At 53.5% G+C, this 133,486-nt stretch overlaps 14 protein-coding genes across 14 annotated transcripts; 8 read left to right on the forward strand and 6 right to left on the reverse strand.

Annotated features, from left to right (window-relative positions):
- Positions 1–233: 233 nt before the first annotated feature.
- Positions 234–4,321, forward strand: NCLIV_026450 (conserved hypothetical protein; the record flags this gene model as incomplete). Its single annotated transcript, XM_003882839.1, has 8 exons — positions 234–269; positions 719–832; positions 1,425–1,548; positions 1,888–1,953; positions 2,529–2,938; positions 3,346–3,464; positions 3,704–3,817; positions 4,210–4,321. 8 exons carry the CDS (start codon positions 234–236, stop codon positions 4,319–4,321), a joined length of 1,095 nt encoding a protein of 364 aa, XP_003882888.1.
- Positions 4,322–7,382: 3,061 nt separating this feature from the next.
- NCLIV_026460 (hypothetical protein) lies at positions 7,383–15,735 on the forward strand (the record flags this gene model as incomplete). Its single annotated transcript, XM_003882840.1, has 10 exons — positions 7,383–7,831; positions 8,428–9,017; positions 9,483–10,926; positions 11,489–11,850; positions 12,132–12,850; positions 13,302–13,538; positions 13,943–14,041; positions 14,324–14,410; positions 14,720–14,825; positions 15,215–15,735. The coding sequence occupies 10 exons, from the start codon at positions 7,383–7,385 to the stop codon at positions 15,733–15,735; spliced, it is 4,614 nt and encodes a 1,537-aa protein (XP_003882889.1).
- A 5,186-nt stretch (positions 15,736–20,921) lies between these two features.
- On the forward strand, positions 20,922–27,922 carry NCLIV_026470 (Proteophosphoglycan 5, related; the record flags this gene model as incomplete). Its single annotated transcript, XM_003882841.1, has 7 exons — positions 20,922–21,071; positions 21,543–21,684; positions 21,981–22,027; positions 22,615–22,671; positions 22,959–23,048; positions 23,233–23,291; positions 23,695–27,922. 7 exons carry the CDS (start codon positions 20,922–20,924, stop codon positions 27,920–27,922), a joined length of 4,773 nt encoding a protein of 1,590 aa, XP_003882890.1.
- Positions 27,923–29,967: 2,045 nt separating this feature from the next.
- NCLIV_026480 (Replication protein A, 70 kDa DNA-binding subunit, related) lies at positions 29,968–39,231 on the reverse strand (the record flags this gene model as incomplete). Its single annotated transcript, XM_003882842.1, has 16 exons — positions 29,968–30,054; positions 30,469–30,531; positions 31,316–31,429; positions 31,739–31,811; positions 32,939–33,045; positions 33,507–33,682; positions 34,155–34,287; positions 34,832–34,946; positions 35,216–35,311; positions 35,769–35,929; positions 36,274–36,346; positions 36,700–36,820; positions 37,362–37,464; positions 37,734–37,908; positions 38,400–38,552; positions 39,116–39,231. The coding sequence occupies 16 exons, from the start codon at positions 39,229–39,231 to the stop codon at positions 29,968–29,970; spliced, it is 1,866 nt and encodes a 621-aa protein (XP_003882891.1).
- A 2,721-nt stretch (positions 39,232–41,952) lies between these two features.
- Positions 41,953–44,142, reverse strand: NCLIV_026490 (Acetyltransferase, GNAT family protein, related; the record flags this gene model as incomplete). Its single annotated transcript, XM_003882843.1, has 1 exon — positions 41,953–44,142. One exon carries the CDS (start codon positions 44,140–44,142, stop codon positions 41,953–41,955), a length of 2,190 nt encoding a protein of 729 aa, XP_003882892.1.
- Positions 44,143–46,294: 2,152 nt separating this feature from the next.
- Positions 46,295–50,102, forward strand: NCLIV_026500 (ALVEOLIN1, related; the record flags this gene model as incomplete). The annotated part of the gene is made up of 6 exons (XM_003882844.1): positions 46,295–46,657; positions 47,542–47,937; positions 48,445–48,646; positions 48,980–49,116; positions 49,370–49,467; positions 49,910–50,102. The coding sequence occupies 6 exons, from the start codon at positions 46,295–46,297 to the stop codon at positions 50,100–50,102; spliced, it is 1,389 nt and encodes a 462-aa protein (XP_003882893.1).
- A 4,633-nt stretch (positions 50,103–54,735) lies between these two features.
- NCLIV_026510 (putative Sel1 repeat domain-containing protein) lies at positions 54,736–61,083 on the forward strand (the record flags this gene model as incomplete). The annotated part of the gene is made up of 8 exons (XM_003882845.1): positions 54,736–54,815; positions 55,508–55,665; positions 55,968–56,047; positions 57,821–57,853; positions 58,574–58,630; positions 59,145–59,177; positions 59,813–60,203; positions 60,755–61,083. 8 exons carry the CDS (start codon positions 54,736–54,738, stop codon positions 61,081–61,083), a joined length of 1,161 nt encoding a protein of 386 aa, XP_003882894.1.
- Positions 61,084–67,324: 6,241 nt separating this feature from the next.
- NCLIV_026520 (conserved hypothetical protein) lies at positions 67,325–69,785 on the reverse strand (the record flags this gene model as incomplete). Its single annotated transcript, XM_003882846.1, has 2 exons — positions 67,325–67,354; positions 67,560–69,785. 2 exons carry the CDS (start codon positions 69,783–69,785, stop codon positions 67,325–67,327), a joined length of 2,256 nt encoding a protein of 751 aa, XP_003882895.1.
- A 3,164-nt stretch (positions 69,786–72,949) lies between these two features.
- NCLIV_026530 (putative ubiquitin thiolesterase protein) lies at positions 72,950–75,343 on the reverse strand (the record flags this gene model as incomplete). The annotated part of the gene is made up of 4 exons (XM_003882847.1): positions 72,950–73,226; positions 73,998–74,106; positions 74,517–74,551; positions 74,835–75,343. 4 exons carry the CDS (start codon positions 75,341–75,343, stop codon positions 72,950–72,952), a joined length of 930 nt encoding a protein of 309 aa, XP_003882896.1.
- Positions 75,344–77,867: 2,524 nt separating this feature from the next.
- NCLIV_026540 (conserved hypothetical protein) lies at positions 77,868–80,415 on the forward strand (the record flags this gene model as incomplete). Its single annotated transcript, XM_003882848.1, has 4 exons — positions 77,868–77,904; positions 78,828–79,065; positions 79,417–79,669; positions 80,146–80,415. 4 exons carry the CDS (start codon positions 77,868–77,870, stop codon positions 80,413–80,415), a joined length of 798 nt encoding a protein of 265 aa, XP_003882897.1.
- A 4,550-nt stretch (positions 80,416–84,965) lies between these two features.
- NCLIV_026550 (conserved hypothetical protein) lies at positions 84,966–90,371 on the forward strand (the record flags this gene model as incomplete). Its single annotated transcript, XM_003882849.1, has 2 exons — positions 84,966–85,881; positions 86,290–90,371. The coding sequence occupies 2 exons, from the start codon at positions 84,966–84,968 to the stop codon at positions 90,369–90,371; spliced, it is 4,998 nt and encodes a 1,665-aa protein (XP_003882898.1).
- A 7,892-nt stretch (positions 90,372–98,263) lies between these two features.
- Positions 98,264–109,319, forward strand: NCLIV_026560 (Cell wall surface anchor family protein, related; the record flags this gene model as incomplete). Its single annotated transcript, XM_003882850.1, has 18 exons — positions 98,264–98,376; positions 98,742–98,879; positions 99,421–99,504; positions 100,706–100,892; positions 101,366–101,459; positions 102,057–102,177; positions 102,550–102,671; positions 102,774–102,933; positions 103,395–103,662; positions 104,159–104,369; positions 104,756–104,918; positions 105,278–105,734; positions 106,015–106,280; positions 106,652–106,891; positions 107,075–107,216; positions 107,670–107,759; positions 108,131–108,421; positions 108,936–109,319. 18 exons carry the CDS (start codon positions 98,264–98,266, stop codon positions 109,317–109,319), a joined length of 3,531 nt encoding a protein of 1,176 aa, XP_003882899.1.
- A 1,562-nt stretch (positions 109,320–110,881) lies between these two features.
- NCLIV_026570 (hypothetical protein) lies at positions 110,882–125,782 on the reverse strand (the record flags this gene model as incomplete). The annotated part of the gene is made up of 30 exons (XM_003882851.1): positions 110,882–110,959; positions 111,126–111,251; positions 111,803–111,979; positions 112,207–112,480; positions 112,771–112,965; positions 113,426–113,610; positions 114,006–114,208; positions 114,465–114,661; positions 114,737–114,843; positions 115,440–115,597; positions 115,855–116,008; positions 116,480–116,599; positions 116,943–117,112; positions 117,468–117,684; positions 117,919–118,047; positions 118,349–118,444; positions 118,810–118,912; positions 119,283–119,435; positions 119,794–119,900; positions 120,499–120,668; positions 120,937–121,015; positions 121,427–121,655; positions 122,050–122,176; positions 122,502–122,541; positions 122,723–122,860; positions 123,119–123,171; positions 123,520–123,606; positions 124,128–124,260; positions 124,832–124,999; positions 125,579–125,782. The coding sequence occupies 30 exons, from the start codon at positions 125,780–125,782 to the stop codon at positions 110,882–110,884; spliced, it is 4,377 nt and encodes a 1,458-aa protein (XP_003882900.1).
- Positions 125,783–128,779: 2,997 nt separating this feature from the next.
- NCLIV_026580 (hypothetical protein) lies at positions 128,780–129,790 on the reverse strand (the record flags this gene model as incomplete). The annotated part of the gene is made up of 1 exon (XM_003882852.1): positions 128,780–129,790. The coding sequence occupies one exon, from the start codon at positions 129,788–129,790 to the stop codon at positions 128,780–128,782; it is 1,011 nt and encodes a 336-aa protein (XP_003882901.1).
- Positions 129,791–133,486: the final 3,696 nt, after the last annotated feature.

Consider the following 133,486-nt stretch of genomic DNA (forward strand, 5'->3'; position numbering starts at 1 on the left):
GGATCACCCGGCAAAAAGGTACAGAAGAAAACCGTTGTTTTTGTCACCAGCGACGCAAAACAGGTCCAGGAGCCGTTTGTGAGGCCTTCTCTAAGGAAGCCCTCCCGAGACAAGGACACCTCACGGAGGAGCGAAAGCGGGGAAGGCGGTCGCATGTAACGCAAGAGAGTGCGGTCGAGGCGGACCCAAATCAGTTCACTTGAAGGAAAGGACGACGCAGAGAACGCGACACGATGAGTCGACCGGAGTACGAGGCATCAGCTGACGTTGTGAGTGGGGGCGAAAGATACCGAGACGATCTCCCTTTATTTACCCGCCGGCTTTTTCGAAGTCTTGCGTCTGTTCTAGAACCCTGCTTCGTGCTCCCAATGAACACCTGGCGAATAACTGGCGACCATTCTGTTGTGCACATTTCGCAACTGAACGCCTTGGCCAGGCTTGCCCCGTCGTGCCTCTTTCCTGCATACATCCCGTTCGTTTGAACACCACGTGACGCCTACGTCAGTTTACCTTGCGCGCCTTCGCTGTCTCTCTGTCCAAAGCGTAGAACTGTTGCCTTGTGTTTCTCGTGACACTATGCGGGTTCCAACGGAGGCCGCGCATCCCGCTCCAGTCTTTGAAATCAAGGAGAGAAGCGTGCGGCCGTTGCCGCCCGTTGCCGGAGGAAGAGTTCGAGCACCTATTTTCCTACTGGGTTTTGTGGTTTTGTGCCGTGCAGTTCTACAACGCGCTCGAGGCAAAAAAATATGCCCGAAGTTCGCGCATGCAGGCGATTCAAACGCAACTAACAGACCGCGCTCTTGAACTACTGCTCCTCCCCGCAGCGGCTGAGGTAGGCTCCTCTCTCCTTCCCTGGGGCTGTCTCCAGAACGGGCGTGCTGTACGATACGGGTCGGGTGTCCGTCGTTTCAGCTTTCTGGGGCGTTCGCCATCCCCGCACATACCCCAGTGCCCGTGCTCTGCCACATGTGCCCGCCGCGTTCGCGAGACTTCTCCATATCCAGCCGACGTACCCCATTTTATCAAATTCAAGTGTTTGCTGTCTAGGGCTCCTTCTGCTCCGCGCTTATGTATGCCCATCTGTCGGTGAAAGGCCAGATCACGATGTGTCAGTGCTTCTGCGGAGTACGTCTGTGCATGCCTTCGCACTGTCTCTGTCTACGTTAGATACGCATGTAAGTGCATTCTCATGTCTGTGCTTCAGGTTGCCTGTGAACGTAGATTCGCATAACTACCTACGTACCAGGGGATGTATGTGCCTCTTGACCACATAAATATATATATATATATGCGTTTGGTTGTCGTTTTAGCGTGTGATTGAAGACAGGTGGCGAGCCCTTTTGCCGGTGATCCGGTGTGTTCGTGGCATAGAAATGGCCTAGCTGAGTTGTCTCTGCTGTTTCCTCACTTTGCCGCATGCACAGGGAAATGGGGCGACGCAACCGTCCCTTCTTCTGGACCTCGGATTTGGTAGCGGCATCAGTGGAGCCCGTCTGGCGGAGAAAGGCCACTTTGTCGTGGGGGTGGATATCTCCAAGTGCATGCTCGGTGAGTTGGGCGAAGCTTCCGTCCGAGTGCAAAGCTCGGGCGCTTGTGTGCCTGCTCGGCGGACCGAAGAGTAGAAGACGACCAACGACAATTGCAGTAAATAGAAAGCGCTCATTGGCCTGTATCTGTTCCTGCTGGAAGCCGACTGGGACAGTCTCTCTCCCGGGCGGTCACAAAAGGGTTTGACAGTGGTGAGGATAGGCCTGAGAGGAGACCTGTCTTGCAATGCTCTCGCTCCGTGCAGGCGACTGTGCGCTCCGCCGTCGCCCCTATACCTAGCGTTCTCGTTACTCGTCGCTTTCGGCCTTTCCTCTTGCCCCTGCGTTGCCTTCTGTTCAGATGAGGCAGTCGATGCAGGCAACACTGAGGAGGGCGCCGACGCAATTTTGGCCGATCTCGGAAGCCGTAGGCGAAGCAAAACGGGGAAGAAGAACACCTGTGAAGTGAAGGGAAGCAAAGAGAAAACAAAGTCCGTGTTCCCACCAGTCTCTGTTTCTACCCTGTCTGGCGCCTTCGTGGCGAGCTTCCCTTGCTCCTTCCGCCATTCGTTGACTGCGTTTACCACGGTGTTTTAGAACAGAATATCAAGGGGCAACTGACGGTCGCGCTGGGGAAAGCGGAAATAGAGGAGTCGCAAGAGCAACCAGGGAAGCGGGAACAGAGAAGAAGGATGCAGGGGAGACGAGGCAGGCAGGAAAATCGAGGAGACGATGTCGCAGAAAGAAAAGGGACTCGATTTCAAGTCGCCCGTGCACATTACTCTGGCCATGGCATCGGTGGCGGTGCCTCAAAAAGAAGAAGGAAGCTCTTGTGCCGGTGGCGAGGAATTGTAGGGAGATGCTGGGTAGCTCCTTTACCTGCGGGAAGGTGAGATCTTTGTAGTCTTCCCTGTGCGCCCGAACGCGATCGCACATCAGTCTCTGTGCTGAGTGCCGAATGAATCCCTCTGGCGTTTCCGGGCTGTTCCCTTCTTTCTTCAGCTCTCCGCTTCAGACCAGGCGTTTTTGATGGGGCGATCAGTATCTCTGCTCTTCAGTGGCTCTGCAGCGCCATCCGGAGTCAGAGCCACGTTGCCAGTGAGGAGGCTGCCGCCGGTCCCAGTGACGAAGATGACGAGGACATGGATAGCTGCGAAGAGAACGAAGGAAGCAAGAGACGGCCTTCTTCCCGGAGTCGAGGGGGACCATCGGGTCCTGCCCCAATGAGCGATGACGCGTCTGTGTCGTCTGACGAAGAGATGCCTGCGGAAGAGGATCCGTCTTCTGCAACCTCTTCGTGCACTCTTCTTTCGTCTTCTCAAATCGGCGATGCGAAAGCAAATGCGCCTTACAAGCGTCTACGGTGTCTCTTTCAGTGGTTGTTTGCGAGTTTGAAGACGGGTGGTCGAGCGGTGAGCTGCGGACGAGCGGCGAAGGGGAGAGCGTCGGAGGGAGGCGAGCATGAAGAGAATGTAGTCACGGAACGAGCAGGCTCGGAGACGGGACCAGATACTTCACATGGTCGCGAAACAAGCTTCAGACGCTTGCGTGTTTCGGCATCCACACTTCGTTCCTTGACGGACCAGCCAGGGCGGCTGCCTTGGGCTGGAAGAGCACTTCCGCCAAGGGCAGTAGCCGAGTCGAGAAAACCGATGAGAACACGAACGCTTCGGTGGGCTGTCCACTGCTGTATCCTACAGTCTTCTGTCTGAAAAAGAGGAGTTCCTGGATTGAAAGAAAAGGTGGCAAAGCTCCTCTTGGTCTCCTGTGAAGTTCCCATTCCTCCGTGCGACGGTCTGGTCTGGTGCCTAATCTTCAGGTTCTCCAGTTTTACCCCGATTCACCTCAGCAGGTCGAGATGGTCACCTCAGCGGCACTGAGGAGCGGCTTTGGCGGAGGGGTTGTCGTGGATTATCCCAACTCAACGAAAGCGAAGAAGTGAGGAACTTTGTCTCGATGCCCACGAAAGTCGGTGCAAAAAAAAGGGGTCTGGCTGAGCGGCAGCGACATCAGTGAGGAGACGGTTCGAGCCGTACCGTTCACGCAGAGAATCGTAGGTAATCGTGAGCAGCTTTCAGCGGACCGCCAAGCACATGCATTTAACAGCCTGTCCTTTGGAGCACAAATGGAGTCTCTCTCCGATCTCGAAACACGTGATGTCCGTCTGTTTCTCTCAGGTATTTCCTGGTCTTATGGGTAGGTGGAAGCCGCGTGCCCGGCCAGCAACAACAGCTTCAGGCAGCAGCCTTGGGAACAGATGAACCAAGACAGATCGAAGCTGCGCGGAGAGAGTAAGTCTTGACCTGCTCGTTTCGCCTCCTCTTTTGCCGGGCGGGTTGCCCCTGGTTTCTCAAGAACAGAGCTGGGGGGACAAGATCTGGATCTGAAGGCACAATTTTCTCTGTGTCCGGGCATACCACCCTGTGGCTAAAGCCCCCACTTCACATAAACGTTCTGTGCAGGCTACCCCGTTTCTAGTATCCGGAGATTCCTGGGGCTGTGCATCAACAACCTACTGGGTTGGCTATTTACGGTGGCGCGTGATTGCGGAGTCCCCGCTACTGATTCCTCCTCTTCTTTTCACGGGGAGCGGAAGCTGAGAAAGAACCATGCCCACGTCATGTGCAGGTAACATCAGCCGAAACGTGTGCACTGCGTTGTGCGAATTTGTGGATCGGTACAGGAGACAGAAGCAGCCTCGGCGAGGGAAGAGTAGCAAAGCCACCGTTAGTCGCCGTGAATGGATCGAGAAGAAGAAGGAGCGACAGCGTCTCCAGGTACGTTCCCCTCTGTGAACCAGAGTAGCGTTTTTCTTTGTTGCCGCGTCCAGAGCGTTGACTGACAATTGTCCATTCCGGTGCGGAAAGGGAAAAACCTGATGATCCTTGCCATCAAATGACGCAATGGCCCCAGTAGTTCTTTTCGCGGACCCTTACGCCGAGAAGGAAAGCAGCTGTTTGTTGTGTCTCTCCATTTTGTGTTTTTCTATGCAGGGAAAGAAGGTCCGCCACGAGAGCAAGTACACCGGACGAAAGAGGAAAGACAGGTTCTAAAGGATGTGTATGCCACTCTATTCGGTGCATCTCTGTACCTTGTTTCTGTAACTCGTCTTGCTGCTCCGGCAGGATATCGAGTCATCCACTGACGCGGCGCATCCGGTCCTCACAGCCACTCGCCACCCCCCTTGGCTCTGAGCTCGGCCATTATTACGTTCGTCAAAGTATTTGGAGTTTACTGGAGTGACTGGTGCGCTATTCTTTCGCTGAATGAGTGATCCACTGCGTTTGTTGACGGTAATCGGCTACGGGCTTGACCGACATCAGGCATACGTCTTGAAGCGAAATTCTGCTCAAATCAGGCGGAAGAATATCGCCCTCGAAAACCACTTTCAGCATGCGAACCGGGGCGTTCGCTATACCGTTACTGTCTGTTTCCTTACTTTCCTTCCGATCTACCAGCTGATGGCGTAGGACTGGAGAAAATAGACTTGGAGTAGTACGGCCCGCTGTCATCCCTCTTCTCAGCTGGGAAGGAATGGGAAGCACAGTGCTGAAGTGCATCAGGAAGAAAGGGGGTGCATGCGCATCTGAGAGGGGCAGGGGAGAGGCATTCGAGCATTGTAACGATGGCAGAGAATCCGCAGAACCTATCACAAGGATTCCGTCTTGTAGCTTCCAGTTAAACTACATATTAAAATGAGCGCATGTAAACTAGTCTTAAACACAACGCGTAGTCTATACTCCCCGGCAAAAGCTTATAAATAATCCTGTCTCAGAGATTATCACTCCCAGTACCATCGTACTGATCATACTAGCATCTGAGTAGTAGTTTTCTCTCGCTGTTTTAATACGAGTGATAACAGTGACAACGATACGGAACCAGAAGACGGTTCAGTGCTTACCTTCTTTTGGAAATTGCCTCAACGGATCAGAGCTTACGCCTGTCGTCGGGCCTGGAAACGTCCCATTAACAAACTCAGATTCCCGTCACTTCGCAAACAGTGAGATACTGATGATGCTTTGGAACCGCTGCGGATCGATCGGTCGCGAAGTCAGCCTGAGTCCTGGTGTTTTTCCAGGCCGCTTCACGACACAAAAGGCTGCGCCTCCAAAGGTTTTGGTGGAGTTACCAACCCCTGTTGCGTGTCTGAGTTCCAGTGTTTCCTTCGAAGCAGCCCTGCGGTTTGCAGTTCACTTCATTAGACAATCCGTCGACGTGCCTTGGGCGGGCACGCCTGCGTGACCACACAACCACTGTGGGAGCATCTGGAGATGATAGCAAGCGGTCGAAGCACGGCCTGCTGTTTTTGTGTTGACCCCCTATGCCTGAGCAACGCTAGATAGAGCCCGGCAAAGACGTCTAGACCTCGCGGACAGGTCTCTGCCGCTACCAGCAGCTGGATTCCAACTATGGGGGGAACTGCCGGACCGATTTGCCTTGCATGTTGCCTGAAGAGCATCTGTCCAGCCCTCGAGGCTGCGAACTCTGCATCGGCCGCGCGCCGGCAGAGGCCGGCATGCATCGAGAGATTCCACGAGAGACGTTCGTAGGGAGTCATGACGCCATCCGCACGAGCGCACAGGAACTTCCGATCCGCCGATCCCCTGCCGTGAACACGCGCCAAGCGCGCAGTGGCCGAGTCAACATGCGTCGGTACTGACGCCAGGAAACAGTCTCGTGCCCATATGCCGAGTCGCCCATCCTGTACGAGGCTGTGTCGCAGCCGGTTTTCCTGCCACATTGCTTTTTCCAGGCGACGGAAGTCGAGTGACAGCAGTGGCAAAAAGACCCCACGCGCTTGTCACACGCCTCTATAGCCGTTTCCTCTATCCTCTTTTCAGAAGTACATCGCCCCTCACCTGCTCCGGTCTTGTCTCTGTTGAAAGTTTGGGATCCACGGGTCCGGACTAGCTCATTCTCACAAATGGAAGAGTCCGGAGTCTCCCCCGTCCCTCGGCAGACGACGGACGTGGGGAATGTACGGCTACGGGGCCCGGCGATAAATTCCCGCGAAATCTGTCCAGTTCGCACGGAGTTGGGAGTATGGGATGGGATTTTTGAACCTCCACCTCGAACATGCATTTTGGTTCATTCGTCGGGGAGAAGTTCCTGGAGCGGCAGACCCGCTGCAGGTATAGACAGCTTTTTCTTCGATTAACCGTGCACACCCCCAAAGGCCGGTCGGCAAGATCGGAAACCTCTCAAAATGGCAGCCTCCTGGAGCTTTTTTGTGCCCCGTGCGCGCGCCGGGGCCCAGGCAAAGACGAAGAACAGAGCTTTTCTTCGCAGCCTCGCCCTCCAGTCGGGACGTACTTTTACGAGGCACCGCGCCGTGCTCCAAGAAGGAGGGGCGGTTAGCCACAGCCGACGATTGCCGATCCTCCGCCAAGGACGGGCGAACAAAGTGTTGTGTCTGCTGTTCGTCCCCGCTCTTGTTCCCCCCCCTCTCCCCCCTCAGTGCGCGCCGCGAATTGGATTCCGGTTCGCTTCTCTGTGCCTTGACGCTGTCGCCTGGCGTTTGTGGATTTTGTGGACTATCGGTCGCGATCTGAGTTTTTTGAGTCGGCAGCGGTTTTCCCCTCTTCTTTCCCCGTTTGCAGATTTCCGCTTGCGTCTGGGAAAGTCGGCGTCCTCTTCGCCTCGCGCAGTTTTAGGGGGGACCCACAGCCCCGACTTTCCGGGGGCAACGAACCGCGCGTGGTTCCTCCCGATTTCCCTGCAACGCGACGCGTACGCGCGTGACCTCCTGGTTAGTGAATCGGATTTGTAACCGGATTTCCTTTTCACTTTGTTTTTTGTCGACAGACCCCACTAGAAGCCGCGCGTCCAGCTCGCCTCTCGCGCGTCGGCGCAACCATGAGTCTCAGCAGCCTCGAGGCATACTCCCCCGTGGCTGGGTCTAGGGAAGGAAAAAAAGTGAATTTCTGTTCAAAAAGTGGACCCAGCCATGAGGGGAACGCAGCGACAAGTCCCTCTGCATTCCCGTCTTCAACAATTGCTTCCCCAACGCTCACTGCCGTAGCAGGTTCGGGCGTGAGCTCTGCAGTGGCGACAACGCCTTGCTCGGGACTGGTTTCGGGGGGACTGGACATTTCCCCCGTTTGCGCCACGAGCGCGTTGTCCAACGCTGCGGAGAAACGCACGACGTTCTTCCAGCACGGTGATGGAGAAATTCCGCGGCCTACCTCAGCACCCCCCCATCTGGAGAAATCCTCGTCGACTCTCTTCGCCTTCCCGCCTAGCGGATCGACGCCGAACCGCCTAATCGATATCCGTTGCGATGATCTGTACCAGGAATTCTACAGGTGAGCACTCGCTTCCTGCCTGGAAACAAAACGGCGCTCGCTCCTGGAGGTATGCTTGTCGCCGCGCTGGGCCAGCAAGCAGCCAGACGTTCTGTGTACCCTGGAGTCCACAGGCCTCCGGTCAGGGAGAACCCCAGTTGGCCACGAGCGACTCTCCCAAACGTCTAGACTGTGTCCTCATGCTTGGCAGTTGTGCAGGGGAGTTGCTGGGCCTTCGTCTTGGAGAGGAACCAGTATGTACTTCGATGTTTCCATCTGCTGCCTGGAGGCCTTCGCGTGATGGACGCACGCCGACAAAGGCTCGTCGACGTTACAGATAAAACCCAGTTTCTCACGCTGCGGGGGTTGGGCGACGTAACTGGCGCGAATGCACTTCTTCGGAGCGAGTCTTGCCAGCGGTCTGTGTCTGAAACCCCATGACACGAGTCTGAAGGAGGAGACTCCCCCTGTTTCTCGTTTTCGCCAGTGCGCGTGGCGCACTTCCATAAAACCCGCCCTCTGGCTTGGTGAAGTTTGTAAGTGCCATGGCGTCCCTGTTCGAATCCTTTTCGCGGCGCAACTGCTCGCACCGTTTCTGTGGACCGGTTTTCGTTCAGGAACTTGTCCCAGACAAACCCGAAGCTCCCAAAGCCTTTGGAAGAGGACCAGTCTTTCCTGGACCTCGCTTCGCAGAAGAAAGACCGCCGTCGAAGTACTCACGCGGCTGGCTACTACAACGGCAGCAACCGGGATGTCAGAGGAGGCGGTTCGAGCAACGCTGCGAACGAGACACTCTCTTGTCCTTCATTGCCCTCATCCTTCTCCTCCACGTCTTGGGGCAACGTGGGGCCAGGATCGCCCCAGGATGAGGACGAGGGGACAGCGGCATCGAGACACCTGCCGTCGGCTGCCGCAATGAACGCGGCTGCACTCGCTCTGGTTGACGAATTACAGAATCGGCAAGACGCTGCGAATCTGGTCTCCACCCGAGCCTTGAGCCTCGCTGTGTTGGCTGCAACAGGGGGAGTGCCCGGGGCGTCGGCGGCTGTGGATCCGTCCAGAGGCGGAGGCGGGAAGGCTGCTGAGGAGACCGATCCAGCGCCGGCGAGCCTGTCAGCAGCTGCAGCCGCCGCCCTCCTCCAGGACGCGCACGCCGCCTGGAAAGAAGCTGGAGCGAATGCGGCTCTGCTCCCCGTGGTGCAAAAATGTGAGCCAAACATCTCTTTATGCGGCACTCGTCCGGGCTCTCTACGGGAAGGAGTTAGAGTAGCCACGTGCACTCTTTTGAGTGCGGCAAGTGCGGCAAGCTTGCCCAGAGACGCCGACCCTTTACCTGTAACACTGTAAAAGGTCTCCACTTGTACGCAGGCGGGAGTCCACGCGGACACGTGTTCGCATCGGTCAGAGCTCCAGCCCCTCTCTGGGGAAAGACACTGTGCATCTTGTTTTTTGCGTAGCAGCGGCTAAGTAGTGACGGGGAAAAACAGAGAAGAGAAAGGATAGCGGGGGAGCCTATGTATGGTTTGCATGAGGTGTTCGCTGCTTAGGTTTGGGATGGGAAACGACGACGTGGAGCGTCGTTGTGTTTGAACGTTTAAATTGCCTACTCCCGTCTCCGCGGTGTCTTCGAGACGGTGTTTTCACGTCCGCTCTCTGCTGCCTGTTTGTTCAGGGACTGAGGCGATTCTGAACCGGTGCCCGGATGCACAGATTTGCGGGCCAAGTCCTACGAGCACAGCCGTTGGGGTTTCAGGTAGCAACACAACGTCGAGCAGCCACCATTACCAGCGGCGGAGCTCTCTAACGGCGGCAAGTCTGTGTTCTGACGGACCTCCAGGGGACAGCTCAGTTGGGTCTTCCAGTCTCCGTTCTTCCCAGCGAAATCGGTCGCCCCCCCGTGCGTCCTCCAGCTCTCCGAACTCGATGGTGTTTCCGTTTCCCATTTCTGCCAGCATTTCCCCGTCTTCTCGAGGGCGCACAGGAGACAACGCGAGCATGGACTCGAGGAGCTGTCATCTGGAGGTCGATGACAACGGCTCCGGCAGAAGAAGTCGAAGTGCCTCCCACGACCGTTCTTCTCGAAACCGGCCGAATGGCCTTGCTTCCTCTGAGGAAGAAGGTTTCCGCCACCCGATGCAGGCGAGCGTGGCAGCACCGGAAATGCCGCTCTCCTCCTTGGACGACGTTCCCCCTCTTGCGCATCACCATGCTTCCTCGGCGTCGCCTGCACTGGTTATGGCTGCAGGCCTTCCTGCCTTCCTCACGTCGCACGGGGTCTCCCCGGCGGCAGAGAGCTTGACGGCTTCGGGCGGGCAGTCTGTGGCCGCCCTGGATGGCCCCGAGCAGGTTCGCGCGGCTGTAACTGCGACTCAGCAACAGCACTTTCTCCAAGCTGTGTCGGCGCTTCGAGGCTCTCTGGCTTCCGCCCCGCCAGCTGGGTTTCTCGCAGATGCAGACCCAGTCGTCCTTGCGGCTGCAGGAGCGGGCGGCCTTTCGGGAGTCTTGCACCCGGCTCTGTCTGTGGGGGGGCCTCTGGGAACCAACCCGGCGGCAGCGGTGGCGCTGCTTTCTGCGATGGCAGGAGCGGCGGGTGCGTCGTCGCCGGATGCGCCGTTGGGGCTGCAGCATCTTTCCAGTCCGACGGTGGGGCCTCTGGGGCTCGACTCGGGACTGGCGCATGCAGGGAACAGCGGCGCCGCTGGAGGCGGAGCGAGCGTAGGCGGCGGGGATGCAAATGCAGCGGCGATGATGCATGCACTCAACCTAGCGGTTCTCGGACAGGCGTTCCACCATCGCACGAGGGAAGCGCTAGGCGAAAACAACAGTGAACGCACAGGACCGCGAGCCTTGCCCGTTCAGACACCGGGGGCCGTTGCAGCAGCGGCGGCGCAGGAGGCCGCGGGAAACGCTCAACTGTTGTCTTCCGTGCTGTACCCACTCTTGAATGCGCAGTCAACGGCGTCACTGGGGTTGTTGGGAGGTGCGCCAGGCCAGGTTTCTTCTCATGCCGCTCCTCCAGGCATGGTCCTGGGTGCGGCCAGAGACCCGCGTGGAAGCTTGCCGTGTATGGTCGGCGGGGCGCCTTCGCTCGGAGGGCATGACATGTTCTCTGGGGGGTAAGTGCAAGAAATCCAGGCGGGGACCTCGGGAATGTATCGACACTGGGGACGGGAGTGTTTCTGGTCATTTCGTAAAGTTGTTCTGTTGAGGGAAGGAGCGACAAGAGGTGCACGCGCACACGGCTTGACCCCACCGAAGGGGATCATTTGCAACGGACGCGTGGAGGAGGGGCGTTCGTGGGACACGGAACGAGACGGAATGGCCATGCGGTGAATCCTACCGTTCTGGGTCTTCGCCGCTGCCACGCACGTGTTTCTCTTGGAAGCCCCCGGCCGTGTGACGCCCGTAACATGTGAACAACTTGTAGTATGTAGAGCAGGTTCGTGGCGCGCGGCGTTACACGGGGGCGGCCTTGACAGAATGCACGAATCGTAACAAAGGTCTCGGGGTATGTTCTCACGAGGGGATACGCTTTAATGCCGGCCATGCGACCAAGAGCTAACGAGGCCTGGTGACCCACCAGGTAGATCCTGCATTGTGTTGCTGGGTGAGAATCCGGCGTTTTCTCCTGATCCATGTGGTCATACCTTTCCCTTCGTTTGCCTGTTGTTTCTTCAGCCTGCAGCATCAACGAGGCCCACTAGGAGTGGGTGGTCAAACGCTTCCTCCTGCTGCCGCTGCCTTGCTTGCAACTGCGACGAGGCTCTCCCAAGGGGGACCTCCTGGCCTCGGACTTTCTCCCGGAGTTGCGCCGCTCACAGTACCTCAAGGCGTTGATATTCACGCGAATTTCCTTCATCAGCAGCGCGTGGCTGCAGCGGCTGCGGCGCACCAGACGGCCGCGGGCGCCGGCGTGCATGCAGCTGGATGGGGTGGAGTCGGCGGCGCGTCCAGCGGCCCGAACCCTGCGGATGCGAATGCGAGTCCACGCCCGATGTGCCTGTTGCCGACGCAAGGCCTGGAAGCTCTTGGTACAGACGGTAAGCGGCGGGGTGGATTTCTTAGAAAGACGGCGAATTCTGCGGAGCGGCGTGCTGTGTGATTTTTCATCGAGGCGCGCCTGACTGCGGCGACGACGAGCGTTTGGCGGCGTTTCCCTCCGATTTATGGTTCGTGAAAACTGCACACTGCATTTGGTGACGGGGGCGCGCATTTTCCTTTCGCCGTTTCTTTCCCGTGGCCATTTCTCTCCCGTCGCCAATCTCGCGAGGTCGAGAAAGTATCCAAGTGTGGCGTGCGCACTGTCCGTTCCTGTGCTCAGCGCACTTCCGGGCAGCGCAGGCGGGTCTCGCTTTCGCTAATTACTACCAGGCGGCCGCGAGGGACTCGAAGCAGACGGGGCCGTCCGGCGTTCTTCAGGGAGCTGAGGCAAAAGGCAACGGGCGCAGTCGACCGGTCCGGCTGGACCCCCGCGGGAAACAAGGCGCCCAGACGCAGCAGCGTTTCGTGGGTGGACTCGGAGACGGTCTAGATGCACGCTCCGCTGCGGTGCCCAACGCAGCCGCTGTCAGTGTCAAAGACGGTGGAGCGGGAGGGAGGAAGGGAGACGCAAAAGAAGACGGGGTTGGCGGTAGAGGACTGGCGGCTGCCGAGGGCGTGCCGACAGGGACGGGATGTGGGAACGGACCAGGATCGCTACTTACAGTCGCCGCTGCAGAGGATCTTGTGTTTGGCAATAAATACAAAGGCAACATCGAAATGATCGCTCGCGACCAAATCGGCTGCCGCATGCTGCAGCGAAAACTCTCGGACGCAAATCCGGAAGAGGTGGAAGCCATCCGTTTAGAGGTTCTCGAGTGCGTCGTCGTGCTCCTCGTAGACCCGTTTGGAAACTACCTCGTACAGAAAGTGGTGGAGCAGTGTGAGGAGCCGCAACTGCTGCAGCTGGTCAGGAAGATCCGCCCTCGCCTCGTCGATATCTGCCTGAGCCCTCACGGGACTCGAGCTGTTCAGAAGCTGATTGAAGTCTGCGCGGGCCTGGTAAGCGAAAAAGGATGGACAGGACGTGGCCAGTTTTCGTCGTCCCTCTCATCTCACGCGGCGGGCGACGACAAAAAGAAGCCGTGTTTGTGTGGATGGTTTTCTGTTTCGGTGCAGTCCGTCGTTGAAAGAACAGAGAGAGGCTGGTTCCCAGGCGAACGCGTGTGTGCATCCGGAGATACTGTTTGGAATCTTTTTTTCAGTTATACCTTTCAGTGTCCGGGGTAGTTGTGTCTCGTTTCCGTCCGGCACCTGTGGAAGCCCGTGGTGCGCTAAGGGCATCGGGTAGGGGAAAGCGGACACTTTCAGGAACGTCGCTCCCCCGTGGGCTGGGAGGCAAGTTACCGGAAGCATTCAGAGGGTCCTTTGGAGACGATGCAACGATACAGTTTGCCTCGTGGCAGCCAGTTCGACAGATTGCTTATTGCGGGCCTTGCTTTTTTCCTTTCAGCCGATAAACAGTACGGCGACGAATGAACTGTTGGCGGCCTTGCGGCCGTCCATCGTTCTTCTCGCCAAGGACGTGAACGCAAATCATGTGGTTCAGAAGATCCTTTCTTCGTTCCCAGCTGCGCGCTGCGAGTTTGTTTTTGCTCAAGTCAAGAAGCACTGCGTGGAAATCTCGACAGAGCGCCACGGCTGTTGCGTCATGCAGAGGTGTATTGACGCGGCGCCTCCACGGGCAAAGGTACGCGAGGGTTCAGTCATATGAGTCGTGAAAACGGCGAGTGCCCGGAGCGTTCTTTCACTTCGTCTGCCTGTCCCGCCCAGAGGGACCGAAATGCTTTTTCATTGGAACCGTCTTCAAGAGGAGGGATCGTGTAGGCAGGCGACCAGGATCTGAATATATATGGGACGGTTCCTCCTGTTGCTCTGTTCTCCCGAACCATGCGCTTATGTGTTGCCGTTTGTGAGGATGGGCTGCGCCGTTCGCCTTTGAAGCTGAGATCTAGCGGCGTGCATCAGTAAGGATGACGCATCCTTTTCGAGGTTATGAATATCCTTGTGTTTGTTTTTCACCAGCGGTTTCCACCTGCCGCCTCTGTCGCACACCTGAACTTGATGTCTGCGTTTGCGTTGCGCTTTCTGCAGAGTGAGATTCTTCAGGAAATCGCGGCGAATGCACTGGAGCTCATGCAGGACGCGTTCGGCAATTACGTCGTGCAATACGTGCTGGATCTCCAAATAGATGTGAGCGCCACAGTTTCGTCGAGATCAATGCTGAGACCAGAGGAAACTACGTGTCAGGCTTGAGCTTAGGCTGCAACTCTGGACGTCACAAGGCTCGAGGGTGAAGGGCGCGGTGTTCGGGGTGCGACGAGCGGTGGCAAAGCGTCTGCCTCCGCGGTTGACTACGGCTCCACAGAATACAGAGGCAATGGAAGTGGGTAACGAATTGGACCGTCTTGGTTCCACTCGCCCGACCGGTGTGATGCATGGTTCTCTGGGGCTGTGGTGACGTGCGTTCTGCAGGGATTCAACGGCGCGGTGACGGGGGCACTGCGGGGCCACATTCGTGAACTTTCCATGCAGAAGTTCTCTTCAAACGTCGTTGAAAAGGTAGCGTTTCTTGACCTAACGATCCGTAGATCTTTTTCGGCAAACACGTTTGCTGACGGCGCGGAGATCGAGTCCTGCGGCACTCTGTGGTTCAGCGGACAGCAGAGCACACAGGTGCAAATCCTTTCGCGTCTTCTAGCGCTTCAGCAGCCTTTGGATTTCTCGTTTATTCACGCTCGGTCAGTGCGAGACGAATTCGCCTGGTAGCACACTACAGTAGTCACACAGGCGACTTTGTTTTCCCACTCTGCTTCGAAGACACTTCTTCATGAGGCTCAAGTGGCTGTCTCCAATGTGTTTTCTCTTCAGTGTTTGATGCTGGGCACTCCAGAGCAACGCAGCCTGATTGTCGACGAATTGCTGGCCGACGGCGAGGGTCTCAAGGACATGCTCCTCGACTCGTACGCGAACTATGGTAAGGCACAGCAGTCCGGGAATCATCCAGACGACCGTCTAGTGCCCTCCGTTGTACAGAAGTAACGGTTCGTGGGGTGGACAGACTGGGAGTACGGCGGCACACAATCCGCTCTTCTCGGCCAGCCTTAGGGCTCGTTGTCGTGTCCTGTGCATGATTGACGGTCTCGGCAAGCGCGTCGTGGCATGAGGATCTCTTGTGATCTGAGTCCTTTTCTGCTCCACGCTCGAACAGGCACGCAGGACATGATGCGGCTCCGAGGAACTGTCGAATGCGTCTGCCGCGCGCAGCATTTGTGTTCAGATTGCTACTGCGTCGCTGAGAGGTACCAGGGTGTGGCATTGAATCTGCGTCGTTTTGTGGATGTTGCCGATTCGTGTGTTTCGCAGTTATTCAGCGAGCCCTCACGGTGTCCTCTCCAGCGGCTCAGCAGCAACTTCTGCTGGTTATTCAGCCTTGCCTCTCTCAGCTGCGCCAGACCCAGCCCGGGAGTCGCGTGGCTCACAAACTGGTGAAGAAATTCCCCAGCATCTTGGCCCCCGCGTCAGCGACGTGCGTAGGGGGGGGCGAGGGTATCTCGGGTTTTAGTGACGATGCATCGAAGAAGTCACTTCGGGGGCAAGCGAAGGCAATCCCTCAGGTGAAGGGGACGGATGGGGCCAACGATGTCGGGCCGCGTCCCGCTCCCCGCCCGAAGAAGAAGGAGAAGCCCGATAAAAGTTGCGAGCGGAAAGGGCCGGCCCCAGCGGTGGGGAAACCAAGGCGACAGCGCGAGGTGGAGACAAGCCAGTACAACGGCCGATCGGTGAATGGTGACCACGACGCGACAGATGTCGTGGAGAAACGAGAGGCGTCGGAAGAGTCCAAGGAGTTGCTGTCGAGTGATAGCTGCGTCGAGGCGAACTGCTAGAAAGGTCTCAGCGAAGGCGTCCCCGTCTGGCCAAGCCCATGTGTCCAGAGCTGTCAGAGGGGAACTCTAGAAGGGAAGAGCGATATGCGGCGGGAGGGTTGAACGACGGAGACCTTTCGCGATAGAAAGCCGCCAGTCCGGCAGTGACTGCTGTCGAGGGGATGTAGTGACGCGTTTTTTTGCAGGGGGTGCGCTATGTAGAGCACCGTGCTCATGGATCAACCAAAGGACAGAAATCGGCGGGGGGGGGGGTGTACATGAGAGAAACCGACGTCCATTGGACATCAAGCTAGCTTGCATTTGCCAGATTTGATTCCCATTTGAGACTGAGAAGCGAGTGCTGGTGATGTTATTTCAGATATCATCATCCAAGTGCAACGGACCAAAACTCGTGCAAAATACGTAGTGACGGCTTGCGTCCATTGCGGAGGCAGCAGGCGCTCCCTGATTGGGTGTTGTTTCGGCATATTTGATTCATGTTTCTGTGTGGGGAGCAGTGTGATGTAGTTTGAAATACAACAGCTGTGCTGTGTTGCTGGTGATGTCATACTCCGGTGCCCCTGGCGGCTGATTGTACAGTATGGAGACCTCATCCATGGAACACAACGTGCATGGTACAGAGGGACTGTCATGTATTGGCTTTCATGGTAGAGTTCGGGAACAAGGCCCGGCCGCTGCGGCGTCGTACCGTTTCTTGAAAAGCAAAAGGAGTAATATGGCTCGCCGCATGCGGGGCAATGTTACACACAGCAAGGATATATGTGGGCGATGCGTGTGTTTTTCGACTGCGAAGGGAGCCTCTTCTGTCTGTACGTCGTTCCTATGGGAGAGAAGCACTGTGATGAGCCTGCTGGCATTTCTTGACTGCATGCCTACTTCAGCAAACAACGCGGGGCGTGAGTACACTGCTTTTACTGTTGTTAATTTTGCCTTCAACATAGTTTCAGCTGGGCCATGCGTTCAAAGCACTTTTTGAGTTCGGGGCAGAATGGAGTGAGTGATGCGTCAGGTGTGCGTGTTTTGTTCGTGCGAGCCTAGTCTCCTGTGAATAGTTCACAGGGGCCGACGGGCAATCCGGTGTTAGTTTTACGCTTTCCGAAAGACGGGGAGAGAATAGGCAGGAAGCAGCTCGTCGTTTCATAGTGGCGTCGTCACTCCGAGAGTCTGTTTCTTGTCAGTGGACGAGGTGTTTGCCACTCACAGTGCTTTGAAGGAGGCTTTCTGGGGAAAAAATCGTGTTAAGCCACCTGGCGATTGCGAAGGGGCGACTCGCCAGGCCGTTGCTTCTGGGTTGTCGAGTTCGCTGTGTGGTGCTGTAGGTTTGGGGCCTCTTTCGGCCCTTCCCGTTATGATTGGATACTGTTACTTTGTATTTGGATGATCTCTCTTGCGTTTGTCTTGATCCTAGAAGAGAGTTTCTGCCGTGAGACAGGGGCGTGTGCTGTGTCTGTGAAAAAGCTACGCCAACTTGCCTTGAGTCGGCTGTGCGGTCTATAGGTGGACCGCGACTGCGCTTGGCTCACCGAGTGCTATTCGGCTGTTGTTCTGCGATCCGATGGAATAGTAATCTCGATTCTTCACGCGTCCTTGAAATGTAACAGACAGGTTCACACAGTTACGATGTGCTTCTACTTTCCGTCAGCGCACTTTCGATGATATACCGTTCATGTTTATGTCTGTGTGCCCCGCTGTGTCGACTCGTGGTTGTAGTCACGACGAAATAGAAGAGTTGCACGACGACTGCGTATCTGTGAATCCCGCCAGTGGGGTCGATTTGCACACCCGAAGTCTTGCGATTCCTCTTTTTAGCCAGGATTTGCCTCAGTGTCTGGGTCTATGCTCGGCCATACAGTACAGTGAGATCCATTTGTTATGTAGTAGACACCTGGCGACTGGTTCGAGCTCAGGGGCGGCGCGGATGTAGGCTGAGAGTCTTGCTGGATGGGTCTTCTTTACTTCGCTTTTGTGTGAATCGATGCGGCACTGTGTATGGATGTGGACCGGTTCATCGTCCGTCTTGGTCTTACGAAATGCTAATGGAAGGTTTTTCTTTTATAATCGTGCAGGGGCGAAGCGTGTTGCGGTGTGGTGTGCTATCTCGTGCCTGCGCCATCGCTTTCTTCACTCCCCCGCCAACCACCAAGCGGACCCACTTGACGAAGCGTGATTGTTCCTGAGTGCGTACTGAGCTCGTCTCAGTTGTGGACAGGGGGCTGTGCAGTGCCTTGAAAGGGTTAGCATTTTTCTGGTCGCGAGATGCATGCCCAAAAAGAAGAACCGTTCCTACTTTTCTCCAACAACACGTTTAGCGTTAACAAGAAGTTATATTCGGGAAAGCGTGGTCGCGCGATTCCGTCTTTCAGCGGCTGCAATCGAAACATATGTAGATGTAGCACAGGATGATGGCAAGACTATTCATCGTAACCGTGTTCCAGTCCTATCTTCCTCACAGCGTGCGCCAGAGCTATTGTACCCCACCCCAAATAGCGAAAGGAGTTGGGTAACTTTTGTCAGAAGCACCCAGATACGAGTACCGCATAGTGTGCTCGTTTTCGGAGACATGACTGAGTTCGACAAACCTTTCCGGAGGCAGGCGACGTCTCGAGTGTAGTCGAGGAAAGAGAAACGCTTGGGGTTCATGACAGGTCTAATCAGACGCTTCTGATTTTGTCTCGCATGATGGGAAGATATCAAGGCAAAACAAACTAAGTGCCGATGCAGAGGAAGACGCATCACGTAACGTGTTAACGCGTGCGTTACGGCCTCCGACGAAGCCAGTTGTAGCATTTGGTTGCGGCAGGCGGACAGATTGTTTTCTGAAGGATGTCCCTGTCGGAAATTGAGACTCAACGCTTTTGACTGAAGTCAAGAAGCTCTCCAGTTGCTTTGTAGACGGCAGCAAAGCGGCATAGCAATATTTCAAGGGTAGATGATTTCTGTTGAGATGCCTGCATCCAAATCCACATTCGGGGTTTGGTGGAAATTTTGAACATAACAACAGCACCTACGTGAGTCGGAGGGGGACAGCTCCATGGGAGGACAGATTTAAAGCATGATGTGTTTTTATCTTTCACCTGCGGAGATTACCTGGACGTCAGACACATGTCCGTAAGTGCTGATCTGTTGGCTCCGGTATGCTTTTTCGTTAGGAGCTCGTCATGGACTTCTTTATCTTGGCAGACCAGCGGCTGTGAGCCTGCCGAAGTCGCCAACAATCACTACCTCCCTATCCTCGCTAGCAAGTCTCAAATCATCGAACCCATCGGCTCGTCTCTTTGAAGCGACCGTGCAGTTCGGAGTCCCCCCCGCCTTTGATCTGGGAGAGTTCGAAATTCCATAGAAAACAGAAACCACTGAGAGCCGAATATCCACAATCATGCTGCTAGCAGCAGTGTGAAACTTCCCCCACTTTGAAGGGTGAAGCCGACTGGTGGGGCCTATCCCTTCGACGAGTCGTGAGAGATGATGCCTCGCGATACAGAGCCGGCGGTATGACACTTCCAAGTTTCACCCACACCGCCGTTTATGTGTCCGAACATCTACTACCGATGCGTGACATTGACAGCGGATCCACTGGAATAGCAGTGCTCATGTGTTTAGGAATCTCAGGACAAGTGCGCAGGTACACCAGTGTCGATATCAGGCTGCTCCATGCTCTTCTGCGAACAATGTATCGTTCTGTTTGTGCGCTACCGTTAACTGAGATGCCACAAAATTTGGAAAAGAACCCCATGACCTCCCGTTCGTGTTGGAACCGTGCCAATCCCAGCAGAAAACGAACGGCACTGTGTCGGTATTAAACATGGCTGCAAAACCAAACGATTTGAGAAAGATGCTCCGTACATATATAGCACAGCACTCTAGTGATACCCATTTGATTCTTTGGGTCACCTCCGACGTACGGACAAAGATTGTATGGGGCTTGGAGACTCCGTCGTCACGTGTTGCCCTATACTGAAATCTCTCTGCTGTATGCCGAGGAAACCCGATCTGATGCGCTTTGAAATTTATCACCAGTTGTATGGTGTCGTTTGAAAGTTGCAAAGAAGGGCACCAGCATGCGGCAAAAAGCAGTGGCCGTCGGCGCTGCACCCGTTTTTTCTTGACATCGTGACTCTGTTTAGTACGCAGTGGCCGTGCGCGCGAGGCGAAAACACAACTGGATGGACAAAGGCAAGTAAAACCTTTGCGACTTCCATTATGGAAAACAACGTATTGCAATGGGCCCGTTCAACAGCGCCTTCGGGACACCCGCAATTCTTTTTATTTCACTCTGTTGCAAGCGCAGATTTTGTGCTGGCCCTGACCCACCGCGTCGTGGCGGATGCCGGACAGATCTCCATGAATGTCTGCAGTGTCTAGCGCACTCGGCGGTTGACACGCGTGCAAGTTTCCTTTGGCAAGGTTTTCCTAGCTGTCTAAGACTTTCTGGCAATTGCTGTCTTCTTTTTTATTGTTGAGGTGCGATAGGTAAGCTTTATTGGCGCGACTGCAGTGGTTGTCATGCTTTGATTTACAAGCTTCTTACGTACGATTTTTAAGTTCCAGTGTCTTGTCTCCGAAACCCCTCGTCCTCGAAAAGTTTGACGCGCGCCCTTGTGCGAGTCTCGACCGATTCGGTTCTTTCCCTACTCTATTTTCAATTTTTACGCATCGTGAATCTTCATTTCGTTGTTGCTCGCGTCTTCGCTCTTCGTATCTTCTCTGGCATGGACGCTCCAACCTGCACGTGACAGCGTTAATCAATCGTAGCTAGTCGTGGTGCCCTAGAGCGGGGACGCCTCCAGTTGCCGCAATGTACTTTTGCTGCGTGTCCTAAGAATTCTCGTTTTCACGGACTTTTCTGTATTGAACCAACAGTAGCGTTCGTCGGTGTATGCCTAAGTTGTGAGCTTCGATGCGTCATCTGTTTCTTACCCTTGCTTACACGCGACCGCAGGGGGGCTAAGGTGTTACCAAGACACATGCCCCCAGTCCTCAAAACATTGCATCAAGCGTGTGGTGTGTCTGAAGGCGACACCACTGTTCTTGGTCAGAGACTGCCACTGTAAGAGGGCTTAGTTTTTATCAGACACATGCCCTCAGGCTTGTGGAAATTGCTCGAAGTGTGAGGTGTCGAAAGTCGACACCGCTGTTCTCGTGCAGCGGCTCGGCGCAACTTTAGCTTTTCCGAACTTAGCATCAGAATGACTGTGGGCTCAGCAACAGGCATTCCCTTTGGGGAGAGTTATACACAGGTTTTTTCAGATGAAGAGGTGTCCGTGGACTCCCGGACAGAAAGAGACGAAGAATTCGTCGATGCGAAGGACTGGCAGAGTCGACTGGCTTCCATGGGTGTAAGTTCCATTAAGGGAATACATTCGAGTAAATCTGACACAGCCGCGTTCAATTTCACGGGGTCTGACACTAGATGGGGGGGGGGGGGGGGACCAAAGCATGCGTATGCTGCAGCAGGACTGTGGCAGTCTTCACGACCTCCCAGCCCACTCGGGAATGACAGCGTCTGGAATAGTCAGTGGTGGGTTCGAATGACTGGCAAGAAAAGCCTAGCTCCAACCCGATACATCATAAAAAGATAAAATGTGGCGCCGGCGGTGTGCCGCCTTCATGGTTTGAGAGACGTGTGCTCAGTCTTGTTTCCCCTCACCTCATGGGCATCTGCCCAGTCTTTAGAAGAACCGTTCAGTATTGTATAGGGGGCTCAACTGCGAACCCACCCAACCTTGGAAGATCATGTTACCCCTAGCTACACACATCCCACAGTCCTTTAATTCTCAACGGGAGGATGGTCTTCTTTGTGTATGCAGACGGATTGCTCCAGCGGGCCCATAGAAAATAGCTACGGTGATATAAAGACGGACGACGATGGCATTCGGTTACTGCAGTACCGCCTCTTCAAGGAGGAGGAGAAGGTCTGGATGCTGAGAAAACAACTGGACCAAGAAGAAAGTAAGGCTTCGAACCGAGCCGTGTGCTGGACCGTTGTTCCTACACAGGAGTATATGAGGCAATCAGTCGGCCTGCTGGAGACGAAAGAAAAGGAAAAGAGCCTTCACGAGAGGGGTGTCTACTCCAAACATTGTTTGTGAGAGTCCGGTCTTGCATTCCTCCTATAAAAAATCCGTTGCCACTGCACGTGGCTTTCATACTACACGCATCCCGTCCTATGTCTCCGTTCGAGTGGTAGAGGAAGTTGATTTCAGATTCAGATCCGTAGAGGTTGGTTGATGCGTCTGGCTGCACAGTGACCCGCGCTCGGCTACGGCAACAAACGATCGCTTTGGAAGATGAGGTGAGGCTTTTGGCGACAAAACCGTCGGCAAAGGAAGGTTATTTTGCCTGCGGTTCACTAGACAAACTGGGATGACAGATTACCTGTATGTGTCTCGTCGCGCAATCTCCTGATTTAGGGGGGTTTCCTCGCGTTGCACTGTTCATACGTGACTCCTGGCTAGACACTGATGATCACTGTTAGGCCAGTAATCTTAATTCCTTTTTCTACGTATTCGTTTCTCGAGCCGCAGGTTCCACGCGGCCACTGGTGCCGCCCGGTTCTTCAGCCTGGGTGACTAGTCCTCCTCTAGGGTGGGAGAGTCTTTTTCCAAAAAAAAGTTCAGTGAACCCCGTTTGCGGACACGCGCCGGTGGACTAGCAACGAATACCCTGGCCATACAACTTTGCTTTCTTTTCGTACGTGCACAAAAAAGCGCAGTATTAAACGAGCGGTGACAGGCGACGGTGCTTTGCCTGTTACCGGACGGGATGCTGGCTTGGGGCGCCAGCTGCGCCAGGATTTATCGGCATCGCAACCAGGCACCGCTGGTGCACGGCTTTGCACAAACGCAAGACTTCTTCTGGGGGTCCTTTGTTTTCCGTCAGAACGAGCGCTTACAAACCGAGTACGCGACGGTGACTGATCTGTACGCGGCCAAAGAGGTAGGTAACCGGAGGAATTAAATTGCGGGAGGAATCCGTGAGGGAAGCGGGTGCCAGACTATGCAAGACGTGATCTGTGTTAAGAACGTCTGGAGACAGTTTGTTCTCTGCCTGCCGTTCCAGGCCGTGGAATATATTCAACAGAGGACGTACACTGCTGCTTCTGCTTCTGACCAGTGAGGTCGAGAGGCGTCACTGGTCGAGGGAAGACACAGTTAATCTAGTGCCGCAGATATATACCCCCGCTTCATGGAGACTCTGACGGCTTTTGTTTGTGCTTCCGTCAGGGCCTCTATCAGACGGCGGAGGTCAAGGTTCGGCAGCTTACGAAAGAGAACGAACATCTTCTAGCGGGATTGCACCGGAAAATCAGCGAGGTACGGCCTTGAATTCGCCACGATAGGGATATGGACAAGGCCGGCAAACACGTATCCTTTCTCCGTCCTGTCATTACAAACCGTGAAGCCGTCTCATTGGCGGAAGCGTGGCACCATGCCCGTAGATATATGTCTTTCTGAATAGGGCCGATCCTCAGTGTGGAACTGCGACGCGTGTTTTCAGTTGCGGACGCTGGAGTCTCAGATGCAAGAAACGATAACTCGACTCGATGCAAAAATGAGGTAGGTATTCATTCTGAAAGCAGCGTACGGCTGTCTCGACTCTACTTGCGGAGCACCGGCAGGCCCCAACTGGGTATCAACAACTTGTGCAATACGCTCTCTGATTTCCTTGTCCAGCGACTCCAGAATGCTCGCGCAGGTCAAGGGCATTTTTGCTCGACGTGCACCCCGTTTTCGGGTCAGGAACTCTCAGAAGGATTCGTCCCAGTCTAGCTGACGGCTGCGTGAGCGAGCGGCGCCAGTGGTCGTGGAGGCGACACCAACCAAGTCGCAGCAGTTGCCATAACATGCGTGGCCTTAACGTTGGTGGCAGTTTGAACACTGGGCGACGTTGCTCTCGTTTGCTGTGAAACGTCTGGATTCGTTCCATGTTGTGCGGACTTGGGGTGTCCCTGTCGTGCAGCGGGATTATGGCAGAGGGTATCGCCGTCGTCTGCATCCTTGCAAGGAAGTGGAAAACCGAGGAGCTTCGAGCCGAGCTTGAAAACAAGTCCCTAGGCCACCTTCAACTAGCTCGCCTCTCCCTGATGCAGTGCGGTGGAGACGAAGCAGCTGATGGCGATACCGTGGATCGAACTGCGAATTCAGGGGAAGAGTTAGACGCCCCAAAAGGTGATGGCGAGCGAGATGAAGTCCCTTCTCAGGGACAAGCGGAGTCGCCCTCCACGTCGGAGCAGGGGGGATCGTCCGTCTGTGTGCCTGACTCTGGCGGAGGAACTGTCAGTGAGAAAGAAAACGAAACCACGTTCCAGTCTCCTACGGATGCAAACCGAAAGGTATCCGAGGAAAGTGTGCCTGCCTCGAGTGTTGTGACAGCGGAGGGGAAACATCCGAATGCGGCTGCCCAGGACGCTGGCGCGAAATTCAAACGGTTGCCAGACTGTGGAGCCTCCCCCTTGCCGGTGTCTGTAGACGGATATCGCAGGCAGCAAACAGACCTGAGGAAGACTTTACACAGTGGCAGCTTGACAGCAAGGCATTTGTCAGTTGGGCGGAGGCGTCCGGCCGGCATCGAAACTGACAATCGTGCGACAGGCGGGATCTCCGTTTCCCAAGGATTCCGTCGCTCCATCAAGTCAGCTGGAATGAACGAAGCGTCTGCGGCAGCCGGCAGTCGTCCAGCCTGGGGAAGAGCGCCCGTGCGCCGTGTCATGTCAGAACACTTTGCCCCGTTGAGTGAGCGACGGAGTGTCAGGGTCTCGGGTCCGACAGCCACATCGAGGCAGTTTGGCGATAAGAAACAAGTCAGCAGCAAAGCCTCTCCGAGCTCGAGCGGGACGAACGTTTCTGCTCACACGACGGACAGTTTCCGAGAGAGTGTTGACGGGACACCGCAGAACCGGAACCTGCCAGGTGCATCAGGTGGTTCTGTGTGCCCACGTGGTACTGAAAGAGCTCCGGTTCCAGGAGACAAAATTGCCTCGAATAGAGAGAAAAGTCTCAAGTTGGCCGCGGCCTCTAGCTCTAAGGGACACTCCGCGCCTGGGTCCGTAACTGGCTCTAGAACTGCCAGAACTGTGACGGCACATCAATCCTCGACTGGGCCTGGGCGCGTATCAGTAGGAACAGGACTACGGGCTCCAATTTCACATCGAGAGCGTAACTCTTCCGACGGAGGCGGGAGTGTTGCGGCACGGCCAAGCTCTCAGGCGTCGTCAGGATCTGTGGTTCCGTCTGCCAGCAAGATGGTTCCAGCCGACAAGAGGACGCCGTCGGAGACGATCCGCAAAGAGGCAGCAACTTCCAGCGACACAACAGATCTACCCCCTGCCTCGACAGGCGCATGCCGCTCGGACAAAGCAGAGACTCGGATCTCAACGGACGTCGCCACAAGCAGTGCTGCTGCCCCACGAGATTGCGGATTCGCTGACGCGGTGTCGCAGGCACTCCCGGATCAACGTGTGGCCGCGTATTCAGGAACTTCTGTCGATAGTTGTTCGAACGAGGCACCCGTTTCACTGGCGAAGGCTCGTCCGGTGCCTACGCCCTGCAGTAGCTCAGCTTCACTCGTCAACGCCGCAGCTCTTCCCACTCTGCACTCAGCTGTCCAAGGGGCAGTCAGCGACAGGCTCTTGTCTGAAAACCGAAGTGACGACACGACCAGTAGACCCATCGATATTGTCAGCTGCGTTTCTGTGGGAAGCGCGGATTCCCGGGGTGTCCCCGCCACCAAGGGCGGTGCTCAGTCGGAAGGTGTGGTTCGGAAGACAGCGCCCAAGCTGCCTCCTGTGCAGCCGTCACGTCCCTCTTTCCATCATGCGTCTAGGATCAGTTTTGACTCCCGTCCCCGCAAAACCGGCGATCCGGCTGACACCCGCCGGAGGCCTTTACCTGCACCAGGAAGCGAAACTTCGGCTGCTGCCGCATGTACTGCACAGGGGCAAACCGAAATGGGTTGCAACACTTCCGCCAGTGCATCCGACGGTAAAGCGTGCAGCCCTGCAAGCGAGTCGCTGTTGCGCACTGTTGCGTGCTCCCCACCTTCCCGTGAGAGTGCCAAGGAAGACGGCATCCGACGCCCGACAGAAACGCAACGAGAAGCGACCAGTCAGGTGCCACAGTTCATCAGTCCTTCTCAGCCGTCCTCGGCGGCACTGGTGGAAGAATGCCAGGCGCGTCGCGCGGATATTCGGCCTCTGTCATCGCCTTCTACTCTGCAAGTTCCTGCTGGAGTTGCGACCACGGGGCCGACCCTCAACCTGGAAGGGACACCACACACTGTCCCAGGTAACCCCCCCAGCTGCGCGCAAGAGGAAGCGGTGGATACCGGAGTTCACCTCAGCGAAGAAGAGAGTGAGGCACCGAAGAAGAGGTCAAAGTCTGTGGTACGGAAGAGGCTGCCAAGTCGGACAGCACGGGGGACGACGCATGCAGTGAACCCTAAGAAGAAAACACCCCTCAAGGATATGAGGAATAACATGGAGGACGGGAGTGAGGTAGAGGGTATGCAGGGAGACACGGTAGCGACCGAGCAACTGTCTGCTGCCCCGGTCTCCGCTGCTGTTTTGGTCCCCGCGGAGCGTCGCCTTGTTGAGGGTGGAGAAGCACGGGCGGTAACAGAATCGCGACCAGCTGACGCAGCCCAGTTACCCACACCTGGAGGCGGCGCTGCCCCAGAGGAAAACATGGGACTAGACGCGTACCGAGGCCCAGCACAAGGCATTTCATCACGTGCTCCTGTTGAAGCGGGATTGAGAGTCGGACCCAAAGACGACCGTGGAGTGAAGGCGGAGAACCCTTTTCTTCACGGCACTAATGCAGCGGCTGCCGCTTGCATGTATGCTGCGCCGGTTCCCATGAACGCTTCAGCTGTGCCGGAGAGGGAACGCTCCACAGGATCGGCGAAAAACGCCCCAGACATTTCCAGAATGACACCACCGAACGACGCGTCAGGGGCCCTGACATATCCAGTGTCTTCTCTCGGCGTCTCAGCGCCTGTGCCGGCCGGCCTGGGCGCGGCTAGAGGTCTCCCAGCGCTCAACATTGGTACTTGCGAAAGACCAATGAATGTGGTTGCAAATGGAAACAGCGTGCACGCCGCTGCTGCACTCCCCGCAGCAGGCGGGGCACTCCTCAGAGGGAGCACAGGCCTGATGCATGTTCGCAGGGTGGAGATGGAGGGTCCGGTCATCAGTGGTGGCGAGCGAGCGTCGTTGCCAGTTTTTCCGCCGACTTCACAAGCGCGACCAGCCGGAAACAACGGCCAGTTGAGTTGGTCTGTTGGAACCAATGTGAGCTGTCCGCCGGCACACAAACCCCTGTACACGCGGTTCACCATATCTGGGCCTGATGCAGTCGAACAGGCCTATGCAAAGCCTTCCGTGGTCACGCGACCGCGTTCAGGGAGCGTGGATGAGGGCAAGGTTGCACATCCTTCGGCCGCTCGTTTGGATGTCTTGCCTGCCGGTTGGATGCGTTCTGTTCCAGCCAACGCGGACGCATCTGCTAATCAGGCGCAACCCCGAAACCGAGATGGAGGGAGCGATTCGAGAGTTCATGCGCCGCTCCCCCAGGTGCATGCCGTGGGTGAACGCCCTCGTGTTCCGACTCACACATTCACGTTTACGCCGACTGTAGACAGGGGAGCACAACCAGGAGGTGGGATACGGATAACGGAACGGCAGGATGGGCAGGGGAGACAGGTGACGGGAGCAGCAGGCGGCACCACGTACAAGCAGGGCTCTGCGCCTTCTGGATTCATTCAGTATGGCAGCCAGCAGCACGCGCTGCTACACGCTTTTCATGGACAGACACCCCAAGCTCCGTGCGTCCAGAAGCAGTCGTCTGTGCAGATGCCGAACCAGAGAGCGCCCCCGGTCCATACTTACCGTGCAGCGCCGCTTGACCGGGCCCCAACAAACTTTGTCACACCTCAGGGGTACGCGATTCCGCAGCAGCAACCCCAGCCGTTCATGCCTTTCCCTCAGCAAGCCAGAAGTCAAGACCCCGCTGCTCACTGGGCGCTGTTCCAGATGCAGCAGCTTCAACGCAAGTCCTGGCGCCCAATGCAGTGTCCCCCAGTACACTACGACAACCGTTTTCCCCTCCTCACGCAAGTTCACGGGCACTGTATGCAACCCGCTGCTCCGTCAAGCCATGGCATTTCCGGTCCTCCAGCAGGGCTGAACTGACAAGGCACTACCCTGCGCATGCAGGCCAACATGAGACCTGGAGCGACGCCTGTTCCTCAGGCGACTAATTTATGGCCGAAGAATTAAAATGCTTTCCCGGCGCATCCTTCTGTATACAGATAGCGCTCTGCCGAACGAGGAGCCGGGCGACGGCGCGGTAGAGTCTTTCCCGCTCAGCATCTACGCGCAGAGTCACTGGTGCAAAATGTGCAGGCACCAGCGCAGCTCGGGAAACGCCCGTGTCTACCAACGGGGGACTCTGGAGGGATGCTACAGGATTTCCGACTCCCAGGGCGAAGGCACAGCCCAGAGCGAGGCGAGGAAATAAGAACAGAGGTTGCGTTCAGGATAGGCGACAAAGGTGGACAGGCCGTCTCGCCTCTGTTCTGTTTTTACGTATGGATGGATGGAGCTGCGCCGTCGTGGAAGCCAGGCATGGCAACGGCACTTGGTTGCAAGACTTAAAACAGATTGGAGAAGCAGATGCATATGCATACTGAGCCGGTTCCTCACGATTCGGGCGCAACAGTGTGTCTGCCCGCCCCGCCTGTGGTCAGGATAGTCGTGGACAAAGAGAGTCCTCAAGAGACGAGAAACGAATCCCGCGTTCCTCTGAGGGGTCAGAAGAGACAGAATTTCGGCAGGCCCTTCGGCCTGTCGGGAGCCCCGCGCGTTCGTGGGACCCGTTTTAGGTCTCCTGGATTCTTGCTTTTTTGGCACGTCTGCCCCGACGGAATGTCTACAGAAGTTTAATATGTGAACGTGCTTGTGCTATGACTCGAAGTGTTTTAAGACGTACAAAATAGAACGGAGCACCTAGTCTTTGTGAGGGTTCTGCTGGGGGGGGAGGCTGGACGTAGATATCCAGATATCCTCTTAAAGGTGTGTTTCATTTGCTCGGGCACCTTCTGGACCAAAAGGTTCTTTTTGGGCGAAAGACGCCTGGGATGCTGCCTTTCGGAGTTCTGGGAAGCTTCGCGTGTGACCCTGAGATACTCCCTTTGGAACCAGGGCCAAGCGGGTGCTGTGCATTTTCCCGGAGTTCGGCTGACCTATTTGACGGCCACCGGGTTCGCTTTGACGTACAAACTCGGGCGTCTGTTTTCGGATCTTACGAGACGAACGCTAAAGCGTTTCATTCTTGGCTATGGTCCCGCTGGGCCAATGAAAAACGAATGGTTGCGCCCGTGTGGGGGCAGACTGCGTGGCGCCTTGCAGGTTCTGCCTGTCCATCGCCGCCGTTAGGACTTGTCTCGTAAAATGAGGCAAACGTGCACACATGTTCGCGAGCAAGGAGCCCTTGGTAAGACCGAATGAACGATTTGAAGCTTGTTACTTCCCGAGCAATTACAAGACCCAGTGCTGATCCAGTTGACGAGTGTTGGTGTGTAGGCGTTCCTGACGAACACTGAAGGTATAAAGGGATCAGGATCAAAAATAATTATCATATATGTACAGCTCTTACCGAGTAGTTCTGTCGGCAGGATACCCCACCCGGCGGTGTGGTAGAGGCAGCCCTCGGCGCGAGGTCACCCATAAACAGGCGGCGCCACTACATGTTCCGTAGTCTCTTTTTCCCCTACTTGCGGGTTGCTGGAACATTTTGAAAAAGTTTGTGGGTTGCTTATCGTGGCAGTGAGAAAAGGAGCAAAAAGGTGACGAGTCCGCTGAATCATCCGCCCCCCATATGACTGCTTGGAAAGGATTGGAACCCGCAGGCGCTCTTTAGCAGCCGCTTCCGCTTATCCCAGCGGCACTCAGCTGCTGCGTCTGTGAACGCAAGTACACTCTTTCCCCAGGTGTTCCCGAAGTTTGACCCATGCGTCCGACGTCGCTGACCCATGTATGGAAGATAGTGATTCTCGGATCCTAATCTGTCAGAAGGCGCCGGGGTCCCGGTTCAAAAAAGACTGCGCAGTAGCAAACACAGAGAGTGGGACCAGGCGCACCGGAGGAAGGATAGGAGACTATGTCCGATGGGGGCGTACGCGTTGCCTTAAAGCTGATCCTGATGGCTCCCGTTCCGCTAGAGCCGAAGAAGCCTTTCACTCCAGCTGGTCGCGGATGCTGCGTAGGCAGGCGCTAGTCTGCGCCTCGACGTCCTTTTCTGCCCAGTCACATCCAACGATTTTCTGAGAACAGAGCAGAGCTGACAAAAAAACGTTTCGGAGTGCCTCTGGGGAAAGAATAGCTGGAACAGCAAGTGAAACTGCGGCTGATGTCCGGTTGCTTCAGCCTCTCTCAAATCGCCGGGTGATCGAGGAAGCGGTGGCGAGGAATGAAACGCAGAGACCCAGAGGATCTCGCCAATCCCTTGTTTTATGTCTCGCTGTCTATGTTAAGAAGGACATTGGCGTCTTCGTTTTTTCAGACACAGGAGGTGACATGCAGTGCGTCCGAATCTCCTCCCCGTGGGTTCTCGCCGCCACCAGAAAGACCCTCGGCCTCCTACAGAGAAGGAGACCCGGCGGCGACACAACGGAGAAACGCAGAAACAATCACAAAGCGCACCAGAACTTCTGTACAGCGGATGGACACGGACTTACGCATGTCGTTCTCGCTTCTCCGCGAAATTCGTAACTCCTTACGCACAGCCGGACACGGACTTCCTGCACAGACGCATGCGAACACAGAAACGCACTCAGGAGGCTCCGTTCCGTAGATTACTGCCACCAGCGCTCGCAAAGAGCTTCCATGGCGTTTTCGCCCTGTTGGAAATGTGGCACCTCCGCGTTCCGACTGCGCAGGCAAGAACACACAGCGTCTCGCTTCCCCGTCGGCTCCCACAGATCGTGCGTGGACTTGTTCCCCACCAGATAGAAGCGATGCGTTGCGGCGTCTTCCTGCTATGTCCGCGGAAGAGGCGTTCGAAAACGTGAAAGAGATCCTGAAGACTGCAACCAAGAATGCGAGGCATGTAACAGTGGGACGGCGGCGGCAAGCGGGGAATGCGCTCGGCGACGCACCAGAATTGCGGCGCTGTTGCATGCTTCCTGACAGTGAAGAGGGTGAGTCTCTGGGATGGGAGCTAATGGCACACAAAGACGGTACGGGTCGAGATGGAGGAGACACAGGGGAGGAACGGAGCAAAAATAAGCTTGAGAGGCAAGCAGGCAAGCAGTAGAACAGAGCAGGACCGTCCCGCGCAAGGGATCGACACAGGAACGGATAGGTGAAGGCACAGCAAACAGCGAATCCTGCGAAGGCCAACCCCTTGCTTCTTTTTCACTTCCATTTGTCCTCGAGGCCTCATGGGCCCACGCGCGCCGGCCGGCCGGCCTCTTCCCTGCTTGGCTCTCATAACCATTTGGGCAGTAGGCGTCTCCCTAGACACTGCGGTTGTCGTCTAACGGCCGATTGACCAGCTTCATAGTGACCGAATTCGCTTCTTACTCTGTATCGAAGAAGGTCCATAACGTCCGCGAACGTACGCCCAAAGGTGTCTGTACCGCCGCGTTCAAGCATCTGGATCGTGTCTGGGGTGACCTGGAGAGTTCCTACAACTTGCTGAATCCGTGGTGCATACGACAGAACACGCGCCGTGTAACAGATCAGACACATCGGGCGGGGTTCGACTCTAGGAACAGAGAGGCAACAAGAGAGCGACGACGAATTCCGGATCGCGAGAAGGCGGAAGAATGATTCACGAGGAACACAAGAAAAGTGCGGCAGCAGCCAGAGGCGTGGAACCTGTCCTATGCTCCTCAGCGCCTCAGCATTTTCGTTTGGTGCCTCGTGAGCATGGTTCTCACACCCAAAGGTGCCGACCAAAGTTTCCTTTTCAGACGCGATCGCACCGAGTACAAGGAGACGCACCTGGCCGCACTCGTCGAGCGCCACGCAGTCCAAAGACCCCGTCAGATCCGCCAGAGTGAGTGACAATGACCACCTACAAACACGCGGGCAAACGGCCAGATCGCGCCGGCGCTCCGAACGCCCTGTTCCCAGTCGACAAGAACACTGCAAGATACTCGGCTGCAAATTTGTTTTTACAGAAACGCTCGCCCCTATTTTCCTGACCGCGCCTCTCCAGCATCACTGCTGTAGATGAACATACGGCACATGCCCTTGCTGTCGATGACGGAAGTTTCTCTCTATGTTTTTTATTAGAGCAAATGGAGACAGTTCTGCGGTTCCGCCTCGTTCCGGCCCACAGCGAACGCCGAACACCCCACCAGCAATGGAGATGATATGTGTGCGGCGCAACAGCGAGGCGCCAGCGCATCTAGAGTCCCCACAACCTTTTTCCTTCCGTCAGTGGAAGACAGGCTCCGACTGTTTGCATCGCGCAGGATGCGACATACTTGGCGACAGGTTCGACTGCCTTGTTGCAGTTCAGACATCGGTACGTAGAGGAATTTCGCGCGTCTCCTCTGCGACTAAGATCTCTCCGCACCTTGCGCCTGCACTCCGGACATGCCCTGGCGAAGGTGGCGCGGAAGCCACACGCAGGGAAGCGCCAAGCCAGATCAGAGGAGATGACTGCATGCGGGGGCGACGGCAGAATACTGTGTGAGACCGGCAGAGGGCCATGGAGGGACAAGGGATGAAACGTCTGCAGGCCCTCCCGAAACGGCCGGTGGAAGCACTGGAACGCTACGAGGGATCAGAGCGCAGGAATCGAGAACAGACGCAAGCCACCGAGCCCTGTGTTCGCCTGTCCACAGCCATCGGCAAGATGCGGCCACACGCTCAGGATCACCGCCCGGAAGTCCTCAACGCTTCCGGAGCCCGGAGCAGAGGCTGGAATGAGCGCCGGGGCAGCCGGGTTGGAGGAGCGGCGTGAATCTGATCTCACGTCCAACAGAAGAAGCTCGGCAGAAACGCACGCTCCACAAATACGATCAGAGACTCGGCCACCCGCAGCGCACGGCGCGTAGCACACACGCGTAGGGGAGTTCCCTTGTAGATCCTTGAGCAGAATTACGAGACAGGCAGAAACAAAGACCGGCACGGTATTTGGAGCCCAGGAGAAAGCTCTTTCTTGGGTGTGAAAAAGAGGAAGCGGGGCCTCACAACCAGACGGGCGAGTCGCCGTGGACGTCGTAAATCACCGCCAAGCAATTGAAATACAGGGCGCCTGCCGTCAGTTCCTGCGTCCGTTTGTTCACCGTTGAGATATCCTGTCCGAAACACACGCGCGTCGGAAGAAAGCTCGAACGCGACTGAGAAAGAGCAAAAACGGAAATGTGTAAATTTACTCCCGACACGAATGCGAACGCGAGACGACGAAAGGGGTGCTTATGCGCGCCGTTGCCCCGACGGCTGGCAAGGAGCCTGTCGACAGTCACCATCCCGATCGCGACACGTGCACAGTTGTCAAGTTCGTTTCAAGCGTCGAGTCGCGCGTGCCGAAGAGCTCCGACTCACTCCCCGCTTGTTTGTGTCGTTTTCACGTTGTTTCGTTCCCCGTCTGGCCCGGCCTGGTTTAGAGGAGAGGCGGCCTACGCTTCCACGAAGGCAAACGACACACGAAAGCGATAAACAGATCCACACAGACGGAACTGGGGGCGGCACAAGCCACAGGCGTGGCTACAGGAAAAGGCCAAAGGCAGAGAAGAAACGACGTGCAAGCGAAACGTACCGTGATGACGGAGCTGTGGCTCGGATCCACGCGGGCCCTATGAGCTTTCTCGCCTTCTGCTTCCCACCACGCCTCCAGACGGTCAGCATCTTCCAGACCGTGAGGATCGACGAGGAGGACAGAACGGGAAGTGGACGTCAAACTCACTTTGCCCGCATATTCGGAAACGCGCAGCGCTGAGGACGCAGATGGAAAAGACACAGACAAGCCCATGAAAACAGAAGCGCGGCAGTGTTGGCCTGCAGAGAGCACCAAACTTGTCGCGTTTACTGTCGCGAGAGATGGGCTGAGAACAGAAACGGGGACAGCGCGACAGCGAAGAGAGCCGCAGATCCTCCCCCACAGCGTGATCGCAGAGAAAGGGGAACACCTTGGCGTAAAGCAGGGACGGCGACTCCGGCGAGGTCGCGCGAACCCAGACCCGAGGCGGAAATGTAAAAAGGAAGGGCCGTGCCCGACTGAAGTTGGAGGGAAAAGAGAGAAACGAACACTGGCTGCGAGCACGGTCGGCTGCTTCCTTGAGAGCGCCCAAGACCGCAACACGAGACAGCCCTCCTGGAGACGCGGAACTGCAGTTCGGATGCGTGTGCGGGGCGGACAGAAGATAAAATTCCCAATGCAAGTCTCAACTCTGCGACGTGAACCGACCTTTGATGGCTACGAGAGGCCTCTCGGCGAGCACAGAGTCCTTCAAAGCTGTCGCGTGCTGCTCCCAGAGCGTGACGGTAACGGCGGCGCTGGAGTCGTCGACGACAGTCATCTCCTTCCGCTGAACCTCCTCCTGTGTACTCTGAGACAGTCGAGCGACAGGAGAGAGATGCCCTCGACCCAGAATGGCGAACAAGCACAAGAGCTCCAACCGGAGCGACGCTCGTTCCCGGCCGCAAAGCAACGCAGACAACAAGCAGGGAGCTAGGAAGACTAATCGCCAACGGTCCTTTACAACTAGGCTTGAGGGCGGCTTCTTTTGGAAACCAACGAATCCGTTCGGGCAGTTCTCAAGCATCCGGCCAGCATGCAAAGATCTTTGGTCTCGCTCCTGGTTGACTCAATAAAAAACGCCTATGTGAGCGAGTCAGGGAAAGCTACCTAGATCCAACTGACGCACAGGTAGCTACGTATCTACGAACACAAGTATATGTGCAAATGAAGGCGCAGAAAAAATGTATATTCGCGTGGAAGCAGGTACATGCTTCGCCATGAACGCGCTCCAACAGACTCTTCTACACGTACAGAGACGCTGAGGTGGGGGGACTCGCGTCTTCGCTGCCGCCGAAAAACGGCAGGAGGCCTGGCGCCTGTACTGGTTTGCATGCGTTTCTTACTCGTGCGAGAACAGAGTGCGTCGCGCAGAAGGAAGTGACGAATCCGATCACATCGACAACGGAGCCAAGCAGAGACTCGTCCGTTGTCAAGGTCGCCAGTTTCACAGGCGAGAAGCTGCCGAAAGAACAGCGCAGAGAGGAGAAAAGGAAGAGGAGAAAACGAGTTGGTGGCGGGAGAGCGACGCGGGAAGAAGTGTCTGCACTGAGGAGAGAGAGCCACATCCCGTCGAGTCAGGAGGGGCCATGACTGCTTAAGCGGAGCAGAGAGGTTTGAGTGAAGCAGGGACACACAACGGCGCCGAGAAGCGTCTTCGAAGCGAGACCTCAAAGCAACGGGCCGGATCTTCTCGCTGCTGCCGCTGCGCGCTGGCTTCTTTTCCTTACATCTGAGCAGGGATGGAAGGGTCGTCGTCCACCTCGACAATCACCGCTCGATCGTCGAATTTGATTTCGTACTCATGAGAAAGCGAGTTGTATTTCCTCGAGAAACAAAGCGAAACGCCGACCGACCAAGCATCAGACGCTCAAAAAAGAAGACTGAAATGCCCAGCCACCCACATGCCGAAGTGCTGGTGGCCTTTAAAAATCCCCGGCCATCAAGCATCGATCAAAAACACGAGCAGTGACGTGTGGTTTGGAGAATCTGCTTCACTTCGGTCCTCTCGCCCTAGTATTTCCCTGGGCGCAGCATCACTACGAAGCACTGGTGCGTCCCAACACGGCCGGAACAGGATCCACTTGCTAGAGATCTTGGGGCATGCAGAGCAGCTCAAACGCTGAAACAGGAGAGTGAACACATCGACCGCCCCCTGAGCGACTCTCGAAAAAAAAGTCCGCATCTTTCTTCGACAAAGAGCGCACCTCCACGCTTCACAGTGCAGCTCCTGGTGCGGCCTCCCCTCCGAGAAAGGCAGAAAAGCAAAGGCACGTTGCCTACTTGTTGGCCGTGTCGATGGTGCCCCGAGAGAACTGGTAGACCCGGCCAACCTCGAGACGTGGATGCCACGCAGCCGCGACTCCGCCAAAGAAGCTGCCGCGAATCTCTCCTTTCTTGCAGACAAAGGGAGACACATAGCATCTGCCGAGCACCACTTCGAACTGCACACCGGTCACGCCGCGTTGGTCCAGCCTGCACACAGCTTCTGCGCCTTGCGTGGCGCTGCGCTGATCTCCCAACGCACTGCGCTGCATGCATCCTCTCGGGGAGCGGTGCGTGTGGGGCGCCCAAGCCGCCAGGCGTTGTTCTGGCGACGCGTCTGGGAACGCGCCGTCTGAAACCGCCACGCATGTGTCGCCAACTGGAGAGGGAAACACCGGACGAGCATCTAGCGAGTTACACGCAAGCGCCCCCCGATATACGGATATGGCTCTATACAGGTTTATCAATATACGCAAGAGTCTGGCCTGAGAGATCTCCCTCGAACATGAAACACTCGACTCACAAGGTGATCGATGATCGTTGCAGCGAAGACTTGGCTCTCGCCTCTCGGATTAGCAAACAGGCGGAGGTCCGTCCTACCATGGGAGCGGCAAATCCGAGAAGCAGAAGACAAAACGGAAGCGAGAGACAGTCAGTGGCTCGGGCCTTTCTCATGCATCCGGGAAACTCGCCTGAGAGGACCACGTATGCGCTTCCACCAAGAAAACCACGAGAGACAGAACTGCAGACTCCGCACGAGAACTGCTTGTGGAGGCGTGGTACGAGGTGAAGCAAACGTGAAAGAGACAGCAATGCGCAGAGAGGTGAAAAAGCACGGCGAGGAAGAACCCGGAGACCCGTGTTTTCCGCTGACGTAGACGCAGAGACAGACGAGAGACGGAGAAGCCAAAAGTGGTTCCCCGCTGATCGAACTTCGTGTGCACCATACTTGTCGGCAACGCGGCCCCGGATCATCCAATCTTGACTGTAGGAATTGAGGTCTTTGATGTTCACGAGGATGCCGCGCTTCTGGCGGGCGACGGCGCCGCCAGTTTGAACGTGGAAACGACCTGAAAAAGCAAGGAAAGCGTCAGGCTGTCACAGCCAGGTCCGAAAACCGTTCATCTGTTCTGCCTCGCGCGTCAGCTCACCCTCGCCAATTCTTTCCTTGCCGGGTTGTACGGAGAGCAGAAAGATGCAAGCTTTTTGAGGAAGCAGTGAGCATATGCAAACCCGCAGACTGTTGCCACGGGAGCTCCAAAGGGCGTTGTCACGGACGGTTAACCGCTTCGAATGCCCCGTCCATTTCCAGAGGAAAAGCTCGCCAATCCCCCGTTTCGAGAGCCTGCGGCGCCCCCTTACGTTTGAAACGGGCACCCAATGAAGCGGAAGAACATGGCAGTTCCGTTTCCGTTTCTCTGCATGAGAGAGGACTCCCAACTTCAGGCAAAGACGTCGCCACCTTCCACAGAGTTGTCCGCCGAGTGCGACAACGCCTTCTCAGTCGCGTGGATTCTTTGCGCCATCGAAACTCGACAGGGCGTGGTGCGATGTCACTCGAGCCAGAAGCGAGACGAAACTCGGCAGGCATTTCACCGCGGAGCCTCTTACCGCGTTTGCCTTGTTCTCGGCCTCGTCGCGCCTTCGCGTTTTGCGTAGGCGGTGGGGCCTCTGCTTCCTGCGCCGGAGTGTCGCTCCTGCGCGATTCGGCCTCCTGATGTTCCAGCAACAGCACGCGAGGCAAACGGGGAGCACGGAAAGATGAAGAGAAGTACACGCAAACGAGGAACGCCCAAAAGGACGAGAGAGGTCGCGGTGGGCCGGGACAGTACAAGCTTCGCGGGGAACAACTGGGTGTGCCTTTGCAGAACCGGACGCTCAACTCGAAGAAACGCGGGTAGCCTATTGCACCACCGGCATTTGAAAACACGGGAAGCGCCGTGTTCTAACGGAACCATCAACGAGTGGAGATGCAACACCCACATCCGCATGCGGCGGCGCACTGGAGCAAGCGCCGAGTTCCCGGGAAGCTGTGGCCTTTCCAGCGTCGTCAGCGCTCTCGTCGAGCCCGCCATGAGGCGCGAACCTCGTCGACGCAGGAAGCTCGAGGCGGTCGGAAGAAACGCGCAAAGAAAGCGCGAAGACACAGCGTCGTCCTCTGAAAAACAGGCGGCAGACACCACGAAGAGCTATGGCAGCAGGATCCAACCCTCCCCAGGATCGTTTCCGACGTTCCTATGCCGAGTCACGTTGCGCCTGCGTCTAACTGGCATTCAGCGACATATCCCGCGGTGCCCCGTGCAAACCGAGAGACACATAGCCCCACACAGTTTACAACAGCTGTTTGCATGCAGGCAGATTCGTTCAAGTGGATGCATGCCAGCGAGGTCTTACACGGGTGCAAAAAAGAAACGTGGGCGCCGCCGTCCGCTGGTGCGTGTGCGGGTGTACAGACATGGTCAGCAGAAGCTACGGCAAAAGGATATGGAGTGAACGAAAACGAGCTGGAGCTCTTTTCTAGGCATTTCGCTTCAGGAAACAGGTGGGACAGCAAAGACCAACCAATTGGACCTTGGCTATCAAAACGCTTTCGAGTCCTAAACGTTTGGCTCGAGCCGCATCGCCCCAGCAAACGTGGCTTTCCATTACCCGACGGTTTGAACCGAGAATCTGTCGAGCAGAATGACCGGTTTGACGCTTCCGCCTGTCATGAAGTCCGCAGAGAGGTCCTCACGCCGAGCGAAGACGCGACCGTGCTGGAGCGCTCCGGACGCGTCGCGGCTCCCATCTGTTGCAAGGAGTCTGCAAAAAAATATCGCAGAAGGCCCAGAAACCCCGGAGGGCGAGGTCAGACCCATTTCTTGAATCGCTTCTTCGAGCCCCGTGTGTGTCGTAAAAAGAAAACCTGAGAATGCGTACACAGGCGGTCGCCCTTCCTCCAGCGAAAACCCGGGGAAGACAACTACGAAGACGACGCGCGAAAGGTTTGAACGCACAGGCCGGCCGAAAAGGACGAAAAAAGACAGAGAAGAAGACGCGAATGTCTCTATTTCCACGCTTCGAGCCCTGACTCAACATATAAGAGAAAGAGCATGGCTTCTCTGTACCTAAACACACATATAAATAACCATGTGGACACGCCACAGACGAAGTATTTCAGAGACAATGGTAAAGCATTCGGGTGGGTAATGACATATATATATATATATATATATGTATTCCTGAGAAAGCGGAAGTACACTGACTGGCCTCAGAACGCTGCAAGCATTGCTCCGACTTGGAAAACAAAGAGTTGTATTCGTTTCTTTCTCCTGCGTGTGTTCCTCGGGTAAACGACTTCTTTTGGAAGCAAGCTGTCGACTTACAGAACATTCTTCGCACCTGCTGGCTTCTGGGTGAGGACTGCAAGTCGCGGCGTCTCTCTCTCGGCCCCCCGCGCAACAGCATCCCAGAAGTCTGAGGAGAGAGAGACATCCTGCATCTGGGTTCTTGTCTTGGAGACCACTGGGTGTGCCCCGGACAAAACTCGAGTAGCAAAAAAGTAACCCGCCCGAAGCAGCGTCGAAATGCTGACGACAGCGCTCGACAGAGCGTGGCAGCGAGCGGAAGCAAAAAAAAGGAGTGAGATGCACGATCAGTGCCTGGGGCGATTGAATAGTTGAAAACAGAGCAGAACTGGCGGTGGGACGAAGAGGATACTGTCTTCGATTTGCTGTTGAAACTGTTTGAAGGCACAAGGCATGCAGGCAATGAATGGCCCACGAGAGGCAACAGTGAAAAAGTGGAAAAGGGTTAGAGAAAAAGGCGGCAAACAAAGAGTTCAGAAGCCACCGAGTGTCTGCGAAGTGCGGTAAGTCTGTTACGCCCTGTGCGCAGATGAAAATTTCTTGCGATTAGCTCTCGCCGCATCTTTTTTGAGGGGTCAAGCACGGCCTGTTCTGAGACAATGAGAGCTGGTGCCAGCGGCATGAAAGAAGGAAGAAGTTTTGCAGGAGATAGAGAAAGCAGCACATGAAACGAGATAGGAAATAGAGACGTTTCAGGCCAAGAGCAGGTCATCCAACTTTTGAATGAACATCTAGCACCTCGCTATACCGATGGTTTCTACGCTGTTTTGCATGCGGACCCGAGAAGCATCTCGATTCAACACTTCACTCCTTGGAACAACGCACGTCGCGAAAGGAGAAACAGTGGTGAAGCAAAGCAACTTGTAAGTGACAAGCCGTCCGTTCTTCTTTCCGTTCTTCTAGTTCAGCGTGCAGAGCTACCTCGTTTTGCTTCGAGACAGGCGCTTCGTTTTAAGTTGCATGCATGCTTACGGGGCGGAGCTCGCTGTACCGTTGAAATGCTAGCAAGCCAGCAATCAAGCCTTGAAGACGGTTCTACACAAGGATACAAACGTCCATATAAAGTATATTTTCGTGCATTTCAACAACAGAGGCGTGTCAAGTCAGGCACACGGCGGCAGTGTAGCCTCGGTGGAAACTGAGCGGAAGAGGATGTATCTGCTAAGCTGTCTTTTTCATCGCAGATACAAATAATGAACTGCTCACGACTTTCAGGTCATCCAACTAGCCTGTAAGCATGCAGTACTCTAGTCAAGGAGACCGCCCTCTTTTCGGCTTCGGTAACACTAGGTGACAGCGGGAAGAGGTAAATCCATGTGAGCCCCCTAGTACTGTTTTATCTCTGAAAGCTAGCTTACTGCACGGCAGAGCACATGCTCTGATGTGAGGAAACGACGTGTAGAACCACGCATGACAGCCCTGTGTGAGCTGTCTGTTGTGCATTCAGAGACTCCAATGCAGATAAATATCCACACGATAGGAGTAGCTGTACACGAGTAGTAATTTTTTTTCACGCTCGAGGTGCACAGATTGAGCGCCTGACCCTCGACCTGAAATACTTGAACCGGTACCGAACACCTTTAACAAAACAGCGAAGCAGCTACCAACGATCTAAATAGGCTCAACCCTGCAGGATGACGAAGCAGAGGCCTGCACTCTGCCAGGTGACCGTTTGTTGTTCGCGCGAGCGAGGAGGGAACAAAATGTAAGTATTCGTGAACACCTCTGGCGCGTGTTTTTACATGCGTTTTTCAAGAGAGCGCATGATGCACAAGGCCGCCACCTCAGAGCTGGTGTGTTCCTTCATGACTGGCGAACCCCGCAAGCTGGCGACACGGGGCGTTAGGCAACACACTAGGATTCTCTACGAATGCGTCCCAAAGTGGTTTTCGAGGTAAATCCGAACAGTGCATTGGACGACAGTCGATAAATGTCACCGGAAAGATCGACACGGTATCCCGACCCAGTAGAAATATATCAATCGTGTCTCGTTGGGACGGTCGGATACGCTCTCTGGACATTTTTATCTGTATTCGGAAGCGTGAGCGAGACCCGGTTCTGTCCGTGCCTTTTGCCTTTGATATTTTCGACGAAGGAATAAGGTACTCAGCGACTGCATCGGAACTTGCTCTAACTTCGCGTGCGCACAAAGCGATCACTTCCTGCGTGAAGGCAATCCACAAACAGCCCACACTCGCGGCTGTGCGAAGAGTTCACCAAAAAATAACAGGACCGGTGGTGCGTGTTTGTGAGGTGTTGGAGAAATGCCGGTGAATTGACGGCTGCGGAAAATACGTTTCAAAGCAGGTTCGAAAGGTGACAGTGCCTCCGGTGATATGTGTGGCCAAGGATGGATCGCCCTAGAAATTGTGCAAACATGCAAAGGAAGGGTCGAGCCGTGGAAATTGAGATTTACCTCCAAACGATTATGCCCGGCTCGCAAACCTTTGGAGCTTTGATGTTCACTGTGACCGCTCGGCCATTTCAACGGTCAGGGGCAGGAACACTGGCTGCTCTTATTCACTGACCGCAGAAACGGCGCCGTCACACATATTAGAATGTGACCGGATCTCTACCCTGTGAGAACTTCACGCACTGATTGTGTCCGTGGTGTCGAAATATCCAACACCGGTCCTTGCATGTATACCACAAACTCCGCATACCGCACACTCCGGACGGCAATGCTCTAATCAATTCTTAAACAAGTAAAACAACACGTGGAATCCAGGCCAAGAGTTACCGTTACGGCATTCGTGTCCGAATGCCGAGCGATCCCGTCACATCACCAGGTTTGCCCCTTCCCTGTTCTGTATTGCTCCGATGCCTTCCTGTTGTTCTCTCCTTGACTCTCGCCCTCATGTCCCGTACGATGCGTCGGTGCAGTCACCGAACTCATGGCCTCCTCCGCGCGGATGGCTGTTCCAGAGGTTCCCGAGTGTCTCACCAACTTTTCGGAAGGCATTTTGCACACCAACTAACCCCCACTGGACGCCCTCCTGAATATTCCCACTGGTAAAGGCTTTTACAGCAGCGAAGCCACGAGAACGCTTCGCCTCCGTGGCGACAGAGCACTCGCAACGGCTATCAAGCTCCGTTAAATTGAACGCATACAAGAAGGATCCATGCACAGAGCCATAGATATGGTAGAAGTCTCTCGAATGCTCGATCGCCTGAAACTTCTGCTTCTCATAAAAATGCACCGCTGCATGGTTGTACTCTACGACATGGAGAAATACTGCTCGCGTCGGAAGCTTATTAAGACAAGGACAAGCAAAGTAAGCGAGTGTTCGTTGAATAAGTTCTTGGGCAAGTCCCTTCTGCCGGAACTCTTCGGCGACGCCTAGAGTAAGAATATATGCCAGGTCCGATACAGATTCGTCGGCTTGGAGATTCGGGAAATTCAAAGCGACCGCCGCTTCCGAGGCATCCGAGACCTCAGAACTCTCTTCTCGCTCCTCCTCGATCCCATCACGAGGCCCGCTGCTTGACTCGCCTGCCCCCGAGCCGGGGACTCCGACGAGACTGCCTGACAGCCTCGTGCGTTTCTCGAAACTCTCGTCTCCGAAGCGACAGATCCCTGAACCGCTCAACTTCCGTTGACCGCGTTGAGTGGCGTTCGAAGAAAGGCTATCTGCGTACACAGGCGGGAGGTGTGCACTAAACGGAGCCCACCTTTGTCCGGGCAAGCGGGCACTCGGTTGAAGGATTTGACGGCTTTGTCCCAGAGCATGGCTACAGCAAGTGGACTTTCGGCGTGTCGTCCGTGGCCGCGACTCACGTCCTGGAGCTTGCTCTGCGCCAAACGGACACTCACGCTTCATTCTGTACCACCTCCGTACACAGTCCATATCATGTGACCGAAAATACGCCGACTTCTGGGAGACCGTGATTATCCCTACAAGCAGTTCATCGCACGCATCGTCGTCCTCCTTCTCCAATGGGCCTGGAGTGGCCGATCCTCCAGTTTCTTCGCTCACACAGTCGCCCGCGCGAGAGCTCGTCCCCCCGGAATTTCCTTGTAAGGACGAATCTCCATTATCGCGAGAAACCGACGCATCCGGCGCGAGGGATGGGTCCGAATCATGAATGGAGCTGTCGGATGGGTTTCCTGCACTAGGGCTCGTACGAGTGGGTGACGGCTGCCTTCTCCCAGTGGTTTCTCCATCCGCTCGTTCGCTTACACCCGCGCTCGAGGCCAGAACATCTGGGGCCCAGACATGGTATGGGCTGGCGACAGTGCGCGGTTGTCTCTGGCAACCCGCGTCTGAAAACGGCTCGTGGGTGCCGTGCTCTTGTGCGTCGCGAGTGCCCGACGTCGAAGGCTCAGTCAGCCGATCCAGAGCCGCACAGGCCGTGGAACGAGGTTGACTGTCTTCAGGAAAACTGCCGATAGCGCTCGCTTCCTCTCGAACCCCCGACGAACCGCCATCCTGCGAGAAGGAAGCGGGGCACCGGGGCACGGAGGAAGTTAGGTGCCGAGCTGGTGTAGGTCTCGGCTGTGCACACGAGGTTAAACGCCGCGGGAGGCTCTCCAAGTCCTGTTTGGAGACAACGGCAGCAAGGGAGAAGCACTGCCCTTTACAGACAAAGTCATAAAATGTGTGTTCATACTTGAATGGGAAAAGCTCCTCATGCAACTGGCGAAGCTGTGTGTAATCGGACGGCTTGACAGGGCGAAAGCGAAGACAAGACAGCGGAAGCTTAGCGATATCCGCGTCTCTCGCGAACTTGTGGACCGGTGCAATTAAGGGCGGCCGAGCTGCACAACTGGGAGGAATAGCCGATGAGGAAGACGGCCGCAAACAGGCCGCCGGCGCCACACTTTTTGGTTCCTGAGGTAACCGACCTGCAGCATCATCCGATTCCCTGAAGGGCGCCTCGATAGCTGGTCGCTCTGTTCCTGGAGACGGCGAGTGACTTTGCTCCTCTGATGGAAAATGAACAGGTTTCCCCGGGTTGCCAGCCTCTCTTGCGGCCTCTTGTAGACGGCCGGGCGCTTCCGTGGGTCCGAGCGAAACAGACCCGTCCACCCGCAGAACGGACATTGAATCAGAGGGGTGTGTGAAGGAACCGATTGCTCGAGACGCACCAATGAGAAACGAACACAAGCAATCTCTGGTAACGGCCGCAAAGACGACCCGTGCAAGGGACTACCCTCCCTCCTCGGTGTACCGCCCAACAAATTGCCCTTCCACTAGATGAGTGCATTTGAAACCTACATGAGTGACGTGAGACAAGATAAAAGTAAGAGATGCGGTATCTCGCTTTCCAGACTGGTTTGAGTCGATCGCGTACGCGTACATAGAGTCGCGGGTTGTGCCCCGCCTCCCAAAAAGTGAGAACGGCGCGCGGGAACACTTTAGGGAAAAATCGACAACGGCATCCGCACGGAAAGAACGTGAGGAGAATACACAGAGTCGCCGGTGTGCACAACCAGACACCGGAAACACAAGGGCGGAGCATAAATCACACTGCTCTTACTTCCGTTACGGCCGCCAGTCGAGTCTTCCAGAATCAAGAAACACGTACACTTTTCGGCACCACGCAGCCTCGCTTTGCCATCAAAGGGAAAGAGATGGAAGCCATTGCACGGGAGTTTCTAATCGAGAATTATGGCACCAGTACGCCGCAAGAGATGGAATTTTTCCTGCATAACCCAACGGGTTTTCATGTTGCATGCGGCGGAACCAACCCTGTCTGTTGGTCGGACGGCAAAAGGGGTGCGCAGGGAACACACGCGTCGGCAAGGACGTGTGTGTTGTCCTTTCGTGGTTTTTTTCCACTACTCGGCTAGTTGAAGCCGTCATAACAAGTCGCCTTGCGCAGGAGAGGAAACATTCGCGAGGCGCCTAAGGCCGGGTTCGCGCAGTACCGCACATATGTTTGCCGATACGGTGGAGCGCAAGACTGCGATGGTTACTTTTAAACTCACAACTGGGGCACGTGAAAGCCACAAAGAGAAGGCAGAGTGGACGCGGCCAAGGTGAATGAACATGTGCTTGCCTCTGGAACTCACTGACTCGGCGTTTCCGGTCCCTACAAGACAACCTCATGGGTGACCAGCTTAGGCACGAAACGCGCTCGCCGCTGATGGCAAGAAAGGGTGATCATCGAGACTTGCGCCCACCATGCAGCCGGACACAGCGGCGCAGGACAGTTACGGCCCTCGCGTGTGCTTGGATGGGACAGCTTCTCGAATCGTGGGACTGGAATTCTCTGTGCAACTTTTAGTAGGGTTCGAAATAAAAGCGTTGAGGCGTAAAAATAATGGCCTTGACGGTTTCTCGAGAAAGCTTGTCTATAATCAGAGTAGATTCTGCTGTACGAGAACGACGGCGAATTGTACGCCGCTGCGGATTCGAACCTCCAGCACGGCAGTCTGCTCATCGCGGGGGTTTGCGGAGATGACCCACGCTGTCGAGTCTCCGGAGTCAACATGAATGCGACGGCAGCCACTGAGGCTGAGGGACTCTCTTTCTCTGCGTGAAACCGGCTGACCTTTGTCTGTTTGCTCCGCCTTTAATTTCACTGGGTTTTCTGTTGTCCTCCGAGAGAACTGTTGTAGGTTCTTTTTTGTCACATCTTCGTAGTCCCGAGTCACACGACGGTTTTCCCGCGACTTGGAGCAGTGATCGGCGCTAGCTGGCGGTCAGAATTGGTTGCCGAAGCATGTGAGTACGGTTCAACGCAGAATTGAACGTGGCTTCAGAACGGTAGTGAACAAGCGAGTAACCTTGTGCGATCTGCTTGTGAACATAGCGGCGGTACGCTTCGTAAGATAGGTGCCGAACGCACGTAAGAAACGGCCCATTTCGCCGTCGATATCTCTTGAGGAAATGGGCGGGGGCCGTGTCCGTTTTCTACCGTGCACAGGACTCGTACTGCAACAGCATACTCGAGCACAAAGACGGTTTTACGTGTTTATGCGTTGTCAAGACGGTGACGCTTTTGCAAACGTTTGCCTGTGCAACCGCCTGTGTTGTGTCGGGGACGGAGAAAAGGACGGTTCGGGGTTTTTGCTCTTGTTCAAAATTCCAGTCTAGCCCTTCTGTATGTCGTCGTAAGCCTGATCTCGTGCAGTTCGCGACGACCAAAGCGGCTGTCTATGCTACATGAAAGAGGGCTGGACCTTTTACTTTCGTGTTCTCTGTAGACCTGAAGAAAATCGCGTTATGTTCGGCACCGGGAGTGGAAACGATGGAGTTCTTGGAGAACATTTGCTGCGAGCCTAGGGAACGTCTCCCGGCGATCCCGGTGCTCCCTCTGACCTCCGTTGCAGGTTTGCCAGCATCTCAAACCCTGATCGAAGAAAATGTGACTTATACTACGAAGCCGATGGTGGCTGAACAAATAATCGAGGTGCCACAGGTCGAGTACCGCGACCACATTGTAGAGGAGCGACAAACAGTGGTTATGGAGAAGGTTGTTCATGTTCCTCGAAATGAGATCAAAGAACGAGTTGTGGAGATCCCACGCCATATCACGCGAGAAGTTTTCGTCGATGTACCTCAAGTTCAGGTTGTCGAGAAGTTTGTCGAGGTGCCGACTCCAGTTTATCAGGTAGAAAGCTGCTTCTATGGCTCGGCACACCCAACAGAGCCCTCTACTCCCATTTCTATGTCTGCGGGGGGCACTGCCGCAGGCCTGGGGAGGATTTCCAGAGGTTTCGGTTTTCCTGGCGTCCACCTGTAGCCCTGTATAGCCGTAGTTTTTTTCTGTTTGCACTTGTGTGTGCTCCTCCATATATCTGCATACCTTTTGGCCACGTACTCTTGAGCAGTATCACCGTCTGCACTACGGAAGTCGGGCGCTTGACTGTGTGTTGTGGGCAAAAGATGGCAAGAAGGAGAGGTTATACTGCAGGGGCTACCGTCGCTGGTTTTTTGCTCGTGAGAATTTCGCGGACAAAGGACCCTGAATGCGAACCTTCGTCACCATGGCCAGCGTTCGGCGAGCAGTTGTTCTATCGTGTTTTCTTGGCTGTGCATTCATTTTCACCGGGGCAGGTGGTGCTCGAAGGGTGACAACAGGTCGCATCGTCTATTTTGTCAGAAAGCGAGAAGAGAGATGCCATCACAAATGCTATTGTTATTGTGATGTTGCCGTTTCTATTCCAGTGCACCGAATGCTTTTCACCACACTCCCGAGTCTGTGTGGTTTAGGCCCCCGCGGGGAGGATCTCAGCTGTCACCGCGTGCGTCATCACCGGTGGTGGCTCTCGGAGCCATTAGCTTTCAGAGCAGACGGGCGAGCTCAGTTGGTGGCCCTCACGCCTTGGAATTTTCTTTTCGCCCGGACAGTGACGTTACGCTTCTGTGTCATTGTCAGGCTGTGTTGAATGACTTAGAAGGCACGCCCCTTACCTTTCGACGTGCGCATCCAGGATGCAGTATCGCCGTCTGTCTTCACATTTTCTGGTGATGATTCTGTGTCCGTTTGCGCAGGAAAAAATCATTCCCGTGGCTCGCCCGGTGATCAAGCAAAAGACTACGCACGTGCCGAAACCTGTTATCCATGAAAAGACTGTTGAAGTACCCCGCGTCTACTACAAGCCGGTAACAGTCGAGAAAATTGTCGAGGTTCCGGATTACCGTATCGAGTACAAGTACCGTGATGTCCCAGTTCCTCAGAAAGTCTTTAGAATTGTCCCGGTGGATCGTATCAAGTATGTGCCACAGATTCGTTATGTGGAAAAAGTCGTCAAGAAACCAGAAATTCGCACCCATACGCTGCCCCTATTTGAGAATGTACACGAACGGCCTGTCGCAGTTGCTGCGCCGCGTCGTGTTCCGGTTGCCAGCCCTGCCACGCCGGTACTCGTGGAACGGCAGCGTCGTGAAGTGGGTTGTTGCGACTCTCTAATGGAGGGACTGTTTGGATGTTTTACGCCTCCCACTCCCGATGGAAAGTACACATTTCACGGCATAAGCAGACGCCACATGCGCTTGGTGTCGCCACGGAACCCTCCGATCAACATGGACGTGGTTGTTATGCCACGAAATCAAAGACTCAGGAAAAGTCGAGGCCTGTGTGGAAGTTGCTGCGCCTCGACTGTCGTGGAAACGAAAGTAAGTAGAGAGAAGGAAGGCATGCGTGATTCGGAGGGTCAGAACGCTTGAGAGCCCTTCGTAAGAGGTGTAGCGTCACCACAGGCATCGTGCCGAGGTGGAGGCATTACTGCTTTGTTATGACGGGCGTCACTCAGTAATGCTGCTACGCCCCTAGGACGGCAGAGGATCTCCGACGCTTGTCTTTCAGCTTCTGTGAGAGTCACAGCCTCTTCGTTTCGACAGATGTTGATTTTGTTGAGTTAGAGTGACTATTAGGTGTTTGTTTCGTGGGCGCAGGCGAATCAACTGGTTTACCTGCCCTCGCCGACTCCGGTCGCGGAACGCCTCGTCTCATCAGTTCAGCACTCATCAGTAGAACGGCCTCAGTCGGTGCCGTCTGCGGCTGCCTCTCCTCGATCGCTGCCGACAACGGTGTCTCAGAGTCCCCTCCCACCTTCAGAGCCGGTGATTGAGACAAAGCTCGGCACTATGACGTTCCGTCAGTTCGAGAAACTGAATAATGAAGATCTCCTAAGGAATCGGTTACGTCCATTCGATATCCCGACACCAACCACTCAAATTGATTCCTCTAACGGTTCGAATTGCTCGCCGTTGCCGTGCCAAGAGGACTCAAGAGTCGGAGGCAGCCCCCGCGAGCTCCTCGCACGCCAGCGGCTTGGTGACGGTGCGACATTGGCCCCTCCAGTGACTCCTCGACCCGAGACAGAAAGTGCAGATAAATCGGAGGCCCTGCGTAGGCGGCGTGAAAAACTGAGGCTTCAGATCGAGCACGAACGAATTCATGCTGAACGCCTTCGGCTCGCACGTTTAGCTGAAGAACGGCGTATGCAGCTGCTCGAACTCCAGGAGCAGCAGAGGCTGGTGCAGCTTCAGGCTCACCAGCAGCAGACTGCCAATGAAGCGCAGCACCAGCTTTTTATGAAAGAGCAGGAACATCTCCGCAGGGAGGTGAGACGTAGGGAGATGGAAGCTGCGGAGCGACGGGCGGCGGACACGGTCATTGCTCACGGATTCCCACCACTACACCAGGTATGTTGCTGATGCTTTGCCGTGGTGCATTTCTGGTATGGCTTCATTTGTGATCCTGGTTCGCGGTGGCCAGGGTCACCAGATGCGCTTTTTGCGCCACTTAGGGGGAAGTGTGTGCGACAACTTGAATCAGATTCGCAACGAGTTTGCATGGTTGGCGTCTTCTGTGTAGGCACAGGCTGTTGCGGATGATGTCATGATCCAGACGCGGTATGGCCCCATGAAATTCCAGAACTTTGAAAAATTGAACAATGAAGACGCTATGACGAGGTGAGGCACTACGACGTACTTTCTGTTTGTTGTGCTCCTGTAACTTAGCGGACCTCTCGTTGCAGTGGACCACTAATTTTCCGTTCAAATGCTGCGATGTCTCTCATCATAGCTCGAATACGAAACTGTGCACTGTTGTGTGCAGCTCCCAAGGATTCATTGTCAGCACGCAAAACACAGCGGCATATTCTCCTAGTGTAAGGACACCGCGCGTGCAAGCTGGTGAAACCTACAGCGGCTCGACGAAATCGGTAGCGTACGCCGGAGGTCCTGCTTTCCCACTTCCCCTAAGAACTGCTGAGGCTGTTCGGCCCCCACAAACGGTGTCGATGTATCAGGAGGCACCCTTGGTATATCCTCACCGAGTACCGATACTGAGCAGAGGGCCTGTGTATTTCCAGGAAGCACAGCCGGTGTATCTCCCAAGCGTTGTCCCACGCAGTCCTCTTGTTAGCGGTCCAGTTGCTGGCGTGTATCCTGTCGTCTACGAGTCACACGATGAGGACCTTCTGGATCAGCGTTACAAGATGCAGCTCCAGCAACTAACGAAGATAGCTGCACGAAATGCATTCCAAGCAGGCCGTAATGTGTACGAAGGTGTCCGCAATCTCGTCAATGGGGGGAAACAAGGCTGAAGCGGGTGACTGCTTTCCCGTACAGCTGCGGTCTGTTGTGTATGATGTTGAAGCAGGGGCTTAGTTTGCGACGGCCGTTGGCGGCCAGCTTTGTGGAGGGCGGCCGCCTCTGTTTTGCTGACGCAATGTCAAGAGGAGTGTCGAGCAACTGTATTGTGTGTACTTGCGAGGGAATGTTGAAACTGCATTTACGGAGTAGGTGTGTGAGGACACTTTGGGACACTGCAGCAAGACTTCTTCTGCGGTAGTTCTGGCGCTGTTGGAGTGACTGACGAAAATGACATGACATACACATCTATAGGTGCAGTGGCATGGGGACTGATCACTGGTACCTGCTTTCATCTTTGGTGTGACTCGATTTTCTGGTGGGTGTATAGCGCGAGTGCTTGTGGCGTTCTCTAGAACACAATGTGAGACGAGCTACTTGTCTTAACTAGTTTCTGTTAACTATGACCCTGTCTTGGTGTTCGTACACTACAGAGCGATTACCTGCAGCTCATGTTTATTGTATGTCTGACGGGGGGATGAAAGGGGATCAAGCTTGTGGGAGTTCATTTCGTTGATACAGTCCGGAGACGAAGGCCCGCCGTTTTGATGTGGGGGCCAGAGAACGTTGTATTCATGCCCCTATGCAGCTGCCCTGCAACTGCCGTGTTTCTATTTGGTGCTTGCTAGTTAATGTAGAGGCAGATTGGGTGGAGGAGTTCCCTCAGGGTCTCCCAATTGTTAGTGGCGGATACAGTGTCGCCTCTGACGCACAGCTTTCCGTTAGTTGTGATTTCATGAACTTATGCGGGTCGCACTGTTTTTGAGGTGCAAGAGAAAAGAGATTTCAAAGTCGGCCGAAAAAGAGCGAAATCTCTCTCTGTCGCACCAGACGATTCTTTCCGTGCCGGGATACATCGCGTTGTTTCAGGAGTCAGATAAGGTCACGTTTTCTCTCGGATATAGCTCGCCATCTAAGACATAAAGCACTTCAGGCAATCTTTGCGGTGCCCTATTTGTCTGGCCTGCCTCCATTGGACGATGGTTACACCGTTTCGTTCGCATTAACGTCCCTAGAAAGCATGTGGACAAAATGCGTGTGATGGAAACCTAACCAGCGATTAATGATACTCCAGTCCGACCTTCGGCGGTGACCACCTCTAGGGTATTCGAAACCAGACGGAGTGAGCGCAAGGCAGCCAAAGGGAACTAGTCCGTATATCATTCCTTGTGTCCGAGGTTGTAGAACGGTGGACGGATGTCTGAGCAGCGCTGCTACCTCCGCCACTTCGTGGGAAACTCAACACACTTGATAAAAAACCAGATGTTGCCGTTCACAGTCAAACATCGTGAAACCGGAACAGCTGCAGGACCATCCGTGAAAACGGATTAACAAGAGTGCCTGGTGAGCTCTCTTCAGCTGGAGTTTGGCACACTGTTCCTCGCCCAACCTTGCACTCACAGCAGACCGCTTCATCTTCGGTGGAATAGTTTGATGGTTGAAGACAATGCAGCCGAGATCTGCGATACAACCTGCAGCGGGAAAATTGATGTGGCTTTCCACTGGTGATGGAGGCAGCTAGTGATCTTCAGTGTGCCCCGTATTATGTTGAAGAGCTGCTTACCACGACTGGGACTAAACTGAAACTGGTGTGAGTGTGTAAACGTTTCCTTATGTCGAAACCAATTCATGTAAGGCAACCTTGGAACGGCGTGAAGCTTGTAACAGCAGTAGCATATTTATGAAATGTCTGCATGACTCGCTCTGATTTCCCTCAAGCGCTGTTCCTGCTGTTCACGGTAGCTGTGTTCTTTCTGAAAGGGATGAAAAGAATGGCGTAGGTTGGGCTGAGTTTCCACTCATGACGGATAGTTCAACCTGCGGAAATAAAGCTCGGTATCCTAATTACTTGCCTCGGTGGCAACTTCATCCCAAGATCTTGAAGTATAGTCGAAGACCAAGTTGGATGAGCAGTGGTATCATGAAGACATCGCGGAAGTGATTTGAAAGGAGCTTTGACTGATCCTGCTGTCGTTGGTGAAAGGCACAACGTAGCGATAACTGCTATGTCGTGACTTTTCGGACAAGGCACATGTTTTTCAAGCTGAACTGTTTGAGGCGGAGTGGTGTTAGCCGTAGTGGGCTCGCAGCAATGTCGTGCCGAAAGTAGCGGTTTCCTATTTTCCGATCTAAAACGAAACCGAAATTCCCTCACTCCAGTGTGTAAATCATGATGTATGACAGGGACTTCATTCTTCGTTTTCAGTATAACAGACTGTCAGATGAATAGGGCTGCATGCCACAGCAATTGTTGTCTCCCCTACAGTTTTTTAATCGGTGGCAGGCCGGTTCTTAGCTGTGGCAAGGGACTAAAGTTTGCAGAGCCACTGCTTCGCTGCCGGACGAAGGTTTTGTAGAAAGAAATTCTCGTTCTTTACTGGAGTGAGAGACTTTGTCTAAACCGCATTCATCCCTTGTGCATGCGAAGAAGATTTTTCTAGACGCTGTGATCTTTCCGAGTTGCCCCTTGGGAGGGTGGTTAGTCGCGTTTTTTTAGGCGGTCTTCTGTTCTGCCGAGAACGTTACATAACTTTTCTCATGATATCGTTGGAAGCGCCAGCGCTCCTCGGTGGTTTGCAAATTCCTAGTGCTTGCAAATGGTTGCGCTGCTGAACCTTGCCTTTCCACCGTCCGAAGGCTCAAGTCGGGCGGCGTCGCGTTCGAAGATATATGCAAACATGGTGGGATGTACTTCTGTCAGGACAGGCTGACACCACAGTCGCTTTCATAGGACTTCCAGTCCGTCCGTAGCTCACAACGGCTCACCACAGTGTACTGCATGATGAAGTGGATCAAGCCACACACACAGTCCGCTGGCCTTCTACACGTAACGGTGATTCACCTCCCTTGTCAGAAACCGTCGTAGCTTGTTGGTGATACTTGAACAAACAGTTATATACGAGGACCATGCATTGTCTTCTACTTGCATGGTAGACGGCGTTGAACTTTGTCGGTTGTAACGGATCGGCTCGCAGTCCTGAACATGGTATGGTGCTTGGCGTATGCTTGTAAATATTTCGTGTCCGACTGGATGTCTGAAAAATACGCGACAACTGGGAGAGTATGGTCATCAGGTGTAGGACCAAAAACAAAGCAAAACCGGCTTACCGCTTCTATGTTGTCAATTTGACTCAACCTCTATTTTGAGCTTGCGGGGTAACTCGGCGTTTGGGTATTTTGTGCCGTGTCTTATCTCTTAGCAAGAAAGGGGGTCCGAAGTGTTCTTCCAGCGTGCACCCTCCTCTCTGGAGCCAAACTTGTCTCGCGATCTTTTCTGTTTAAAAGAAAGAAAGGGTTGCCTACCTGTCACTGGCGATGTCTCCTCATTTCGGTTTTAGGGAGCCATTGCTCCGTCTGAAACAAACTATCGTCAACTTTGAGGCAGTTGTTGAGAGGAGCGGGTTCGGACAGCGGTGGAAGGTTACTCTGAAAGAAGAATGTGATTCTCTGCAGAGGGTGAGCGACAACTCAGGTGAAGTCCAAAGAGACGTTTCAGACGTTGAGTCACACTCGCCCTTTTTTGTGGTATGACCACGCGAGATTGGTGCATCCTGAATGAGGCACTTCCATCTAGCATCGTACGAAACAAAAGTGCTGGGGCTCTGCAGATTTAATCATTGGCTTAAGGGGATCACCAGATATAGCTCTTTATTTATTAAGGAGAAGTGGCGGGATTCTCGAACCGACATCTTCACCACAATTTGTTATGCTCACGGCTCTCCTGCCGCACCTTTGAGTTACGCTGACGTCCGATGGTAGAATATATCCTTTCCACCCCAGCAGGCTGGTCGCGGCTTGGAGCGTCTACCGCGGCGATTCTTGTCGAAGCGTCACTGCCCGCTCCGTTCGGGGATTGCTGATTCTTTGTTTACGCCATCCGATGTTCCCTCTCGTGCACATGTGCGCGCTAGATATTAGAGGGATTCTTGCAGGCTCGCTTGCCTCAAAATACGAGCCTCGACTCCGCTGCAGAGCAAGTCGTGGTGCATCTGACCCAGATCATGGAGACGATCCAGAAAACCACGCAGCACGCGAAGGAGTCACAGCAGTGTTCCATAGTCAAAAACTTGAAGCAAAGATTGAGGCAAGCCCGAGCCGAATGCATTTGCAGTTAACACTCTTACGAATTTATGTGTTGCATTATGCAAGACTTTCGTCTTTCCCCAGGTGCGCATCGTCGCTCGGGCCACTCTCGCGACAGACAAGCGTGGACGAGCTCGATGTCAAAGACGGGTGAATATTCGTTTCATTTTCACGGGTGTGCTGTGCCAGTGATGCAAGCCGAGAATCGGGAGGAGTCTCACAGTTTCAAAGACCGATTTTCGGGTACAAAGATCTTAAGCGAATGTGATCAGCAAGCCGAAAAGCTCTCACGTCCAATCCTGTGGCAGAGTGATCGTTCAGTAGTGCTGTCGAAGCATCAGATTCATATGCAGGCAATGTTAGACGGCTACACCAAGCGACACGACTAACCGTGACTCCACTTTGCGGTTCTCGCGATGCAGAATCCGCAGGACATTGGAGCGTTTGCCCTCGACCCTGTCCCCCGTCCTGATCCAGTTCACTGGAGTCTTAGTTGACACGCTCATGGCCACCCACCAACAAAATGCGCTTGAGGTAGCAGCCGCTAGACTTGAGTGTAAGACGCTTCGCCGGGAACTGTCCAAGTACGCAAGGTCAACATGTGCAGCCCAGAACTCAAATTTGAGGACCGTGCCTCACGGACCAAAGCCGTGCACAGTCAGACAGAAGCGGCTACAGACACAATGCCAGGAATCACGCACATTCAGCTGCATCTTTCTGCTGGTGTTTTTGCGGATGACTTTTTGTCGCCTGTCTCTCGCTTCTGTAGTTGGACGTGAAGAATATGGATGAACGTATACATAGTTGAAGGGGGAAATCTGTTGTTGTATCCGCTCCACGGATTATGCTGAAGAGGGTCGTTTCTCTAAGTATCTAATAGTAAACGTCACTCACTGTGCCCCGGAGAAGAAGAATGCCTGAGCGGTAGCACGACTGGCAGCTACCCTCTGTCATTGGAAGACGCCACTGGAAACGCGTGTATGCGTACTGATACAACCTGAGAGAGCCGAGTGAAACGGAGAGAGTCTCCTAAGTTGCGTTAACTCTTGTGGGAACATACAATGCCTCAATTTCCAGTTAGAGCTCACAGCGTGTGTCCCGCTTTCTGACTACCTCCTCACCAGTCGGGAGGGACCACGACACTGATACGCGCATGTCTCATTTCATGACGCTGTGTAACTTTTTGCGAGGACTGACGTTGTTTACGCAAGTGGTGGTGTACAGTGAAGCGCGCCTGTTCAAGAAATCTGAGTGCGCGTGATCTGCTATTCTCAAGAGATGCCGACTTGGAGAACAAAGAGCGCGCTGCTCAGTTGTGCACTGAGGGTCACAAGAACCGGTTCGGCCACGGCGTCCCTGCCAACTTGCTGAGAGCATTCCAACTCTACACAGAAGCGGGAAGCCTAGGGGATCCAGATGCCTTGACGTGTGCAGGTAATGATGAGTAGCGTGGGCCTGCACATTGCACGTATGTTCGCGCAAGCTGGCCTTCCGCTCAGAGAAAGTGTTGCGTTTTGAACGCCTAACTAGTGGTCCGTGCGGTAGGTAGCATATACCCGGTGGCGCGTTTCCTCGAAACAGGCAACAACTCCGTAAGCAGTGTACCTCAGCCTACAAAAGCTCCACGTTTGATGGAAAACAGATAACTGTTTCGTTATCGCTTGCATTCAAAGCGCAGTCACCGTTCCAGTCTGTGTAACAATACTTCTGTCAGTGTCCGATCAACGTGTTTTCAGGAATCTTGCTCGAGGAGGGTCTAGTGGATCCAGATATTGACTACGACAATGTTGTGAAAGATCTGAATCTGTTGGGGCGTGTAAGCTCGGACGCGCGGAAGGCGCAAGACCGAGCCTTGTCAGATCGAACAATAACCGTCCCCCTCAGCCTGGAAACCTCCATCGAGAATTCCTCTCTCCATTGCGCAGCACCCGTAGAAGGCCAGGGCCGGAATAACCTGCCCAGAACATGTTTGACCGCTACACCAGCAAGCAGCGTTTCCTCACTAAAAAGAGCGTCGATGATGGCATCAAGCACAAACGACAGTGAGAATCCAGCCGCTTAACAGTGCGATTCACGTTCAGCAGCAGACCATGAACAGGTCTGACACAAAGTTGCGCGTGGCAAACGGAATACACCGAGTGACTCAGTGTGCTCCTGAGAGGAGTACAGGCGGTGGATGAGAACGAAGTCGACGAAAAAAGGAGAGAGCGCCTAGACCAGCTTCTGGCACCGGATCGGGACAGTGGTACCTGTCTTAGGAGACAGGCATCTGGGGCTGAGCCAGGATTGAAAGCTTGTGATTTGTATGTCACACAAGAGCACAGCAGATGATACTCGCATCGCTAGCAGGGAGAGCGGGTGTCCCCGATACCGCACCTACTAGATGAAGCATGAACTTGGCGATGCACTAAGCAATCAGGAGGGAGCTGTAACCCAACCAAATACAGTCTTTGGCATGAACCAATGACGGAATGGCAGATCCGCAGAAGGCGTGAACATAGCGGAATCCATTCAGACGCTGGCAGCTCGGGCCACTAAACGTCCACAACATCTTGTCCCGGATCTGTGAATTCATTTTGTGCGACATTTCAACACAGGACAGTCATTGACCTTGTCGAGGGGATAAATTTGTTCTCCAGTTGCTGATTTCAGTTGGCTGATTCTTGTTGTCCCATGTCGTCCGGGAGAAAACTTCAAAGTGCGCCTGCCGAATGAAAGAAAAGTTTGTGGCATCAAACGTCTGGTTAGCATGCAACGCATTTTTGACAGGATGCCTGATGTGGGGTGTTTGTGAAGGGATGAAGGCAGCCCGCTGCTACTATGAAGCAGCTGGAAGGCTGGGTCATGCTGACGCCCTCTTTCGCCTTGGTAAAATGACGGAGGTAAGAAGTTTGTTCGGTGCACGTGGCGAGTTTTAAGGGGAAGCGTCTACCACGTACAGTAGCTACTATGAAGTATAACAAAGGCCTGACCCTTCGCAACATTATACTTAATCCGAAACAGCAGCATAAAATGACACTCTCGATAACTACGGCACCAAAGAGTTTGCAGTACTCATCCCAGGGTTCTAAGAGGTCATGATGTCTCTCGATTTCTGAACTGGCACGTCACCGATGAGCGCGACGTGTGGTGTCAGTCTTTAGCGGACACGCGTGCGATTTGTAGGTGAATTATGGCCCTTCTTCAAGCTCCTTTTGTGGCGTCAATGTCTGCCGCTGGGCTAGGCATCCCCCGCAAACAGACATCCTTTCTGGACTTTGTTCTTTTTCAACAGAAAGGGCAGGGGGCAATCCGCGCTGATCCAGTGCATGCTGCAAAATTGTACGCCGAGGTAAGAGCGCAAGTGAAGAACGGTGAACGAGTGCGAGAGAAATGGTTATTTTTGGTCGCAAACATGGTCACAGTCGCGCAGCGGATGCTCTAAACGTTACGCGCGTTCTGGGGCCTGTGGGAAAAAAGAGGCTGGAGTCTGTCTGTAGAGAAGGTCCCACCTTGTGTCTTGTAGACTGCTCGGTTTCAGACGAATAGGAAAAAAATTGAGACGGATGTCTGATCGCACCTTCTTGCGAGAGTTATTTGGGTCTTTCAGGCGGCCAAGCTTGGACACGCCGACGCCCAGGTGGTAAGGAAGATGGGAACACCCGAACAGATACTCACAGATCTTGTATTTAAGAGACGGCATGAAATTGACACATTAACGTGGCTTTTAAAAGCTCGGATAGTCAGGAGTGTCTCAACCCGATATTTCCATGGCATTCATGGATCTTGTCTCATTCTCAGCGACGTTTTTCTATAGTCGGCACACGCCGAAGGCAAAAAAAAAAAAACAGGCGGCAGCTTCTTCTCGAGGCGGAGGCCGGTAACATGCGGAGCTGCCATTTCAGTGGGGTGCCATCCCTTCAACCGCGACTAAGCTCTAACTAGAATGACGCCAGCCTGCAGGACAAAGCGGGCCAGCTGTCATTTGCTGATGTGGGGATTGGGAAAAGCAGTCGTAGTAGGAAACAACCTCGATTTTGAAATAGGTGTTGATAGATACGGCAACAAACCCGAAAGCTGCCCAGTCACGTGGTTGAAAGCGTTTAAGCCGGCAATAAGAACATAAAGATTATAGCGTGCAACTCCCAGGTTAGTGTGACTGAGTTTCAAAGGTCGAGATTAACGCACTGTGGATGACCCCCACGGAAGCCAGGTGTACGCGCTGGCAATTCAAATAAAAAGTTAACACATGGAAATGAACGGCCGTTTTAAAGAGACACCCTTTCCGCATTTAATGCTGAGCGACTGAACACCATGGCCTTGAGGATCGTCTTTTCCGATGGGGTGCCTGGCGTGCCAGTAGGCAGTGGGATACGCGTGCGAGCAAGGACGATCGGGATGGATGCAGGACCACCAACAGGTACGAGAAAGGTGGCGTTCCCGTCTCTCGCACTGAAATACAGAATCTGATGCGAGCAATGAAGTCTCCAATCAAGAAATGAGCTGACACTGGCGAGATACGCCGTCGCATGTAATCCCAGGCTTCGTGAGGACGGTTGAGCACGCTTTAGACATAACGCAGCTATAAAGCACGTCGAATGCATTTATATATCAAATCATCAACCTACCGTACCTACCAGCACATCTCTAATCATCCCTACATATACATCTAAATTGTTCCCCTTGAGTTAATGAGTTTACCGATCTTTTGTAGATCGTCTCCCGCTACCCATGTGGCCCGTACCGACCGCGCCCTCTTCCTCGCTGAGTAATAAAAATCCGGGTGTTCATCATCAGACAGCTGTTGTTCGCCGATGCTCCTCGAGTCCTTCCGTTACCAGCTCACGAATATTTCCCGATATTTGGAACGATCCTACGCCGTGAATTTCCTTCATCGGAAGCCAAACGAAACTCTGGGGTGCGCTTTGTCATAGGCGATTTTTTGGTATACGAAGGCTGCGGAACAGGTAAGAAGCTGGCTGGTTTCTTCCTGTCAGCGCTGACTGAATGCTTCAATCGTCAAGCACGTGAAGAGTTGTGTTGCTAATTTTTGAAGTTGCATCGTGCCGTTTTCCTTCAAGCAAGGGGCTAAGCACTCACACCCACAGAATGTGCAGGGGTACATGCAAGACGATTTCCGGAATTCAAACTGGGTCACGAACGTTGGGCACGCTGAGTAAACAGAAAGAAAGACAGTGTTCAAGTGATAGGGTGAACATGTCGAGCAAACACGGAGCTCGCCTGGAGTAAACGCCAATTAGTTCCTGACTCCAACCATTGCTATAAATGTGCCATTTTGTATGGACATCAACCAAGCGCCAGATAAATTGTTCCTCCCTTTTTCCTCCGTTCTTGTTCCTCTCATTATGAACTCCCTCCTTTGTGGGGTAGATTACATATGCGCAAATAGCCTCCTTACCCTTGTTGCTCGTTAAAAGGCAGCTCCCGTTCAAGTACAGAGTTTTTTGTTCCCTAGCATAGCATTAAAAATGCCCATGTGCTCCCAAAAGCCCTGACTGCAATCAGTAGTACGTCACAGGACTAACACGAGTAGCAGCGTCACCGTGATACAGAGTGTCGGCGTGCCGTGCGGGCTGTGTAGGGCAGCGCGACTGCGACAAACAACTTGGCTTCTCTGTTTTATCACGGCCGAGGGTGCCAACAAGATTTCGAGAAGGCTGCTGAACTATTCAAGAAAGCTGCCGCAGGTGGCAATACAAATGCGGTGTACAATCTCGGAGTCTGTTACGAGTTTGGTCGTGGGGTCGCGGCTGAGGATTCTGATAAGGCTCTTCAGCTGTATCAGCGCGCTGCGCAGGCTGGCCACGTTAAGGCCGCCTGCGCTCTAGGCCTTCTGCTGTTTAAGCTGAATGTCGCCGCTGGAAAACCGGTGGACGCCTACATTGGAGCAGCAAAGTGGCTACGAGTAGCTGCAGAGCACAAGGACGTCGAAGCCTGTTTTGGTCTCGGCCAGCTCTTCGAGGCAGGCCTTGGTAAGGACGCCTGTCGTTACGCGATTGCGTCAATTTCAACTCCAAATTGAGTCTAACTCTCCTCACACAGAAAACACGGCCAGCTGGAAACGAGAGGGTGCCAAACGGTCTTATAGTTGTCAAAAAAGAGTAGAGTCGAGTTGATCATTACAAGCGTCTTGCCCCAGTGCCACATTGGAAGCCTCGCGTAGACACATCAGAAAAAGGAGGTTGCACCATTTGCAGTGTAGCCGCCACTATCAGGATCTACAGGTCGATTGAAGTGATGTATCTAATTGGCACCTGGGTATCTGTCTTAAAGTGATAGAGTGACTGAGGACACGTCGACCAAGCACTGTCGACAACGCTGTTATTTTTGCAGACGACCCAAATTAATGCCCGTAGGCCAATAGCATAGCCGTCTGCTTGCTTCCATCAGCGAGCAAAGGTGTACTTTTTAAGAGAGAAACAACAAAACCAGTGCCTGCTGGGCGCCAGCCTATTGTTTCGGGATACTTTGGAATATCCGTTATTAGTCTTTATTCATTGCTGCCACGTTTCTCGGCTTCCAGGCGTTTCAAAAGATTACCAACAGGCTCTGGAGTACTACCGGACGGCAGCGGCTGCAGAAGAGAATCCAAAGGTGCACCTTCGTCTAGCACATTTGTTGTACTCGGGCCACGTTGGCGGCGATCTCTTCTTGAAGAAAGAGGCGTTCCGGCACTACCAAAAAGCAGCTGAGGATGTAGGGGAGAAGTCATACTACCACCACCAGCTTGAGTTGCTGCCCCTTCCCGTCTCACGACTTGCTAAACTGCGTATTTCTGCACCTGTTCGCCTCCCTTCAGCAGGAGAGACGCGTGGCGTGTGCGCCGATACTATGTTGCCTTTTAGATACTAGGAGGCAGCTGAAACACAGGTGATCGCGTTCTTCTCGGTAGCGAAGCCATGCATTTCGGAATAGCTTGTATAGTTTATTTTCGTACGATTCGGCCTCCAGAGGACACGTCACATCGCGGCATCTCACACTGCCACAACCGGGCAGCGGGCAGGCAACAGAGCCCCACAGATGTACGACGACAGAGAACCGCTGTGGTGCCGTTTTACGACCCGTAAAACTGGCGGGGGCCACCTCGGTTCTTAGTTGGTAACTGCATCCGAAACCTGTGCAGATCACGAGCTGAGGAGACGCAAGGAAGAATACTCATCTGTTTCCACGCATGACAAACATGAGTGAATTCGATGAATCAATACTCGAATAGAGCTGCTGACGCCCTTTGTTGACCTTTATGGACGGGGCTGAGCTTGTGTCGTGCACGCTTGCATCGTTCCGCCAATCCTGCTCTGTATTGCCCTGCGATGGTACCCAGTACGTTCTGAATGTTCTCGCGCCGTGTAATTTCGCATCTCTGGCATCTAGGGAGCGGATCCAGAGGCTTGGAATGCGGTTGGCCTTTGCCACGAGGAGGGATTAAGCAGCGAAGAAGGGATTCCAGACTACGGCAAAGCGGCCATCTGTTACGAGCGGGCACTGGAATGTAACTCAACTGACGCTATGTGCAATCTGTCGCGTTTACTCATGAAGGTAGGGCAACCTCTCCAGGGGGCGACTATGAGTGCTGGCTGAGCAATATAATAGACGCATAGACACACGCATACACGAGTAGATCGATGCATCTGTGTATTAATACATGTCAATCTTTGCATGCCTACCGACAAAGATACATACATACAAGCATATATCCGCTCCAGTTCACGTGCGCTTGTGCTTATTCACTGGCCTCCCCTCACGAGGAAGGATCTTGAGAGACAAAAGCGAAAGGGTGGAACGAGGAAAATGGAGCAACGCTGGTAAAAAACAGCAACATGAGGAAATCGACGGCGGTCAGCGTGAGCACGGACTTGAGCGGAGTGGTGTACTAAAACCAAAAACTCGGATTTATCGCGAATTCGGCAAATCTGACCTGGCAGCTCAGACCTCGGTTCTAATCTTCCCTTGTTTCCGATAGAAAGACCACTTCCACAGGCGCAGGCATTGGCCTGGATCATCTGTGAAAGGATGTTTCGTGAAAAAACCTTTAGTGGAAGAATGACGCTCGACGGGAAATGCGCGGTTCGCGGCCCGTCCCAGTACCTCGCTACGAAATCCCATCAGCGGCCGTCTTTTGTGGTTTCGAGTCTGTTGAGAGAACGCTCTTTCTCAGGGTCTCGGCGTCACCGCCAACAGAGATCGCGCGTTTGAGCTCTTGAAAAAAGCCGCAAGCAAGGGCCATTTGCAGGCGCGATTTGCACTCGAAAACCACTGCCGAATTCTTCCTCGTCCTCTCCTCGAGATTGCGCTTGGGTATGGCGAAGTCGCAGACAGCTCGCCCATGCCAGCTGTGAAAAGGGCCACTCCGCTCCCGGAGGCTGTGAGCTCAGAAACTGCGTCGAGTAAGCGAACAGTCTCATCCGCTTGTGCCGTCGGGCCATTGGTACCAACACGACGATGGGGCCGCGTAATAGAAGCGCTTACTGGAATGTCGCGCGCTCGTCTTGGTACGGTGGTGCCACGATTCCACTGAAATCCACAGTTGTCACGAGGCTGTACATCAAGGTAGGTCCGGATTGTAACAGAAGCCTCTAGGAATCTGTAGGCATCAGGGGCAGGCAACTCCGCGTGGCTCCTGAATCCACAGAGGCCCGCTTCGAACTGAAACAACTGCGCCGTCGCTCCCGCTGGCAAAGATCAGCGAGACGCGATGCACAGATACCTTCTGGAGTTACAGTTGTAGACAGACTAGAACAAAGTCTGCAGTTGCTAAACGTGGTTGCAGTAGTGCTAAATTTCGGTTTGTAACGGGGGTCAGTATTTTCCTTAAGCAGCGGCGTAATGGAGGTACGCTGTTGACGCGGTCTGGTTATGAGTATAACACATGCAATACCTACACTAAATCCACATCCACCATGACGATTCTCGATGGATTTGGACGGAGTCAAGCGTTACTACATTCAAATCCTTTCGAAGAGGCAGAACAAACCATCTTGGGAACGACAATAGAAACGCCTGTTTCCTCATCTTCTTGATTATCAGCGCTAGATAACGCTGTTTCCCAGGCCAAGGAAAAATCTAGTATTGGAGAAAGGATGCTTGCAATCACCGTAACGCCGCATGGATTCATTTGTCACCATGCCGTCTTTAGCAGGCCATCGGGGTGGTAGTGTACAACAATAACTTTGTTGTATCTATATTTTACCAACAGTCATAATCAGTGTCGTAGGTATCATAATGCCTCTGTTTATTCGACCTTAGAAATACTGAAGTAAACACTTAAGGTCATCCAATGCAGCAGTTTGCTCCTGAATGTAACGGTGCAATCTGTAAACAAGGGATGGGAGCACATTCTCCCACGTGCCCAAACGCTTGCTCTGCTCTAGCCCAGAGTTCAACTACGTATTATTAATATCAGTTAATGAGAGTTCGGTTTGATATTCTGAATCAAAAAACTTCCCATTCACTACATCATATACAAAATCAACTCGTCCTTGAGTGACCCGACAGGCATTATAAATAACGTAAAAGCTGTTTAATTGCTATGGACGGAGTTACGTATTAGATCGTGTTCGCTTCTATGGTGTGTAGTAAGTTAGGATCAACAAGTACCCCATGTAAAGTTTGTTCGCAAAGCATCACTCTTCCACAAGTTATGTTAATCAACCATAGCTTTAAAGTGTGGTTTAGCATGGTTGTGTGTGACGCATATTGAAAAACCAACATTTGTATACATCCTGTACGACCAAGACATTGTTTTAACTGATCCGGCGTTAACGACATAAAGAACATAGATAGACCACATTATAAGTAGATATCGTGCAATGAAGTTCCTCGACCACACCTTAACTGAAAATGAGGAGTTAAGCTTGTACAAACTGTCCCAAGAATGAATTATGTCCATCTGTGCATCTACGTTGATATCGGTCATAGCTTTTAGACTCTCAGGCTGACTGACAGAAGATTGGAGAGCATCATAAGATTGCTCTGATGACTCTGGAGCGGCGGTCCTTCTGAGGAGTGGCAAGATAGCACAGTGGTCGGGCGCTGAGAGTCTGCAAAAGCCAACACGGCAGCAATCGTTTCCTTTGCCTGTTCGTGTACAGAAAACAAGATCACACAGTCCACGGTGTCTCGGCCACCATCGTCTGTGGACTCCTCTTGCGCGTTGGCTGCAACAAAAAGTTCATCTATTCCGTCCAAAACCACCGAAAAGAGCTTTTCTGAATCCACTGAGGAAGAGGAGACGGCGTTAAAACACACCGATAGAAACCCAGGTGTCGACGGTACGTGGGTACCGTTGGAAGTCTCGGGAAACAGATGCCGGCCAGTGACGCCTCCATCGCCAGTTGAAGACGATGAAAGCGCGGAATACGACATCTTCCCCCAGGACGTTTCTCTCTGCTCGCTTAGTCCCGGACAAGTCGCCCCACGATACCATCCCGCTGCCATGACTTCCTTAATTGCCGGCCTCCACACACGGTCAGTGCAAAAACGGGGTCATGTCAGCAACCTCGCCCACCTTTTAGCAACTGCACAACGCCATTCTGTGCCGTTCCCACAATAGAGTGAGACATATATATATATATATATATATGCATACATACATAATATATAGGGAGCTACTGGTAGGCAATTTGTAGTCAGATACATACACAAACACATAGCCGGAAAAAAAGGTCTATGCATGTGTGTTTTTACATATATACCAACGTAACGACACTCTGAATAGATCGGCCGTCCCGCAACGGTTACTGAGTTCTACCAATGAAGCGTGCCTATGATTCCAGATGCTGTGGGAACACATGCGAGTACCTGTGCAGTCGTTTTCTACATGGGGTGGTCTCGTGGTCTCCTGAAATCGTTGCTTATCGCGTAGCCCTCAAGAGCATGCCCACGTTTACCGGGTAGTGCGTCGCTCTTTGCACGGGCCGTAGACGCCCCCGGTAGGAGCAACAGCATGAATCTCGGAATCTCTGCTGTCTATGAGTCCAGCGTCCTGCGTGCCGTTGCATGTTTACCTGCTGAAGTAGTTAGGATACCGGGGCGTCTGCTCGACTTTAGAACTTCCCTAGCCAGCCCAGCAAAAGCCTCGGACGGTTTAATCTACGAGAGGAAATTTTTTCGAGGGTCTGCTTGAAATGTTTTCCCCAGGGGATAAGGGGCGTTTGCAGAGCCCCAGCACACTGGTGTGGACTTGCGCTCATTGCTTCTCCTTTTGGAAAAAGGGGTTCAGCACTCCGAGACTCTGCCGCCTCACCCTCCCTCTCAACCGATTTTGAAATGCACCTCTTCGATATGCCCACTATAAAATAGAGGGTTGCCATCTGACTATCATGTCCGGTTCGTTACTTTGTCTAACGTTCGATTGAGGGGAGAGAGAAAACCGGCTGCCTTCGTCTGCAGGATCTTTCTGTTCCAGCAGATCTAACTGCCTCCCGTCAGGATTATGGACGCTCGTGTAACAGTTCCGTTGACTACCCTGACCCGCGCCTCAGCTACACCTACGCTCCTAACCATACGTCAGACACTGTGAATCACCAGCATCCTCCAGAATGGGCCGAAATGCCCGCGTATAGCCGCCATAGTTTCTGTAGCGACTGGCGGACACAGGGGGACTTTCTGGGGTGACCGTCAGACACTGGTATTTGCTATCTCCATCTATCAACAACGGCCGGCAGCTGGAGCTCTCACGTATGCATATCGCGCTACAGCTCGGAAGACAGACCCTTGTGGGGAAGCAAAAATACGGCGAGTGACAGACCACTAAACACGAGGCAGTTGCTCGACGCGTCTGATGGCGAAAAAGTCAACTGGCAGAATGACCAGGTCCTCAGCGGAAACGTGTCGTGTTTGTATTTTTAACCATGTGTCTTTATGTTTGCGAAAACCCTCTTAAATGTAGCGCTGCAGCTGTAACGGGGCGAGTTCAAACGTATGATCTTCTTCACACAAATGATACACACCATCCTGGGTGTCTACGGACGCAAGCAAGATGCACGACGCTCACGCCCGCTTCTGGTCCACACCTTGGCCTAGGTGACCGCAGCCGTCTCGAACATTCCCACGAAGGGTCCCATAGACATAGAAGCAAACCTCCCGAAATATGATGCGAGAGCGTGCTCAACCATGTGTAAAGGACTGACTATCACTCGAAAGTACGAGTTACCACGCGAGGACAGCATACCGGGCACGGGGGGCTGAACGTACAAGAATGAATCATCAGGTGTTTCACTTCAGTGTTTTTTCACTACCATTTTTCCTGAGCATATTCGAAAGCATGCTCACACAATAGAACTTGGATCCGATAAACAAAGAGACTGTGGACCTAAATCCCCGTCCTATGCGTCAGGATAAGCCGAGGGTCCGTCGCAAACGGAGGAGGAATCACCTGGTTTGTCACCTGGCTAAAAACACCCGACAAGCTGAGCGAAATGCGACTCTTTTGGAGCTGTTTTACGACTCTCGGGTACTCCACCTCAAAGCACTCTGCCACGTCGCTCGCTCTAGCAGAACGCACCATTAACTCACCTGCTTCGCCCCATCGTACAATACGCTTACAACTGCTGTCCGAGAACCAGTCCTCAGGCTGACGCTATGCGCGCTTGGCCCATTTTTTGGAATCCCCTCAATCATTTTCCAACGCTTCAAAAAAACGTGTACAGTAATCATGACCACCCGAAACTTCGAGTTATCACATAGGGCACGTGCCCTCCTGAAGGGCCCCCAGGATTCCCCCAAGCCTTCACATAACAAACTGCACTCCTGGAGAACATTAGCACTTTTCAAATCGAAAGCAGGCGTGATTTACTCCTGATGGCAAGCGTATCTGTCCGTTTCACCAGCAGAGCAAGAGATACACATTTATAACTTGCGTTCATGTGGAGAACTGTCACCCCCCTAGCCACTTGTGGTTCCAGTCACCACGTCACACATGGACCTACAGAAGAACGGGAAGACGTAGACCCTTCGCACAACGGATGCAATCGACCGCTACTCTGTTTCGAAGTCGTGCTTAGCAGATGATAACATTGCATGCTTCTCACACAGGTTACTTGTGAAATCTTTTCATAACTGGCAGCCACACCTTTACTCCTCGTTTACATGTTCCTCAATCCAGATCGTCCTCTCGATCCGCTTCCTACGGGCACATAACACATCAACGTTTCCGCGGCGTTCTTCTCGGCATGTTATACGGACATCTTCTCAGGGCCTTTATCCGTATGCCTCTGCGGACGCAATCGCGTAAGCAGAGTACTTCCTGGAGTGCTTATTCTCCTCTTTGAAAATGGCTACGCGGCACCGAAAACGTAAGTCTACGTATGACTCAGAGGCCATCAACTTACTTCATCTACAACATTGTCAGAATTTTCGTTTATGTCTGTCTCGCCCACGCCGTCCCCGTGGTCGTTTCCAATCCCCGCTTCCGGGGCCTCGCCACCTAAGACTCTTTCATTGTCGCGTTGATTATCATTGACCCCGTGAGACTCTGCCAGAACTGGCTCCGCTGTTCCTGGCTCCGCGGGGGGTGACACAGCAGGTGCGGGCACCACATCGGGCACAGCTGCATCTGATTGCTGAACTGCACCGGAGGGCAGCCCTCCAAAAGGCGAAGGCTGCTCAATGGTTGGCCCCTCCGGTGGAAATGAAGGCCCCATAGTCTGCGTTTCGTCAACTGGACTTGATACGGCGGTTGCACGTGTGGAGAGCCCACCGTCGGATGGCAAGTGCGTCGATGGGGTGGCTACAGGTTGAAGGGGAGTGTCGGATGGGAAAGAAACTGCCATACCCTGCGAACTCAGGCCGCCAGCTGGTGCAGGGCTTCTCGGCAGGAGCCCACCAGCGGACGATCCCCTCGGTTCCGCCGCAGGCAAGGAACCTGTGGCCCCAAGACCCCGCAACCCTCCAGCTGAAGTTCCGCCCAAAGCGGCCGGACCGCCCCGGCCTAGCCCTCCAGCCGCGGTTCCGCCCCGGCCTAGCCCTCTACTTGCGCTTCCGCCCAGGCCTAGCCCTCTACTTGCGGTTCCGCCCAGGCCTAGCCCTCTACTTGCGGTTCCGCCCAGGCCTAGCCCTGTACTTGCGGTTCCGCCCAGACCTAGGCCGCCAGCAGCCATCCCCAGTCCCAAGTCAGCAGTCGATCCATATCGCACGGTTCCAGGAAAAATCCCTGGCACGGAGGAGCCCCCAAAATAGCCACCAAGCGACGCAGTACCTGGAACATAGCCTGATCCCGGAACAAGGCCCACGTTTCTTCCAAGCGCATTGGGGTGCAGTGGGCTCGCAGTTCCGCTTGTTCCGGGGCTGGTGAGTTGATTAACAGCTGCCACGAGCTTGTCGTTATATGCACGGGTCGAGACAGCTCGGCTTTGAATCGTATCTAACAATTCGGAGATGCTGAGAGTTTTGTCGGTGAGGCGGAAGTCTGTTCGGCTTTCTGGTACGATGCCTTGAAGCACCGCCACGTGAGTAGATGTGACAACAGGCACAAGCCGTTCCATAGCGTTCAAAACGTATTTGACAACTGAGTTCGCACGTGCCGTGCTCCTCTTCCATAGACTCTGGATAAGGTCTCTTGTGCGTGGAGACTGGTTGAGAGGTGTGCAATCTGCCATCTTGGAACGCGTGGCACCACGGAGAGCTTGCAGATGGGCACGGAATTCACTGGAGGCATCACGAAGTAAGCTCAGTTTTTCCTGGAAATTCCTGGCCCCGTCCTTCAGGGTGTGTTCGGCCGGACTTACAAACAAGAGGTCGACCAGCGCAGCAGCGTCTTGGAGCACCGACCTCGCAACCGACACGACTTTCGCCGCTTGCTTCTCGGATATCTTGGGGTCGATCGCTTCCGCCGTGCCCCATCCGAAAACGTTGCTGTGCGTTAGAGAACCGCTTAAACCCGTTGCACAAAACGCGCTGAGTCTATTGATCGCCTTCACCAGGCGAGCCAGCTCTGCCTGGACGAGCTCAAGTGGATCATCGGTGTCTGTCATCCGGGCACTCAGTCCCTTGGCCATATTCGACAGTTTTTGTCGAATGGAGCGCATTGCTTTGCCGACTGCTGTGGTCATCCACTGAGCATCTCTCTCACTACCCGAATAAACCATGCTTGTGAAGCCGCCATGTGCTGACATCCCCTTGTCACCGTAGGGATAGCCAACGCGGCCAGTTCCAGCACGGTACGCACCTGATACTTGCCCATACGAAGGCGAGACGAGTAAATAGGGGTACCCAACGGCTGGGTCGGCCGACGGAGAGCCAGCACTGGGGTGGTACGATGGGTAGCCCGAGGCAAAATCGGCCCCCAGGTCTCCCCGACGATGTGAATCCAGACCTCTGGTGTTCCGATCCCTCTGTGTGTCTTGATCGATGAGGTACATCATCTGTGGGTACTGCTGGGGTATGGTTTCTGCCGGATAGCGCCCCGGCCGTACATGCCGCTGACTGGCGGCCGCGTCGTCTCCATCGGAAGGGCTGTGTCGTCCCTGGCGGTACGAAGAGTCGTAATAACTGCCTGAAACGGCCAAGGAGGACAGCGTGACGCAGCCGATAAAACTCCCGATAGTGAAGAACCTCATGATGCACACAGTTTGGCTCGGCGAATGATTCCGCGGGGCACGCAGCAAGAAAGGGTCCGTCTGGTTAGCCGGGACGACGAGGCTTGTGCAGCAGCAACAGTGGGAACAAAATACCACACGACGGATAACCTTCCTCTTTGAACGGGTGTCTACTCCCAAAAATCATTGTCGACGTTAAAAACTCATGGTTGGGAGATCAAGAATCGTCCGGGCCAATCCTTGTAAACGGCGGCGTGAGGTTCCAGTGCATAAATGAGAAGATCCGGCAAGGCAAGCATCCAGCTTTCTTGCTCTAACGCAAATCCTAGCGTATTCACAGGACGTCCGGCGACCCAACCTCTGCCGCAGCTTCGAAAGAAAGGAGTAAAACAATGAGGTGGAGCCGACACGCTGCCACAAGCGCACACGACCAACGCGGCCGGCATGCGCGCCCAACGATTCGGGCCCTCAGAGAAAGGTACCAGTGCCGCGGTTACTGCGCATCTATAGTCCGTACCCACGAAATCATGGCCTCTCGCGGTTGGCTCTCGGTACCCCTTCACAAAACACTACCCCGAGAAAATAGGAAATTCGCCCGATTCAGCACACGCGTGCCACATAAGTTCCAGTAAAACGTTTTGTAGCCTGCTCAACATCATCAAAAGGCCAATCAACGCGGTTCCGGCAGTGTGTCCAGTAACTCGCAACGTGTAAGGAAGGTTGCTCAGTTGACACCTCCCTGAAAAGAGTCGGCGCGCGAAGGACCAGCGAGGCCCCTCACACAAATGAGGCCGCGGCAAAGCGACACAATCTGGCCAGAGAGCTGGCGTCTCCGCAAACCGGGGCCGCCAACCAGTAGAAGACGTACTCGGAATTTTGCATTTTTTTCGTAGGGTGTTGTAAGACTTGAATTTAGAGGCTGCAGCTCTTTTTCCAAGTTTTGTGCTCCGCGAGCGGTGTAAATCCAAGGTGTCTCTTTCGACATACCAGCGGAAACCGTGTGCAGAGCGCCGTTTTGTCGCGGAGCAGAGGATGTTCGTGCGTAGTAGTAGACCTCGAGACGCGTCGGCACAAAACAAAACCCGAGAACTCGGGGTGAAGAGGGGACTTGTAGTTTCGGCGCAAGCAAATTCTGTCGCGGAGCCTGTATCAAGTGTGTGGGGTTTCGGCCATGGAAGTAGCTGACAGAAAAAGGCGGCGGTACACATCCAGGAATCGTTTGTGCTGAACCGGCAACCCACAATGCTGGGAGACAGCGATGGTCGCAACAACTCTCACAGCACACGTAAGCCCGTTCGTCTTCTGCCAAAGTGGAGCTTTCGCAAAGCGCAAAAGCAGTAGACTCTAAACAGTAATAGAAGCCTCAAATGGAGCAAGTCTCGTTGCAAAGCCAAAGAGTAAGGTGAGCTTGTCACGGTGGCATTGAGCTTGTTACGGTGGCATTGAGCTTGTCACGGTGGCATCTAAGGAGCGACGATGGGGAGGATGTTGGAAGTGGTGAGTTCCAGGTGGCGTTGTGAAGCGGTTCGCTGATTGGACGTCGCTTCAACTGGATGTGCTTCTTTGGTGCCCGTACGCGTATTCTGTTACGGTTCTACGGGGTGTCTGTAGCAGCCGTCACAACATTATCACGGATCAAGATTTCCACGGCCTTCCGCCTCGCGCCACACTGTTCATGCAGTGGCTGTGGCCAGCTGAGAGAGGACTCTACAGCATGTTCGTGAACTGCGAAGTGCTGCCACGATTGGTGTTACCTGCCTCATCAGCCAATCACGGAAACCCTACAGGCTTACAGAAAACGGACCGGGCTGGCCGTGCTGCTCTGAAAGGGTCTCCCCGGGTCTCACGGAAGGGCATGACTGTCGTAACTTGCGGTCGCCCGAAGCGGGTGGGACGGTGGCCGAACCGACGGTATTGAGTGATGTTGGATACACCTGTCGCCTGGCGGAGCAGAGGGGCTATATGAGGATTCTCCAATGCGTACCACTGCTTCCTACCATAGGTCGTCACGTGCTGCCCTTCTACCATGGCTGCTGTTTCCGCACGCTGTCTCAGTTTCCAAATCACGGCTCGCCTCCTGTGAAGTCCGACAACTCTGCGTGTTCACGTACGGCGGCTGTGGGAGTGTAGCGCAACCAAAGTGCACTTTGTCACTTGTGTCGCGCAGACAGCAGATACGCGTATTGAAGTCGCCCAGTGCACCTGCTTCACACTGGTGCCGCGAGCTTGTGCGACATCCATGTCCAGCGCTCGTTCTGCTTCCGGGGGGTACACACGCCACGAAGGCATTGAAAGACAAATCAGAGACGCTGCATGCCAGCACGGGCAGGGACTTTCGGGCGTAACTACGTGCATTGTGACATAATTCGCTAAACTACGGGGAGTCAGGAAATGCGTGTCACCGCCAGCGAAGGAACATAACGTAAACAATTGACGTAGCCGCGCTGCAAAAAGTCTGGTTCCCTAGAGACGATGTGACGTGCAAACAAAAGCCCCGCAAAGGATACAGGACAATAACTCTGTAACTTCTTGAAGGACAGCGGACGCATTAGCAAATGTGGAGGAGCGCCAGGAGGCGCAGACACAGATTAGCATGCCTGTTAGTAATTTCGCACTTTCCACAGTACGCCACTGCGCAAATCGGTCTGCAGAAATCGTTGCATTTCCGCAGCCATTCTGGGTCCACTTCCAGACAGTGTACAGGGTATTGGTGCTGAGTGGTAACCACTCAACAAAGTGGGATGGTGGAGGTCCTACGAGCTCCGAGGTGTCTCTGTGTGTCGAGGGGAATGAAACAAGAAGTCATAATGACCAGGCCGATAAATCAAATGGATATGAGCCTCTTCCGAGTGAGGGAAAATATGGCGAACTGTGCGCAGCATCCACAAGCAGAACCGCCGGTGCTCTGAGGTCAGGCAGCCCCCCCCCCCACTGACGACAAGAAGCGAAAATTCAGCGCTCTCCTGTTTCCCGTCCGTGAGACAGCAGACACTTCTGCACCGCGCAGCTGAACCCAAAAGTTTTCTCTCATGCTCCCCTCGAGACAGAGAGACATGCGACTGCGCGTTTCGGTCTTTCTCTAGTGCGTCGCACTCGAAGCATCATTTAAGCATCCGGGCTGGTACCCAAACCTACCATGGTGTGGAATCGCTCTTGCTCCGCTCTCTATCGCAGCGGGGAAAAGTCTAACGGGAATAGTCTAAACAATGGAGGCGAAGCAACGAAAGACTACAAATGATTCGGCATGTACACTTACCTGGCTCCTCGCCGGGCGACTGATCGAAATAGACGATCTCCACAGGCATCTGTGTCATCGCCGTCAACGCCATGATTTGAGGTTGCTCAGCCTCCACCCACATCGGATCCACTTCGTGGGAGCAGTACTCTTCCACTGTGGCATACGCGGTCAGGAACGGCAAGTACAGTTCACTGTTCAACTTAATGTGCGTCGACGCGAGCAGACTGTACGGAAGAAACGCACGCAGTGACCCGTCAGCAGGGCGCCAAAATGAGAAACAGTTCTACAGAATCGGAATTAAGAATGCTGTCAAAAGAGCCGCTAATCTTTAAAGCCAAACAAAGATCAATTTGAGGCGAGACGGGCATCCACACTCTGCTTACGCAAGCTCAGAAAACACTGAACACTATTTCATGGACGCTGCAGGGTGCCAAAGTGGAGTTCTGCTCCAGCGATCGCGTTTAAACTACAGGGCGACATCGAAAAATCACACACACTGGACGTTAAAAAGTCCCTCGTTACTGTTACTCGCCTAGCTGGGCGGCCAACAGCAGGCTGCTTCGCATGTGGTACACTTCGCCAAAGTAGGGCGTGAAAGGCGTGATAGGCTCGAAATAACTTCTGTAAGCTGTAAATGTGCAAACGACTCTGCCTTTGCTTGAAGGTGGGAGACACTCTCCATTGCAGAGGAACACACGCGATGGCGTTACTGCGCTCGGAACGTCCACGGGACATGTGAGCCCAGCCCTGTACGCGCTGTCCTCGATTGTCCCCTCCCACCTTCCGGCCATTTGCATCTCGATACCCATTTCCCTCAGATATTCTTACCAGTTTCGTCTTCACAGCTGCATGCGAAAGCCGCACGCAACCGCCCTTAGAAGAGACACGCGACACCAGCATCTGTGCAAAGATTGTCTTTTCCACCAGCCCCCGGGGATGCGTCTGATAAGAACCCTTAAAAACGGCTAGGGGCCAAAAATACCCTGGAGCCTTACCGCGCGAAAACAACAATGTAATTGCTGCTGCATGTGTCGTTGAAGATGTCGTCGAGCGTCTGCATGCTGGCTTCAGGGGACTCCAGCTTCTGCAAGTTCTCCACGGTTTCTGCCACAAAAGGAAGCATAGAGGAAGCAACGCGCCGACGCCTGGCACGAACAAACTAGCTGTTCGTCAAACGCTAAGGCCGCAGAACGCGTCTACAGCCGCCTTCCTGCCGGCAAATCGTGCCAGGGGAACTGCACGACCTGCTAGCTCGCAACGTTCAAAACGGCAATAAAGGGCTCACCGCGGGGACAGATATGCGTGATGCGTGCACGGCTCCTGGTGGGCTCGCCAAACATGTCTACTACAAACAGAGATACAGAACGAGTCTGCGGCCTCTCGTCCCGTCGAAAAGTCTGAGCGTTCGCTTTGGAATCAAACAGATCCAGCTCGAATGTGACGCAGTCGGCAGACTCCCCGCGGGTACAAGTGGAAACCGTCTTCGCAGGACTGCCGGCTTCCCAAGCACCTACCTTCAGCGAAGTCCGCCACGGTTTCTGCGCCCACGCTGCAGATGAGAAGCGAACAGGAACAGTTGGCGGCGGACTAGCCGGTGGAAATGCAACAAAGGTTAAAAAAAGCGAACACGGAACTCTCCCAGAGGCTGATGTCCTTACGCAGGAAGGCTTCTCGGGTGTCCGTTTCCCTCTCAATGGACACTGGCCATTGGCGCGTCTGCCTTTTGCGTGCTTTGCGGCTGACTCCTGCGGAAGACACGCACATTTACGGCTAAAACCGAACGGCTCCCCCCCGCGGCTACCGGCACGCACGCTCTGTGGTCATAAACCTACTTGACTTCGTGGACCTGGGGCAGAAGTTCCTCGTTGATCCGTCTGATGAAGACTTTGATACTCTCGCGTTGGCGAAGAAAGTAGAGGAAAACGCCGTACATGTACGCGCGATAAAAGCAGCAGCCGTCTTTGCGTATTCTCCGCATTGCCCACGCGCCCTCAGTTCCCTGCACAGAGTCCTCCCCTGAACCTCCCACCCTCCCCTCGTCCGCCTCCGCGCCTCTCGCTCCATCTCCTGGCGTTCGACTCGCGCTGAAAGAAACGTCCCTTCTCTTTTGCTGCTCCTTAATGAACGTCTGGGCCTTTGCACAGAGTGCAGCGTTGCCTTCGAAATCCCGCAAAAGACAGTCCAGGCTCTCCACTGCCCCGACAAGGGGTTGGCTCTCGATCTCCTGTTGCCATTCCGGCACCGAACCTCCTTCGCTCTCGTGAGTTGTATTCGCTTCTGCAGGCCCCGCTGATGTGCCGGAGTCTGGAGCGGGGTCGATTCCTCCGTTTGAGTCCGTCATGATTCTCGTCGCGAGGCGGGAGAGACGAAACGTGTGCACGAAGAAACACTCTTCCTCCCTCGTCGCAACGAAGGCCGGAGCAAGAAGGATAAGACCACAAGGGAACCACACAAAGACACCGCACGGGTGCGAAGCGGGCGCCTGAAGAAGCACCGAAACACTGTGCGGCTACACAGAACTGCGATATAAATACAACCTGACACAATCAATGAATGTGTTAATAAACATATATATAAAGATATATATTGGTTCATGAAAAGACTGGACGAGGAAGGCAGAAAGTCACGTCGGCCCGACCCAGGAGCTGCCGGTATATAGGGAAGGGGAAAAGTAGGTTGGTGGATGAGGGGATGTGCACGGAGGGCCAGAAAAAAGACAAGGAGATCAACCAAATGCATACACGGGAAAGACGCAGCCAGAGAGGCCAGTTTAAAAGCGGGCATGCGCGCACGTATACACAAGTGAGGAAGCGACGCGGAGCTCCGCAGGCGCATCAAAGTGGACGTTGCTCGAGAGACACGAAAAAACGAAAAAATTGCTCTTTGAGATGCACACATTCAAGTGCCGTTATCCGTGGTTATGTTCGAATTTTCGCGGGTATGAGACGATTTGGTTGAAGGATATGCATTGCACGGAGCACTGATCAAGACGTTCACGAGTACAAGTGTTTATGCATTGCACGGAGCACTGATCAAGACGTTCACGAGTACAAGTGTTTTGAGCGCATGCGTTTGACATGAAGATCTCGCTGAAGCAAAGTAATGCGTTCCAGGACACCCGTCTCCCGACTTGGTCGCTTTTTAAACTGGAAAACACGGTAGAGTCAGACTTGAGATGTGGGCCATTAGTGGCATCACCCTGAACTTGCATGGGTTTTGTTACCAGAAACTGAGTCAATCTTCGACTGACAACGTATTTTGTTTTCAAGAAAGCGGCAAGCTTCCGTGTGACTACCTCGCAACGCAGACAGGTGGAGGATCTATCTGCGAATTACCGCACTTTTTGGGTAAGTAAAGACTTTTTTCCTGCAGCTAAACGGCTCAACATCGGTTGCTTTGCCTGGCAACAAACCCACGCCATCTCTCGTTGAGGCGAACTGCCGCGTTTACTGGCGGTTTAAACAGAGTTAACGAATTTCTTCGTGTACGTCAGCGCTTACCAGCGAACATATTCGACGCGAAATCTGGAGAGAAAAAGCAAAGCGAGGGGATAGAAGGGACGTCTAGAGAAAAAAACTGAGTAGCGCTCCGCACGTTTTTAGGCGGAAGGGCGTTGGAACCACGCGACTGTTGCGTGTGTACGCATTACGGCGGTATGTCGATCGCTGGAACCCCCCCTTTTTTTCGCGATTATGTAGGACGTGTTATCTTTTTGCAGAGAATAAATGGCCTGACAGTGGTTCGCTTGCTTAGAAAGAAATGTGTAGAAGAAATATATGGGAAGAATGTAGAAATGAAGCAAGCTTTCTCGTTCCTTGATTGCCCTTGATCCTCAATGGATAGTGGTCTCCCCGCGTAGGTAGTATGGTCTGAACGTCACCACTAGTATCGAGCTGTGTGCAACCATGTGCGAGTTGTACTTGCCGAAAGTGTGGATTTTGCCCCTGGAACAATATTGGAGACTGAGTCTACTTAGGGAAGTGATCCAACCCCGTCTCTCCTCTACTTTTGGATCGCTATTTCTGGTTTGACCCACCAACACGTCTCCTGCTGTGCCGTACAAACATCAAGAGCGCAGATTCACGGAAGAAAAAGGACAGCAGGCGCAAAATGCTTCAGGCGTTTGTGTACAGATGCAAATATGCAGTTGTACACACATATATGTGCGTACATAGGTGTGTAACCGCTTTGAATGACAGCTAAATATTTCAATCCAGAAATACATAAATGTGCACGGTTTGTCTCCCCGTTGTTCGATTGCCGTCCCCAGAACTGCGTTCCTGCGTCGCCTCCCTCTGTCTCGCAAGCATAGGCCCGGACACCGGCGACCCCTCCAGCCTTTCTCCACAAAAGGTGCAAGAGTACACGAGAAAACAAGACGGGGAATTGTGCGTAATTTCGCTTTCATCCGTGTGGCTGCTAGTTTCATGATTTCCTTTCGTCCATTTAAGCGAAAACTCGTCCCCGGCCGTGAAATCTGGACTTGAATAACGGTGGCTGTGCACGGACACTGGGGACAGCAGTCACTCTCCCCATCCACAGCCTTTTGAAACCGAGCGCAAAGACTCAGCGCGCGCGCGCTCCACTTCCCCATCTGTCGCGGTGTCCTGATATCCGCAGGAAGGCCGCGATGTTTCTCTCGTGTTGTTTCGCCGGCGCGTCTGTTGCTCGATTTTCTCTCCAAGTTTCCTTCTCTCTCCCTTTTCTGTGTCTCTTGTAAGGACCTTCCTTCAATAATAAAAAAGGAAAGTTTTCGCGAGTCATTTTCCATTCGTTCTGCTGGTCGAGGATCTTGGCCGCTCGCTCTCTTTCTTCTGCGCCGTGCTGCTTCACCTGGTATTTTCAATCATCTTTCAGGCTCGAAGATGTATGCAGACGGGCCTATCGCGGGACATCCGACAGGTAAGAAAAATGCCCCTTTCTCGACTGTCTGCTATCTCTTGAGCAAACAACTGTCTAACACTCTCCATACCCATCGAAGACCCTCTCATACTCAGGTGTACGTACAGCCGAGACGCTTTTTCCCAGAAGACCCGGCAGAAGACTGACGACGGGTGCACGGGGTTCTGTCATTGGTTGAAGCGGTTTGGAGGGAAAACGCAAAGCCCCCAACAAACGAGCCTGTTTGTCGCTTTCTTCACCTCCACAAAAGTGCACAACCCATGGGGATGTTTCGACGAAAGGTCTTTTTGTCTTCTACCTCGTACACTTTGTCGCCGTCCCCATCAAAATGCTCTTGTGCCTCTCTCGTTGCCGCGCCTGTCCGGAAGGGCATATGCAGAGGCATTCCAAAACTGCGACTCTTTTCTTCAATCGTGTGAGGCGCAAGACGCAGATAATCCAAAAATCCTGTTCTCACCTTTCGATTTATCCGCTGTGACCAGGCAACAGTGCCCGGTCGTGGGCGAGTCAATGTACCTTTCTTTTTACGCGAGCATCCTCATGTATTGCATGTCAATGTACTTATGCTTTCTTCATGCTCTCTTCTACGGATAAACATGAGTGCGTGTGCACGCCTGCGTGTTTATGAAACCGAACCTTTTCTGTTTAATCGAAGGGGGATCGGCAGCTCAGGGGTGTACCTCATGCACGAAATTACGCCGTTGACACCGCATTTGCTACGCAGTACGGGTCCCTGTCGCAACGCTCCGCGTTAGGATATGTATCCCTACAGAGGTACCTGTGTGATGTACCATCTTCGCGCATATGTTTTTGACAGGACAGCTGCGTTTTTTCCTGTACGGACAGGATATTGCGTCCGTTTGTCTTGTCCCCTCTCATGGATCTGGGTTTCTATGCGTTTGTGCGTTGATTATATCTCGCAGAGGCGCTGGTCGGTGGGCAAAATGGCTACCCTGCCATTCCCACGTCAGCGGCCCACATTGCGGAGCAGATGGAGAGCGGCGGCGCGCGCGTCGAGGAGACGCTCGTGCGCCTGAACTGCAAGTATCAAACTCTCTTCTTCTGCGCTGGAATGGCTGCAGTCACAGCTGGCTTCATCGGCGCTCTCACGTCCCTCTTGACTCTTCAGCTCGCCTGCCTGGTGAATTCCACCTTCCTCCTGTAAGTCGAAGTCGAGATCCCCGCGACCGGCGACCGGATGTCTTGAGGGTTTCATACACGAGGATCCGGTCACGTGCATTTACTCTACGGCGTCCATCTCTGTGTCGAGGCCGGCATCTCGACGCACGTTCAGTGCTGGTCCGTGGGCGAGCCTCATTTTGACCCAAACATGCGAATATGAAAAAGTACACGTGCATCCTTTAAACCGTAGCACCTACATCCCTATGCGTCTCCGTGTGCGTGTATAGATCCGTGCGTATGGCGGTATCGAACACTGCAACCCTTTTGGCGAAGGTCTTTCGAATCTGAGTTTTCTTTCCCATTCCGTAATGTCATGCGTGGTGTTCTCAGGGTCTTCGGCTTTGTGATGATGCTTTTGGACGTTCCCGGTGCACCTCGATGGGCAGGACGGTACCGGTCGTCCATCCGCAAATATTTCCGGTTCCTCACCCGCCTCACTGGCAAGGCTCTCTGGCTCCTGTTCTTGGGCAGCATGACTGCCGTCACCCTGTGGCCATCGAATCGCGGGGCTCACGCCCTTCTCTTCTTCACCATCTGCCTCAGCTTCTTCGTCTCGTCAGTCGCTATCGTCGGCTTGTTGATTGTAAGGCTTCCAGGAAGAGGGGCTCTCACCGTTCAGAACGCGTGCGTCTCCACTGACGGCGGTCGACACGCGGCTGAGTCGACACAATAGGAAATCAATCAAAATCTTCGTGTGTAGATCTTGGGGTTTGCGACGAGCTCGTCTTGTGATCGCCCCTGACCGCGTCACCTCTTTTGTGACGTCTGTAAGAAGTGGTGCATTTTGAGCGCAGCCTGAAAGCGTGTGTGAGGCTGAAGGCTATCGAGTGCGAAGCCCGCAGGTGCACCGATCCAGCTAAAATCCCCAGGGAATGCGCATATGCTTTATCGCGGTTATCTTTGGGGGGGCATTAGGATATTATCGCGGTTTGCCGTGGTAGAGAGCGAAGCGTGGGTGGTCTGTCCCGCTGTGTCCCTGTGGACAACGATTTTTCCTTCTGGAAGTTTGAGTGTGGAATGCGCGGGTTTGTCTCGCTCTCGTGCTCCCGCGGTGTCCAGGCCATCAGGAAGTCTCTGCGACTGGAGAAGGTACGCAAAGCCATTTTGATGAGCTGCAAGGGCGCGTACATCGACGTTTACCGAAAGTATGCCATGACCGACCCTCAGCACGGCATGCAGTTCGAGGAATTCAATCGCCTCTGCGCAGACGTGACCGGCGGACGCCTCCAGTTCGACATCACTGATCTTGGCATCATCTACAACGCACTGGACGACCACCAAAAATCTGCAATCAACGAGCGCGAATTCTCCGAATGGATGACAGGTTAGAAGAAACAGGCAGAGCCCGCGTCTTTGAGCAAGCCCAGTTGTGTTTAAGTCCTTCGTGTGTCTGAGTTACGGACTGCGGTTCTACTGGTATATGAAAGCATGTGTGTATATTTACGTAGAGGTAGACGTACAGTGTACAGGTGCAATTCGTTGTGTATATTGGACACCTTTCTGTCAAACGACAGATATCCTTGTCTGCCTGTCGTGTCTGTTTTATTGGCTGACGCGCGAGCGCACCTCCAGGCGTATCACCCTGTCGTGTCGACGGAAAACGGGAGGTGAAATGCGACTGCTCTGTGGTATGTTTCTCGACTCATGCGCAGGTTCGATGACTTACCTGTAAGCTGCTGCTTGATAGAGTCAACAGCATGGTGGCAGGCCCACTCTCCTCGGCATTGATGACCAGAAACAGAGCAAGTGTCTTGCACCTCGCACGTGTCTCGTCATTGACAGATGCGTCTCGATTCAAAAAAAACAAGCCGGACACGACATGTGGGGCTGGTGTATTGACATACACATGTGTACGCGCGCGTTGACTTGGCAAACCTGTAAAATTCTTTTTTGCTTGTGGAGACAGCCGATTTGTGGAGTGTACGTACAGCGGAGAGGACGAACAAGGTGTAATTCTCTTTCCCTGTCTGTTGTCGGGAATTGTGTGCGTGATTACTATGCTTATTTTACAATTTCACAACGCAATAAATTGGAAGGAAGAAACAAGGCATCGCACTACCTTGCTTCCTCTTCAGTTCGAGAAACCAGGGCAGAAACGAGGCGTGACTGATCTGTTCGTTCATCTAAACCAGACTCCCGTCTCCGTTATCTTTCAGTTTCTCTTCTCGAATTTCCCGACACACTGTGTTTTTCTTCGAGTTTCTTTCCAAAGGAAGAAATACAACAGGTCTCCTTTTCGAAGGGCTCTCTCGCTGTTGCAAACCGCAAAGCACAAGTGTGTCGCGCATGTAGGCCTGGACCTGCTCAGCTGCGTGGTGGAGGCCTTCTTGTTCGTGTCTTCGCTTCTGTTCTTTCTTTGTCCTTAGTATCGTCTTCACAAAGGCGTGACCGACCGCCGTCTCGTCGACAGTATCAAACGCGATAGTAGATATATATATATATATATATATATATATGCTATGCGCATACATAGGTGTATCTACATCTGCCTGCATACATGCGTGTATCTATATAGGTCCCGTATGTACGCAGTGTTGATCGATGAGGAGCGTGTGTCTGCCAGTATCTCTTTTTCGTTTTTTTCCTTGTCCGTCATGGACACTCCTGTTTAACAAAACCGACGGAAAACTGGGGATCTCATAAGTGGTCGTGCTGGTTCCTAGACGATTCGCGCTCTCCCACTAATTTAAATCGTCAATATTTCCTCGAAGGACCCCAAGACTGCTCTTGTGCGTGGCCTCACGCATGTGAGAGCGGTCGTACCAGAGCCACTCAGAAGCCAGCATGGCGCTTAGACACAAGGTGGATCGAAACCACTCCCGAAACTGGATGAACTAGGCAGCGCTGAAGAATAACAGGAATTTTCTTGCAAGTATGAAACCGATGGATAAAGCAGGTGCTAAGGTGCAAACGCCCGGCAAAGATCCTCCATATCTGCACATAAGGAGCGAAAATCTCGCTTTTGCACACAGGCCGTGTTCCGTTGGCTCCTCTGAACGAGCTGTGATAGAGGAGAAACAAGGTTTCTACGGGCACTGCAATGCACTGCAGCCGATCGACACGACCCGATTAAAATGATAGAGAAAGCAGCGGGGCTCTACAGGTTTCGCGTATATGAAGGTGTAGATCTGAAACGCCTTCCTGAGCCCAGACATGCACATATATTTTCCATTATATGCATGGAAGCATCGGACGAGAGCACCGTGCATTCCAAGCAGTGTCCGGGGGGGGGGGGGGGGGTGGGTGTGTCGCTCCTCCAATCTTGCGCTGGTGGCAGCTTTCTTTCTCGTAAAAATGAGTGACTAAGCATAGTCACTAACGGTTCGATTGCTTCTTTGTAGAGAACGAGACGAGGGCACGCAACGTGAGGAATCCCTTTTATTGGAACCACAGCAATATTGCACTCAAGCACAACGATGGACAGCGCTCTCTTGGCTTTTCTGCGAGCACGAGACGGCTTGGTGACCTGGTCTAGGAGGGTACCCTAAACAGTTCATTCTGTTTTTATTTTAGAGAGGTTCTCGGCTTAGGGTATGTCGCTAGGGACGGAATTAAAACGAAGTATTGACGGTGAAGAAGGAAACCATACATGAAAGAACGGTTGTCCCGTCGGAGCGATCAGAACACTGGATTTTGTTTTCAGGCTCGATCGTAATTCAACTCCAGTGACAGTCGATCAGGGCATGCCCCACTGTAGCCCAGATGCTTCTCCAGTGAAATCCAGAAGGAACGCGGCAGAAGACTATCGAGCCCGTATATGAGGAAGAGGAAGAAATCTTTCTATTGCGTTCACACAGAACCAAAGTTACCGGTCTTTTCTGGGTGTCTGAGAGACTAGCGAACAGGCGCGTACGATACGTGCAGCGCATCGCCACGAGGGCCGACGTGAAGCAATCTCAGTACAACTGGACATTTCCACGAAAATATTTAACAGGGAATGCCATGAGTCGAACTCCTTTGTGAAAACCTAGTGAAGCTGTGGCTTTATGGAAAAAATGAAAGGTCAGGGGATATTGCACTTCAATCGGGATGTAGGGAAGACTACGGTGACATGACATAGAGGAAGAGGGACTAGATGATTTCGGTAGCAGTGATTTGTCTATGGGGACTGAAAAGAAACACGTGACAGGAAAAGGAACATGATAAGCATTACACTATTCATATAAACTCCAAAGACATCATAATTTTAGGTCGGTTTCTTTATTTGTTCGGAAATCAGTAGTGGTCCAGGTTGGACACCGTACCCTCCTTTAAGCGCTCGTTTGATGGGGTTAAATCCAACTGCTACTGATTGGTTAATTGGAGGTCTTGCTGCCTGCTTCGGATATGTACTACTTTGGGAACAAATGAGTTTCTGGGGTGCTACAGTGATTACAAATCTCCTTTCTCCAATACCGTATTCGGTACCTTGGCTACTTGGAGGATGCTAATTGCTGAAAGACAAGTGCCGTTCTGCTAGGTTGTACTACGGGGTACCGAGTGCACGGGGACCAGGAACAGGACATCTGTTTACGCCGTGCAGATAGCGACTAGCGATTTTGACGAGAAGGGTTCGTGCACGTTTCGTCCCATCTGATGGCGTAAAAACATGTAGATCCTGACGATTGTTCAGAAAGGACGCGTGGTAATGTGAAGACATTCCTTGACCTGTTTCGCTAATGTATGTGGCGGAAAAGCCGAAACCGCCTCCGGGCCACGCCTTAGTCACCCGACCTCGTTGGATGCGCTACGTATTTCGTCGACTTAATATGTTGCTGGCTCCTCTTGTGAACCGATGAATTACCCGTTTCATGGGGCAGCATCTAGACAGCCTCTTAATTCACAGAAAACGCATTTTTTCCTCGACCACTTCCCGTGGATAGAGTCGCCCCTACACGATCCCTCGAGACACGCCGACCCGCCTGCTTTTCTCAAGGCGCCACGTTGTCTTGTTTCTGCTGCTCCCCGAGAGAAGAAACACATGAAACTGCAGTTCCCAACTCTATAAGATTATCCATTTTGCTTCACCAAGGACTTCAATTTCTTTTTTTCGCTGGAGCTACGTTCTTGTGCTTCGAACCTTCGGGGCAAAAACGCGAGGCCATCAGTGGGGACGATTGATGGCCGAGTGTTGAGTACACTCGGCAGCCTTTCCTTTTCATTACTGCGAGGGTTTTTCTCTTTCTTCAGTCGACTTTTTCCGTTGAAGAGAAGGCTCCCTCAAAACCAATGACAAAAAAGACGAGACAAAAAGGCTGGTTTGCCAGAGTCGGATTGCCCATGCGAATTATCCCGGCGTTGTTTGCCTCTAACTCCAGGAAGTGGACAGCTGTCCGTGGGAAAAAGTCATCTGGTGGAGAATTTTCCTATTGTAGACTTGCCTGCACATCTCGCGAAACGTCGACGCAGCTGAATTACATTTTTCATCAGCAAAGCAGACGATCTCCGTTTTTCCTGACCACGCGAGAGCAGTCCCCAGAACCTTCGATTCGCTCCGTGCGGTCGACTTGCGCGATGTGGATCGGCGTGACCCTCTTTTTCTAGGTGGCCGCGAAACATCGCTGTAAATCTTTCATTTGTGCCTTTATACTTTGGCACCCGTCTGCCGTTTTTGTACACATAGTTATGTCCGAATGCGCGGTTGGCATCCACGCAATTCGCGGATTCCTTCCAAGGCCAGTCCTGCCGGCAGGAACTCCTGTGTCGAGGTTTTCCGAATACGACGGAGCTGAGACGGTCAGTCCACAGTCGGAGTTGGAGGAGCAGGCCGCGCGAAGAAGTGACCCGAGTTCTTTGAGAAGCTGTGGACGTCTCTGGTAGGAAACACCGGGCCTTTCTGCCGCGCTTCTACGCGTGGACATCACGTTCGTGGAATGCCGACAGGCGGAACGATTTGAAAAATGAGTGCTTCCGCAGACAACGAGGGCGCTGAAAGGGTCTGCGCCCAGTCCCAGGAGGGAGATAACGAGCAGGCCGCAAGTTCTTATCCAGGATCTCGCGAGCACGACTGCTGTGGTAACGACCAGGCAGCCAAGGGCGTCTTGGCTTCTCATGCGAAAACGCCCACTCCTGGCGTTTTCGACGCCACGCGGCGAGAAAGGGGGGAAGGAGACGAGATGCCGGCTCTGCCCCTCTCGCTTCCCCAGCGGACTGCGTCGCTTGCGCGGGCCGCCGGCGAGCCTCTCGTCGCGGAGGAGGCTTCTCCCTCTCAGCACTCCTCGGGCGATTTAGCGAGAGAAATGAGGTTGGAAGACCTTGAGGCGTCGGAAAACTGCGCGAGAGGTGTCGTAGGTGAAGGGACAGGTTGCCTGGCGGCGTGGGCTCAGCAAGGGACCGCGTCAGAATCGCCTTTTCCGGGGTTCAGCAATGCCGCAGCCGTCGTGGCAGACGGAGGCGGAAGAGCGTGTGCGCCGGCTGAGGGAAGGAATGAGCCCGGAAGCGACGGCCGAAAAGAAGGATGCGGCCTCTCGCTGTTCATTCGGCCCACAGGGGAGAAATGGGAACTCAGCGCTGGTCGGATGGAAGACGCCTGCCGCGAGAAGCCCTCGTGCTGCGAGCATGAGGCGTCTTGCTGGCGAGCACCCACATCTGCCCCCCGTCGACAACCGCCTTCCTCTTCTCTTCACTTTCCTCACTTACAGATTCAAGTTGAGAACGGGAACGCTTGTCAGCCTCTGGCGACGGTGGACGAGAGCTTGAAGGGGGAGGGAGTGCGCCTGGACCATGGCTTCCGGACGTTGCTCGAGGAGGGCGGAGAAGGTTCCGATGATGAAATCGTCGAATCGTCCGCGATGAAACGAGGAAATTCCTGGCCGTGTAAGTCAAGGAGGCATATATGCGCATGCACACTTATATATATATATATATATCTGCGTATCCACGTAGATCAACATATATACAAGCACATTCGTCTAGTGGCTGACAGGGAAGTTGTCTGTCGGGACGGGCGTGTTTCGTCAGGAGTGTGTTGCTTTCCCGAAAACTTTTTCGACGCGAATTTATTCTCGCCGCACAATCCATGTGCTGCTCAACATTTATATGGATTCACACAGTTATACACGCATGTGCCGTCACACAGTGCATCTGCATGTACACCGGAGTAGATGTGTGTGCATGGACACAGCTCGCAGAACGTCTTGAAGGCGTATTCTAATCGTTGACTGACGCAAGTGTCTGTATCTGCTGGACCCACTTTCTGGTCCCCGTGTGCACTGATCTCTGCAGACTTTTGGGTGCGGCGTCACCTCCTTCTTGAACGCCGGTCGCTGATGTACTTCTCCGTTCCGCTGTCCCCGTGTGCACCGCCACGCGGTTTTCTGCCGCTCCACGCTCGCACGCGTGTCTTGGTTCTTCCGGAACGCGCCTCGCTGTACGGTCGCACAGATGCCTATCTTCTCGCGGTGTTCAATCTCCCTCCCACTGCGGCTCTTCTGCCGGCCGCCGCCTCGAAGGCCTCGCTCCTCTCTTCCCTTGCGGCCTTTCTCCCCACACTGGCCGCACCCTCTGTGAGCCCCGTGTCTCCGCCCTCCGGGGCGCCCCCCTTCCTTCCGTGTTCTTCTTTCGCCTCGCTTCCGCCCCGGTGGCGGCGGACCCGGGGGCACCGCACGAAGCATCCCGAGTCCCCTTCTTTCCACCGCCTTTCCACGTCGTCTGATGCGCGCAGTCCTTCCGTGGCTGCTCTGCCATGGTCTCCCATCAATCCGATCCTTGCAATCAAGGTGCCGACGCTCAGTGCGTCTTCGCAACCTCCGCTGCTGGCGTCTGCCTCAGACACTTGTGCATCGAGCGAGAGCAACCTCGACGTCTCTGGGGGATCGTCAGAGAGACGGCCGAGCGCGTTCGCGTTGCCTCCTCCGGTGGTGATCTGCTCCCCTGCGTCCTTCTCAGCAGCCTTCGACAGCGCCTCGCAGCCCAAGTTTCTCTTCGATTTCGGGGACCCGGTGGCCTACTGCCGCTTCTGTCGCGCCCTCGCGTTGGCAATTCGACGCGTTCAGAGACAGGCCGACGCGAAGAAGGCCCTCAAACTCTCTCAGCGCCTCGCGCATGCTGTCGGGGCTCCTCCCCGCAGCTGGGAGAAAGGCACGCTCGGACACTCGAATGTACACGGCAAGAACACGGCTGCCTGCTCTTCCTGCGCGCACGCGTCAGAAAGGACAAATGACGAGACCTTCCCGTCGCGACTCGAGGCTGCAGGCTTTCCTTCTTCCGCGCAGTTGGGGGTGCCGGAAACCCTCCCAAAGGAGCCGTTCTCTGTAGCTTCGATCTTGGCCAAGCGGGGCCCAGAGAACGCGACAGACCGGCACGACCGGCTGGCGCGTTTCCCGGTGCCCCCAGGGATCTGCGGCTCCCCTGTCTTCTGTCCTTCGAGCTCCGCTTCGCGGGACTCAGAGAGTCCAGGGGTGGGGTCAACTAGCAGACTCGGCCTCGGAGAGGTTCAGTCCTCTCCCGGCTTCTCTGCGATTTCTGAGAGTCCAGTGTGGAGCCGAGAGGACGCCCCGCAACCTGCTGCATGTCGAAAGCGTTTCTTGCAGCCTGTCAGCTGTCCGACGGATCTGGAGAGCAGCCCATGTCTCCCACTTTTTTCGCGTGCGGACGCTGTCCCCCTTGGCAGCTCACCAACGCGTCCCTGTCGTTGTCGGGAGTGTCTTGACATGGGTTCGAGAACGGTGTGTCCGCCTTTTCATTCGAGCGGCTTCTTCCCGGGGACGCTGGGGCCTGCTCTCGGGGGGTCGCGCTCGCTGTCAAACGCGGGAGAAGTTCTCTCCCGTCTGAACGCGGGGCACGTCAACCCTGTGGAGTCGTCGCGCAATCCGGTACGGAATGGAGAGTTTTTTCCCGAGAACGCAAGTGCTCCGACGCGGGGTTATGCGGAGCCTGGCCAGCTCGAGCCCCGACCGGACATCGTTGAGGCTTTGTCTTCTCTCCTCGAATGTTTAAAGAACAAGCGCCGGGAGCAGAGGGACATGGAGCAAAGGGCGAGGCAAGAAGGGAGACACCATGGCTGTTTTGAAGTACACAGCGGGGCGGCAGGCGCGTTCTGTGCAGCTCACCAAAATCGATCCGATGGCCCAGGCCAGGTCAACAGGAATACGCACCACTTTTTCCCAGCAGAAGGCCACCCTGCGCCCATTTGTCCTTCGCGTGAACCCCCGTGTTATGACGTTCCAACCAGAGATGTGTTTGTGGACTCTGTTGGCCCTTCAAGCTTGCACTTGGCTTCCCATGGAGCCGCACAGCCAGATGGTGGAGCGCGCGCGCCAGCAGCCGAAGGCGATTGCCGCCGTTGCAAGAGTGAGGGACTGGAACGCGAAAGGGCGGAAACACCACGCGCCGGTTTGGATCAGAGGTCTCGAACGGAATCCAGAGAGACGATCCGGTCGCTCAACCGCACCATGAACAAACTGCTGCATGCATTGGAGGAGTTCTCGCCTCAAAGTCCTCAGTGGCTTGGAGTGAAAGCAAAACGAGACCTCGCTCAACAGCCAGATTGCGCTTTCCCCACGAACAACACTACGACCGCGTCACCGGTCCGAGAGAGCAAAGGCCACCGCGCGTTTGGTGGTGGTGCGTGTCCGACTGATCCCTGGTTCGCGTCTCTAAGGGGAAGCGAGTATGGGGACTCTTTGAACATCGCGACCGAGACTGCTTCGGATTTCGGTTCTTCTCGGCCCAGCACGTCTCGACGGCGTGACGTGTGGCGGCTGCCTTTCTTCGGAAAAGACAAAAAGGAGGCACGCCGCGGCGAAGAGCAGTGTCGAGGTCTCCACACGGTGTCGGCCACCTCGGAGCGGTATCTCGGGGTGGACGAGAGCACGCGCGCATTCTCCGCTAATAAGGAGTTTTCCGAAGCCGGCGGGAGCGCCGCGGGCGGATCTGTAGCGGAGAAGGACCTCCTGCTCGTGCAGCAGCAGGATCAACTTGAGCGACTTCGATCGGTGGTCGAATTTCTTCTGCGACAGCAAGAGCTTCAGCTCGTGGAAGGGCGGCCGAAAGACGAGGCTGCCCTACGTGAGGAGTGGGAAGAACAACAGAGACTGTGGGAAGTGGAGCGGCGACTGCGATTCCGTCCAGCCTCTGGGCACTCGGAAGTGGGGCTCCAAAATGTCGCGATCGACGCACACGGCTCACAAAACGAACAACTGCCCGCGACAGATGCGTTGGAGTGTCCTGTGGTTGCCGCCGCGAAACAGACAGAGACAGCTCGGCCAGAAAACGGCATCGGCGCGCCGGGACGATGGGCGCTGCCCCGTGCAGCAGCGAGTGACCACGGCACTTGCGAGTGTGAGCAGGGGGAAGGAGACGAAGACACCGAGAGCTGTCTTGTCGGTTCGTCTCTGGCGACAAGATTCCCTCCTCACTCTCCGCTTTCTGGTAGTGTCCACGGGACAAGTCGCCAAGAGGGTGGGGGGGTTGCGGAGAACGGACATAAGGAGAGGTCCCCGCCTTTGTTTGAGGGTGAGACGATGGTAGGCTCGTGCGTGAGTCCGCTGGTGCGGGCTTCACAAATGACTGAGAACGAGGACTTCTTTTCGACACAGAGGATTTTGTTGCACGGGATGTGTCAACCTGATGCTCTCCTTTCTCCAGAGAAAAAGGCCGAGCAGCCGCTTTTCTTCAGCATCTCCACACCGCGATTCCGTCTTGACACGTGCGATGACGACGATGACAATCTGCCAAAGACGACAGATGGCGGCGGTCTAGTGCAGCAGAACTGGGGCGGACGGGAAGGAAACACCCAGGACAGGATGTGCTGTACAGGAGCTCCATACGGACAAGGCCCCAGTTTCCCAACGAGTGCAGTCAAGAGACAGGATTGCAAACTTGGATTAGCTGCAAGCCCAGTTACCCGTCGAGAGATGAGCAGTGGCCACGCAAGTGAGACGATGGCAAATGTGGAAGAGACAGTTCAGCTGCATGGCAGTTGGTCTCAGCACGAAGAAGAAAAAGACAAGCACGCAAAGGACGCCTTTGTGGGTGAGACGTGTCTGGAGAGAGCGGCAAGACGGCTTCGGGAGGTGGGCGAAACAGGGTGTGACGCTGGCACGAGAAGAGGGCGGACGGATGCCCAGGTGCCAGCAGGAGATGATATCAAACAAGCACACATCGAGTTTTCAGTTCCCTCAGCTGCAGCTACGCACGCCTGGGAGCGTTTGCGCGTGTCTGTACAGCAAGAAGAAAGTCGGGAAGGTGTGCTGACGACCAGCGATGCAGGTAGCGGTGTCTCACCGACGTCAGCGGGAGAGAGGGAGGGAGAGGTTGAGGTTTGGAGAAGTTTCCCGGTGGAGCAGGACGTTGAAAGGGTGTAAACGGAGGCTCCGCGGCCGATGCAAGTGTAGAAAGCTGCAAGGACGTAGCTGTCGAGACCATCTCGTAAACGGAGAAAGCAATGCGAAAGGCGTGGTACTTGACAGAATGTAAAAGAGGAGAGTCAGTGCACATTCTGACCGGGGAGCGCAGGAGAAACGCGAGCAGGAAGACGAGGGAAATGTATATTTTCGATTTACGTGTACATCTGGCCGGGCGCATGCGGTTATGAACTATTATTTGCTTACCACAGGGTGAAGCTTGGGGAGATCCCTGATGCAGAATCTGGCAACGAAGGAACGGCACAGCGTCCACATGCGTCTGTTCGTATCCTGGAGGCGATGCATATAAATTTTTATTTGTATACAGTACGTAAATTTCTGTACATTCTGTGTGAAATAGACATTTTTCACTAGAGCAGGGAGAACCTCGACGCTTGCTTGTTCCCGGTTCCCATTTCTCCGTATGTCTTCCCAGTCGAGATCCAGCCGTCTATCTTTCTCGTGCCATGTGGCAAATTTGTTGCTGAAGAGACCGACAATATGGCCAGGAGGCTTATCTGTTCTCAGGGGTGTCGTGAATCCTCCAAGAAGAGAGATTTTCGACGAGAAACTGGAGGTTAACTTTTGCAGACTGGCACCGCGTGACCCTGGCATCTCTGCTAATGCGCTATTGAACGAGAGCCGTAGGAATCGATAGCTATCACATTCCGTTTACCATAGATTGCACGGAGACGTAGCGCTTTGCCTGATGAGGTCCTTTCCAGAAAAGAAATTGGCCTTGAACTTACGATATTAAGTTGCCATGTACAAGTCACCCCTCTTCTTCATCGTTCTATATGCGTAGATTGAGGAGATAATGGAGGGAAGCAGTGCTTTAGGTGATTCAGATACGGCTTCTTACTGGGCAGTGAGTCACAGAGAAATCTGGATTTAGGTTGCTATGAACAGGAGTACTTACTTCACTAGTCATGATCATGAATAGTGGATCATCGATGCTCATCAGCCGTTGGCCCCTGTTGGATGGGACCAGTCGCCTTTTTGAATGTGCAGTTGTTGCTTTCGCAGCAATGCATGGAAATGTAGCAGCCATACAGAAACGGGTATCGCTTGCTTTGTTTGCACGAGACTAACGTCAGTGTCGCAGATTCTAACAGTCTTGTTTTTTTGCACTACCTCACAGGGGCGGGTGCGTAGACACTTGCTTTCTCTTTTCGTGGTGAGTTAATCGTCGTCACGTGAGGATAAACTCGCGGAGTACGCGAGCGGCGTGAGTAGCTGATGAGCAAATCAAGTCATTGCAGGAAGCCTTTCCATCTTGTTCGATGAAGTTTTTTCCTGCGTTTCATTGCGCAACCGAGCTGTACAAAACTACACACTTCCGCTGACTCGACCACATCTCTGTTCAAGAGTTTTAGAGGTTCTTTGAGCTCGTGAGACAACAGGGCCATTTGTAGCGGTGGTGCTCCTGCCCTCTCTGCGGCTACAGGGTGCGTTTTTCTATGGCGTTTGGAGGCCTGAATTGTGGGCTGTTTTTCGCGGGCCGCACGAAGCACTGATATCTGAGAAAGGGTGATTTATCCGCTTTTTCTGGGGACTGTATACTACGATTTGGACTGCTAGTTCAGATCTTGAATGTCTGTGTTTCTGTGTTTACAATCTGTACGAATATCATCATATTCACTTCGGCCGTCTCCCTCTGAATTTTCGTCTGTTCGGAGCACATCGGTCTGTAGATATTAACGGTAATGGCCTCGGTAGTCGTCTATTTACGCTTCCACGTTTGCAAAAAACCATCTCGGTGATCATCAGCGCTGTTTTCAGCAGGAGTCAGCGGCCGCATTTGTTCGCTGTGAGGAACGGAGGGGGGGTGCGTGCTGTGAGTTTCCAGCTTCAAATTATTCAGTAACATAAACGGAAGTTGCTAAGATTGCTAAACCACACCATGGCTAAAACTTTTGTCATTCTAAACAGGTTATTTTTCTGAATCTTACTCGCATCATGGCTGTCAGAAACCGCGTCCCCTCTACGTTGCTACCTGGATCTGTTCTACGATTTCCGTTTGAAAAGCAGAAATACAAATTCCCTGAGACCTTGGGGCCGTCTCTCACTTTCGCTTTTTCTTCCTCAACACGTCTGGGTCTGTGATACGGTCCCCTCGATGTTTAACTCTGCTTGATTCCACAGAGTCCTACAGGAAGTAACGACTACAACTTACAGTTTCTCATCTTTCGATTCGACTCCGAGTTACCACATCCTTAACTGTTCCCGATTCGTTTTCGAAGAAACACACACAGACAACGATCCTCATCCCGTGTTCCTCCTTGTCGAGTCAAGTGAAATTGGTGCTTCCTCGTAGAGCAACTTAATAGAGAAAACATGTTTCCGCTCTTCTTGTTGCAGAGTCGCTGACAAGCATACTCAAGAGGCGGTTAATACACCACGGAGCTCCCGCCGATAAAGAGATTGATCTTTTGCCCTCACTTCGAAATTTCAATTTTATGTTTGATCAGCACAGATGCATCTCTTTTCTCAGTCGACTGTCAAGTGTGTGCTAAGAAGAAAGCGGAGCGAAAACAACCTTGCATGCATCTGCGTAAAAGAAAAACCACATGGATGACAGCGGTGGTGAAGAAACTTCAATAAACCAGACGGTTGTAGAAGACACGGCGGTTTCCATAGATCCCTTTCCCCCTACTGTTCGAGTGTATACGTTGGAAACGTAGTGACCACTCTTCAGTATGCTAAAGTGTTGGGCTTCTATCCTGTTACGATTTGGCAGGTATGCATTCAAGTCTGCCTTCTGTTGCCCAAGACAGTACCGTAACTAATCTGCGATTATAGTGCAGTAAATCATGGATCTATAACCCTCACAGACTGTTGTTCACCCGCAACAATATGTGCACACAGGTTTCTGCAAACGATCACAATTGAATTAACATGTGTCGAAGGGTTAGGTCGTGAGGTGCTGCGAATGAGCGAACGGACCTCCGCATATCGTGAAACACGATAGAAATCGATCGCATTCCCCAACAAAAGGTGTCTTCAGAACACAGGGTTTAGGCCGTCTATGAGTTTGCCGACATTTCCGTAATGTGGTTGGTGGCCATGTCTCTCGCGTCGAGGAATCAGGTTCCTCTCCGGAGCTGTCCCCCTGAGAATTGCCGTCGATCTTCTCTAGAAATGACCCCGTACTCGAAAAAGGCTCTTTCGTGGAAGCTAGCACGGAGCCTTCCGGTTCCAAGAGGGAGCATGAGTGTTTTCTAACCGCGGGGCCATCAAGATTTCCGCCAGGTTTAGATGCACCGGGCGGTGCGCGACTCGCCCCGTCTTTCTGCAATGCAACACTTCTTTGTCTCACTTGCTCGAGCTTGCTGTCCCGCTGTGGAACTGCGGAAAATCCATTTCCACTTTCAGAGTGGTATCTGGCACCTGGGCCCTGTAAGTTTCCAAGAACGCTGGCCGAGAGAAGCGTTTGCCAGTCGCCTCAGTTCCCTAGATGCTCATCTCCTGATACTACACAGACTAGAGAGGGAGATACTCCCTCCTCTCCTCCCGCTTCATCATCATCACCTTCTCCATCATCATCTGTATCTTCGTCCCACCTTTTCCTCCTGCGGATCGGCCGTGTGCGGTGGTGTTCGCGGCGCTCCAATCCTGTTTTCAGATGCCTCGCTTTACCTCAGGGCGGCATCACCCTCATTCGCGTCCCTGCTCCGTCAACGTTTTCACATTTGGGCTGGAGGAAAAACACGGACCCAGACGCCTTCGGCCTCCCTGTTTGTTTCCTCTTCCAAAACATTTATATCCAAGAGGCACGAGACGACGGCTTGGAAAGTTGCGTTGCCATTATCCCCGTAGCACACAGGTCAAGATTGTCGCCGGCTCATCAGCTTGGATGACGCCGCCGCGAACAAGGAACTCCAACTCACTTGCCTCCGCATCTCTCTTCGTTTTCGTCTTTTCCCGCAAATCGTCCCTCGACTCCCTCAGCCATGCTAGTCTTCAACCGACTGAATGAGCCGACCAACGATGCAGGAGAAGACGGGAGCGAAAGCCCGAGAGAGGGGCGGGGTTCCCCGGTCTCCGCCCCGTACGAAATTCCCTTCTGTTCAGGGAGGAACAACTTCGTATGCCTGCAGGGGCGAGACTGTTCGCGTGACGGTATTCAGACTGGGTCAAGACGCAAACTAAAGTGTCCATCTGACGGCGCGACGGATGCAAGGGGACGAGATTACCCTCTGCCGCCTTATGGGATCAGCAGTAAAAAGGAGGAACCATGGTGAGCGAGGGCCAGATACGCATAGTGAAAGATGTATACATAGACTCCACTTTATCGTGTATATTTCCCCTTTCACTTACATATCCATATCTGTAATACAGGATACCAAGGCTTCATGCCCCGTAGCGCTGAGACGAGGGACAAGCACTTTCTCACTCTTCTTGCGCAAGGCAGCAGGAGATTCGTTTTTCACCATGGTGGGAGGGAAAAGTGGAGCTAAAGTGACACTGATATTTACACATACATACGCCTGTATTCGTATAAGCATGCAATCAACGATGCATAGCTGTGCTGTTGAAAGACTTCGGCCTCCAACAAGAAGTGGACAATCCCCAAACCCGGTAAGACAAAGAAACAGAGAGCTGCTTCTTCGCGTGTGCAGGTTCAGTTCCAGAGCGTTTTTTCCGCATTTACAAACGCTGAAGGCAACTGTTAGCCTCATCTCCATCACTGCCGACCGTGGATGCACCTGTCCTTAGAAGCCTCCACGGTTCCCTATCACGGCCTAGTCGTCCTGCGTGACGGCTTTTGCGGTGGGTGCTCGCAGGGATGAAGAGCGTTGTTTACACCACATTGCGTCGGCGAACGACATCAGGAGTCTTCTACTTGAAGACTGTTTGGATGAAGTTAAGAAGCTCGAGCTCGTTATGGAAAAGTTTATTCCCGTTTCGACTTTCGGACGCTTCCCAAACCTGCAGGAGCTGGTTCTCGTTAGTCAGGGGCTGACGAGCCTGGCGGGAATTGGAAGTTGCAGATTTCTGAGGAGGCTCGTTGTCTCCGAGAATAAAATACCATCGCTTGAAGGTCCGAATCAAAAGGGAAAATGAACTGTGTGGCGTTCATCAGACAGCTAGAGGACACGGACGGAACCAGGGTTTAGGCGACAGTAACAGGCAGATCACAGTGTGTGGAGAGCTGGACGACAGAAACAGAGAGAACGCAAAGCGTGAGGCCAATAGGTATAACGGCAGAGGAGTAGGGACACTGATGGGCATTCGAGCCTTTCTTCAGGCGCACGTTTGCCGGTATGTTTCCCCTTCGACACATATACAACGCTATCAACGCGTGCACAGCTGTGTTACCCTTCTATTCTTTCCCCCGGTGCTTCTGCCTGAGACCGTACAACCGTAGGCCTCTGTCCCTGTGGCAGATCTTCTGAGGGATTGGTTAAAGGGATCGCACGCTGACACCACAAAGATAGGATTCGCCGGACCGGAGAGGCGATACCACCGTCCTCGACACCGCGCCCTTGCCGGTCCAATTAATACTTGTGCTTGTTCTTCTAGGTCTGTCCGAAGTCGCGGATCTCCAGTTCCTTGACGCATCCTTCAACAGAATAACCACCCTCGGGTCCCACCTGAGAGGCCTGAGCCAGCTGCATACGCTGCGAATTGCGTCAAATAGACTGCGGACTCTCAGTGGTCTCCACCACGCTTCCGGAGTCGTCGAGCTGCATGCGCCAGGAAACAGAATCGAAGAGCTCGGCCGTGGACTCCGTGACAGCCTGAAGTTGCAAAGGGTTAATCTCGCCTCTAACAGGTTCAACTCGTTTGGTACATTCTTCATGCTTGCGTGGACTGTAGCGCCGCTATGTATGGCAAGATGCGTTTCCGATCGCGAGTTTCCTCCATTCTCGTGATGTACCTATCTTCCTGGCCTTCCCCGGCATGCAAACGTGGAGAGAATGAACCAACAGAGCTACGCATCTGTATAGACATATATCCTAATGCTGGTCCATGTGTGTGTCTACGCGCATGTATGCATTCACACGGCTGAACGCTCATGCGTCCACGAATGCACGACTCGGTCCTTGTACTGAAAGTAAAAAAGTATGCTGAGGCGAGGGCAGATGTCGTAGAGTTATGTTTCTTGTGGACAGGTCGCGCTAAGGGACGCTGGCCGCGTCCCATCCTCAACATACAGCACCTCTCCTCTTCGCCTACGCCGCATAATCCGTGTGTATGTTCGCTCCCTTGTTTCCTGCCATTTTTCGTTCCTCATTTTTTGTCTACACGAGAGATAAACAGAGAACAACACAGGCTTACCCTCAGACGGTGCGTTGTATGCCCATGGTCCTGCCTTGTCCGTCATTGATAGAAACGCACAGACGGGTTGTGTCTCTGATGTGTTCTATTTTGAACAGAGTGAGAGATCTATCCGAAGTGTTTCACTTGGCGCTCCTGCCTGAACTCGTGGAACTGCACATGGCTGACCTGGATTTCAACACCTCGCCGAATCCAGTTTGCAAAATGAAGAACTTTGAGACCTTTTGCATTTTCCATCTTCCCCACCTTCAGGTGAAACAGCTCTGAATTGGTACATGTATCTTTTTATATGCATATACGCAGACAGGTACACGTAAACGCATATGCATCTGTATATGTCCACATGGAAGGATGCTGTTGCATCCACACGCCCAAGTGTACTTATGCATGCCTACCTTACATGCAAGAGCACTTTTGCGGTGCCGCGGTGAGCCAGGCAACCCTGTCCTGTACCACGTTCATGGTTGGTCAACAGATCGCACCTGCCTCAGCACGGATATGATGCGTTTGCAGGTCCTAGTGACAAAGCCCGCAGAGCCCTCTCTAGAAAATTGGGAGCGGGAAACTGTTGCGTGCAGATTTTCAACAAGACTCGATTAGACGCAAAGATTGTCCAGGTCGTCTGTCAGATCTACACCAGGAAGCAGCTCTACTATACAACGCGACTCCGACTCCTCAGGCGTCGATTTGTGGCCGCGACGACAGAGGCAAACCGTCTGCACGAGGCGAATTGGAAGGCCAAAAAGTCGCTGTTGCGAGAGGTCCAGGACCAGGTGACCTAGCACCCGCACACACGCTGCCAGTAGCTGCTCTTCGTAAGGGGATAGGAGACAAAGAGTGCTCCCGTGGTCAAAGCATGCAGAAGAAACCTTGGTGAAACGGGGGCGTCGACTGGTCTTCCCAAGGTCAACAAACAGTGTCATTCTGAGCGAACATGAAGGCGGTGAAGTGAAATGCAGTTGAATAGAAGGAACGACGCCTCATCTCTCATCGTAGAGCCATATAAAATACCATTACACCGTTTTGTCTCTCCTAGTTAAGGCAATTCGATAACGGCCACAATGATGGTTGCCTCGGCCGGTTCTCCCAACTTCGCAGGTACCTCTCTGCTTGCCTACCGAACTTGTAGGATCTATCCACACCCTTTGGTATCGACGTGCAGGAGCTAAAAACTATATCTTATATATTTGGTCTATTATCTTTACTGCTCTTATGTTATTATTTACTCTACCTATTCTTACCGGTGGATTAGTTGTAATATGTGATGTAGATATTTGCATGTCGCTATGTGTTTCTACTGCTATTCTCGTACCCTCAGACCCAATCTTTGGTCGTCTGTGCTACCTACACCCTGAGAGGACTCATCCCTTCTGTCCGTGCGCCACTGCATCCAAACACACTCAATCTCATACATTTGTGTCCTGGGGAACTCAACCGTCGCTGGTCCTCTCTGCTTGCAGGTGTTAAGTCAGAGCCCAGTCTCCGTCCTTTCAACCAAGCAGCGCCTTAAGGCTCAATCGGTAAAAATCGTCGAGGAAGCCTTGCGTGAGTCGCTAGTCGTCAAGCACATGGTTGTAGATCGGATGGACGAACTGAAGCAGCGAGCGGAGCGGAGCCTTCTATGGGAGCACGAAAGTGCAGGAAATGTCTTCCTCGAAAGAGGCACGCCTTCTCATGATTGGTAGGCAAAGGAAGACTGCGAATCAAGTGCCTCGTTCCTCCAGGCTGAGTTCCGAGGACGCACTCAGGCTCTTGATCCTTCAGCTTCTCCGCGTCAAACAGTTTGGTGGGTTGTCCAGTCTTTGTGGATAGTTTCCTCCCAAGACCACGTCGCAAGGCAACTCAAGACAACTTTTCTGTAGGTCGATCATGCCTGTCCAAGCTATCGAAGACTCGTTCAAATGGGCCTTCCAAGTACTGCAAACACACAACACTGCATATATGTGCATGCCAGCGTACACGGACACAAATATTCCCTTGTATTCGCCTCCGTGCTGACAGGCAGCCTTGGCGCACAAGCTTGTTTACTCTGTCTTGCCCGTTCAGGTACAAAGATGTTGTCCAGCTGATCAGCAGTCGATTCCACCTCAAAGAGTTCCATCCTTTAAGCCTCAAAGGCGTTCAAGTGAAGGCAGTCACGAAAATCCACAACCGGCTTCTTGAACTGCGCTTCAATGAACACCAGTGAGCTTGTACGACGGTGTCGGAGGCAAGACCGCCGCAAGCGTTTCTTCTCAAAGCGTTCCTAAAATTCGAAGAGTGACCGCAGTTCCCCCAGATGAAGGAACTTGGAAACACGGGGTCTGTGGTTCGAGCAGTGTTTCTTTCCGATACACAACCATGGGACCAAGATTGCTTATGAACCCAGACTGCCTGTGTGAAAACCTCGGGAGGCATCCAACAAGCAAACGTCCAAGTCGTGCCGTTCCTTCGAAGGTGTGCAACACGTGCACCCCACAGAGGACTTTTACTCGCGCTGAATCTTCCAAACCCGCCCACACTTCCTTGCAGTCTCCCGTACACAAGAGATATTTCAACGCGACGTGTAGCGCTCGCATTCCAGGGCTGCCAGAAAGCCAGGACGCATCACAAGCGTGCGTGCCTATCTGCGTGCGGCTGCAGAAAAAGCCGCGTGACACCAAACAGGAGGAGAGGTACTGACAACACAGGAGGTACCCAGAATTTGCTGCGAAGAATGCCTTGTTCGTCCGTGTTGCGGGTTCAGCGGTAGACTAGTCGAAGGTGGCGGGGCGCGGAGCGAAGTTTTATTCTACGGAGTTGACCCGGCGGCGCCTCAGGAGGTGCACTGGTACGCCCCTGCCTGAGCTGCCTGTTTCGGCACTTTCGAGCGTTTGGCAAGACGGAACGGGGCGGCACATATCAAACACTGAGGGCCTGCTCACCTGTCTATCTCGTCGAACGACGACACTTCTCAAAAGGATATTTGCCATCAGGCATTGTACATTGCTTGGACCGAGACTGATTTCCATAGGAAAGGTGACTCCTTAGTCGACGCGAGGGCGCACAGTTGATCCGTGTATCGATAACGACGTGCTCCTGTCGAACAAGTGCACTCGACTTCACATACATATATACACCTGTGTTTGTATATATTATGAACCCCTTTCATCCTTCCATTATCAAGGCGCGACCTATGGTGCATTTACTGAAACAGAAGGGTACCTTCCCGGGGTTTTCTCTCTTGTTCTTTGCGCTGATCTGGGAGACTGTAAAGAGCCAAAGCAGGCCTCAGCCCCTTACGAGGCACGCCAGCGCACACAGGGCGGAATATCGAGATAAAAGACTGCGGGATAGTTTGCTCAGCGAAGGCCTGTGGCATAAGGCGGGAATGCTGGCGATACGTTGGGGCCTGGATCCTCTGTCACAACCTTCCTAGGGCGTGTCGGCGCGGCTTTTTGCCGGCTGAGAAAGCGAAGGACAGAGGCATTCATCCCTTTGTCCCCCTCTGTACGTCCCTGTACGCTGCGGAAGCACCTCGACTTCGGTAGGCCGCGCCATAAGCACAAACGGAAGAGATGAATTCCACTGAACCATACTGACATCTGTACGGGGGCAAAAACACACTTCCGCACAGCCTTCTATTGCGGAAACGGACAGGCATACCTTGTTACACGCCAGTGCTCGCACAAACAACCAGCGCCACACGCCAGCATTCGCTAAGATCTCTCTCTCTCTCTATATATATATATATACATATATGTATTTAAATACAAACAGATGTACGCATGCGCATGCGTCTATAGATAAATATGTGGAGACTTTCGTACCTTGGCACATTCGTTGTACAACGCTGCCTCGTTGTCACGTTTCACAGCAAGGAGACGGCTAGCGCGAGGCGGGTTGATTTCACAGTTTTGGGGATACCCGCTGTAACTGACCTCGAGAGCAGCGAGAGAAGGAGGGAGGCCGAGCATCGAGACGGAGTCTCCGTCTATGGAAGCATGCGAGGTTCTGCAAGGAAGCGTTGTTCCGCTCGTGTCTTAACGCAGTTCCTTCTTCAAGACAGAGATGTCGAGTGCCGGAGCTCGCGAGGTTTTGCGGGCCAACGAAGAGTGGAATCTGTTCACTGAGGACGGCTGCGTGACCGCTGAAGGCATGGACTGGGTGTTTGAGAAAGATGCCATGTTGTTTCCCCCCGGCGAACTCCTCATTTGTCGCGCCATCATCCACGAGCCGGTGAGCTGTGTCTACACCGCCCACTGGTTGGCAAGCGACACTCTCCTAGACGGCTAGCATAAACGCATCCGGGGAACGCAGGAGGTTTTCTGTTGTCTCCGTTCAAGTGGCGAGCACGTAGCTGATCGGGTCTCTATCTATCCTTACCGGAAAAATTTATGCTGTCACTGGTGGCGTCGCCCCTTCCCGGCAGGAGCCCCGTTGCGTTTCCTCGTTACTCGCCCTTAGCTGCTAACACGGAGGAAAGTCTACAAGAAGAGGAGGCGGCGGAAAATCTCCTTGAGCACCCTGCCTCGTATCTATATGCATCCGCCGACGTTGCAACGGCAATCTCTGGAGTGTAAGACAACCTTCGTAGCGGGTATGCTGCCTCCTCTGCACGGGGATGACTCCCACCGTGACTCGAAACGCCTCTGCCGCTGCTCTTTTACTGGACCAACGTAATGCACTCTGTTCTGGATTTGCGCACTCAGACTCTGAGTTGCTTAATGGTAGACGACGACCATGTTTGCGGGCCGTCAGTGCTGTGGCAAAAGAAGCCCATAGACAGCCTTGTTTCCTACACAGGTGAGAACCCATGACGTGGATCATCTCGTCTAAGCTTGTTTCTTCACACGAAAGAAAGAGGATCCCTGTTTCGACAGGATCGTGCGACGTCTCTTCCAGGTTGTAGGGTCGCATGCCCGCTCGTCAGACCGATAGTGGACTTTGTTTTCTTCCCGAGTCGACAAAGCACAAATTTTGCTGGTTCCTACCTAACCTCATTACCAACTAGCCGCGAAGAAGCAGGATTCACACGTAACACGGACCGTGGTCGGAAAGGGAGTTCGCTCGGCGCAAGGAAACCGAGAGAAGCGGTCTGGGGTTTATATATATAAATATATAAACATGCATATACACATTTGTATGTGTATTGTTGTGGTTGTCTATATGTGTATTTAGAAGTGTGTGGGTCTGCATTTTGATAGAGAGGTGCATTGACAACCGTAGACAACTCCATGATAGATGCAACCTTTTGTCGTGGAGCTGTAGGGAACAACACACATATGCATATGTTTGCAAGCTGCTGTAAGGAAAGATTGCTGCCTTAGCAGAGCACTTTCCACGGGCGGGCGGCGGTTTCAAGGCCGGAAGCGAGCATTCAAATTGCGCATGTGGCTGCAGATGCGACGGAGGAGGATGACGATGAAGATGAGGACGGGATCCGGCGAAAGACTCCCCCACAGGCACACCGCTCCACAGCAAGCTACAGGTACAGGGAAGGCCGCCCACATGACAAGTACTGGTAAGTAGCGCAGCGTAACCGTCACATGGTGCCGTTCCGCTTCCGAACGACAAACGCGTTTCACAAACTGCCTTCCCAGGCCGCGAAAAGTCCATCGGCGCGAAAGGGGAATTGTCTTGCGTCGCTCGGTGTCCGGGGCGGATGTGAGAGAAAGCTTTCTGCTGCCTGACCGGAACCCGTGACCGCGATCGCACCTCTTCTCCTTGGGGGTGTAATGCAGTTTGGATTGAGACGTACACCTGGGCACGTGTTCAAGGAGAGTTTGTCAAACAAAACAAAGAGAAGCATGACATCTGGGGAAACACCTCGGGGCTGCGCGTCCACCGGCGTCTGCCGCAAAGCTCGTCTTGGTCTCCACTCTTTCTCGTTCAGGTGGATTCTAAGTCCTGATGTGGTCCTTCCTCTCTATCACGTGGTCATCGAGTACGTCACGGAGAAGCGCAGTTTCGGATTGCCCTGGAGCGGCCGCCTCTTGCACAGCGAAATGAGGGACGGTGAGGGGTGTAGGGCGTCCGAGCGTCGGTCGCGCCGTGAGACGTGCCTAGAAACGACCTCTCTGTCGGAAAGTGCACAGCCTTTACCTCCTCTCAATTCAGCTGAGCGACTCGACAGCCGCTCCTCAGCTGCGGCTCAGTCGCCTCCCTGGTCCTCAGCAGATACTCCCTCCCGACGTGGTCCGCTCGGTCCCGCCGCATGCTCGGCTGACGGATGTGCGGAGGAGCACGTGACAGTGGGCGAGTTTTTAGAAATTCTCAAGTAAGTCCGGGAGAAAACGGGACTCCCCTCCAGTGACAGGCACGTGCTTCTCGCCGAGCAAGCACCGGACACCGCTCCGTGTCCGCATCTCAGTTCCACTCTTTCAAGCGTTTTCTCTGTGTTTTCCGGATCTCTCCGACTTCCACTGTTCAACCTCTACGACTGATAGCGACGTGCCAGGCCAGTTCACAGACGGCGCTGCCTGGCCCCCCTTCTTCTGCGCTGGCTTAACGAGCCTTCTGCATAAAGCGCGCCTTCTTTGCCTTCAGCTTTTACCGCTGTTTTGTCTCGGCAAGCGGGGATCTGACAAGAGGTTGTCGGCCGAGCACGAGTTCAACCTCTGTGCAGCCCCTCGACGGCGACGCCGGATGCGACGGCACCGAAACAGGAAAGAATTTCTGTGGCGGGGTCTCCAATGGAGCCCGTCGAATGTCCTCTCAAACCGTTGCTGGGTCCCCTAGAAGCCAGAATTCCTTGTCGCAGCGACTAAGTCAAACGGAACCTTCTGCCTTCGGAAATAGGCCTGCCTACCGAACCCAACGCCCGCCGCTCGGAGGACGCGGCGTGTTGGATGACGAGACACTGTGGGGTCCGGATGGGGAAGAACTTCGCAGATTGTTGAACGTGAACTCACCGAATGACTTCAGGAGCATGACGGCGATCACACTGCCTGACGCTGGTCTGCTTGCGATCGAACCGTCATTTCTGCAGAGGGCGTGCGAGCTGAGAGTAAGAACCAGATCTCGAGAGCACAGACGTGTCAAGAACGAACCCGTTTTAATTCTGTTTCTTCCCATTCTTTTAATGCGGTTTTCCGTCTTTCTATAAAAAGGCATAGTAGTATCCTACAAATAACCATAACCACCCCAGCTCTGTATTATTTGCGAGAAACCCTCTGTCTGATTCCCTGTAGTGTTTACCTCAGTGGATTAGTTGTTGATGTATTCACGTTTCCGGTTCTTCATTAGTAGCAACGCGTTTTAGGGCATCATATACTGAATGCTTGTGCGCGGCTTCAAAACCGTTTTCACTTTATATAAACTGAGACGTGGCGTTTAGTAAGCACGCCCTCTCAGGAACAATGCGCCTACCATCACAGTCCCTCGGTAAACAGGCAGCCATGGGTCGGAGAAAGAATTTCCACGGGGTTTTTCTCTCGGGCTCCGCCGCGCTGTGACGCTAAGTTTCCTTCGGTGTCGGACTTGCGAGGCTGTCCCCTGCGCAGGAGCTTCGGCTGCCGTGGAACAGGATTAAATCCTTTGAAGACATTTTCCCTTGCAGTGGAGATCCGCCTCCTCTCTTTCCCAGGCTCACGGTGCTTGACGTCTCGTTCAATGAGATCAAGGAGGTTCCCGCCTTCATCTGGGCTCCAGAACTCCATACTCTCGATCTCTCCTTCAACGAAGTTTCTGACTTCCAGAGCATTACAGTTATCGGTGAGCCCATGGTTCACGGCTCGGCCGTGTCACTTTGTCTTACTCCGTCGTTTCCATCTTTACTCCACCTCCCGTGTAGCGCCTTCACCGAGTTCTTCAGATAACGGGGCCGTCATGAGCAGGCGGAATAGGAGATACTCGGCCTGCTCAGCCGTGGTAGCAATGCCGCAGGATTGCCGCCTAGGGCGGATTCGCACCTCGTCATATGCAGGTGGAAGTACCACGCAGTTATGCTGCGCATCTGTCAGGGTTCGCCGTCAGGTAGTTCCTCAGCCCTGCTGACCCAGTCCCTGAGGCAGCGACTGGCATAGCGGAGAAGAGTCTTTTTCGCTCGTCAGCACGGAAAGAGTCTGCCGTTGCCGCATCCTGTTTCGTCTCCTTTTCAGCCAGACGTGCCCCGAATATCCGGGATTTGCGGATGAAAGGGAACCCAGTGGACTGCGTTGAATCTGCCCGGGAGGCGTTTTGCAGCGCTCTGCCGCGTCTCTCGAGCCTCGATGAGGAGTCCGTTGGCTTTCGGAAAACTGCTGCCAAAAACAGAGCGCGACTGTAGGTCTTCTTTGTTCTCCATGTTTCGGTTTAGGGCCAGGGCTGCAGTGAGAGGCTAGGATGTTGTGACGGTGCACATTTACATCTGATAAAGGAAAGACTTTTCCTCTGGAGGACAGTCCAGATGATAGTGACTCCTGAATCCTGTCAGGGGTCACGTAAACAGATACGTGCTTCGACGCCCCGACTGGGAAGTCCCATCTCTGGATCTACGGTCTCCGCTCCAGTGGCGCTCATGAGGCATTCGGATCCAATTCGTTGGCCAGCGAACTGCGCCTCTGAGCCTCAGCCGCTGAAGCTCTCTCGCTGCGCGTTTCTGTGCGTCTTCGTCTCTTTCCTGACCCACTTTCCTTCCCCAGGACCATCACTTCGCTGGCCTCTCAGTCAGCGGTTTCTACGGACGACTTGCTGCCTTTCTGCTCCCTGTGTCCACCGGCAATGGGCGTGAGCGCGCGGCACCCAGAGGAGCACCTGCTCTCCTCGCATGCACTTTTATCTGTCACGAGGGCGCTCGAGCTCAAGGCTTCCTACGACTCACAAGAAGCCGAGCCCGATTCGCTTCGCCACGCTCCAGGCGCTGCATGCGGTTGTAAGGAGACAGCACGCGTTGGAGATGAAACGGACGATATGCATCCCATCCTGGGGTTTGGCCCTTTGGCGCGCAACTCCTTGCAAGGCATCAGTCGAACAAACTGGCCAGAAAAAGTTGACTGCATCGAATTACCAGGCCAGAAGCTGACAACAATTCCTGACTTGCGTGTCCTCCGAAATCTCCGAAGGGCTGTGTTAAGCCATAACAAGCTTACCTCTCTTCAGGTAATCTCACAGCTACGTGACTCGTGTTATTCTTTCGTTGATAAAGGACCACGTAAATGATCAGCATTTTGGTTCGGTGAAGGACTGTGTGGCAGCGACACACTTCGCGACATCACAACGGCCACGTACCTGCGCCTGCGACGCACTCGCATCTCAAGCTTCCGCCACAGCCCCGGTGTCTCCATGTCTCCCTCTACGTATATATATATATATATATATATATAATTATATGCGTATGCCGACGTGTCACTAAGCGATCTATGTTCTCTTTTCTCTTCAGCCTCTACTTGCGTGCGCGAAGCTGGAGACTGTGATTGCTTCCGACAACCTCCTCGTCGACCTTGGAGAGCTGTATCAGCTGGAGGAGCTTCGGCATCTCGATGTCGCGCAGAACGTCATAAAGGAATTTCCATGCTCACTGGCGGCGCCCCGGAAGCTTGGTTTTCTTGCACTGGAGAACAACCTCATCGAACATGTGTCCAACCTCGAGGGCTTTGAGAGCCTCACCCAGCTCTTCCTGTCGAATAACCGACTTTCAGACTTCCGGTGAGTGCACTCCAAGAGCGTCAGCTACCAAATAAGAAGCCAGCGTTTTTCTCCATCCACGGGGACTGCAGTTGATGTCAATAGAAAATGCGGAAGCTGTAATGGTGAAGCATGCTCCTGATCCACAGTCAGTTTGATTTTTTCCATCAGACATCTCTCACTTGTTTAAAAGGACGTCCAGTTCACACCGACGGCATCTCCTTCAGGAACTCGATTCGCCACGTGGATGCATTTTAGGGCGGATACGCAGTCGCGATGGCGTTCTGGGATGGTAACCCGTGAACACGTGAAACCTGACTCAGCATGAATACGGTAGCACCATTTAGGTGCCGCCAGAAACAGTTCCGCTCTCTGTCTTCTGTTTTGTTTAGGTCGATCATTCATTTGGGAAGCCGTGGCGGGCTGAAAGTCCTTGACCTGGCGGGGAATCCCCTCTGCATGCTTCCAGACTATCGGGACTACACGCTGTATCTGTTGAGCGGTCTGAAGATCCTCGACGGCACTGCTGTAAACTCGAAACATCAGGTCCACATTCGGGAGGCCTTCTCGGGAAAGCTGACCGCGGAGTTGCTGGAGCAGCTCCTCGGCAGTGCGCCTCCCTACGCGGCGGAGTGAGTCCCTGGCCGGATCGAGGACGTCCTAAAAGCGGCGAGAAGCCACCCTTGCAGTTGTTCCGCCTAGTGTCACACGCTTTTCATTGCTCACGCTTAGTGGATGTTTCTTTGCTCCGTCTGAAAAGGCGCAGGATAGCACTAGTGAAGTCAACCCTTTGGTGAGCCGTGCTGACCTTGCAGATCTGTGGACCTGGGTGATCGCAATCTCCGAGATCTTGGAGACGTCATCACTTCGTCCAACTTCCCGAACCTTACGGAGATGAATCTGGACGGGAACTTGTTGACAAGCATCGCTGGTGTTGGTCAGCTTCGCAAGTTGGAGGTGAGCCAGAGAGCTTCGTTTGCGATGGAACACCGTGACGCTGTTTTCCCCTTGTGGAGACCTAGACAGTCTTGGCTGCACTCTGCTGAAGAGCCAAAGTGAGGGAGGGTGCTGCTGAGTCGGGTTACACGGAGAACCGCTCGGGGATGTGTCGACTTGGGCGGCAGCATGTCGTCGCCTGAGGTCGTCCCCGGACACGTTCAGCGAAAACCCGACGCTTGTCTGGGGCGCCTGCACACTGCGATGGCGGAGTGTTGATGTGTATCTCACTGCACTTCCTTTCTGGACCCTCTCATTGGTTCTTGGAGATTTTGCACGGAGCTCTGTTTTTTTCGAGGTGGTGAAGAAAACGACCTTATAGCTGCGGGGTACCGTGAAACGGACAAGTATCAGCTGCTTTTAAGATCCAACCAGCGCTCGTGTTTTGACAATGCGAGTCATGTCATTCCTTAGGTTCTCTGCATCAACCGCAACCGCATGGAGATCCGAGGACGCAGCCTAGGCGACGCATGGAACGGCACGCGGCCTTTCCCGAATCTTCAGGTATTGACCTGTTCTCTGCTCCTTCACCTGCTCGCATTGCCCCCTTCTGCCAAGCAACTGTGACAAACAGGTTGAGTACTGCCCGTTTTAGATCCAAGCAGACAAAAGAGCGCCTTCAAAACAGTGCCGATGGCGAAGCGGGTGGGAAGGCCTCCTGCTCGGCCTCAGTCGGCAAGGAGGATCCACTCCCGACAGGCCCAGTCGTTTAGTTTCTCAGCTGGATTCTAAACCCTGCTGAAACTGACCGAAACCCTGTGACCTCTCTGCAGCAATCCTGGGGCAATCGCCGCTTCGGAGACTTCCACGAGGAAGCGAAGTCTGGTTCCTTTGCAAAAACGACATGAATTTATGCAGGATTGCTTTTCCTGCAGCGACTGGAGCTGAGCTACAACTGCATCACTGACTGCAGAGATCTACAGAGTTACCGATGGGAACGACTGACGGTCTTGCACCTGGCCGGTAACGCGATATCCAGCGCTGAGGGATTCGGAGAGTTGCATGCGCTGCGAGAGCTGGATCTGAGTCACAACAAGATTCGTCGGTGCCTTCCGGGCAGTTTTCAGAAGCTGAAACGCCTGGAACGGCTGGACCTCGAACGGAACGGTCTCAAGTATGCATCTGTCCTATTTGATGTCACAGGGTCGGGTTTTTCAAACGCAGGGGTGAGGGAGCGTGTAGCGCGCCTCGCCAGAAGCCGGGAATCCGTTGGCGTGAAAATGTACAGAGCACCAAAAATGATGAATTTCCTCTGTATGTTCTGCACGCAGAACATTGTCTAATATCAGCCCCTTACCAAGCTTGAACTTCCTAAATGTGGCGAGAAACCGAATCAAGGACGTTGGGGAGGTAGAGAAACTCGCTGATCTGTCTTCACTTCGATACCTCCTGTGAGTCATAACAGCCACTCCGATGTGTTTGGGCTTTGTCACTTTTTTCGAGCCCCATGGTGAAGATGCTGCTGGAATGTCGATTCGCGAACACATCCTTGACAGGATCCCACTCGCCACTGCTTAAATGTCTCTGTAGGCGGCCGTCTACTACGACTTGACATGCCAGTGGTCAGGCCCTGCCGATTCGCTGGCATTTAGCGGGTTCGCTGCTGAACATCCAGAGTAACGGGAGAGTTCCGAAACGCGCTCATGCATGTGTGGACGGTCTTGCGTCGGTGGCGTATAGATATGTGCCTCATACGCCTTCGAAATTGCCATCAGGTTCTACGGCAATCCAGCCAGCGGAGTCGCCTCGTACCGAGTCCACGTGCTCCACTACGTACCGCACTTGGCGGAGTTAGATTCGAAGCCGCCCACAACCGACGAGCTGGCAGAGGCTGAGCTCATCAGTTTGCGACGACGAATCAAGCAGCAACAGTCCATGCCCACGGCTAGCGCTCCAGCAGTGTCGACTGCTTCGAGGACGAAAAAGAACAGAGTTTCTCTCCAGGTTCTGCATCTGGACGTGGAACAAAACCCCCATCCGCGCCCCAGTTTAACGCTGTCATCAGTCAGTAAGGTGGAGCACGGCACCTCGGAAAGTGTTGTACCTTCCACCGCCCTTCGATGACGTCGCTCCCGTTTGCAGCGCCTCCATTCTTCAACTGAGTGTCGCTCCGCTTTTTACTGTGCCGCTAAATTCGTATCGACCTCAAGGGGATATGTGCATGACGGAGGCCTTGCTAGCCAGCGACAACTGACACACATGCTCTATTTCGACGGACGGCCAGGCAGACGGCAATGCCGCACCTAACACCCGAGTCATACGTCCCGGCGAGTAACTACCGCGGACGAAACGTACGTCCTGTCTGCGGCCTAACCTTTCGTGTTTACAGCAACTAATCGGAAGCAAGCAGGCCCTGCTATGCCTCTCTCCCTTCAAAGCTGTCCTTCGGGAAATAGCTTAGCGAACAGAGCCTCCCCCGACAACCTCAAAATTGGGGGGCAAGTCATCAAATGCCCTTCCAATGCGAGCTTCTCGCACAAGGGGAGTCGAAGGAAATCATGCTGAGACTCTCAATCTCTGTTTCTGTACCGTTCTCCCCCCAGGCGAATCAACGATCACACTTTCCCAATCACTTCTTACGACTTGCTGCGCTGGTATGTACGCGCCCGCCTAACTGGCTGACTTCTTTCAGGGCTGTAGACTGTAGGTGGGGCACGAACACACCACATCACCGGCGCTTGTCTCCAGCCTCTTTCTGCCCCGTGCAGCGGCAGTGGGAGTCCTGAACGCTCGGCTCTTGGTTAGGAGGTAACGCCGACACGCTGTTCTCGCGTTTTCACCACAGGACTGTGACAGCCGGCTGTCGTATCCCCCGATCGGATGACAACTAACGATCGCTTGTTTCGGTCCCCTCGTTCTCTCCAGTGAGCGTGGACGGATGGTTGACCTTCAAGTGCCCAACTGTTTCTCCGTGGCGAAACAGTCAGTGTCTACGACTTGCGACATACTGATTCTACCGAACAAAAGTGCAATTTCTCCCCGCATAGGGCTTGACGGGAAGGGCAGGTTTGTGCGTCGGGAGGATATTTCAGCTGGCAACCAACAGACATTAGTCACAAACTGCTGAGCTGTACCTTGCCACAGGGCTCCCCGACACCTCCCGCAACGCAGGTAGCACACCATTTCTGAAACCTGTCTGACGACGAGCGACTAGATTCACTGGCACTGTGCTCTGCGGGTCTATTCTCGGGTTCTGAGAGAAGAAAAGGGTCAGATGTCGGCCTTACGGGAGAGGTTTGACAAGTTTACTAGTAAAGGGAACACTACAGAAAAAAACATACATGACGAAATGCTTTGGTGACACATCTCTAGCAGATTCTGAGACCGGATTAAAACTGCAATACAACTATTTGGACAAATATTGCTTTCCATGTCTGTGATAACTTCCTGACACGGGTGCCTCGACAAGCATTGGCTCACTCGACAACCCGGATCCTACGACAAAGTCACCAGATCCAGATTCTGCCCTACAGAATCGATAGCTCTCAAAGGAAATAGGTACAGACTCTATTAGCGCGCAGAGCTTGCCCATGTGTAGCAGACTTTGCCGTTCTCCTTTGGTGGTTACCGGAACGTCCAGAGAGTGTTCGCAAAAAACACCCCAGCAGCTCCGTGACGCTTACCAGTTAGCCCAGCAGTGAGGGATAGAGGAAGGCCACAACAAAGACCCAGATACACAGGAAAACAACGGCGGCGACGCGTACCTGACAAACACCAGATGGACACAGACACGTTCCAGCACTGATTCACTAAACGCGTATCGTGAAGACAGACCGCGTGCTGTCGCGGTTGTTGGCCCGCCGTGAACAGCGCATATCCACGGGAGTTCATGAGACTCAGTGAACGCAGACTGATATGTGGACATCTTACCCAATACCAGAGAGGCCGGTAATCCACACGAAGTCCAGCAGAGCCGAGCACATCTTCCCATTTCCGGCCTTCCTGGGGAGTGGTCAATCGCGGATCCCGATTCGGAGAATCTCGGCCTAGTCCAACCTGGGAGAAAAACAGTAGACAAAGATGTTACATCAGTCCCACGGCCGCAGATCCGAAAACGCGTGGCCCCTACAAGAAACCTGCGTCTAGTTCTATAGAAAGTACATACTGCAGGAATAGGGTAACTGGGCAGAAAGAGAACACGAAATAGGTGTGGCGAAGTGAGTAAAATCCAGCCGCCTTCCGAGAGGTGGCTTCTTTTGACTTCAACTTTAATTCCCGCAACACAACCTTCGAGAACCGAACCGCTTTCCTGACCTCCATTCAACCTCAAGAAACGGAAATCCATGAAGGACGTATTCTCCTAAAACAGCGAATGTCCACCGGTTGGAAAGTTGGCTGTTTTTGAGAGTGTCAGAAGGCAACCCATCGAACACAATGTGCCAATATAACACGGATAATGAGGGTAATCTGGGTTCTTTCTCCCATTTTATAATGTGCAACACGGAGTCTAGTTTCAACTGTTCCCCTCGCTTCGCACTTGGCTCTGACGCAACTCTCTATCTGAGAAGAAACACAAAACAAGCGAGGAAGTGAGCTGTCCGACGTACAGGTTTGCTGGTGGCCTCAGATTGTGAGATAAACTGCAGCGAGACTTGGACGAAACCGAACGTCGAAATATCTGCTGATTCTCGAGAGCGATTGATGAGTTTTAACTCGGCGTCGACGTCAATGCTGTTCAGCGTACTCGCAACCCGTTCCAGATACCGGCGCAATTCGAGGTTCACCTACATCAAATCGTGACAAGTCGGGAAAGTTCGTGTAAAGAACAGACACCGCAGCATAGCGGCATATGATCCCCACACACGCAGAAACGAGAGGCGTGTTGAGGGACGACAGCGCGGCAGACTGAGGGCGCGGCGAACGAGATGGGATCCCGGAATGTGCTCTGCTCCTGAAGCTGCGACGGCGGTTTCCGGCTCGTTAAACATGGGCAAACTGCAATGCACCTTACCTCGCCAACAAATGACGCCTGCCCCATGTTTCGGTTGTCGTAGGCGGCAATTTGAAGCACGCACGTGCTGACAGGCATTTGTACTCGTGAATACACCATGCGCCAGTTGAAAATGGCAGCCCCTGTTTTTGAGTAGTAATGGACATCGGTTTGTTGAGCAGCAGGCTGGGTGCCTCGGTAGCCTGTGCAGTCTAGATTGCAGCGGATCATGGCGTCAATGAAGTCTTTGCCCAAAATCTTGACAGCCAAGTTCCGCGCACCCCACACAATAACCCTGAACCAGAAACGCAAAAATGTCGACAGAAAGGGCGTCGCGCTCACATGTAAGTCGGCTAACTCCTGTCGTGGACTTCCTACGTTTCCCAAAGGGGCCAGAGCAGAACGCACCCCCTCGCACAAAAAACCAACACGAAAAGTGCACGTCTCCACCTTCACCTCCAAGAGACAGACATGGCATGCCATCTTACCTCTCGATATGACGGCAACACAAACCGAAGTGACCACTTCACTAGAGCACTCACTTGTTCTGCAACCCCGGAACTTCTCTCTCTCCCTTTCACGTACCTAATTTCAACTTCTGTCGCAGCGGGGCTCTGCAAATCGAACTTGGGAACCTCTCCGGCTTTCTGGAAATCCATGAGCTCGACCCACATCTCGACTGTTCCCTTAAAAGACCCACCCGGCATCTGCTTCAGGGGGCGGTACTCCATTGGAACCTGGTTCTTCGACATGGATTTTTGCCACTCCTTTGAAAACCACCTAAAATGAAACGCAACGGTATTTCGAACGCACACAAAGGACACTGTTTTGCACCAGCACGACCATCCTCTCGACAGCCCGATAAAAACCGGTTCACCTCAGGTCAGCACATTTTATATAGAGAGTGTCGGGGTGGCATCAGCTCTGTGAGGCGGTCAGGGGTGAAGTGACCGATCGCACACCGCTCTCTGCTGAGGCAAACCCTGATCCCACTAACGAGGCACGTCCTAGAAACGAAATCCCTCAGCCAAAACAGAAAAGCGGTGCTGCCAGCAGTGGAAATACGTAGAGAGCAAGTACGGATGCAATTGTTTCACACACGCATCGCCTATAACCGTGCTACGAGGAAGGAAATGGCGACGAGAGCGACGAGGGAGAACGCGCAGTTCTATCCCGGTGCTCCGTGTCGACCCCTGATTTTCAGCCGGAACGCGGACCTCGGAAGCAGTTCCTCGCGTACCGTTCTTCTAGGTCAATGCACGTGCTACCGATGTAGATGTCCTCCAGCCCTCCCGACACCCCTTCATGGGCAGACCAGACTTGTAGTTCGAACTGGGAGTCGTCAGGGAACATCACGTCTTTCTCCCACACCGTGAAAAACTCTGGATTATGCGTGTTGGACTTCGCCTCCGCGCGCAGCGTGTCCTGCAGCAGACACGAAGAGCCAATATACCCCAGGCCTACTTTTGCCTACAAGAGTAGCATTTTGCATTGCCACGCGGCAGCCGAACAAAATGCTCCCTATCAAGCGCAGCAAGCGATGACGCAGGAAGAAGGCGCAGGCATATTTAGTCGCTCAGGCAATGCCCCAAGAAGCATGCGTTTTGCCTCCACATCACAAAAGTACCGAGCGGACTCACGGAGGGCTGACTGCCATTACAATGGTCTGCATCAGTGTGGGGGGCGATGCTGCGGCACTAGCTTTTCTGAGTTTCGGGAGGTGGCGAGAGGAAATGGATTTCTCTGGCGGCGGTGGCTACATCCGTGTGACGAGCGTCCTGGGTAGTCTACAGTTTACGCTGCCGGGCGCATTAGCTCACCGATTTGTCTCCCAGGTTGAAAAGGAGGTACGGATTGGGTACAATCCGATCGTCTCCCACATACAAGCTGATGGCGCGAATCACGTATACTCGGATCTTCATCAGCTTGGGGTAAGCTTCCTCGCCTCTGAGGTTCCGCCGCATGCGATCTTCGCTGCTTGCCAATTCCACCGCAGCGGGGTCGACATGTGGGTTCGGTTCATCTGCGGAGAAGCACGTAGACATGTAACATTTGAAAAGGAACGGAAAATACTGCCTCCCAGAACAGAGGCTGCCCTCTCTGTGAACACCCGCCTGCAGCTCTGGAAGGTTTCGTCCCCTGTGGCCATCTAAACAGAAAAACGCTCTTCAGACACACTCACACTGCGCCATCGGCAGCCAGCGTAGTGAGGACAGGACCCTGGAGGAAAGAACGGACTTTTAAAGGGAAAGGAGGTCCATGCAAAAGTATTCGCTCACCGTGATGAGTAAGATTTACGAAAAACTTCACAAAGCCGGTAACATCGATATCACCCATAACAGACTTCTTCAAACTGTCGGAGGGGAAAGTGACATCGTCCAGGAATTGCTCCAGTGTGGAGTCCACGGAGGGGCGCGCATATTGTTCCTTCGTTTTCTTGTCGGCAGCTCGCTTGCCTTCCGCAAACAAAACAAACCTGTTGGACGCCACACACAGAAACGCCCAGACCAGTCATTCCTCAGGTTCCTGTGAGAGATCCAGAGCGGCGTACCACACAAGGAGCAATTCCGAGGCTCGGCCTCTGAAAGACATCAAACTATTTCGGTGTCTCCAGTCCATGTTACACAAGATGCCAGCGTTGCGGCGAACATCCAGGCGCTGCAAAACACGGCAGTGCAAAAAGCGTCCCCCTCAACACACATCAGCGCAGAATACTGACGAAGGAGCGTATCTCACGACAGGAAGGGCCGAACGCCGTGGGAAGACGTGGATACGCGAACAAGACGGAGACCCCTGCACTGTCTTAACCTCCGTCGCAGAGAGGGTGTCATGCTGGTGCCCCAGCGGACATTCAAAAGGAGAATTTATGGCTCACGAAGACGAGTAAAAGGGCTGAAGATGCTACGCGTTGCTGCTGGCTCGCGGATTTCAAGCAATAACCGCTTACTTGGCTGGAATATATACATTCAAGGTGAACATGTTAGAAAAGATCACGTCGTAGCGATATCCCGGAATTGAGTAGCTAGTTACGAGGATCTTCGGAAGTCCACTTGGCAGAAGCCACGAGTCCGCAAACGTCTGCAGCAAAGAACACGGAATTTGGAACGGTCTTCTGTCCTAATCTTCTGCCTTGAATCCAACAGCGCAAAAATGGCTTTACGAACACGAGCCCTCTCAACGTTATCTCGTCGCGGCCACAGACTCAGACAAGCACATTCGGAATGACAACGTCCATCCAGTCTATGGATCCCTACCTTGTTATCTGGGTCATAGGTTGCGAATCTGGACTGAGCGAGAGTCAGTTCCTTGTGAGCGTCCGCAGTCTCCCGATCAGCAGCACTGAGAGCCTCTAAACCAATCTGCCCAGTGCCGCTTTTTTTGGAGCTCCCGTGAAAGCCACGCATCAAGCCGCCTGCGAATGCGCGCTCACAAACCCCATACCAGCATCTCTCATTATCAATGAATACCCAGAGCGGTCACGAGAAGCAGTCGTGTATATGTCGTGCTGGCGCTCGCCAAACGTCTCAAATTCGTTCGTTGATTCCCCCGTAGCTGTACACCCGGGAGAAGTAAAGAAAGAAGCAGTGCGGGCTTCTGCAGGGCAGCATAACAAACGCAAGAAAAGTCTGCCACCGAAGCCAAATCGTGTTGAGTCGAACTGATGCTTACCGATGTGTTTTAGGTCAACTGTATCGGTGAAGTCATTTAGCGGTGCAACAGCCTCGATCGCGCCTTGCTGATCGAGGACCCACGGCATGAGAGGAACGAGGGACATCGAGTATTCCCCGATAAAATACTTTGGCTTTTGCTTCCTGTCGTACACCTGAACGCAGAGAGCACAACAGACCGAGGACCTTCTGGGCCTGCAAGAAACAGTTGCACCCGGAGGCATCCTGAGAAGCACGATTTCCCACCGAAACAGTTGCGCTAACCGTTGCCGGGTTGAGTGCGAGAAGAGGACGAAGGCAGACCACCAATGAGCACAATGCCACGATATCGACATGCTGAGCAAATATGAGGATGCCCTCACCATGTGTCTACGTCATAGAATACCTCTACTGATGAACAGTAGGACGCCCGAAAAGGACAGCGCGTACCGAAGGAGAAACACAGACAACCAGGTCTTCTCCGGTCCGCCAAAAGGTGACAGGACACTTCTTCAACAGCGAGGTGAGCCCCAGAACACGAACCACTGGCTCATTGCTCCTAGGTTGTCAGCCAAAACCAGGGAATGACAAACAAAGGCAAAGGGGCGACAGAGGCGAATGCGAGAACAGAATTAAGTGAGCCTTACTTGAACAACCAAGCGCGGATCATAGATAGGGTCCACTGGCACATCAATTTCCATGTAAGCCACCTTGAAAATGTCCGTGTTTGCAGCCTTGGTTACAGTCGTCCAATGCTTGTTCACGATCTGAAAGCACAAGTGACAACGCATAATGAGGAGGCGAACGCCTGTACCATTTGCGCTCGTCCGGAGAGATCCCTTCCGAGTACTTCTCCCCGACGTCTCCAACCAGAAAAGAAAACACGCCCCCCACGTAATCAGAGTCATATGTAGCGGACTGCTTCCAAATGTTGACAACGGGCCCAGCCGTCTACATGCCAGAAGACAACCTCAACGACCTCCTCCAGGTACCGTGAGCACATCCAAAAACCCACGCTCTGCACAGTGTATGCTCAATATACACCCCTGTGATAATACAGGCAAATAGAAATGAAGCAGTGTGCGCCGAAGCGCATGCCAGGTAACGTACGGTGGGGTCCTCGGGAAGGTTCCGCTCATAGCGCAGGATTGCTTCGTTGTTGCCTCGTCCCGCGGAGGCAAACGACGAAACAGACACCCGAATAACGGGCCCCCTTATACGCCGCAGTTCCGCTTTCACATCTTCGCCTTTGCGAATGGACACATAGTCCAGTCGCTTGGCTGCACGGCAGAAGAATAGGAACGCACGAAGACGTAAGGCAAACAGAAAGCGTTATTAGAATCCGTACCCTACCAATCGCCGTTCCCTCAGTCGGCGAATTTATCACACACATCGTTGGCTGGTAAAAGCGCCATAAAGTTTGAAGACGACTCAGGAAACGACGAACATATAAGTCGCCATGCGGCGTTTGCACAGTAGCGAACGTTCCCTCGATTCGCACAAACCATGGCTCTACAAAGATGCCCCTTGCGCCCGACCTAGCGGGACTTCCGAACTCGAAGACCCGGTGTCGACAGAGCCAGTAAACACATAGAGAGCGTAATACAACATCTTGCTTCCCTAGCAAACACTTACCTCTCTGGGTCATATAAAGACTTCGTAGCCCAAGACAGGAGAACGTCAGAGTGCACATGTTCACCACCGGGCGCATCGGGAAGGCCGGAATCAGTTGCGCGTCTCGCTTCCGAATGAGCTCCAGCATCAACAAGACATCACCCAAGTGTCTGTTCGCATATTTGCCTCCCCGCAGCTTGATCCACCGAGGCTCGGCCACTGTTGGGGCTTCTCCAGGCTGAGCCATACAAAAAGGCAAAAACCTTCAACAAACACTTAACTCCCAAGAGAAAACACGAGCTGCATTTGCCACATACCTGCTCGACTCCCCCTACACCAAAAGAGAGGAGAAACGAGTTTTGCATAAGAAAGGAGGAACGCGCTCTTTCACGTGCACCGGTCTCAAGGAAATTCTGTCGACAGAAACAACATGAATGCCAACGCGTCTTCAGAGTACTGTTCTTCTTCTGACCTTGAGCCGTCCTCTCAGTCGATCGTAGTGACACGTCGCCCGGCCGAGGAACTGCGTCCCCCAGGAGCGCTGCTCGTAGAGAGTAACTACAATGGGAGCAACGGTCGGCAGCCTCGAGACGGGATCCGTCTGCAGTCGGACAACGCCACCCCACAAGGCGCACGATCATGAAAAGGAGCAGAAGGAATCCGTCGCTGTGGGGGCGGCGCCACAAGACTGGAGGGTGCAGCCTCCAATATTTGTCCGGCACGAAACCCGGTAAAAAATGAGACGCAGGCACCACCACCCTGCAGGGCAGCACGCCACAAGGCATTCGCGAAAAGCAGAAACAAAAGCCTCCCGCACCTGCCTGGTCGTAGATAAGGGTGGCAGGAAATGAACGTTGGTGAAAGTCTTCCGTCGTGCATGCACAAGGAAACGGAAGCCCTACCATCATCGTAATGTCGAGGAGGAGACAGTCCATGAAGACAGGGCTGGATGTCTGCTCAAAGACTTCTGTCTCTCGTGCATTCCCCGCACACGCCACCTGAGTGTACGCGCGAACAGCGGCAAGGGCACAGCAAGCTGGACAGGCAGAAGAACCTGCAGACCCCCAAATCTGAACGACAGCATACCCACCTCTGATTGCTCGACGCAGCACACACGTCTCTCCCCTCACGCTGCAGCACTCAGGGCGCCGCGGGAGTCCCGGGGACGCCATTCGAGTTTTTACCAGTCCAAAATGGCAGGGGGAAACGTGTGCGGGAGTTGCTGCGTATCTAATGCAGAGACACCTCAATGTTAGCCCAACTTCGCTTGCTTGTCCCCCGCTCGTAGGTCCCGCCAAAGGATCCCCTCGTTACAGTCGGACAGGCCGCTCAACGGCCCTTCTGCACACGCGGCATCACACACCTGGACGAAAGGGTTTGGGAGGGCTCCGCTCGGAGACAAGAGATTGCGAGCTGCGTAGACATAGGCCCGCAGCTGATAGTCCACTGCAGTCACATGCTTGCGCCTGAAAATCGGAAAAGTTGGAGGAAAAGACACCTCCCGGTTACACGGTTCCATTCCCAAACGCACCGAACGCTTGTGTCACTGAAGCGCCGATCGGTGTTCACTGGCTGGAACAACCTGGCAACATCAACGCCGAGGAAACAGTCACGGGATCTTCGCAGAAATGTTCCGCAGTACCAACGCACCGAACAGCCCGGCGGCAGGCAGAAAGAAGACATACAGCCAAAACAAACAACAAAGGAAGGTCCATCGCAATGCTACGTGGGACGCCGTGCAGTCACACCATGCACGCTCTCCAGCAGCCGCTTCGTGCGAGTGCGAGTAATCAAGTACACGCACAGATCCTCCAGAACAGTTTTTTCCATGCTCACTTTGAACGTGCGAACGATTCGACCTTCGACTTTTCAATGCACATGAGAATAGCTGGAGCGGGTTTCATGCTCTCAAAAGGCGGTGTAGAGATAAGCGGCACCCACACCGGAGTACGGGGGTTGTTGTGCGTATGTACAGGTACCTTCGACATCCTAGGAAAACGCAAATCCAGCAAGAGCGCATCGTTGGAAAAAACCGTATGTCACCAACGCTTTCAGGAGTCGACAAATCAGCTCCTCAGAGGATTCAGATTCCCCAACTCGAGTTCTGATTGGAAGGCGCTGGGCATCTGGTTCCATCTGAAGTCGAATACGGAATCCGTTGAGGGAAACCGAATAAGCATTTGTAAAGCGCTACATCCTACTTCGCACCCCAGCCACGTGTCTATTCCCAGATAGATACCTGAGCGCGGTCTCCCTGCTGTGGTGTTCATGGGGACATTGAGGAAACCCCCGTCAAGGTGCGCGCCGACGAGTCACGCGTAGGCGCATTCCTGGTTCGAAGGCTTACTTGAGCCGCTGGAAGGCAATTCTCGTATCACCCATGAAACCCTTGGTGGAGCCGCGAACGTGAACGCTGATGATGACGTCCCATTGCTGCTTCGTATCTTCCGGTACCTGTCCACCGCACATATCACAAGAAGCCGCTTTTTTTCTTGTGGAATCACGAGGGGATACTCGTGCAATGACAGCAGCGGCAGTTGCCATTGAGCACATGCTCAAAGTAAGACTCCCCATAGAGTACACGGGGATGTACTAACTACCTGGGCGCCCTGGGAGTACGGTGGTGGAATGCTAAACAATTCACCAGCCGCCAACATTCTGGAATGAAAAGACTATCATGTGTAATTCGGGTGGACGTCTCGGAGTTCTTTGACTGGAAAAACGCGTTAGAAGAGCGGGGATGGGGATCCGCTGCATGCAAGGCGATGATGCTGCACAGTATAAACAACCACTCGCGCCCGCCCCGCATAATGCGGTGCTGGCGCAGCTCCTCGCGAATCGCGAGCCTCGCACATTCTAGGGCAATGAGCTATCACTTTCCCGAGGTTACACCCTTTCTATTTGGGCGGGGCATATCTCGGATGCTAATAGGTTCTTTCCCTTGCGAGTCGCACGACGCAGTGAACCTCATCCATGGGCGTTTGTGTTCCTATCAACAGTGTATCAGTGTCCCCACGCAAGGTCCCTTCCATGACGTGACATCCGTTCTTACCACGAGGCGTAGATCCTCCACTCTTCCTTCGAAATTGTCAAACGGAAATCGATCTTCTCCCTCTGGAACCTCCCCCATGAGATAGTTGGCTACTCCTAACGCTCCTTCGATGGCACGATTCAAAGCCTGAGGAGCGGCACCCGCCCGTTGGGCTGCCTTGGATTCGAGGCCTACGTGCATCCAATACGACATCGAGACAGTTCCCAGATGAATTCGCACGCTGTAAACTCAGACTTCTACGCTTCCTCCCTCGCTTGGCGCACGGCAGTAGCAACCGTGTGACCTGGATCAGAAACCGATTGCGATAAATCAGTAAAAGGAAGCTTCTATCACTGCGGGGTTTACGAGAAGCACGAGCATGCCCACAGCGGATTGCTGTGGTCTTGAACAAGAAGGAAGGCAACCATTGCTGACGGCTTCTGGTCCGAGAAAGCTTACCCATGACCCACTTGGTACGGGCTCTTGCAGGGCCGCACCATATTTCGACGGAGACCTTTTCGCCTGGGGCGCCTTGTACCTGACAACAAACACCCCATCCCATAGTTTTGGTGTCCGTTAAGATGGAACAGCTCTCATACACATGGCGAGAAGCTGTCCTGAAGAAGATGCACGGTCACTCCTTCGTTGTTCCGTTTTGAGCACATGACGCCCTCAAGAATCAACGCCCGGTGTGCGTGAAAGTTGGTCCGACTCTTCATATGTCGTTTATCTGAAGCCTTTAAACATAGAATTATATCTTTGAATATGAGACACGACCCGCTCGCGTGGAAGAAGTGAAAGATAGAGTCACAAAGTAACTCTGCGCACGGCGAAAAAGTCACGGTCCGTTCTGGCAGCGAGACACCCTGTGAAGCCGCGGGGGTCCACATCCAATGTCCCTTTCACTACGAGCCAGCTTCGCTTCACCTTGAATGCAAACGATGCGTACCTCGTATATGTCGGCGAGAAGGGCCAGAGGAATAACAGGAGGGGTCTCGTACGGCCGCGCTGCGACTGTATGGGCCGGCATAAGATCGTCCTCTTTGGTGAGACGCTCTGCCCGGGCACTTAGCAAAATTCGGCCCAGATAGCAATTGGCCACGAGTCGTCCGCCTTGGCCTGCCACCTTCGTCGCTTGTGCGACTTCCTTGTCGTCGAAGCCGTAGAGATTGAACCATCTTTACAAGGAACGTTAAAAGGGCACACACCGATGAAACGCGCATGATGCAGTCTGGACATCTTTGGTCTAGCTCAACAGGCCGGAGAACAGCTGCAGGAGGCCTCCTGTGGCACCGTTATAATGCTGTCTACCGCAGTTGTGGAGTGTAATGCACGGCAACTCCATCGTCCCTCGCAACGGCCTGTGCTCAAAACGTTCGAGGCACATCAAGTCGGAACCCTCTTTTACACCAGAAACAACAAGTGAGACAGAAGGAACCAAACCACTGCCTTTGCTAGCACGGTTCGATCTGTAACGAAACGGCTGTGCCCGTGACGGCGGAACATTCGCGACACCAGTGGCAAATGCCCGCATTTCCAGATGTGGTACGGGACGCTCCAAAGAGAGAGTACAGCGTTCCTCGATGACGTTTACTGAAGCGTCGCATCATGAAGAAGAACGACGCAAGATGACCCCGTCCACCATCGCTTGCCTCGGAAGCATCTGGCGAGTTCGCAGCTCCGAAAAAGATATCCTGCCCTACATGAAACCGAACAGAAACGGACACACAAATGCTGTCCAGATGGCCGCACCATCCGCACTCAGACGAAATTCCATTCGGGGTCGAGACACGTGTTCATTCTGTACTCGTGAACAGCACACTGCATTGACCGTACAGCAACTATCAGCATGAGTCTCCACTGTGTAAATCCATTGTCAATTGGTCTTAGACCAAAGAAGGAACAACTCCAACGCGCACATGAGAGCCATCGAGAAACTGGCCAAATGCAAGAGCATGTATGCACAAAAAGGAGGCATAAAGTTCAGTGTCAATTTCTGCAGAAGGCTAACCCAGAACTCTTACCCAGCCTATGGATGCTGTAAGCCACGTTGACGAACGGTGACTGAAAGGTCCACCGACGCGCCCACATCGACATCCACCAGCCATGCACAAACGGATTCACACTCCATACAGCCACAAATCAAAGTATTCCCTGTCTGTGTAACTCCACGAAATGGAACACGCCAATGCTCCCCCTCCCAAAAAAAGATACACCTTGGCTGTCACACAGCACCAAAGCTTACCACAGCGATGAGCTCATCCGCTCTCATGAAGTTCCAGTCCCAAACCTTGATGAGAATGGCGTCTTCGGGAAGGGGCGTCACGACAGGAAAGCGGAAACACTCGTTGAAGGTGTGGGAGCAGCAGCCTCGCGCTTGCATCTGAAAGGCCACACAAGCCAGAAGAAACGCGACGACATGGAATCTGGAGGGTCGCATCGTGCCCCATTGCTTACAATGTGCTCAGCGTTCGGAACCTTTAGAGTGGAAATTCTCGGACGAATCGTGACAACAGCTTCCACTGTCTCACGAGTCGCGGTAGGCGGTGACAGCGGAGAATCTCACAGCAGCGGCATATAGCCACTGCGATGGTTGAACCAGCTCTCACTGTCATCCGACGACGAAAAACTCTCCACTTACTGATTTTAATTTACACCCCGCAAACTCGCACGTGACGAACGGGTCACGGGTACCTGAACAAAGGAGCCAAAATACGAGACGAATTTGTAAGTTCGCGCATGTGCTTGCTACGTTGTCACGGGAGACTTGAAAAGTCCGAATGAATCACACCACTGGCTGTTCACTCTTAAAGAAGAAGCGCACTTGGACCACTCTGGACCCATGTGAACGGTGTGAACTACAACAAATCAAGAGGAGCAATTCCGGGATCGATTGCTCGTTTCCCATTTCTTGTGCATGACACGTGACGAGATTTGACCGGCGTGGTGGCCACAGGGCGGGCTCCTCAGAAGGGACATGCCGTAAGGTAAATGCATGAACCAGGGACACCTCACACAGAATAAGAAGGAGAAATTTCGAACCTTTGCTGGAGGTGGGAAGATCCTCGACACGGTAAGCCGTCACGTAGACGTGGTACAGCCGAGACCCAGCTTCTCGTTCTACGACTTCTGCAAGTATACGCAAACAAAATCACGAAAAAACCTTCCATCGTACGGGTTACGCATAAGAGAACAATCGCACTCGTCAGGACCCAAGCGATGGTTTCTCGCTGCTTGTCACAGATAATAGGATAGCCTTCCCGGTTGACAACCGGAGGACCAGCGAAGCCTAAGCGATGTTGCTCGAGAAATGCAAAACGGTGATAAACGGGGTTGCCCGATATCTACGCGTTATCTACCTCCAGAATGGTCTGACTCTCCTCTACTTCCGATGCTGGCATTTTCGCTGTACACAGAATCTGAAGACTAAGTGCTGGCATGCACAATTTATAATCTGGATTACGGTGCTGCTGCCGTCCACGCGAGAATCTTCATGAGCCTATGTAGAAGAACCCCTTGTGAATTTTCGCGCTTCCTTCAGTAGCCACTGCTTCAAAGTTTTTTCGGGTTTCGTTCAGTGATAGATGGCCCGTGATCATCGTTGGAGGTAGGTACCACGAAGTCGCCGTGTACCGAAATTCTCTGCTTACGGTTTGTGTCAATGACTGCTTTGCGAAGGTCGTCATAGTCGTTGTTATCCTCTTCCTCGACAACTTCTTCCTCTCCAGGACTTGGCGGAGCTTCTCCAGGCGCACATGCGAAGATCGTGACACGCAGACTACCCTGGAAAGCGAGGGACGACAAGAAAGTAATGTACGGGAATGTGACCACTCCGTGTAGTCCGTGACTGCCACTAAGCAGACCGAGAGAGTGCATGGACCTGACCTAGTGTGGCAACGAAAATCTTACAAATGGAAAGCACCGAGCCATCGTTCCCTTCTTCCGAGAAAACCCTTTCGGGGGTGACTCTGACCCTTCACCGGACACTGTCCGCACTTCCCCACACGATAAGATGTAAGAACATCTCGAAGTGCACCACGGAAAGCACTTTGCCCGGCGGAGGAACACGAACATATAGAAAGGTCTCGAAGAATTGAGAAAACAGCTGGCAGAGCACGTTTCGAAGTTCATAGGTTTCTGACTGTCGGGTGGCCCAACATCAAGCATTAGGAGACAGCTGGGGCCGCGCTTTCTGGTAAGACGTTGAAGTGCATTGCAATTCATCAAATACAGCCAAAGAGAGCAACCACAAGAGGTGTCGACAGTCTTCGTGCTTTGTTGTAGCAGGAAAGACTTCAATACACCTGATCGGTTTCCACGAAGATGTGACAGTATGCCAGCCTGACGGACTTACATGGACGTCGGTGTCGTCGGGATGCTGAAGGGGTAACGCCTTGCGAATCTGGTGAGTTTTGCGCAGCTGAATCAATCTCAGCTGCACAGATACCAGACCCAGTAGAGTGTTACGCCAGAAAGCGTTCGCCGCCTGCACCTCGAATGTGATGTAAGCCGCCTCCCACTCCTGAAAACAATGAGCACGTGGAGCCGCGGACAAGCAGAGAATGGACCACTGTCTATTGGGCCCACGCATCTAGATTATATATAGATGTGAACGTGCAAAACAACAAAACCGAGTGCCGCTCGACACGACACCTGCCGAACTCTAACAAGAAGCATCGAATTTTATTTACGTCATTCGGTCAACGACCCGCAAAACCACAGAAGATCGGCGTCTCTTGACGAATTCAGACGGTGTCGAGAGGAGGGTGATAAGAAAAGAGTTGAGAAACTGTGACAATGCGTCCTTCTCTAGTGCTCTTGCTAGTGCACACCACCGCCCAAGACAATAAAGATCGTATCCCGTGATTATAGCTGGCCCGAAGCAGGTAGGCACCCGTGCCGGCGTGCGCGGCCCACTCTTCCACCAGCGCGAGTCGCCTGTATATAGAACCTCTCCTGGTCCAAGTCCGGAGAAAACATACCTGGGTCACCAAAAAAAAACACCTTGCTTATCATTCACGCCGTGCTCACTACCGAAAATCTGCTTGGTACACTGAGGGAAGAAGATACTCTGCCGTACTGTAGTATCGATGGCCCTTACCTCATCAGTAAGGCACAAGTCTGTCCAGGCATGGGATTCATCCCACGACACCACGTTGGACTTGGCATACTTCACTTCTGTCCGATACTCTCGGCCGCAACACCGAACAACAACCAATGGGTCAACAGGCTGTCCTTTCTCTGTGACGAGGTTCTGGGCCTCGTGCACAGTGAAGCCAACGGAGTAAATTTTTGTTTTACCCATCGTGAAGAAGTCAGGGTCCCCTATTCAGTCGGGGAGGGGCGTGAAGTTTAGTCTGCTGTTTCTTGCCCCGCCGAGACCTTCCGGAATGGAAGCCACATGGGACGATCGCGTTGCCCGAAAGTGCTGTCTCGGCCACCACCCGCTCGGGGCTCGGCAACCGGGCAAGCTGCCACATTTGCCGATGATGGCGTGGCTGTTAAACGCTCACTTGGATCAACGACTGCTTCAAGATCCTCAAGTAAATGCGTCGGAACAAAATTTGACAAAGTGAGACTGTGGCGTCTAACTCCAAGTCTGGATTCATCGATGCCGCTGCCAGAAGAAGTGTGGCAATAGTGCAACGAGGGATTTGCACAAAGACACAAACGATAACCTACTGTAGAGGGCGGACGACGGAAAAAACTCTGTGCTGACTCACTGAAGCAAACCCCTAAGGCATGGACTAGGACCTGGGAACGATAAAAAACGGTTAAATAAGGTATTGAAGAACAAACAAGACTCTTCCGCGCGCATTTTCAGCTGGCTAGGTAACCTGCGAGCGGAGACCCACTTCAGAGAGATACCTGAGCAGCCCACTGCTGTGAGGAAAGACCAACACGATAGAGATAAGGGTAAGAGACACTATACCTGAGAAACATTTCCCCACGAAAGCACAGAAATACTAGAGACGCCCTGCAACGCAGGAGAAAAGCGGTAAGGTGAAACTTCAGCAGTGGCTCGATTCTAAGACCGCCCGCCCACGCAAACATCATGTTCCACGCATGCACACGCCAGCGGCCGAGCCATGGTATCGACCAGGCGAGAACCAAGTTAGCACACAATGCGGGAAGCACGGTTCGTTATTTCTGTTTTTCGCGGCTGTTAGGCTCTTTGACTGAAACGCGAATTATCTCTTTTGAACTTCGGTGGCTGCAGCGGACTGGCCGGTTCGGTTCGTGTCCGTTAAAAGCAGAGCTTTTACCGGAAGACCTGGATCGGCCGGAGTCGTGGAAGCCGCTTTTAAAGCGAAAGAGCAGAGTCCATTGCCTCAAGGATTAATGCTAGACAATTCGCAAGAATTAGCTTGGCATGGTTTGAGATGTTCTCCGCAGGATGGCAAGCAATCCTACTTTTTCATCTATGGATCGCGCATCTTGAAGAGGTCGCCTGTACTCGCGAGAGGTCGAATATCGAAAGTGTGGAAGTAGTCCCGTGGCTATCGGCATGCCCATGAAGGCACACGTAAGTGTTCTGAACCATCACACTGTTTTCACGCCTAAGCAGAGAGGGATTGCCTTCTGCGGTAACGACGTCCGTGTCGGGCTACGTGGCCTCAACTCGCCTCAACTCCCCTCGGCACTAGCCAGCCACAATATTCGTATCTTATTACTTGAAAGCCCGAGACCTTGAACGAAGACGCATGAAATTTATTCACAGTGGTGGTCGGTTTTGTGTTGAGGCTTTCGGAAGGTATGCGTTTTCGTGGGATCTGTGAGCAAGCATCAAGAAGTCACTTCACAAAGGACAGGGGGGGGGGGGGGAATTCTGTCACCGTTCAGCGCTCCATTTGTCGCACGCTAAGTAAAGCCAACCTATTAAGACGTTTGCGGCTGCGTCAGCTTCGGCTTTTCTGAATTAAACGGTGTTCAGGGCAGAACTACGTGCTGTTTAGGCTCGAGTCTTCTGGAATTGTGGTCCATGGGCGGCGAGCACCCTTGTCCTCCAGACGATGCATTGTTACCGGCTCTGAAGCTTGCTAACTCTCAACAAAAACCTCGAGCCGACAGACAAGCCGTTCGAGACACCGTTCATCACGCGGGTGTTGACACACGTAGACTGCACGAGAACGATGTCCCCAGAAGGTGTCGCAGCTCGTGGATATTTCGCGTAAAACATAACTCTTCGTGGAACGCTGCCAAAGCACCCCCATACACGTTTATATTGAGCAGGTAGAGGCTATGCTTATTTCCATTTGAAATGTGATGCGTGTCAGTTTGATCTGTCACCAACATCGCGCAGAAACCAACCCAACGCGCAATATCACGCCACTAAGTGCCGGAGGAGGCACTTTCCTCCTCGCGTTTGACAAGTCTGCTCGTAACCAGGGAGGAAGGAGGACTTGCGCATTATGCAAACGTCTGATGCTCTTCAATTGCAGAGTGCCCATCGCTACAGGCGGATTCACATTGCTGTCCCCACGGAGTGATCACATGCAGCGAAGAGTAGCCATGGTCGCTCGCGGGGCTCACTAAAATCTTATCGAACCAGCCAAAGACGCCTTCAGGTGATTCGGCTGCCACATTGTAGTGGCTTAGCTGAAATGCGTTTCCATGAAATATGTAAAGGTGTGGCGTCGGAAAGGGAATCTTGAATGCTGCGTGTCAATTCCGAGTGTCTCTTCAGAGGATGGGGCACCCGACTGCAATAGTGATATTCCTGCAATTCGAAGCTCGAGAGAAGGTAATGACGCGTATACTCATGACGTGTCTGCGGCGTGTAAGAACCGGCTGCTGTAGCAGGGTGCTCCAATGGTTCAGGCGAATAGGTACCCCCAAAACATTCGTGCTACGCACTAGAACCGTGTATCATACTGCCGGATGGTTGTTAGATCTACACTAAAATAATCAAGTGACTTGATTTTCCAAGCAGACGCAACCCCAGGAGATGTTCCGGCTCTCGGACTCTAAATTCTGACTTGTACCGATTCAGAGAGTCAACATCCGTTTTTTGCGATAGGTTGTGTGGTTCGCGGGGGTGTTGGTGCGAGCGACTCTCGCTCACCACCGTCATCACACACGTGCATACTTCATTCCCGATGACACGTCGGGTCGACATGCACTTGGCAAGCTTCCTAGCATCATCCGTTGTGCGGCAAAGTTGACAACAACACCCCACGCCTGACCCCGCCAGTCTGAGAGTTCAAAAAAAATCCAGTCGATGAGGCCAGCGAATTCGTGTGTGCTCTTTTATGCACCTTCGTTCATCTATATGCTCTAAGAAACACCGCAGATCTCTACTTTATCGCAGACCGCAAACGATCTCGCTCACTGCCCACAGCTCCTTTTGTCGGTCTACGTCATGCGCAAGGTAGTCTACCCAATTCGCCTTTCCGTCCTTGTAGTAGGCTCCTGGCTCGAGCTCTTCTTTGTCGCTCACGCAAAGCAGGAGCTGGGTGGCAGCCCCCTGTCGTGGACTTTTCAGCACCAGGGGTGCAACCAGTGAGTAGATCGCTTCGAACATCGGAGTATACCAGTGTACGCTGCCTTCAGCGTAGCGGAGCATCAACCCTGTCCCGACCAGCCCCGGGTGAGCGGCATAGGCGGTGGCACGGCACTTCGGATCTTGGGCCAGTCGGCGTTGTAGTTCTTTCGTAAACCATATGTTCGCCATCTTTGTTGTGCCATACATTACTTTGGAGTCGTAGTTCTTTTCTGTGATAGGCTCTCCTTGCAGCTCATGTAGCGGTCTCCGTAGCGCAGCCGCCACTGTGTCAGCTACCTCAGGAGACAGAGCCACATCAAGCGTCCGGAACTTCGGGTTACGCGTGATATGGGCCGCAGAACTAATTGTAATGATTCGTCCTTGTGCCGCCTTCACAGCAGGGAGGAGCAGGTCCGTGAGCAAGAAAGGTCCGAGGTGATTTGTCACAAAGTGCCTCTCGAAACCTGTATTCTTGTCCATGGACAACTTGTCAGTGGACATCAGGCCAGCGTTGTTCACCAAGATGTCGATCTTTCCACGGCTTTCAGCAAGAGCCCAAACAGCAAAACGCCGGACAGTGTTAAAATCGCAGAGGTCCATATAGAAGCCGCGAATTTCCCCGGGAATAACCGGAGCTGGCAGCCTCTTATTCTTTGCCGTCTCCTTGTTTCTGGTGTGCTCTTGAGACACATGATCAGCAATCTTCTGGACATCCTCAACTCGCCGACAACCGACAAGGACGTGAACGCCCCACAGTGCCAGCTGACGGGTTGTCTCCAGGCCAATACCAGCATTGCCTCCCGTCACCACCGCCACCTTACCCTTCATCCATGTGGGAGGGCGGGACGGATCGGTAAAACGCCGAGGTAGAGTGTACCCTTTCGCAATGACACGCCCAGTAAGGTGCCATAAGTGAAGGGAAACGAGAATGAATATCCCAGCTACGATATGCGGAGCAGCAGGACATGCAGTAAGAACAGATTCAGGCAACGGCGCGGCACATAAGGCGGGCAGCCTGTCTGTCAGTATCTCCCAGAAACTGAGACTCAAAAGATAAGGGAGCATACATATGCCTGCGGTTGAACCCATGAGAAAGATCAGCGCTGCAATTCCGGGCTCTGACACAAACGACAGTTTTGCGCAGATCGACACCGCATCTCTATACACCCCATCAGGTCCCATGGACCCCCTCCCTGCTATGAGGTTGCCCATGGTCCTTGGTTTCAGACAGCTGTAGAGTCTACACACACAGAAACAACAACCAGTTCAGGAGAACTAGATTGAGCTAGAGCTTAATGGAAAAAGGCACTGTATACAAATTCGTACTGAAAATGTCTGTAGGTACGTGGGTAGTTAGGTTTCAGTCCAAAACAAACTGCCTTGGCACCAAGACTGTTACTCTGACTTGCTCTAGAAGCGCAGGGAAGTGTTGCTGTGCTCCGCCAATGCTGCCAGTTCATAATCTATCAGTCGTCAGTGTATGCGTGATAAGCATAGAGTCTGTGAAACGAGTCCTCCAAAATTTTGGATGTGGAACGCTCATGACGAGGAGGATAGGTGCAGGTGTTTTGTTTTCAAGGGTCTTGCATGACTCGCCATTGCTGATACGATATTATGGCATCCTCAAGTTTTTCACTACAAGTCGAAACTTGGGGCGAACTCGTACGCTACATTACACTACCCCTAATCAGAGGCTGGTGGCGAAAGCAGCAAAAGAAGTTGTGTACATCGCAAATGCGGAAGTTCCTGGCATCAGATAGTTGATGGCTCCAAAAATGCAACATCCTAAACGGGATGCCTTGTTCTCGGGAGAGGTGGTATCCTTGTCCAATGATGCTATCACGAAGCTCATTCCCTGTTTCCCCTCACTTGACTCTTTTCCGGTTAGAGCGCATTGAAACCCTTCCTTCTGGAATGGCAGCACGCCGGGAGAAGCAAACGTAGAAAAACATGCGTGAGACGGCATCACGTGTTCGTCTTCCTGCCCGGCTGTCGATGACTTAACCCCACGGATTTGGGGCTGCGCTGACATTGTGGGACTTACCGCGCACTGCAATTTTGTGTCGATTGATGCAGTTGGGAATAGCGGCCCTAGCATGGAAATGCTTATGATAAGTGCTTGTTCTTGCCACGGCAAAGAATGTAGCACTGGAAGGGGGTCACTGCCTTGCAAATGAATTTGTTTGTGGTCGTAGTGCACGACGCAGCTTCCAAGCTCGCAAGCGATATGCCTTGTCCCGTAAGGGCTGCATCTGACACCTGGACCTATTGGAGATTGCACCATCCAGCTTTAAGGTGGCATCGCCTTCCCTTCTATTAGGTGCAACTTGCTCACTTCTAAGCTTCTTCTGAAATTGGGTCTGCATGTTAAATTCGAACGGTTGCATCTCCATAGCCCAGGGTGTTCAGCAGTTAGTCTGGCCGCACCACAGCAATCGGAATCGGTGGCGCCAAATTGCGTTGACACTTCCGTCTGGCACCTGTACCGGTTCATTCGGTGCACCACACCGGCAATACGCAAACTAGCAAGTGTCACCTAATCGAACACTGCTGCAGAGGTCAAACTCGAAAATTCTCGGAGCCTCAAATTAGTGGGATCCCGCACGGTTGGCTTTGAGGCAGCACCTGGAGATTCTTCAGTTGGTGTGTCGCTTGGTAGTGCCAGGACCTCGAGCACTCAACTCCGCACGCGCCGACTCACGCTGTTGCAACCGATATTTTTTCACGAACGGTAATTCCCCTCACACAAATCCGCCTCTTCGGAATGGGTTTGTCGGGCTTTAAGAACACCAGAGCCGTATACACATGTTCAACCTCTGCAAGGACCATGAAAGGAGAAACTTTGCACGACATGGCAATCACACTTGAAACATGGCATGCCGGGGACTGGACTCCTATCCTTGGGGTTTGCAGCTCGGATGATCCACCTGTTAGGCCCTCCTGTGGGGATTATACCCATGGTTGTATAACGCAACTGTCGGTCGTCACACGATACCATATTTCATCTCCATGTGTTAGGGTGAACTAGTCAGCTACTTTGGCTCTTTGATTCCGGGGAGTGCTTCCATGATTCGATTTTCTTCACGGAAGTGCGCGTATTCATTCGCCCAAACTGATTGCGGATCTCCCCAGAGGTTCTAGCATAAAACAGCCTGTATCGGGGACAACAGTAGTGCCGCCCTTTGAACATATGTTTCGTTATGGATCTTCGCGGCTGGGTCTTGATGTTCTTGCAACATGTGAGAGATAATTATGGGTCACGCGAAACTGAAGTGACACCGACATCACAGCGTCGGGATTGGATCAAAGTCTGTCAAAACAGGGCTCTGTACCATCGCCTTATGGCAAATGGAGAGCGACTCTTTTGTACTGGTGTCCTTAGAGGGCGACAGCTGTTTCCACATGTGACGCATTTTCTGACACAAACCTAAGTGCAATCCGACAAGCCGCTTCCGAATGCACTATGCGCGAAAACTGTTACGCTTCTTATGCCGTCATCAATCTGCCGGTTCATTCTCCACGGTCTCAAGATGGCTGAGAGCGGTACTACTCGTAGTATATACTTCCCAGAAAAAGCTTATAAATAATCCTGTCCCAGAGAGTATCACTCCCAGTACGATGGTACTGATCATACTCGCATCTACACTATACTTAATGCACTTAACATGGTACTCGATGCCTTCTAAACAGATGCAGGTCCGCATAGAGTGTCTACTCTAAATTTGTTGGTTCAGCCCCCCTCTGATGTGGTCGACTGTCCATCATGAAGCACCACCACAGGGGATGTGAAAACCGGCGGACCTCAAACGTTTGGGCCTCGGGTCAAATCTGCCTCGGTTTGGACGAGCTGTTACAAAATACTGCGACTGAACTTCCGCCGTGTAAGACGTTACTAGCAGTCTTGTTGGGAAATCGATTTAGAGGTTACGAAAGAGCATCTGGTTCGGGTAACACAATGGGGCTTATCCGTAACTCGTCGTCTAGGCGGGCTGCGGCCTATATGTCCCCTGCCTGAGTGCGGCCGGGAACCGCAGGGGCAGGGCATGGCAGTGGCGTTGCACGATCATTTCGTAGTATACGCCTGCTGGACAAACCAGCATAGATCCAGGTGAAGGAGGTCAGCAGGATCAATACGCCAGATGTGACGACTGTATCCCAAAGGGGGTCACCTTTTGCTGCGTCGTCCGCTGCAGCCATCAGCACTGGCACTCCCACAACGAAGTGCAAATAGGCTATATTGAGATCCATAGCTGCGGCGACAAACGTATATATGCGCTTCGCTTGGTCTTCTGCAGCAAAATTTTCGACAAAGTGAAAGCCAACCAGGACCGCCTCGGACAGGCATAGGAGAACCAACACGAAAGATGGCCATATTATCGTTGCCGTTAGAGCTGCATACCAATCAAGAACACCAACATCAAGAGTGCTACCACTGAACAGGTTCATCATTTTCTCACAGGGATTGCGAGCGACATCTGGTAACCGGAAGAGTGTCAGCCTTCTTTGCAAACCAGACAGCGCTCA

Source organism: Neospora caninum, chromosome VIIb (assembly GCF_000208865.1).
Source record: "Neospora caninum Liverpool complete genome, chromosome VIIb".
In the NCBI taxonomy this organism is placed as follows: Eukaryota; Apicomplexa; class Conoidasida; order Eucoccidiorida; family Sarcocystidae; genus Neospora; species Neospora caninum.